Source organism: Kogia breviceps, chromosome 4, assembly GCF_026419965.1.
Source record: "Kogia breviceps isolate mKogBre1 chromosome 4, mKogBre1 haplotype 1, whole genome shotgun sequence".
Taxonomy (NCBI): Eukaryota; Metazoa; Chordata; class Mammalia; order Artiodactyla; family Physeteridae; genus Kogia; species Kogia breviceps.
Window position 1 is genome coordinate 169,975,413 of NC_081313.1, and position 128,514 is coordinate 170,103,926.

The 128,514-nt window shown below is 51.0% G+C and overlaps 7 protein-coding genes, 1 long non-coding RNA gene and 1 pseudogene across 25 annotated transcripts; 2 read left to right on the forward strand and 7 right to left on the reverse strand.

The window, feature by feature from the left end:
* Window positions 1-3,554: 3,554 nt before the first annotated feature.
* PLVAP (plasmalemma vesicle associated protein) lies at window positions 3,555-19,028 on the reverse strand. Its single transcript, XM_059060614.2, has 6 exons — window positions 18,235-19,028; window positions 12,082-12,178; window positions 11,257-11,969; window positions 8,657-8,714; window positions 8,420-8,501; window positions 3,555-4,196 (listed from the first exon to the last, which is right to left on the reverse strand). The coding sequence occupies exons 1-6, from the start codon at window positions 18,601-18,603 to the stop codon at window positions 4,190-4,192; spliced, it is 1,326 nt and encodes a 441-aa protein (XP_058916597.1). The 5' UTR covers window positions 18,604-19,028; the 3' UTR covers window positions 3,555-4,189.
* A 6,073-nt stretch (window positions 19,029-25,101) lies between these two features.
* CCDC194 (coiled-coil domain containing 194) lies at window positions 25,102-29,321 on the reverse strand. The gene is made up of 4 exons (XM_059060290.2): window positions 28,998-29,321; window positions 26,893-26,989; window positions 26,371-26,503; window positions 25,102-25,894 (listed from the first exon to the last, which is right to left on the reverse strand). Exons 1-4 carry the CDS (start codon window positions 29,319-29,321, stop codon window positions 25,744-25,746), a joined length of 705 nt encoding a protein of 234 aa, XP_058916273.1. The 3' UTR covers window positions 25,102-25,743.
* Window positions 29,322-32,440: 3,119 nt separating this feature from the next.
* On the reverse strand, window positions 32,441-35,345 carry BST2 (bone marrow stromal cell antigen 2). Its single transcript, XM_067033318.1, is given in 7 exon segments — window positions 32,441-32,770; window positions 33,022-33,140; window positions 33,409-33,469; window positions 33,753-33,807; window positions 34,604-34,834; window positions 34,836-34,990; window positions 35,321-35,345. Coding segments are annotated over 6 exon segments (627 nt in total). The 3' UTR covers window positions 32,441-32,770; window positions 33,022-33,040.
* Window positions 35,346-37,363: 2,018 nt separating this feature from the next.
* LOC136794187 (uncharacterized) lies at window positions 37,364-51,098 on the reverse strand. Its single transcript, XR_010840574.1, has 3 exons — window positions 50,836-51,098; window positions 42,424-42,515; window positions 37,364-40,011 (listed from the first exon to the last, which is right to left on the reverse strand). It is a non-coding gene; the product is annotated as an uncharacterized lncRNA (long non-coding RNA).
* A 4,397-nt stretch (window positions 51,099-55,495) lies between these two features.
* On the reverse strand, window positions 55,496-56,267 carry LOC131754842 (UDP-N-acetylglucosamine transporter TMEM241 pseudogene; annotated as a pseudogene).
* A 4,283-nt stretch (window positions 56,268-60,550) lies between these two features.
* On the forward strand, window positions 60,551-64,300 carry MVB12A (multivesicular body subunit 12A). The gene is made up of 9 exons (XM_059060449.2): window positions 60,551-60,752; window positions 60,882-60,980; window positions 61,113-61,209; window positions 62,252-62,378; window positions 62,735-62,854; window positions 62,944-63,050; window positions 63,281-63,342; window positions 63,673-63,729; window positions 63,919-64,300. Exons 1-9 carry the CDS (start codon window positions 60,663-60,665, stop codon window positions 63,979-63,981), a joined length of 822 nt encoding a protein of 273 aa, XP_058916432.1. The 5' UTR covers window positions 60,551-60,662; the 3' UTR covers window positions 63,982-64,300.
* A 9,437-nt stretch (window positions 64,301-73,737) lies between these two features.
* Window positions 73,738-80,892, reverse strand: TMEM221 (transmembrane protein 221). The gene is made up of 3 exons (XM_059061192.2): window positions 80,573-80,892; window positions 77,992-78,077; window positions 73,738-75,189 (listed from the first exon to the last, which is right to left on the reverse strand). The coding sequence occupies exons 1-3, from the start codon at window positions 80,890-80,892 to the stop codon at window positions 74,720-74,722; spliced, it is 876 nt and encodes a 291-aa protein (XP_058917175.1). The 3' UTR covers window positions 73,738-74,719.
* A 5,011-nt stretch (window positions 80,893-85,903) lies between these two features.
* On the reverse strand, window positions 85,904-89,411 carry NXNL1 (nucleoredoxin like 1). The gene is made up of 2 exons (XM_059061857.2): window positions 89,046-89,411; window positions 85,904-86,234 (listed from the first exon to the last, which is right to left on the reverse strand). Exons 1-2 carry the CDS (start codon window positions 89,369-89,371, stop codon window positions 85,904-85,906), a joined length of 657 nt encoding a protein of 218 aa, XP_058917840.1. The 5' UTR covers window positions 89,372-89,411.
* A 6,679-nt stretch (window positions 89,412-96,090) lies between these two features.
* Window positions 96,091-127,622, forward strand: SLC27A1 (solute carrier family 27 member 1). Of its 18 annotated transcripts, none has more exons than XM_067032436.1 (13): window positions 96,091-96,364; window positions 98,176-98,343; window positions 113,059-113,453; window positions 113,577-113,738; window positions 113,834-113,903; window positions 114,667-114,758; window positions 114,831-114,940; window positions 122,511-122,720; window positions 123,875-124,001; window positions 124,091-124,228; window positions 124,301-124,465; window positions 124,869-125,015; window positions 126,199-127,622. In XM_067032436.1, exons 2-13 carry the CDS (start codon window positions 98,177-98,179, stop codon window positions 126,354-126,356), a joined length of 1,941 nt encoding a protein of 646 aa, XP_066888537.1. In that variant the 5' UTR covers window positions 96,091-96,364; window position 98,176; the 3' UTR covers window positions 126,357-127,622. The 18 variants fall into 18 exon arrangements, with proteins under 18 accessions (XP_066888537.1, XP_066888534.1, XP_066888542.1 ...); XM_067032435.1 differs by having other exon boundaries at window positions 96,121-96,364; window positions 114,643-114,758; XM_067032438.1 differs by lacking the exon at window positions 96,091-96,364 and adding an exon at window positions 96,833-96,989.
* The last annotated feature ends 892 nt before the right edge of the window (window positions 127,623-128,514 follow it).

A 128,514-nucleotide genomic window follows, 5' to 3' on the forward strand; every position in this document is an offset into this window, starting at 1 on the left:
ATAGATGAGGAAACTGAGGTTCAGAGAAGTAGTTAGTTGCTGGAGGTCCCCAGCTTTGGGATTTGCACATAGGTCTGTTCAAGTTCAATTTGAGTTCACTGCAGGCCTTCTGGGAGACAGGCTGTGTGTAGGGGGCTGGGATCATGGAGGGGAATAAGCAGACATAACTCCTGCCCATGTCCTTTTGGTGACATCTGATGGCTGCTGGGCAAACTTACAATGAGGAGACCTGACCTGGTCAGGGGTGGACATAAGGGCAGGCTGCCCTGCAGAGGTGGCATCTGCACCGACATCTGAAAGGTGAGAAGAAGGAAACCAGATGAGAGAGGCTAGCAAGAGCATCCCAGGCGGAGGGCACGGCACGTGCAAAGGCCCTGAGGTGGGAGCATCACGGTGTGTTCGAGGGACAGCAAGGTGGCTAGTGTGGCTGAAAGTAGAGTGATGAGGGCTAGAGAGGAGGGAGAAGAGGTCCAGGAGGAGAGGAAGATCCTGATAGCAAGGCCTTTGATTCCAAGACTTATGGGTGACCTGACGTGGTGGTGATGAACCAGCAGAGGGCGCTTTGCTCTAACAAAGAAGGTCCCTGGCAGTCTTCCAGTGAAGCTCCGGGCCTAGGCCTAAGGTCCCAGAGATCCAGGCTTCCACACCCACCTGGTGGCGTATGAATGGTTAACTCCCCTTTTGCCAGAGGTGGACATGGAGTCTCAAATAGGGTCAGGATCTTTTCCAGAATCAGAAAAAAATCACCTCCAGTAGCTGAAGATACAAACTCCGGTTTCAGGGGACACATGAGCAGAGGCTGGGAGGTGTCCAGGGCCCACCACCCAACTAAAGGGACCTCCAACCCCGTTTCTTCATGACTTCATTGCAATATGTCACAGTCTGTTGATTTGTTTGCTTGTTCGACAGCTGCTGCCCCCCCAACCCCGCACCATAAAAGGCTTCTGGAGGGAAAGGGTCACTCCATGAGTTTAGTGCATGGATATTACTATTATGTCCATTTTGCAGAAAGACAAGAAGAAACAACAATGTGGGTCTAGAAGAGGTGGGTGCCCAGATGTCCTCTGTTGTGGGCAAGGCCTGGAGGGCTCCCAGGAGGGGTGAGTGGGGTCTGGGTGGGGGAGATGCTTTGGGGGAAGGATGCCTGGGCCCTGGCACACAGCTGGACTGAGGTCCTTGGCTACGGTCCCTTTTTTCCAAGAAGGGAGAGGCAGTTTGTGGAAAGCAGCCATGGGGGTTATTTATAGAGGTCACAGGAAATCCCCAAAGAGTCAGAACCTCACCCAGCAGCTGGACAACAGGGTCTGCCAATTACTCCCTGACTGGTACTCAACCCCCACCTGGCTCCCGGTGGGGTGGAGATGGGGAGGACACCAGCCTGGAGAAGTCAGAGCTACAGGGTCAGGGCTGGGAAGAGGGAAGGATGGGGCCCAAGAGGTACCCAGAGGGAGCAAGAACTATACCTGGGGCATCTATGGGGGCTGCCTGGAGGAGAGATCTCTAGGGCTGGGCCTTGGGGGAAGAAGAATTTGCAGGCAAGAAAAAGGCATTCTAGTCTGAGGGCACAATACAAGAGTCACTGAGTAGTCAAAGAGTCAAAGGTCCAGGACAGCCGGAGGCAAAGGTGGCATTGTGTATGAGGAGGGAGGGCACAAGACAGCTGAGGAACTGGGCTTTGTTCCCAGGGTAATGAGGAGCCATGGAGGGTATGTGAGCGGGAGAGGCACATGGTCAGATCCCTTGATGAATAGATTGGGTGTGGGGGCTGATTAGAAGGATGATATTGGGATGCTCTGAATGGGAGAGACCAACCAAGAGTCAGAGACCTGTGCCCATGGGTCCAGAGAGTTAAGGATGATGATGATTATTATTTTGGCCGCACCGCACTGCTTGCGGGATCTTAGTTCCCCGACGAGAGATCGAACCCTTGCCCGCTGCAGTGGAAGCACGTAATCTTAACCACTGGACAGCCAGGGAAGTCCCTAGGATTATTATTATTACACTTATTTCTAGGTGAGTAAATGGAGGCGGAGATTGACTGAGCCAAGATTTGAATGCAGGAATGTCAGAGTCTGGAAGCCAAATTCAGGTGTCCCATGGTTGCTTGGGACTGGCTGCTGTCAGCATCCTCCCCAGGACTCCAGGCTGCTCAGGCAGTAGGCTCAGGGTCAGGGACGTCCCTGCTTCCTTGGGGCCTCCAGACTGGCCCGTCTGGGCGGCCAGGCCTGGCTGACCCTCCTGCCCTTGCTTGGCGGGGCCCCAGCCGAGTGTTTCCTGCAGCGGCCCGTCTCTCGCCCGGCTTTCTGTATCCAGGAAATATCGCTCCTTTGTCCCTCCTGACTAGCCTGCCCTAAGCGTGGCGTTGCCAGCCTCAGCTCCTCGTGATTCATCCCCTCCCTGTCCAAGGTCCCAGGGGACGGGCTGGGAGGGAATCAAAGTGGAGAGACAGACAAGCGGAGATTCTAGACCACAGTTTTTAGGCCGTTTACCACCAACGGCCATTTGCTTTGTTTCCTGGAGTTTTCACTTCTCAGGGATAAAGTCCCAGGAATGGGGTTGCTGAGCCAAGGGATTTGTATGTCTTCACTTTTCTTTTTTTTGCCATGCCCCACAGCTTGCGGGATCTTAGTTGCCCGACCAGGGATTGAACCTGGGCCCTGGTCAGTGAAAGGGCAGAGTCCTACCCACTGGACCACCAGGGAATTCCCTGTCTTCATTTTTATTAAATATCATCAAACTAATTTCCAGAAGGGCCAGGATGAGATGTGCATTTCTACCAGTTCCGTATAGGAAAATGCTCTTTTCTCTACATCTTCACCAGCAGTCGGTATTATAGCTTTTTAACATTTTCTCCCCCCAGTCTGTTGGGTACGTTGTGATTTCCCCGTGTTCCTCTAATGTGCAAAGTTTCCCAGGCTTCCTGCTAATTTAGTGATCGGTCAGTTGAAGTGCTCCCTAACTGGACGCTGGTGCCCCTTCTAACATCCCATCTTCCCACCAAAAACCCTCAAACAAAACAAATGCCTGGGACTTTTGTGATATTGTTCTGGAATCATTTTGGCGAGGAGGAGTTCCTGCAAAACAGGCTATGGTACTTCAGTAATTGTTGTCTGTACCTGGGGGAATCTCTGCAAACCTAGCAAAAACAGAAGCTACAAATAGATAATCTGCTTTTTCAGAAACCGCTTTTTATTTGTATTTATTTAAGAAACTGCTTTTGAAATATCTGCTATTTTTTTAAAAAATAGGAAAAAAATCTGCTTTTTAAAAAAAAACACTTAATTGACAAGAATGCTGTCACAATGTGGGGTTTTGTTGGCGTTTCATGAAACCCTTATTGACTATGATTTTGCCATTTCTCTTCACATATGGAGATGCCTACAGCTTGGGGGAAGCTGGTGTCTACTCACGTTTGCTCCGGGTTGAAGGGTCTTCTGAGCTGGGGACGCTGGGGACGAGATTCTTCAGCTTTCATCTTATTTCTAGTTTTTTTTCTCACTCAGAGCCTGGTGGTGCCTTTTCAAAGCAGAAATCATGACTCTGGAGTCTTTGAAGGGATTTGATAACATTTATTTAGTGCCACTAACATTTATATGGGCCACAGGCAGGGCTGGATATGGAGGGGAGAGAGACTGAAGGGGCAGCACCCTCGCAGGCTCTGAGGGGTCCCCTGGACCAGATGCTCCCTCTCTCGGGGGCCTGGAAACTCTCAGGGGAGGACAAAGGTGAACGTCTTCCTGTTCTCACTCCCCCAGACCTGGAGCGCTAAGATGCTCCAGATGAGTGGGGTGCTGTGGGTGCCTTGATCCGCGTGCACGAAGGGATGTGATTTTGGGCGAGGGCTGGGCAGAAAGTGCGTGTGTGATGTCGCCGTGTATCTCTGTGCTGTCATTGCCTTGTCTCTGTGTGACGTCACCACCACGTCTGTGTGACTGATGTCACTGCATCTGTGACGTCGTCCCGGCGTCTAGTGGGTGAGGGATTGTGTGGTGCAGAGAGAGTGTTAGGGGGTGTGGGTGGGGTGTGGCGGAGGATGAGCAGAGGACGCAGGCCAAGGGCGCCCACTTTGGTGTACGTGCGTCATCTGACTCCACCCTGGCTGTGTCCCTCGCCGTGGGCGTCTCGCTGCACCTAGTCTCCAGACCGGTGAGTCGGGGCCACCCCTCGGTCCTTGGGGCCTAGAGCCTCCTCAGCCACTGGGGCAGGAAGGAGATGGAGATACAATAGTCAGTCAGACAGACAGACGGCAGGACAAACCTCGCCTGGGCCTGCCTCTTACCCTGGGCCCCTTCTTGCTCCCAAGAACCCTAGGGCTCCTTCCGGTTTCAAGCTCCCCTTAGATTTCGTCCTGTTGAACCTCTGTGGGACAGGTGGGACTGAGATGTGTGCCTATCCATTATATAGACTGAGGTTCAGAGGGGCCACCTCCTGTGCTCCAGGCCTCTGTTGCAGTCTGTCTGACTCTTTTCCCTTTGCTTCCTAAGGCCCTGGGGATCCTGGGTGTTTGCCCAAAGTCCCTGGCCCGCCCCCGTCCCCCAGGCAGGGCCTCAGTTTCCCTCTTTGGTCTACACAGAACTGACCTAGACTGGGCCCCTCACTCATTCCCAGGAGGGTTTTTCTTTTTTTTTTTTTTTTTTTGTGATATGCGGGCCTCTCACTGTTGTGGCCTCTCCCGTTGCGGAGCACAGGCTCCGGACGCGCAGGCTCAGCGGCCATGGCTCACGGGCCCAGCCGCTCCGCGGCATGTGGGATCTTCCCGGACCGGGGCATGAACCCGTGTCCACTGCATCAGCAGGCGGATTCTCAACCACTGCGCCACCAGGGAAGCCCAGGAGGGTTTTTCTAATGAGCCTGCCCCTACTCACATGCTCCCATGGCTCCCCAGCGCCCTCGGGACAAAGCCAGATCTTCTGTATCTGGCATTCAAGGCTCCACCCACTATGCCCCCACCAGGCCTCCCCACTGGGGAATCAAAACCTGACAAAGTACCCCCCAAATTCTCAGAGCCATCACTTCACTTCCACCCCTCCTCCTTGCCTTTGCAGGAGCCATTCCGCCGTCTGGAATGCCCCTCCCCCTCCTGGCCTGCCAAAGGTTCTCACGAGGGGTCAGAGGTTGGCTCAGAGGCTGTTTCCTGATGGGGGAGGTGGGGGCCTCTGCCAAGTCCTGCTTCCGCTGGCCCCCTCCCTTCCTTCCCTGGCTCTTCCCTGGGGCCCCCGCAGCCTCACGTTCCTTGGCTGGCTCTGGTCCCCCCCTTCCCAACTCCAGGCTCTGTCCTCTACCAGGATTCACAGGCTCCAGGGCAGCCCTGACAGACATCCTTTAACCACTCCTGCTCACCAGCCTGCAAGGGAGGGTCATCCCTGGCCATTTTTAGAGACTGGGGCTCCTAAGCCCCATTGCTCATCTGCACCAGCACAGTCGCTTCACCCCTGTCCCAGGTTCCCACCTTCACCTTCCACAACAGCAACCAGAATGAGCCTGTGAACACCTGAGTCGGGTCACATCCTCTGCTGTTCACAGCCTTCCCAGGGCTCCCAAAGTCCTCACTGCAGCCCCAAGGCCCTGCCTGATTTGTCCTGACCTCACCTCCTCCCACTCTCCCCTCAATCACTCAGCTCCAGCCACCTCACTCAAACTCACCGGGCACGGGCACGGCATGGATGGTCCTGCCTCAGGGCCTTTGCACGGGCTGTGCTCACTGCCTGGTGCACCCTGCTGAGAATCCCCTCATGGCTCCTCCCTCATCTTTAGTTCTCTGCTCAAATGTCACCACCTCAGTGAAGCCTGCTCTGCCCCCCCCCCACTTGGAAAATTCCAACCTCCTCAAGCTCCCTCACCCCTTTTCTCTCACTCATCACCAAGGGGCCCTATCACGGCTCACTCAGCTGGTTTGTCTTCCATCTCCCCCACTAAACTGTCAGCCGCACGAGGGTGGGGATTTGGATTTCTGTGCCTTATTCTTCCCTGTGTCCTCAGCACCCAGCAGCTGCTCAAGAAATATGGTTTGAATGAAAAAACAAATGGTCATAGTGATGGCGGTGAAACTGAATCGACACTCTCTGTGTGCTCGGCTCAGAGACAGGGCTGGGCTCCCACCTTCAACCTTCCACACTGTGACTTGTGCCATCTCCAGCCACGTAGCCGCTAAACCAATATTCACTTAATATTGGTCTTCACGTCCACTGTGTTTGTTTTTTTTTTTAATTTAAATAAGTTGATCTCCAAAGGATACTCAGTCTTACCATCTAAAGGAAAGCTGGTGCACTTGCCATTAATAGAAAACCACTTAAAAATGTTCAGTGAAAAAGCAAGACCATGTTCTCAAATGCAGCTGACGCCGGAGCCTGGGTCTGCCCTCCCTCTGTGAATAAGGGAGAGCTGCAAGGGTCTGGGAGGCATTAGGGCGAGTTAGCAACAGCGCAGACTTTCTCGAGGTCCAGAAGGAATAAGAGTGGAAAAGGAATCAACAGTCCCCATCATGGGGTGGGTGATTTGATGCGGGGCCTCGGATCTGGCCCCCTTTTGGGCGCATATAAAATTTGGACGTTACGATTCAGTCAACTCACTGGCTGTCCACTGAATGCCTGGCCGAGCTGGGGCTCAAAACCAGAGCCGAAGACCCCAGCCTGCTCATCCCCGGCCCCTCTCTCAGAGGAAGGCAAATCAAGGCAGGAGCCCATGGGCCAGAAGCCCTTCCTGTGATACTGCAGAGAGAAGCAGGAGGGGCCCAGGCTTAAGTACACATTGTTTCCTCCACGGCGGGGGGGTGGGGGGGTACGTCATTTGGGGTAAACAATGTCAAGAGCTTCCCCATCCTCAGCTGGGACCGGGACAGGCTTGGACTGGGAGCCTGGCTCCAGCCCTGGCTTGCTGACGCATGACCCCAGACTGATCACTTCCCTGGGGCCTCAGTTCCCTCCTCTGAGAAATGGGGATAATAATAGAACCTCCTTCCTTGCCATGATGGCTTCAGGCCAAGATGGAGAGAGGAAAACTGTTTGCTCAGAGCAGGGTCTTCTCCCTACCCCCTTGCTTCCCTCTCTGCAGGCTGCCCGAGGCTGAGGGATTTCTCCCAGGCAGAGCTATCCAGAGCGAGGGGACCCACTTCCATAAGGGGGTGAGCTCCCCATCAGAGGGAGTATGTAAGAAGAGGCATAGTGAAGATGGAGCTGGGTGCGGAGGACCGTGGGGAGTTAATGACAGACGTTTGGAAATCTTTTTGGCCCCAAGGGCTTTGTTTAGCATGCTGGGGCTGAAATAGACCTAGCTTGGCAATAGCCTGGTGGCAAAATTGTTGATGGCACAGGCTTTGGGATCAGAGGGGTCTGACAAAAATCCCACACACCTCCTCGAACCTCAGGTCCTAAACTGCAAATGGGATGCCAGTCTTAGGTCAGCAGTGTGGTCCTGAACAGGGTAGGGGGTGGGGGCGGTGGGGAGGGTGTAGGAGCGACCCTGGAGGGAGCACAGTGTGTTCTTGGAGCTGTGGTCTGAGTCACCTTCCCTGTGACACACAGGGTGTCGTCCAACAGATGACCAGGCCCTGGGAGGCAGTGAGGGGGTCAAAGGCCTGGAGCCATCACCTGAACGTGTGCCAGGTACCCTTGATGCTCCCCACTGAGGCCCTGGGTTCCTTGCTCCAGCCACGTGTGGACAGCACTTGACAGCTGCAAAGCATTTTGCATGCCTTTGATTTCAGAGACCCCCATTTTTATAGAAGTAGAAAGTGCAGCTCAGAAGGGTGGAGTGAGAGGCCCAGGGTCACTCTCAGACACTGCTCTCCCTCTTCCCCTTCCTCGGCTCTGTTCCCTTCTGCCACCCTAGTCTGGCCACAGGACCTTTGTCCTGGCTGTTCTTGCCACCTGGAGCACTGTTCCCCTTGCCTTCCCCCAGGCCAGCTCTTGTCTAGCCTCCAGCTCAAAGGTCCCTTCCTCATCCAGGCCCTCCCTTTCCTGTCTGGAGTCTGATCGCCTAGGTTCATGTCCCAGCTCTGGCTGTGTTACCTGGGGCACGATGCACACCCTCTCTGTGCCTCATTTGCTTCATCCAGAAAGTGGGGATAACAGTAGTTCACCCACAGATTAGGATTCTGAGGATTAAATGAGTTAATTGGGCAGAGTGCTTAGGACTGTGCCAAGATCACAGTAAGCATCCAGTCGTGGTAGGTTCTTGGTCACTCTTCTTACCCTGCCTCCTTCATTGTCTCTTTGGCCCACTACTCAGGGAGTTTCATGAATGAACTGTGTGTGTGTTGGCCACTGTTGTGTCCCCTGGGTCCAGCATAGGGCCTGATATACAGCAAGCGCTCGATTAAGGAAGCAACAAGTGTGATACGAGCCTCCCTCCACCCCTAGTCCTGTACCCAGCCTCATCCAAAGTCTGAGACTGAACTGTCTCAGCCTGTCCAGAGCCTCACCTGACTGATGCTAAGACACTGCTGGCAGGGGGTCGCTGGGACTCTAGGATCCTCCTCTTGAATTCCTCTAGGCCAGCTGGGTCTGCCGAGAGAGGGAGGGGTCAGCCCCGACCTAACGCCTTAGTAAAACCGCGCCCCCCCACCACCGCCCCGCTCCAGGGTCAGGGAATGGGCAGGCAACCCAGGATACAAGGTGGAATCCGCCCCCCTCTCCTGGCTCTGACCTCTGTCACTCACCAATGGGCGGGGGATTGGGGGCAGGGCCTGCAGGTCTTGGCAGTGGTATTGGCTGCGACTGTGGGAAGAAGAGTGAAAGGAGGTTGGTTGGTGGAGGCCAGGGCTCCCAAACACGAGTCGCAGGGAGTTTCCTGCCTCTCCACACCCTTGGAGACCTGAGTTCCTTCCAGGGCAGAAAAAACAGACAGATACCCATGGAGAAGGACACATGTGATGATGGATATATAATCACCTGTAGACACCTGCCCTCAAATGACTGGGGACTTCAGGGACCGGCTTCCCTTGGCAGCCCCCAGAGACCCCACTCTGCAGGGGTCCTGCCACGGTCTCCATTACAGCCTCGGTGCCAGTCTGACTCCAATCCAAGACCCCATTTGAGTCCATCTACCCAACCCAGCCCTGCTCCAGACTGAAGCTGACCCACTCTGTAAACCAACTGGACCTCGATCCTCAATGCCACCCCTTGAAGGACCCTGAGAGGATCTTTCCAAGCCTGAAATCCAAAACCAGCTCTGAACTCAGTCACCTAAAATCGGATCCCAACCTGAAAACAGAACCTCCCTTAGAATCAAAGCCTGACCTTAACCCAGTCCCAATGACAAACCTGATCTGATCATAACTTTATGTCTAATTCTGACCATAACCCATCCCCTAGACCCAGCTGCTATGAAAAATCTATCCCCCACCCCCATTCCCTCAGTCCCAGCCCTGCACTCCACTACGACCACCCATAAATACCTTCCCAATACCACACTCAACCCCAGCTCAACCTCAGACCTCAGCCTCTACCTGATTTAGAACCCCAGCCCAGCCTCAGCCCAAGATCAACATCCACTCGGCTTCTACTCTAGACCCAGTCTTGACCCGCACTCGAAGCCCAGGTCACCTAATCCTTCACATCAAATATATCCTAACACCAGCCACCCTAAATGCAACCCAATCTCAACTCCTAGCCCATGGTCAATGCCAATTCCAATCGTTTTTTTTTGTTTGTTGTTTTTTTGCGGTACGCGGGCCTCTCACTGTTGTGGCCTCTCCCGTTGCGGAGCACAGGCTCCAGACGCACAGGCTCAGCGGCCATGGCTAACGGGCCCAGCCGCTCCGCGGCATGTGGGATCTTCCCGGACCGGGGTACAAACCTGTGTCCCCTGCATCAGCAGGCGGACTCTCAACCACTGCGCCACCAGGGAAGCCCACAGCATCATATTTGACTCCTTTTGTTTTTTGGCTACACCATGCAGCATGTGTGATCTTAGTTCCCCAACCAGGGTTCGAACCTGCAGCCCCTGCAGTGGAAACTCAGAGTCTTAACCGCTGGACCACCAGGGAACTCCCGCCAATTCCGATCTTAATGCCCATGAAGTTCTGAATCTGCCCTTGGCCCCAAACTTCTAATCATCTCTAGGCTCACCAACAACCTACACCTGCCTGAGCCTCAACTCCAGCTTCAACTCAATGCAATCCCAAACCCACTGAAACCCTAGCTTTACTCTTCACCAAATCCTTGATCCAAGAGCCACCCTGCATGTGACCCTTGACCCAACTTTTAACCTTTCCTCACAATCCAAACTCCAAACTCAACCTAATTCTAAGACTAATGAAATCTTACATGGAACCCTAACTTTAACCCAAATCAACTCTAGACACAGGAGTCACCAAGAACTCACCTTGACCCAACTCTAACCACAAATTTAGAGTCCACATCAAGCCTTTCTCTAGACCTGCCTTAACCCTCACCCTAACCCCAGTATCACTTCCAATCCTTAACCTGGTGCCCCCTGATCCTTCAACTCAACTCAAACCCATCCCAAGCCTGACACCAACACTGGATGAATCCCTAATCCTAACCTTAAGCCAATTTTGAGGCCCACCTGCCTTCCTAAACTCAACCCCAATCCTTAACCCTTTCTTAATGTCATTCCCAATCCAAACTCCACCCCAATCCTAATGCCGATAAAATCCTTATGTTAATACATAACCATAATCCTAAAGCCAATTCTAGACTCACAGTCACCCATGTCTGACCTCAGCCTCAAGCCTAAATCCACCCTCAGTGCCTCAGCTCACCCCAATCCCAAAGCAACCACAGTTCTAGATTTGCCCCTCACTCAACCCTGGACCTGACAGCCACCCGATCTCCAAATCCAGTCTTAACCCGACACCTTTTCTCAATGCTGATCCCCATTCCAAGCTCGGCCTCAATCCTAACATCAGTGAAATTCTCAAGTGAGTCTAAGTAACCCAACCTAGACTGGGAAGCCAACCTCAACACCAAGATTAAAAAAAAAAAAGAAAGAGGGCTTCCCTGGTGGCGCAGTGGTTGGGAGTCCGCCTGCCGATGCAGGGGACGCGGGTTCGTGCCCCGGTCCGGGAGGATCCCACATGCCGCGGAGCGGCTGGGCCCGTGAGCCGTGGCCGCTGAGCCTGCGCGTCCGGAGTCTGTGCTCCGCAACGGGAGAGGCCACAGCAGGGAGAGGCCCGCGTACCGCAAAAAAAAAAAAAAAAAAAAAAAAAAGTTCAAACCCAACTTCAACATCACCATCAACTTGGCCTCCAGACCCACCCCCAATGCGACCTGAAGCCAGGGACCCCTGGCCCACCTTCGCCTTGATGCAGGTGTCCAGGGCCGAGTTGCTGACAGCCAGCTGCATTTTGAGCTGCTCAGCCTCCCGCTTCTTCTCCTCCAGCTCCTTGGCCAGGTTGTCACGCTCCTTCCGCAGCACTGCTTTCTCCTCCAGGGCCAGCTGGGTCTGCCGGGCACAATCAGCCTGGAGCTTGGCCTCCCGGGCCTGGGCCTCCTTCTCCACCTTCTCCTTGGCCTCCTGACTGGCGCGCAGACCCTGTTCGGCCTCCAGCTTCTGGCGCTGGAGGTCCGAGTTCTCACGGGTCACACGCTCGATGCCAGCCCGCAAGCTCCGGGCCAGCTCCTCCACCTTGGAGCTCATGAGGGTGGGCATGTGGTCGCAGGTTCTCCGGATGGAGGCCAGTTCTGAGCCAATGGGATGGAACATATTGTAGCCCAAGCTGTCAAGGGAGCGCGGGATGATGGAGTCCCTCCAGAGGTTGCGCAGCTCCATCTCAAACTTGTCCTTGTCCAGCGGGAGGCAGAGGGCCTGCACTTTCTGCAGACGGTCCTCAGCCAGCTGTCTCTCCTGCTGTTGCTGCTCCTGGGCTTTGCTGCACTTGGCCAGCTGTTCCTCCATCACTCGCTTGCCCAACCCCAGACCGTCCTTGTCTTTGGTACATACCACCTTCTCCTTTGCCAGCTCCACCTCCAGTGTCTTGGCTTTCTGGTTCAGCGTGAGGGCCAAAGCTAAGGGTATAGGACCATAAGAGTCAGGAAGGTTGGGGGTTGCCAAGAGACTGGGTGGGGAGTCAGCTACCCTGCTCTCCACTGTCCATAATTGTAACCCTAACCCACTCACCATCACAGCTCTTGTTAGTTTCCTTGAGTTGTTCCTGGCATTGTTTCTCGCTCAAGATGATGGCAGCCATGTATCGCTGGTTGTTCATGTAGATCACCTGACCAGACGAGACACAGGACAGAGCTCAGTGTCCGGCTCCTGTGGGACCCCCTGCCCCCAGCGCTGCCCAAATTCTCAGGGCTGGGGCCCCAGATCCAGCACCCAGGTGGTCTGTGTTGGCATAGTTCACAAGGACACGGCTTCTCTACAGGGGATGTGGGTCTGATCGTCAAAAGTTGTTATGATTATAGACAATGGAATACTACTCAGTCATAAAAAAAGAATGAAATTTTGCCATTTGTAGCCACATGGATGGACTTGGAGGGCATTATGCTAAGTGAAATAAGTTAGAGAAAGACAAATATTGTATGATATCACTTATATGTGGAATCTAAAAAATACAACAAACTAGTGAATATAACAAAACAGAAGCAGATTCACAGATAAAGAACAAACTAGTGGTTACCAGTGGGGAGAGGGAAGAAGGGAGGGGGAATATAGGGGTAGGACATTTTTAAAAGGGTATTATGGGATTGTATGAAGTCATGTGTGTGAAACTTTTGAAAACTGTAAAGCACTGTAGAATTTAAAGGATCTTTCATTCATTCAATTTTTTAAAAAGTTAAAAGAAACCCCACCTGGTCTTCCCTGGTGGCGCAATGGTTAAGAATCCACCTGCCAATGCAGTGGACATGGGTTCGATTCCTGGTCTGGGAAGATCCCACATGCCACGTAGCAACTAAGCCTGTGCGCCACAACTACTGAGCCTGTGCTCTAGAGCCCGAGAGCCACAACTACTGAGCTCAGGTGCCACAACTACTGAAGCCCATGTGCCTAGAGCCTGTGCTCCGCAACAAGAGAAGCCACCGCAGTGAGAAGTCCCCACACTGCAACGAAGAGTAGCCCCAGCTCGCCGCAACTAGAGAAAAACCCGCGTGCAGCAATGAAGACCCAACGCAGCCAAAATAAATAAATAAATAATTAAAAAAAAAAAACCCACCTCTTCCCCTAGGCATTTTAGTCAACCAAGATAAAAAAAAAAGTTATGATTAATACTATTTGGCAATAAAAAGGAACAAAGCACTGATATATTCTACAACTTGAATGAACCTTGAAAACATTTACGGCCAATTAAAAATGGATTTTGTCTGCACTGTGTGGCTTGGGGGATCTTAATTCTCCAACCAGGGACTGAACCTGTGCCCTCGGCAGTGAAAGCGCTGAGTCCCAACCACTGGACCGCTAGGGAATTCCCCCCCAAAACAGATTCTTGACAAGAATGCTGTTATGGGCTGGATTGTGTCCCCTACCCCAAATTCCCATGTTGAAGCCCTGATTCTCAGAACCTCAGAACGTAAATGTATTTGGAGACAGGGTCTTTAAAGAGGCAGTTAAGTTAAGATGAGGTCATTAGGGTGGGCCCTAATCCAATATGACTGGGGTCCCTATAAGAGGAAATCTGGACACCCAGACATGCACAGAGGGAAGATGATGTGAAGACACAGGGAGAAGACAGCCATCAACAGGCCAAGGAGAGAGACATGGAACAGATCCTGATGGGCGTGGGAAGGAAACAATTCCACCAACATCTTGATCTTGCGCTTGTGCGAAAATAAGTTTCTGTTATTTAAGCCACCTGATTTGTGGTACTGTAGGACAGGCCTAGCAAACTAATACAGCTGCCAAGATCGTTTCATGGGAAAGAAGATTCTCTTCAACAAATGGTGTTGGCACAACTGGACAGCCACATACTAAGGAATGAATTTGGACCCCTACCTCACACCATATACAAAAATTATCTCAAGATGGGTCCAAGACCTAAATGTAAGGGCTTAAGCTATAAAACTCCTTAGAAGAAAACAGGTGTTAACTCTGCATGACTTTGGATTTGGCAATGGTTTCTTAGATATGATACCAAAAGCACAAGCAACAGAAGAAAAAGCAGATAAATTGGACTTAAACTTAAAAACTTTTGTGAGTGAAGGGACAACATTAAGAAAGGGAAAAAAAACAACCCATAGATGGGGAAATATTTGCAAATCGTGTGTCTGATGATGAGAATAGTAACCAGAATATATAAAAGTAAACTCTTAGAAATTAATAATAAAAAACTACCCAATTGAAAAATAGGCAAAGCATCTGAATAGATATTTCTCCAGAGAAGATATATAAAAGGTCAACCAGCACATCAAAAGATGTTCATCATCTTCCGTCATCAGGAAATGCAAATGAAAACCATGATGAGATATCACCTCACAACCATTAGGCTGGCTATAAATAAAACAAAAAACTAGAATGGACAAGTGTTGGTAAGGATGTGGAGAAACAGAATTCCTAGGCAGTACTGATGGGAATGTAAAAATGGTGGAGCCACACTGGAAAGCAGTCTGGCAGTTTTTCAAAAAGTTAAACATAGAATTACACTATGACCCAGCAATTCCACTCCTAGGTGTATATATACCCAAGAGCAATGGAAGCATATGTTCACACTAAAACTTGCACACAAATATTCACAGCAGCACTAATCACAGTAGCTAAAAGGTAGAAACAGCTCAAGTGTTTCATCAACAGATGAATGGATAAAACGTGATCCACCCATACAGTGGAATATTACTCGACTATCAAAAGGACTGAAGCATTGACACATGCTACAATGTGGATGAACCTTGAAAACATCATGCTGAGGGTGAGAACCCAGACACAAAAGGTCATACAGTGCATGATTCCACTTAAATGAAATATCTAGAGTAAGTAAATCCACAGAAACATAAAGCAGATTTGTGTTTGTCAGAGGCTGGGTGAGGGGGAATGGGAAGTGACTGCTGACGGGGTTTCTCTTGGGGGTGATGAAAATGTTCTAAACTGAATTGTGCTGATGGTTGCCCAGCTCTGTGAATGTACTAAAAAAAATCATTGTTATGTACACTTTATTCTTTCACCTACACTTTTTAAAAATTATATACACTTAATTATTACTATTCTTTTTGGCTGCACTGCACGGCATGCAGGATCTTAGTTTCCGGACCAGGGATCAAACCCGTCCCCCTGCAGTGTCCCCTGCAGTGGAAGTGTGAGTCAGAACCACTAGACCGCCAGGTAAGTCCCTGTTATGTACACTTGAAATGGACCAATTGTATGGCATGTGAATTACATTTTAACTTTATAACTTTTTTTTTTTTTTTTTTTTTTTTTTTTGCGGTACGCGGGCCTCTCACTGTTGTGGCCTCTCCCGTTGCGGAGCACAGGCTCCGGACGCGCAGGCTCAGCGGCCATGGCTCACGGGCCCAGCCGCTCCGTGGCATGTGGGATCTTCCCGGACCGGGGCACGAACCCGCGTCCCCTGCATCGGCAGGCGGACTCTCAACCACTGCGCCACCAGGGAAGCCCTATAACGTTTTTTATGTCTTTAAAACTTTGGAACAGAACGCTCTGCAGAACTATAACAAGTAAAGGTATGAAGGGTGAAGAGGGTGTGACTTTCTGTCAATTTTTGTCCTTACTCCTTTGGAAGCTGGCCCTGTCCTAATGACCTGGGCATGGGGGAGGACAGAAATAGCTCTGGAAGCTCCAGTGACATCTGTTTTCAAAAGCCTTAACTACAGAAAGGGAAGTTCTCAGGGTGTGAGTTGGTTTCAAAGATGAAGTAAGAAAGAGGTTTTCTTCCAGTTGGAGGAAATGGCTCCCAAAAATACAGAAGGGGGCTTCCCTGGTGGTGCAGTGGTTGAGAGTCCGCCTGCAGATGCAGGGGACACGGGTTCGTGCCCCGGTCCGGGAAGATCCCACATGCCGTGGAGCAGCTGGGCCCGTGAGCCATGGCCGCTGGGCCTGCGCATCCGGAGCCTGTGCTCTGCAACAGGAGAGGCCACAGCAGTGGGAGGCCTGCGTACCGCAAAAAAAAAAAACAGAAGGATTTTTCTGCTCAGGTTATCAGACGTCAAGATGATGAGAAGAATATTTACTTAGAACGAGCGCAATCTGACAATACAAAAAAAAAAGTATCTTCTCTTGTTAAGGAGTGTTCAGGTACATCTTTATGAAGTAATTCAGGAGTCTCTCCCTCACTTTCCAGTAGCCATGGTTGCCCTGGACTCAGAGGAAGAGAACTAATAGATTAGTGAACAAGTATAAACAATCCGAAGGGTTTTCTGGAATATTTGTTAGGACATAAAGCAAGGAAGCTCTCAAAGACTAGTGGAGTTCTGTCAAAAGACACAGGAGCCAGATTGCGGGTGTTCCTTTGGCCTATTTCAGGATAATTTGACCATCAAAAAGATGATTACGAATGCTGGATAAAGAAAAATCCATGAAAAAAGAAATCTCTCCCGCATGCATCCTGGATGGAGGTGCTTCCTTGACCCAGGCAGAGTGGGGCATACCCTAAAAAAACCACACTGAGTCAATCTCCCCTTTCTCTCCCAGGGTCTCGGAGCCAGAAATGCAACTGCATTTGCAGAGAATTTAAGAAAAAAATCCGTCTCATAGCACCACCAGGATCAGGGAAAGATCAAAATTCGTACTTGGTACCATCAGACATGTGGGGCTGCCGCGGCAGGGGTGGGGCTACTCCCCAGCATCAGTGCCTGCTTCCTGGGGGTCCTTGGAGAAAACTCTGAGGTTCCAGGCCAGAGGAATTTGTCAACTTGGTGCGGGGGGTGGGGTGGGGGGCGCGAAGCTACGATTTTCAAAATTTAAAGTTGTAAAGAGGCAGATTCTTAGATTTCTAATATTCTATGATGGGGCCGTCCGGGATTCGGAGATGCGTGTGAGTGTCTAAAACTTTATGATAAAAACAGAAACCCCCCAAAACAAAGACAACAACAAAAAAGGGATTTCCCTGGCGGTCCAGTGGTTAAGTCCCTGTGCTTCCGCTGCGTGGGGCATGGGTTCCATCTCTGGTGGGGGAACTGAGATCCTGGCGCAGCACTGCCAAAAATGAAAAACAAAAACCAAAAAACAAAAGAATAAAACTTTATGATCCTGGGATTCCTAATGGCTCCTGGACCGGAAGTCCATGCGTGTCCTGAAAGATCCAAAAGGGCCAATACCCAGGAACTGAGAAGTCTGAGGGGGCTGCCCTTGTCAGGGGTGGGGAGGATTGGAGGGGGTACATGGTCCAGCCCTGTGGTGTGAGGGGGGACTTGCCTCATTTGGGGGTCTGAGGGGGACTCACCTTATTCTGAGGCTCTAAGGGGAGACCTTCCCCGTCCTGGGGGAATGAGATGGGGAGACCTCACCCTTGCCTGGGCAGTTCTGAGGGGAGCTATGCACATCCTTCCTGCCCAGCGGCAGGGGCTGGGTGGTCTGAAGCCCCAGTAAAGGCCTTTTCTTTCCACGGTCCCCTGCCCCAAACAGCCCAGACACCTCCTGTGGGAGAAGGAGAGGCTGGCCCTCTCCCCAACCCTTCCCTTCCCCTACCCATCCCTTCTCTCACCCTGTACCAGCCAAAGTCTGAGGAGGCACCATCTCCTTAGTGTCTCCCAGGAACGGGACCTCCTCAGAGGAATCGTGTATGTGTGAGAACATGGAGGATCCTGTTGAGTGCGTTTGACAGGAGTTGGGGGTACAAGGGGGGATGACACTCTCCACGAGACCCAGGGTTGCCTGTTTCTGCTCCCTGCTGCCCCCCGCCCCCCAACAAGCCACCTCTTCTCTTAGGCCTCCATTTCCCCTCTGCAAAAGGGTTTTAAAACTTCTCCCTACCTCCTGGGATTCAATGAAGAGACTAAGCGGACATCCAGCCTCAGGCAAACCTGAGCCATTCATACTAATTACTAAGAACCCAACACTCTTGAGCATTTATTTGCAGCTAGTGTGTGCCGGTACATTCTGGGTGCTTTATACACATTAAGCCATGGGCCTAGGTCTGATAACAGACCGGATGCCCAGTTCAACTTGAATTCCAGATAGACCACAAATCATATTTTAGTCTAAGTGTGTCCCCAATATTGCACGAGCTATACAGACAAAATACACATTGCTATTCTACATGGGCTCGGCACACAAAATGTAGGGTCTGTGACTGTCCCTGTCTCATGAACGAGGAAAGTGAAACTCAGAGAGGTGAGGTGACCAGCCCGGGGTTCCCCAGGACGAGTGTCCGGCCTGTGGACTTACCCGGTCGGCCTGACACTGGCGGAAGCTGGCGTTGATTCGGTCCAGGTCGCGGCGGGCGTTCAGCAGCATCTGCATGATGGCATCCTTGGCACGGGAGGTGAGGTTGAGCTCCTTGGACAGGTTGGCCTGGGAGGCTGTGAGCCCCACCACCTGGCCGTAGAGGCCGTCAGCCCGGCGCTCGGTGGCTTGCAGGTTGGATTCGGTACTCACGTGCGCGTTGCCGTAGACCATAAAGAGGACGAGGCCCAGGATGATGAGGAATTGGATGAGCGAGACGAAGAGGAAAAAATAGCGCAGGTAGTACCAGCAGCCCCTCGGGCTGCCCCCTGCCCGTGAATAGGATCCCCCGTGCTCCATCGCCAAGCCCATCTCCTCCCGGCTTCTGCCCGGTGCACCAGCACTGCTCTGCTGGCTGGTCTGCTCTGGGTGGTGGCTTCTGCCCCTTCTAGACCTTGCCACGGCAGGGGGGAGGGGGGAAGTGTTTATATTACTCCTCTTAATACTTCCTTTGCCTGGCTCCTTCCTGGCCAGGAGGAAACGGGGGCTGTGGGTTATCACAACACTCCCACCCGGGCTGTGAAGGGAAGGGGGGAGGGCACCAAGTCACGTCTGGGCCTCTCTGATTAACACTGGGTGGGGCACCAGCTAGGTGACCAGGCGTCCTTGGCCTTGCTGAGCCTCAGTTTCCCCACCTGCCCTTCCTTTGCACCCAGAGCTGGTCTCACCTGCCTACGACCTCACGTCAACATCCCCATCGTTGGGAGGAGGATACCGAGACGAAGGGAGGAGAAAGGACCGCCTGGGTGTCTCACACTGGTCGTTCACAGAGCTGGACTCACCTCCCCTCAGGGAGGGCTGGCTACAGATGTGTGCTCGTCTTACACGGCAGTGCTGATTACAGCAGCTAAATTGTGCGGAGCGCTTAGCTGAGGGCCAGGCACACAGTAGGTGCTCAGTAATTGGCACAGGAAGGCCTCACAGAGGGCTGATGCGTGGATGGCGGTGGCGCGCGTTCCCCTAGCTGTCATCTCACCCAATGCCCGGCTCATGTAGGCGCTTAGTAAAGCACAAGCAACAGTGAACCTGGGGCCAGGGTGAGCTTGAGTGAGGGGCTTCTCCTGTCTGTGTCTCAGTTTTCCCCTCTGTGAGATGAGGTGGGCACAGTACCAGGTCCCAGGGCCGGGGAGGGGGCTGGGAGAAATGATTTGCCGTTGCTATTATTACTACCATTTCCTGCTGGAAACCTCCTCTTGGGGCTCTGTGAGATGGTGAACGGGTAGCGCCTGATAGAGGGGCTCAAGCTTCACTGTGGGTCACCCACAGGTGGGCAAGGAAGGGATTTCGGGACCAAGAAGCAAAGAAGGATTCTGGGTATGCCCTCCTACCCGTCCCCCCAGATCCAGGAGCTCCAGGAAAAACCCCTATGCTGGGTGATGCCAGAGGCCCCACCAAGAGCCCCAGGCCTGGCGGTGAGGGGTCCTCAGTCTTGGGGAGACAGAGTGGGACACAGCCCCTAGCCCCATGGGGTGAAGGCTGACAGGAGGGAGGGACAGGAGCCGAGGGGAACGGGGCAAGGGGATGGAAAGGAGGCTGGACCATGGGTGGGGGACGATAACACAGTTGCTGTCCACTGCCTGTGGGGGGCACAGCAGGCTGCAGGCGGTGGCATGGGGACCCATGCCCCTCTTAGCCAGGGTAGTGGAGTGGGGGGTAGATGAGCGGGGAGGGGTCCTCCAGGGTGGTGTTCATCAAGGAGGTGGGAGTTGGGTAGGGAAGGAGGAAGTTCCCAGGGATGGGCAGGAAACCCCTGTCTGACCTTTGGCCTTTGCAGCTACCCATTGATTCCTGATTCCGGACCCTTCCCAGCCACTACTGGGAGGGAGGAGGGTTGGGGGCTGCAAGTGGTGCCCAACCAGCTATTTCTCTAGGTTGGTCAGGCCCACCCAGAGTCCCCTGGAGCAGGGTGGGAGGAGGACATCTCCCATCTGCATTAATGGGGAGTCATGTAGGCAGAGCAAATACATGGTTTCAATGCAGGCCCCTGGAGTTAAGTTCTGGCTGGGCCACCTACCGCTGTGAGACCTGGGACAAGTGACTTCTCCTTGAGCCTCCGTTTTCTCCTGTCTAAAGTGGAGGCAACAAAGCCAGTTGTGAAACACTTGTCACAGTGCCTGGCACACAGTCAACCTTAATAAATGGTGGTATTTTTTTAAGGTGGGGCTGGATCATGTGCAGCCTCTGATGTGAGGCTGGGGAAATGAAACACAGGGGAGGGACACTGTCCCAGCTGCTGTTGCCCTGGGCCTGTGGGATCACCAGGGGAAAGGGGGCATGACAGGGGTAGAGCCTGGGTGACAAGGGTCCAGTTGAGAGCTCAGGCATGGGGGTAGTGCTTAGGCCAATGCCAGGAGGTGTGACAGTCTTGGTGTGAACTTAAGATTTTGGCTATTTTTCACTGTATATTGAAGATGTTGCATATATGTATGTATGAACATGATATCTGTTGTCAAGGGAAAAGAAAGGCAACCATAAACTCCTAGAAAACAAAAAAGCCACTCTAGATCTGATGTGCTACAATTTTGAGCAACTGTCACAGTGTAAGAGCAAGAGTTTTCAATATACACACTAATGTCTTTTGTATCAAGCTCAAAAATAACATTCTTTTTGGCAATTTGATCTCACAACTTTGATTTGTAATGTTTCTTTTTCCAATAATTTGTTCTAAAAGCTAGATTTTTTTTAATGGAAAAGGTAATGATGAAACTTCCTCTTTTTGCTCAACATTATGACTTTGAGATTGTTGATTCCTTTTGACCGCTGTTTAGGTTTTCAGCACATACATTACCATAATAATTACCAATGGGCACTTAGACTGTTTCTAAATTTTTTGTTTCAATGAACAAAATAAGACTTGATATTAAATCTCCACAAGTGAAATTGCTGGGTCCTAAAGCAATAACATTTTACATTTTGACAGCTGTCATCAATTTGTCCTCCAAAGAGTCTGTTTCCATTGACACTCCTGCCAGCAGAGTCTAAAATTTCTAAAAACAGACTCTCTGAACACGTTCTGCCTGAATTCCTGGCCAGAAAATTCCAGAGGGAGGAGGTGAGCAACTGGTCCTCGAATTCACATGAGGTCAAATGCATCGAATGATGTGAGCATTTGGTTTTTCCCTGAAAACGATTTGTCATAGTCACAGGAAATTTTGTGCATGAATCTCTCTGCATTCCCTTGGAGGGTCATCATAAAACCTGACTTCGATTTTAATTATTTTTTTCTAAATTAAAAACTATCCATTTGGTTTCATTTGATTGTTTGGGCAGAGACGGGAAGACTGTCATGAGGAAGTCAGCTCTGTGTCACTCTGAAGACCAACATTGAAGTTCTCAAGGAGACATGAAGTTTTTAAAAACTCTCACAGAACTTCAGGAAGGTTCTGGAGGAAGCGATATTTCTGGCGAAGAAAAATTTCAGCAAAGTTCAGAAAACCCTCCACTTTTATGCCAATGTGTTTGGGTTTTGGTTAAATGCGAAGGAAATTAAGTTTTGGGCTTTTGGAGTTGACAGAGGAGGCAAGGAGAGCCCTTTGTGGGGAGGAAGAGCCTGTCCTCTCCGGGCACCCGTGTTCCTTGCTGAAAAAAGGTGACCCACTTTCTTACCTGGTACCGGGGGCCAACAAGGTCAGGCTGCTGCTGCCCCCAGTGCCCTCCACCCAGCTTGTGCCAGGCTTCCCCTTTCCACCCCCCCATCCCACACACTCCTGTTTTTGTAGCCATGGAGGGACCCCAGGGTGACCATGAATAGGGGAGGCCAGGGCAGGGACCTGGGAGAGTGTGCTGGGGAGAAGGTGGAGGCACAGAGGTAAAGACTCAGAGACAGAGGGACAGACAGAGACTTGGAGTGGTAACTGGACAGGTGGAGACAGGGAGGCACAACAGAGCAAGGGCAGGCTGGGGGCTGGCCCTGTGGGGAGGGAGGCAGGTGGGGTCTGGAAGGCAAGGCAGCTGGGGCATTCTCCGTTCTGGCCAGGGAACCAGATCTGATAGTACCCTTCCTGCCCACACACCTCCCATGGCTCCCCATTTCCCTGGAGCTGATTTTCAGGGACCTGGCAGGTATGGCCAAGGTGAAGCTAGCAGAATAAGTGACTAGTAATGATAATATTTTAGGTCCCATTTACAGCCCCGAGCCCAGCCTTTTGTGTGCATCAGCCCTGGACCCCACAGTGAGGGGTCTGAAGTCCCCAGGGCCCCAGACAAGGCAAGGCCAGTCTCAAGCCCTAGCTGACTCCAGAAGGAGAAGCTGTTTCCTGCTCACTTCTGGATTTACGCCAGAGTTGCAGGGGGAGGGGGGTGTCTCAGACCCATCTTCCCAGCCTCTCAAGTTCTGGACCGTCAGCCAGCAGCAACCAGGTCTGCAGACTGGCGTGACCTCTGGTGGCCGGCAACGGAACAAAGCGGTTAGACTCTCATCCCTCCCCTCAGCCTCACCTCCTCCTTTGGGCGGGGCCCCTCCAATTTCCCCCACACCCCAGGTTGGTCCTCTCCCAGTAAAGGCCCTGATCAGGCACCGCCAAGCCACATCCAAGGTGGGTGGGGGGATAATGAGCAGCACTGGCTGAGAGGCGGGAATCCGAGTTTTAAGGGCTGCTGTTCCCCTCCTTACACCAGCCTCTTCAGAAATTTTTCAAAACAAATTTTAATTCTTTTAAGGGTAATACATGCACATGATTGTTTTTTCTTTTTGATTTTTATTATTTATTTATTTATTATTATTTTTTTTTGCGGTATGCGGGCCTCTCACTGTTGCGGCCTCTCCCGTTGCGGAACACAGGCTCCGGACGCGCAGGCCTAGCGGCCATGGCTCACAGGCTTAGTTGCTCCGCGGCATGTGGGATCTTCCCAGACCAGGGCACGAACCCGTGTCTCCTGCATCGGCAGGCGGATTCTCAACCACTGCGCCACCAGGGAAGCCCTCTTTTTGATTTTTAAAATGCAAACTTTACAAAAACGTATACAGAGGACCACGAGACTGCTTCCCCTGCCGATCCCCAGAACCCTGATTCCTTTTCCAGAGGCCACAGCTGTGACCAGTGTTTCCTTCAGAGATATTTGGATAAAAGTTTCCCCCAGTCCCAAATTTTAAAAGACGTACACAAATTATTGCTCTCCTGCTTTTTACATTAATGCGTCTCAGAGAAGATCAACTTTGGCCTTTTTAACAGTTTCATAGTGGGAATTCCCTGGTTGTCCAGTGGTTAGGACTTTGTACTTTCACTGCTGAGGGCGCAGGTTCAATCCCTGGTCAGGCAACTAAGATCTGCAAGCTGGGCAGCTTGGCCAAAAACGAAAAATAAAAAAACCCACACAAACCAGTTGTAGAGCATTCCATGGTGTGGACGGACGGACACTCATTTAAACAGTCCCCAACTGATGGACACTGAGGCTGTTTCCAAGTTTTTGCAATTACCAAGAATGTGGTAATAATGTCTTCATTTCTCCTCTCCCCCACCCTCATCGTTTTGAAAGTAAACTTTTAATTTTGGAACACGTTTAGATTTACAGAAACTTTGCAGAGATAATACAGAGTCTCTGAATAGCCCTCATGCAGCTTCTTCCAATTTCTTTGTCAAAACTAAGAAATTAATCTTTGTATATTACTATTAACTAAACTCTAGACTTTCCTTGATTTCCTCACTAAGTGTTTATCTGTTCCAGGATCCAACACAGGATTCTCTACTGCATTCAGTCCATCATTCTGTATACATTTAAATATGGTTGTAGATTAAAATTTTTTTAAATTAAAATAATATGGTTGCAGAAAAATTGCCTGAAGAGGCATTGATGGGTCAAACAATATGTGCCCTTTTAATTTTGAGAGATTCTGGAAAACTGCCCTCCCAAGTGGTTGTACCAATGAGCAGTCCCATCGTCAGTGTGTGGGACTGCTTGCTTTCCAACAGCAGTGCCAACACAACATATTCACAAACTTTTAATTTGTTTTCATTTTTGTCTTTGACAAACTAAAGGGTAGAAAACGGTATCAGTTTGCATTTCTTCTCTAGCAGTGAGATCGGGCCCCTTTTTCATATATTTCTATGAACAGGCTGCCCATGTTCTTTGCCCATTTTCTACTGAGTTATTTTTTGAAAAATTAATGTAGAATAGATCCTTACAAAATAAGGAACGTAGTTTATTCCTGGATATAAAAAATTATCTGAAATGGATCTTTCTTTTCTTCGAGAGGATTTTCTACCCAGTTGTTTAGATATAGGAAAGTTTCCATTAATTCTCTTGGGTTTTCTACATATAGTCATACCAACAGCAGACAATATTATCAGGTTGATTGTTTCTGAGGCATTCCTGCCCAAAATGCCAATTAATCATGAGGAAACATCACAAAAACCCAAACTCAGACACCACAAAATGACTCGCTTGGGCTTTTAAAAAAATGCTAGTGTCATGAAAGGTAAAGACAGATTGAGGAATGTTCCAGATTAATACAATGTGTAAGCCAGGATACTCTTTTGTTACAAAGGACATTATCAGAACAGTTGGCAAAATCTGATTATGGTCTGGAAATTAGAAGCTAGGTGTCCATCGGTAGATGAATGGATAAAGAAGATGTTATATATATATATATATATATATATATGTATATATATACATATATACACACACACACAATGGAATATTACTCATAATATTCTCATAAAAAAGACATCTTGCCATTTCAACAACATGGATGGATCTAGAGGGTATTATGTTAACTGAAATAAGTCAGGCTGAGAAAGACAATACCGTATAAGCTCACTTACATGCAATTGTTGCTATTTTGATGAGCTTTTCAGAATTTTTCTCATTTGATCCATTAGTATGGTGAATTTTATTACCAGACTTCCAAATATTGAACCATCTCTGCACCTCAGGCATAAGTCACTTTGTTATGGTGTATCTTAAAAATGTGTTACTTGGTTCTCTGCTAAAATTCCATTTGGGAGTTTTGTACCCTCTTCATAGGGAGAGGGGTCTGTAGTTTTCCTATTGTGCCATTTTTGTCAGCTTTTGGTGTCAAGGATATGCTGTCTCTCACCATTCCAATCACTCATTTTACAGGCAAGGTAAACTGAGGACCAGAGAGGAGAAGTAACCCCTTCAGGTCACTCCCAGGTCAGGGCTGGACCCTAAGTCCTCACGTCTGTGGGATGAGGGCAACACTGTCCTTGTCCTTAGAGGGGACTTAAGTCCCAGCTCTGCACTATCTCACCTTGTGACCAAATGGACCTCAATTTCCCCATCTGCAAAATAAGCCCTAGATGGTCAAGGAAAGAGGGTCGGGTCTTCTTTCTGCACAGTTTCCGTTCAGGGCGGCTGTCGGTCGAAAGTTGAGCGTTGCTGGGTGTCGACTGAACATCTCATCCAGCGTGGGTACCTCTGTAAGTGTCCCAGCAGGGCCCGCAGTGTCTGTCCTCCTGGCCTCGAGCCCTGATCCAGCTGGGGTCTGACTCACCCTCTTGCGCGCCGCGCTGGTCGCCTGCAACCCCCGGAGGTTCCCGGGCGAGAGCGCGAGCGGGGGCTGGGCCGAGGTCGGGACCCGGAGCGGGTCCGGGGGTGTGGCACTCTGCGCTGGGGGCCCGTCTGGGCTTCCAGGGCGTAACTGCCGGGAAGGAGGGAGGGTCCCGTCAGCACCTGGACCCACCTTCCCCAGAGACCCTCCAGCATTCTTCCGCCTTTCCTGGGAACGCCCCCTCCCCAGAGATCCCATGCTCCAGGATCCCTCATCCCTTCTCCACCCTTGGCCATTTCCAGGACCACCCCCCATGGACTCCCAGCCTTTTCCCCAGAAGCTCCGCCTCCAGGCCCCCGGCCACTCACTCGATAATCGATTTTTCTTGCATCCTCCACTTGCACTCCCCGCCTTCCCTGGAGCCCCCAATATGCGCCCGACCCCAGGGACCCACGCCTCCAGAGTGCCAGCGCTAACGTGGGGGATTCCCGTCCCCAAAGAGCGCCTCCTCCGCCCCCCAGGTTCTAACTCCTGAGCTTCACGTTGACTCTCCACAAGGTCCCGCCCACATGGGCAGGGGCATGGGCTCGCCCTCCCCCGACCCTTCCCGCCCACCCCTCGCTTACACGTGCTCGCGCAGCGCCGCCTCTCGGGCTGCGCAGGCTTCACCCTCGGCCTCCGCCGCGCTCGCTCGCCGCTGCACCGCGTCCAGCCGTTGCGCAGACTCCGTGGCCGCCGCCTCCCAGCGCGCCAGGGCTTCTGCGAGCGCAGGGGGCAGGATCAGGCTGGAGACCAGGCTCCTGCCCCTCGCACACCAGCTCCGAATTCATAGTCTGCCTACTATTTGCGTGGTTTGTTTTATTTGAATTAAGTTTGTGTGCTGTTTGCCTGACCTTTACGTGTCATTTGCATAGCTTTTCATAGGTTTACATTACTTTTGGGAGTCCGTACACGGCATGTACATATTTTGTTGTATTTGCATTGTTTTCTGACATTCGCATGACCTTTGCATATTATGTGCATTTCTTTCACAAGTTTTCGCGTTCGTCTGCTTTACGTTTGTACCTGTACGTGTCATTTGCGTAGCTGGGAACCTTCTAGGCTCCTCCGACCTCTAGCCCTGCCCACCACTTTGCACCCCAACACACCTGTCAGCGCCCCGTTCTCAGCCCCCATCTGGGTCCCCTGAGCCTTAGCTTCGTCCATCTCAGTCTTCAGTGTCATCAGTTGGGTCTGAAGCCGACTCTGCGGAGTGGAGGGGAAGCGAGGGGGGGAGGGGGGAGGGGAGAAGGAGTTAATTGGCCCCGCCCTTTCTAGGAGAGACTGAGACTACACTGGTGTTCCTTGAGTTTTATTTGGACCTTTGGGGTCCTGTAGTTATAAAACACAGAAGTGGCCTCTGAAGTCTGGGGTACCAAGTAGTGACAGGTGCCTGCCCGGAAGATCTGTGTCCAGGTCAACCGGCCCCTACTCCAGGCCAACTAGATGTAGAAAAGGTTTAGCTCTGCCGACAGGATCTGGTTCCCATCCTAGCTATATCTAGACTCGCGGACTGGGGTTTCAGACCAGCACAAGCCAATTTGGTGGTTGACAATTGGGTTTCTAGGGTATACTTAGTCACCTCTGTGAGACCGTTACAGTAGAAGTGGAAAATGGGGTTTTTCTTTCCTACTAACAAGCCGGGAAATCAAAGGAATGAGTGAATGGCTATAGAAACAGCAAAAGCAGGCCTATAGAAGTTAAGCAATTCTAGTTTCACTTTAACTGTTACTAATCTGTAGTGCATGCAGCTAGAATTGTCCTACACAAAGCTAATTCCTTAATCACTTTCTGACTCAATGTGAATTATATCCTGCCCCTGGCATTCTTTTCTCCCACACTCCCTTGTAACACTCCCTTGTAGCTTTCTTCATTTCAGAGAGAAGGTCACCAGCGATAATCTTGGAGATGACCAGACCCAGTTATGGAGCTGTCTGATGTCAGCTGTGGCCGTTTTGAAATTTCCCAGAAGAAAGAAGAATGCAAGTCCATCACCGCCTTGATCCTTATCACCTACCCCAGACTACAAGCCCTGACTATAAGACTTCTCCCTATTCCCCCAGAGAGGGTGACACAGTTTTTTTGAGGTGCTAGCCTGCTGTGTTCCCTCTTTGCCTGGCAAAGAAATAAAGCCACTCTTTCTATTTCCTCCAAAACTCTGTCTCCATATTTCTATTTGGTACCGGTATACAGAGGCCAAGATTTCGGCAACAAGACATTCTGCAAAACCACTGGCCTGGCTTCCTCAGAGAATCCTCCATCAAGAGGCAGAGACAGAATTTGAACCCAGTGCAGGCTGCTCTTAACCTCGGCTGCCCCAGGCCTTTCCCTTAGGCAGTCAGAAAAGGTGTAGCCATGAATTTTCGAAAGGCATGAATTTTCAAAAATTCATACACTGCCTAACCTCTGCTGCGCCTGGGACACAGGGGTACACAGTAGTTACTCAATAAACGTGAATGGTTGGGACTTTGAGGATGATTCTTCTGCAAGGTCCAGGGCTGGGAAGGGTTAAGGAAGAGTTTGAAGGGGGTGGCAGGAGGAAAAGGCAGGACCTGGCTGGTACCTCCCCCAAGAGGCCAACTTTAGCCTCCTAATTACAGGTGACATGAATGTCCCTCTCTTGAAATAGGGCTGCTGTACACTGGCTGGGAGGTGGGATGTTGAGTGGGTATCTAGGGGGAGGGTTAGCACAGGGCCTCCCCAGGTGGGCTTAGGGGTCTGAGGCTTCCCTAGCCACCATCAGTGATCTGGCAAATAGCAGAGAACAGTGACACCTTCTTGGTCAGAAGGTAGACTCAAGGCTGAACTGGCATTGGAGGAGTTGGAAGGAATTACGTGTGTATTCTTTTTTTTTTTTTTTTTTTTTTTTTTTGCAGTACACGGGCCTCTCACTGCTGTGGCCTCTCCCTCCGCAGACCACAGGCTCCGGACGCGCAGGCCCAGGCCCAGCAGCCATGGCTCACGGGCCCAGCCGCTCCGCGGCATGTGGGATCTTCCCGGACCGGGGCACGAACCCATGTCCCCTGCATCGGCAGGTGGACTCTCAACCACTGCGCCACCAGGGAAGCCCTACGTGTGTATTCTTATTTGCCTCCCTCAATTGAAGAATGGCAGAAACCCAGCCATAGGGCGGGGCGGGGGGGAGCCCCAGGGATGTGTGTGCACCCTCTCCCCCATATTCTGGATTCCCCAGCCCCCAACCCTGCCCACCTACCTGGCGGCCCTCACAGTTCCTTAGGGCCTCCTCCAGCTCCTGTCGGACACCCTCGGCCTGGTTCAGCTGCCTGGTCAGGGCCTCCTCGCGCTGGGCAGCCTCTGCCAGCCGGCGCCGAAGTTCCTCGACCTCAGGCTCCAGGTCTCCAGGCGGCGCCGTGGTGTTGGCCCCAGGCTCTGGGCAGTGAGGCCTCCGGGAGGCCGAGGCGGCCAGATTCCAGGCCAGCAGGGCTGCTCCAGCCGCCACCAATGCCAGGAACACCGCGGCCCCACACAGGGCGAACACTCGCCAGGCGCGCCCCGGCTCCGGCCCCGGCTCGGCCATGTCGCAGTCCACAGCTCTGGCCCCAGACGGCCACGGGCATTTAATTGGCACCTTGGGGCACCAGGGACACCCACGGTTCCGCCCTGCCTGGCGGTGGCTTCGAGTTTGTTGGGAGGGGCTGGACCCACGCCAGGGGCCAGCCCAAGCTAGTGGAGCCCAGGACAGGGCTGGGGGGGGGTCCTGGATTCCAGTCTGGCATCTGCACCCCACGTGACCCTCTGAGCCTCAGTTTCCCCCTCTGTGAAGTGGAGATGACAGTAGCTCCTGCCCCGTAGGGCTTTGTGGGACTCACTTGAGCACATCTGCGCAAAGCACCCATTTGCACAGGGGGCGCTTGGCGAGGGTCTGGGGGTATATTGGCCCCATTCTGTTCATGGAAAGACCAAGCCTAGAAGACGGGAGGCTACTCGAGCAATTGAGGTCGGCCTGGTTCAGGCTGCCACACTTTTTGTGACTGGCTGTGAGAACCAGAGGGTAGGCGCAAGGGTGGATCCGTCCCATCTCCCTGCCCGTTCTCCACTAGGCCACCAGGGGACGATCTTACAACGTGAATCAGATCCAGGGGAGTTCACACCGTTCCCCAGACTTCCCTCTAAGTCAAATCCTCCTCCTCCCCGTCCGCCCTCTTTCCCCTTATCCCCTCTTGGCCCTCCTCCATTTCCACCTCCCTTTCCTCCTCCTCTTCCTCCACCCTACTCCCCCCCTTTTTCTCTTCCCCCTCTATCTCCCCATCTTACCCTTCCCCCTCCTCTTCTTCCCCAGCAAGGCCCCTAGCAGGTCTTTGATGTCACTTCCTGCTCTTAGCTCCCTCCAGCCCTCCTCAGCGCTTTTCAGGCCAGCGCATTCCTACCCCAGGGCTGCCTGAGAGCCCTCTCCTCCCTCTTTGCTCAGTTAACAGTTCCTACCAGCTCTCCCCTGTCCACCAGTGTGTCTCCTCCTCCAGAACTCTCCCCCTTCCCCACTAACTCAGGCCCCTTTTGATCAGCTCTCAGCTCTGCTGTCATTTTACCTGTGTTTGATTCCTGGCTGCCTCCCCCATCAGACTGGATGAGCCCCTAAAAAGCAAAGCCTGCACCTGCCCTGTTCACACTGCCACCGCGTGGGCCTGGCACACAGGAGTTGTGCAGAAATGTGAGCTGAGTGAACACTATGAATTAGAATCTGTGTCCCTCCCTGACATGCCCCCCGCCCCCCAATTCCACATTAAGAAACCAGAGCCCAGAGAGGCTAAGTCTCAGGCCAGGGACACACAGCAGCCACAGGTCACTGCCAGATTCCTGCTGAAGCCAGAATTCCCCCAACAGCCGGCCAGGGAAGAGGGGCATTTTTAGGAAAGAGAGACTTTTATACTCTGGCCATTGGGTGGGAATTTAGGGGAAGAAATTGAGCAGGCCAAACCCATAATATTGGGGCAAACCTGCCCCCTCCATCAGCGAAACACAGCCCAGGTATGGTGGGGGTGGGAGGCGGAGCTATTTTGGGACTTTCCAGTAGCCCAAGCTGGGAGTTGGGGGGAAGGATGTTGAGTGGGGATGGGAAAGGACTGAGGTCATGTGAGAAAGGTTTGCTTCCCGGCAATCAAGAGAACCTGCTGGAAGCAGAGGGTTCCATTGCCTGAGCAGCTGAGAAACTCTGAGCGAGTCCAGTCACTCCTCTGGACCTCAGTTTCCTCATCTGTTAGATGGGGCTGCTGATGGGGGTGGTGGTGAAATGACTCAGTCATTGTAAAGGGACTCCATGGGAGTGCCTGCTGAGACCCCCTGTGAGCTGGGGACACATAGCTGATGAGGACCCAAGCCTCACCTTCTAGAGCCAAGGTTCTCACCGGAATTGATTCTATCCCCCAAGGGAAACTTGGTAATGTCTAGAGGCATTTTTGTTGTTGTCACAACTTGGGGTAAGGTGCTATGGGCTTCTAGTGGGTGGAAGCCAGGGATGCTGGTCAACATCCTACAGTGCACAGGGCAGGCCCCACAGCAGAGAATGGTCCAAATGTCAAGAGTTTGGAGGCCGAGAAACCCTGCTCTAGAACTTCAGAGTGGGGAGCTGGTGCTCTGAGCGGCAGGTAGAGACTAGCTGAGGCCATGAGGCAGGAAGGAACTTGACAAATCAGAATGCAGAGAAATGGTCACAGGGGGTGGAGCCAGAGGAACTTAGGGGTCGGGGGTGGGGTCGGGGGGTGTCAGGGGGGCCTGTGGCAGGGATGGGGTTTGGGGGGCCCTGGGAGGGCAGAGTGAGCCATGGAGGGGGGGCCCGACCATCTGGGCTCAGGACCATGGCGAGGGCAGTGCAGAATTCTGGGAATTCTGGACAGATGCAAGGGACCTGCCCCCACCCCCAGCCACGCACAAGAAGTTGCCCCGGACAATAGTCAGGATTCCAGGGGAACTTGGAGGAAGGAAGATAACAGAGGAGGAAGGAATTATGGGCCATGGGAGGATCCAAGAAAGTGGGTTGAAGGGTTTATCAGATGGTAGGCTTCAATTTTGAACACCTTCCAATTTTTTTTTTTTTGGCCGTGCCATGCAGCTTGCGGGATCTCAGTTCCCCAACCAGGGATTGAACCTGGGCCACGGCAGTGAAAGTTCAAAATCCTAGCCACTAGTCCACCAGGGAACTCCCCGTGGCCTTCAATTTTGAGAAACAGAGAGGCTCTCTGGAGGAGGGGCTCCCAGAGCTGGGTACTGCAGGATGAATAAGAGTTTGGGGGATGGAGGAGGAGGGGGCATTGTGACACAGGCCTGTGTGTGTCTGCAGATCCAGGTTTGATCCCAGCCCTGCACTTTCTGTGGGAAGGGATTGGGAACCAGGACAAAGTCTCCCTCATCACAGCCTCGGTTTCCTCATGGGACTGCCGCCATCAGAAGATCCCGGCGAGGAGATGAGAGCAGAACACTGCAGGCAGGCTGATGAGGGTGTAGAGTTCTTTAAGACGATCCAAATGGACAAGAGGGCTGGGGAGGCAGTGGGGTGGTGACTGCCAGAACCTCAGGGATTCCTGAGAACATTCTAGAGCAGGGAAAGCTGGATGTGGATGTCAATGGGTGTCCACCCTGGCCCGCAGGGTAGCCGCCCCACATGCCTGGGGGTGACACAATAACACTCCAAAAACTTGAGAATAAAGTTTCCCCCCCAAGAGGGGTGTTTACATTTCTGGAGCCCAAAGACCCCAGAATAAAGTGACTTTCTAGAAACCATGTCAGCAAGAAGCAGGTGCCCCACCTTCCACCCCCATGCCCTCTTCAGCTCTAGGGCAGCCTTGGGCCAACTCTACTACTTCTCGATGCCCAAGGTATCCCTCCAGAGCTGCCCCATGGACCCCTTAGGCTACCCCATTCCCCCCTCTCCTCCCCACAACCGTGTTGCCATGCGGTCCCCTCAGAATGGGTCAGGTCAGGAAGCCTCAAAGGGGGAAGCAGAGAGGGAACAGGACCAGTCCAGGTTGTGGCCTAAAAGACATCAAAACAGGGACTCAGAGGCAGGTACAACACGGGCTCCGCCCCCTCAAGCCCTGTCGCGCTCCAGGACCGCCCCCCCCCAATCCCCTCCCTGCTCACTGGGCTCTCCCTCCCTCTCCAAGATTCTTCTCCTCGGTGCCCAGCCCTCTGCCCCGCAGGTAGGTCACCTCCCCAGACTGTGACCCATCCCCGACTCCCATCCTTTCCCAGCTTTCTTTCCCCCGGAGCTGCCCCCTCCTTACCGGCCGGCTTCCTGGGACCTCAGATCAGCAGAGCCTTGAGGACCACGACCACGACCACAGCGAACAGGACGCTCAAGCAGCTAGAAGAGTTGTTCTCAGCTGAGGCCTCACTCCCTCTTCTGGAGTAGAGATCGGGACAACTCAGGCAGCTGCCAGGCCGGCTCCAGCAGCTGGAGGCTGCGCCCCTAAGAATCTCCACTCCTCCCCCACCAAGTCACTGGGGAGGAGAGCTGGCAGCGGCCACCCCATGGCTGTGTGACACAAGGGACAAGGCTGGGACTTAAACTTTGCCCCCTGAGCAACGGGGTTTTTCGAAGACAAGGGGGTCGTGAGTCTTCGGGGTGGGGTGAAAGGGGAGTGGCCGGGGTGGGGGCGGTTGTCTCGGACCTTAGTCGCTGCACCTCCTCCAAAGTGTCCTCCAAATTCTGCTTCAAAATCTTGACCTCTCCTGGTGGGGTCGGGTACAGAATCAAGGGGCACGTCAACACACTGACCACGCCCCCTCACCTGGCTCCAACCCGGGACATGTCCCCGCCTCTAGCCCCGCCCTCATTCAACCCACGCGGGAAAACCTGGCGTGCTTCCCCATCCCCTACTCCAAATGGAATCTGGCCCCATCCCTCCCTCCCGACCCCAACCCTGGGACCCTCCCTCCTTAGTCCTTTTCAATAACTGGCCCAACCCTCTGAGCCCCCTCCGTGGAACACTGACTGGCCTTGTGTTTTTCTCACCCTGAAGCTCTGCCACCTGGGCCTGCTCCATCTTCAGAGAATCCCTCAGGGTCACCTGCGACGCGGGGGTGGGGGTGGCGTGTGGGAAACTGGACTTCTGTCCTTGGGCCCTGGACCCCTTCTTAGGCCCTGGGATCAGAGGAGCTCGGCTCCAAACCCCCTTCAGTTTCCAGTCCGACTGTCCCCTGCACCTCAGTCTCCCACCTTGAAGAGTGGCCACAACCTCCCACCCTCCCAGGGCCACCGATAAGGGTGTGATCCTCGAAATGGGAGCTTTGAGGCCCTCCCCCAGAGAATTTGGAAGCTCCCCATGCTCAAACTCTAGGAGAAGTTTCCAGATCGCCCGGACTATTGCCCAAGAAGAATGAGAGGTCCTCCCAAAACCAGAACGCAGGGGGCATTTCGGAGTCCAAGTAGAGGTCCTGTGGGAGTTTCAAGGTTCCCCCATATCAGGACACAGATGAAAATTCCAGAGTCTCTCAGGATGCAGTGGAAGTATCAAGAGCCTCTTCTTTCTTTGGGACCTGGAGAGGTCCCGATCCCAACCCCTAGAGGGGACTTCTGCTCCCCCAAGACTGGGGCCCGAGGGGAGTTTCTAGCTCCCACACACCAGTGCCCTGGAGTCTGGAGATACCCCCATATCCTAGCAGGGATACTGAGGCCCCTGATTTGGGTGCTCTGGGGAGTTTTAAGGCCCCACCCCACACTAGCACCCTGGAGAGAGTTTAGAGGTCTCCAAACCCTGGTGGGGACATCCAGGGGGGAGTTTTAAGGTCTATCTTGATCTCCACGTAGGCCCTGTAAGAACCCCTGCAAGTACAGGGCCCTCTCTAGGGGGTGCAGTGGCTTACCACCGTCAGGTTGCAGGTGGTGGCCTGGACCTCCGTCTTGTGTAAGACTTCCTGGGCCTGGGTTAGCTGGCGCTGCACGTATCGCGTGAGGTTCTGACACTCCCGCTCTGCTTGGAGGCCATCCGTGCAGCCCTTGCTGTTGGCCCTGATGGCGAAGATGATCAGGGGTACAAGGAGAGCAATCACCATCACCAGCAGCAGCAGCAGCAGCAGGAAACACAGGTACCGTGGCTGCAACGCAGCGACGCAGCACCGACTCATTTAAGTGGTCGACCGTGGGCCCAGGGCTGTAGTAATAAAAAGTAGGTGCCCTCCAGATCTGCCCATAGGGAGTCTGGACGGGAGTTAGCGAGGGGAGCTGGAACCTCCTCTGGGCTGGGGCTATCCCTTATTAGCATAGGAGCTGTGCTGACCAATGACAAGTTCCAGGAGGATCCTCTGACTCCGAGATATTTGAATGGGGCATCTGCAGGCAGAACGGAGCCAGTTTCAGTTTCCTTTTTTGCTTTCCCAGAAAAAGAGGTGGGTTGTTTCTGCCTAATTATGGCCTCAGGACTTTCTGGGTTGGTTGCTGACTAGCGAGATTCTGTGGGAGGGGGAGCTGCGGCTACTTGCGACACCCCATCTCAAGTCCCTGCCCTTCTCCTTTATGTTTCTGAGGGTGACAACTGTAGTTACTGAGTGCCTAGTGCATGCCAGCTTTATGTTCATCTGTACCACGACCTGAAGAGGCCGAGGGCATTGAAACTGAGGCTGAGAGGTGACTACTGGACTGAGGACAGGGTCTGGGTCTGACTGAAGAGGCTGGGTTTTGAATTCAGGGGTCTCCCTGGTGAACTAGCAGGGGTTCACTTAGCATCCCTGCCCCCCACACCACCCCCCCGCCCGCCAAGGGGACCATAGGGAGCCATGGAGGGGTCAGAGGAGGGACCATAGCCTGTGGGAGCGGGGGTGGGGGGGCGGTGAGACGATCTGGATGGACCCACGAGACTAAGGCTGCAGTCCCCCCATTTGGCCACCAGAGGCTGCCCCAGCCAACAAACCAGGTCCCTGTTCTAGCTCCACCCAGGAACCAGCTCCTACTTCCAACAATCTGCCCCTACCACCCCAGGACTCCACTAAACCCTCTGAACTGTAAGCGAGCAGGACCCCATGGGGCCTTTCATTCCTGAGTTGTTTTTACAGATGTGAAATGCCTCCCTCACCAAATGGAAGATGTTAACTACTTGCTGACCATGAGCCTGTAGCCCCCAGGCCTAGTGGCGCCTAAGGATGGATCACGTTAACCCCTGTGACACCGCCCTGTTACCTCACCATCAGCCAAGCAGAGAACTGTGCACGAGCTGATCACAGACCTGTGACCAACACCTCCCCCCCACCCCCATCTCCGGCCTTTAAAACTGTTTTGCCGAGGGCTTCCCTGGTGGCGCAGTGGTTGAGAGCCCGCCTGCCGATGCTGGCGACGCGGGTTCGTGCCCCGGAGCGGCTGGGCCCGTGAGCCATGGCCGCTGAGCCTGCGCTCCGCAACGGGAGAGGCCACACGGCAAAAAAATGTTCTGCTGAAACCCTTCGGGGATTTCGGGTTTCTTTCTGATCCCCAAGTTTACAAGCCACCCGCCTCCTTGCATGGCCCTGCGATAAACCTTTCTCTGCTCCAAACTCTGACGTTTTGGTTTGTTTGGCCTCACTGTGCGTAGGGCACACGGACTCGTGCTAATAGAACCTCAGTTTCCTCATCTGTAAAGTGCGGCCATAGCAGGAGGCGCCAGTGAGGGGCATTTGAGTGAAATGCTTGGGCATCCAGTAGGCACTCAATGGATGTGTGGACGGCTGTGTGGCTCAGGGCAGAAGGAGAGGTGGGTAATGCAGAAACATGGCCATGGAGTGAGGAGCACATTTTGAGGGAAGATGATCGTGTCCATCTGGAACACACTGAACCCGGAAGGCCCGGGGGTCGTCTGGGGAGAGGCCTCCAAAGGGGGTTGGACCCTGGAGTGAGGTTCAAGGAAACTCAGGCCACACTGATCTCCCCTCCATGTGGCCTGGGGAGCCAGAGCTTCCTGCTGGAAATCGGCTTGATTGCAGGCTTCCAGTTGCCAGCTGTGACCTCTGGAAGGCAGCTGTGTGCTTTTCCTGTGGCTTCTTCAGCCGCAGCCTGACCACGGCCCAGATTCTGTTGTGTCAGCCACTTGCCGTGTTTGCAGTCAGCTGAGTCAGATCAGATGGTTCATGGGGCCAAGGCCAGGGGCCCAGGTCCCCAGCCGGACATCCCTCTGCCTAGAAGACCCCCATTAGAACCACTCAGCAGCCAAGTTGACAAGGGATCGGTGATGATCTTGCTGAGGAGGCCCAGGGGGAGCTTGTGTGTCCCATGACTAGGGTCCTCCCTTCCAGGCCAGGACTCCAAGTGCAAAGACACGACCCTGGGCAGAGCTGACTTATTGGAACCCCACTGTGCTGGGCTTCAGACTTTAGGGCCAGCTTGGGACCATGATTTCAGGTAGAGGCCAAGATTGTGTGTGAGCAGCCCTGCCTCCCTATGGGACCCTGGACAAGAGATTTCCTCATAGCCTCAGTTTCCATAGCTGTAAAATGGGGGTGATCATGATAGAACTTTTGGGTGCCCCCCCCTTACATTCTGCAACCAAAGCAAGTGTCTTAGTCACCTCGCTCTAGTCCCAGTGCTGCAAACAGAAAGTCTGTGGGTTTTCCCTCTAAAATTCCCAATGGAAATAGTTATGCCACCGTTCTGCTGATTTTAGCTTTGCTATTTTTAAAAGAATCATTTTATTTCCGTTTGCAGAAATATAGCGAAGATAGTACAAAAACATTCCATAGACCCCACACCCCATTTCTCCTACTTTGACCCTCTTACATCTGTATGGTACATTTGTTACAATTAATGAACAAATTCTGATGGATAACATTATTATTCGCTGAAGTCCATGCATTATTCAGATCTCCTCAGTTTGTCCCTAATGTCCTTCTTCTGCCCCAGGATCCTCACGGGACATTTATGTCTCTGGGCTGAGACAGTTTTTCAGACTTTCTTGGTTTTGATGAACTTGACAGTTTGGAGTCAGGTGTTCTGTAGGAGGGCCATCAGTTGGGATTTGTCTGGCGTTTTTCTCATGGTTGGACTGGGCTTTGGAGAGAAGAACCACAGAGGGGAAGTGCCTTTCTCATTACACACGTGTCCAGGGCATGCTCCCTCAGTGTGACTTATCACTGTGGTGTTGACCTTGATCACCTGGCGGAGGTGGTGTCCATCAGGCGTCTCCACCATAAAGTTACCTTCTTCCCTCTTGCGCTGTGCCCTTTGGAAGGAAGTCACTATTTACAGCCCACACCTAAGGGAAGGAGAGTCGTGTTCCACCTCCTTGAGAGCAGAACATTTGTGTAAACTGTTTGGGATTCTTCCGCCTGGGAGATTTGTCTCTTCTCCCTCATTTATTTATTTATTCAATCATTTATTTAGATCTGTGTGGACTCGTGGATATTTATTTTACACTTGACATTATTTATTTTGTCACTCAAATTGTTCCAACTTTGGCCCTTTGTTACTTTTGACAAACTTAGTTCCACCAAAACATACTGGAACATTCCTTATAGGCAAGTAGAAACCACATGCTCATAAGGGGTTCAGTTAAGAGAAGGCCACCATCATTCTCTGGGGCAGGCAGGGCAGAGACACTATTTTAGGAGCAGGGAGCACACACAAGGGAGATTTTTTCTTTCCTTTTCTTTTTGTTTTCTTGGCTGTGCCTCACGGCTGTGAGATATTAGTTCCCAGACCAGGGATTGAACCCAGGCCCTCAGCAGTGAAAGTGCAGAGTCCTCTAACCACTGGACTGCCAGGGAATTCCCACAGGAGATTTTTTTTTTGTGTGGTTAATTATAAGAGAATAATGTAAGACATTAAAGAAACACATTTCGTAAAGGACAAAAAGCTCATCCATAATCCTTCCTTCACTTAACTGCTTTATTTCTGTTCATGAAACTACACGTGTATTTCATTGCATTGACAGAACACCTTACTTTGGGACATTGAGGTGTTTTCAGTTATATACGGCCATGTGTGGGCGACAGAGGACATCGCCATGCTTATAGGAAGGCGCTGGCCCAGGGACGATTCCGCCCCCAGGGGACATTTGGCAATGGCTGGAGACAGTTTCCGTTGTCACAACTGGAGGAGGAAATGCGCTGGCATCTAGTGAGTGGGAACCAGGGCTGATGCTCAACATCCTATATAATACATAGGACGCCGACCCCACCACTACAGAGGATGCTGGGTCTCAACAGTGCCGAGGGTGAGAAGCATTGCCCTGGAGGGTCTTAGGTGCAGCTTAGGAATCAGACTCGGCCTCAAATTCCATCTTGGCTCTGGACCAGCTACTTCACCTTGCTGAGATTGTGCTTTCTTTTTTCTTTTCTTAAAAAATATATGGTTACATAGAATTAGCCTGTTTTTTTTTTTTTAAATTAATTATTTATTTGGATGCGCTGGGTCTTCATTGCTGCACGCAGGCTTTCTCTAGTTGCGTCCAGTGGGGGCTACTCGTCCTTACGGGGGGCGGGCTTCTCATTGCCGTGGGTTCTGTTGCCGAGCACGGGCTCTAGGAGCATGGGCTTCAGTAGTTGTGGCACACGGGCTTAGTTGCTCCGCGGCATGTGGGATCTTCCGGGACCAGGGATCAAACCAGTGTCCCCTGCATTGGCAGGCAGATTCTTAACCACTGCGCCGCCAGGGAAGTCCCAGATTTTGCTTTCTTATCGAATGGGTATGATATCAGCTCCTTCCCAAGTTGTTATGATGATGAAATAAATCAATATATCAAAAGTGTTTAGCTCAATACCTGGTGCCTTCTCACACCCCTGTGAGAGTTCATCCCTGTCACTATTTGATAAGTTTTGGATTTGACTGAATTCTTTCCTTAGATTGAGTTCCCAGAAATTACTGGGGTTACTGGGTCCCAGGGAAGGCACGTCTCCCTGGCTCTTGCTTTCCCTAAAGAGGAATCCAGAATTTAATCTATTGCCTGCCCCTGAGTGGATTCTTGCCTCTCTGAGTATGTCACAGTCGTTCTTGTTTTCCTTCCAGCTCCTTCCATGGTCCTTGTTCCAGGAGCTCCTCCCTCTCCTGTAAGACACACAAGCTCCAGAGTGTCGTCCACCCACATTGGACATTTCCCTGGGTCCACAGTTCAATCAGCACCCTTTTCTCAGTCCCAGGGCTGAGTGTGGGCATTCGAACCACGTTCCTTGTTGCAAGAGGTCACCAAAAGGATGTGACCACTGGCTGAACTGGGAGCTGGACCAGGGCAATTGGAGGCTCCATATCTCTTCCTTTATCCTTGGAATGTATATTCTGCCCACTTTTCTCATTTCAAGTCACTTCAAGACACAACCTTGAAAAAGTAATGCACTTTTGAGACCATCTAGACGATATATCTGACTGTACCCCCATTAAGGCCTCTGTATAAACTTGTAAGATTCTGGTGGGTGGGTGCAGGTATCTACTCATCTTGCAGCCATACAAGACAAGCCTCATAAGTAAGTTCCCTTGCTTATTAAACCTGCCACCTACCCATCTGGAGTGGTCTGCCTCTTTCTTCCATCTCTCCTTACCCTCTGTCTATAGGGGCCAGTTTCAGATTTCACTCAAGGAATTCCAGAGGTTGGGAACTAACAATTGGTGAGACAGCCAGGAGACTGAAAAAAATGGGCCTTGGGGAAGAGGCATTGCAGGGGAAATTACAGGTTGGTCATCAACCTCTTTGTGGGGAAGAGTGGCCTGGATGTAGATGCTCGAGGACCTCTGCATAAGTTCAGGGATGTCCTGAAAACACCAACTGGTCCGATGTTCTGTTGGAGGAACTGTGCAGAGTGCACTTCAGGAAAGAAGGGAGATTAATGGCTGCCACAGGGCGCTGGCCACTGATGCCCAACTAGAGGCTGAAGTTTGAGTTAGAAGTTGAGGGAAGAGCTGATGTTAGAGAAGGCTGTGAGGTTGTATGTGAGGTTGTTCACTACTCTCCTAACTTTGGGGCTGATGGATAATGTGAGAGAGCAGGATGTTAAGTTGGAGAACTGAGTGTGCTGTTTTGCAAAGCTAGGAGGCTGCAAGCTGTCTCATATTAAGGTCAGGACACTTGTGACAAAGCCACTAAGAGGTAGGACCCCTGGGAAAATGAGGAGAGTGAAGGGGAAGATGTTGTGGTGATTGACGGTGAAACAGACAAAGCACTCTGTGCTGTCGGACCCCTAAGACCAAGGAAAGCAAAAGCACAGCAATGACAAACTCAGCCACTGGGGCAGCCAGTTCAGGAAACATTCATTATGAGAGAATAGATGCCTGCTGAGCTTATTGATATAGCGTCTGGGAAAATTAATAAACATTTAATTTAAAATGGAGTGGGGAGGCCTGAAAGACGAGCTCTTATACCTTACCCCTCAGTGTCAATTCTGCAACAGAAAGAGATGGTACCTTTGCATCTCCAACAGGAAGATTACTACTTTGCTACCCAGCAGGAGGAAGGAAGGATTTCTCCTCGCCTGGCAACGGCCCAGCCAATGAGAGACTGTCACAACTCAGACAAAGAAAAGCCACTACACTTCAAACTCCCGGTTTCCTCCAATGGATTCTTTGTTTATAACAGCCCTTCCCAACTCCCCCACTTCTCGATAAAAGAAAGTTTCTCTTCTATGTCTCCAGACTTGCCTGTGGTTCTCCATAGATTGCATGTCCCAAATTGCAATTCTTTACTGTTCCCAAATAAACCCATTTTGTTGGTAAAATAACTGGCTGTTTTACTGTTTTTGGTCAATATTACTTGATATCTGAGAAGTGGGGTTCAGAGAAGACCCCCAGTGACTCTGAGGCTGGTGAGCAAACAGGTGTTGGTACCCACAGAACCCATTGAACTCCCTGATTCCTTTTTTTTAAAATTTTTCTGTATTTTTGTGGTATGCGGGCCTCTCACCGCCGCGGCCTCTCCCGTCGCGGAGCACAGGCTCCGGACGCGCAGGCTCAGCGGCCACGGCTCACGGGCCCAGCCGCTCCGCAGCACGCGGGATCCTCCCGGACCGGGGCACGAACCCGCGCCCCCCGCATCAGCAGGCGGACCCCCAACCACTGCGCCACCAGGGAAGCCCAGAACTCCCTGCTTCCTTGCCAACCCTTGAGTTTGAGGGTAAATTTTCTCCTGGATTCAGGCTGTGCTCTTTTTGCATTTTGAAAGTCTCCAGGCTTTATTTGGGAATCTGCTTATTGTATTTATTTATTTATTTGTTAATTTATTTATTTTGAAGCCTTCATCCTTTCTGTTAAAGCCTTTGTCCTTTCTGTGAGTTCTCCTTTGGCACTCTGACCTGACTTTTGAAATCAGGCTGTTTCTCCTGGAACTGTGCTAGTCCTCAGTCTAATTCCTTTTGGAACCTGGCTGTTCCTATTGGAACTGTGCTGTTTACTCCCCAAGGGGGGGGGGGGTCAAGCTGGTTCTTTGAATGGGGTGAAGGTGAGGGTGGATCGGTGGGTTGGGCAGGGGCATACTTAAGTGGTCTGTGTACCACCTTGGTGGTGCTGTATGCAGGAATCATGTACAGTACCCTGCTTTCACTGGCACTGCAGGAATGGCAGTTGGTTTGTGGCCTTTCTGTATCTTATTGTTCATAATTGCCCCTACTGAGCATGCATGTAGTTATTTTTAGTCCCTTATATTATAGTTTCTTTGCATTCTGTTGCTGGAGGAGACATTTGTCCAGGTGCAAGCCTTCCAGTAAAGGGTCCCAGGTCCCAGCCTGTCTCAAAACTTACCAACCTGGTTTTCCAGATCTATGTCAGTTAGTCCACATGCTTGTTGGTGAGGGTCAAGACAAATATTGGATGAGACCAGCCAAATGGGAACATCCTCTGAAAGAGATTTAGAAAAATAAACCCCTATCTTTTGGCAAGAAGCTAGAACATTTGCTGGAGACCTCCACTGATCAGTTACAGGAGCTTTTCCTACACCTATTGACTGGAACAAAATTTAGGCTTACACGCAAAAACCTGATGAACCTGTTCATGACTATTATAATCAACTTCAGATTGTTTTCAGAGAAAATTCTGGTCTTCCTTCAGATGCTGAATCCACTTGGGTAGCCTTTAACTCTATGTTTATTAGTGTGCTGAACTGGGATCTTTCTCTTTTACTTAAAAGGACCAGGGTGGAGGGGGAAACTATGTCCACTCCAGATTTGGTTAATTTGGCAAATCAGCTCGCTCACACCCTAGATGAGTCACCTAAAAGAAAGACCTCCAAAATTCTTAATTATCGACTCTGAAAAATGAAGTTCTCTAAATGAAACCAAAACTTTCTAGTTTCTGCTATTATTGCAAAAAGCGAGGACACTGGAAGTGAGATTGTTACAAATTTAGGCTTTCAGACATCTTCAGTTTTCTAACCAGCCTTTCTAATTCCCAATGATGAGGCTCCAAGGAATTACATCGGCTCTTCCCAATACTCTATCTTAATCTGCTCAGAGAAACAACTCTCCAGACTGGGAATGAACCTCTCTCTGTCCTTATTGACACTGGGGCCACACTCTGGGTGTCCAATCCCACTGCTTTAGAGCAGCCTCTGCCTTGGAGAACCGAAACAGTTCAAACATCAGGGATCTCTGATGAACCTCAAGAGGTTCCTGTCTCTGAGCCTATTCCCTTTTGTTTAGGTCCCTTGAGGGATACCCACCCTTTTCTCCTTAGTTCCTCTGCCCGTATTTATTAGGCTGAAACTTCTTAGAAATGTATCATGCCAGAATTTCTTCCTCCCCAAATGGGGAAATAATACTTGAATTTGACAGTAGCAATCAAAATAACCAATCAGGTGAATTAAATAACCCTTCAACATCTTTTATTTGCCCCATCTCTGATGATACTGGAGCTGATTCTGGAAACCCTGATCATTTGTACCTATTGATTCAGCTACCACCCCCCTTATGGACAAAATCTCCAACTGGTGTTGGCAAAATCCACAGTGCATCTCCCATTGATATTCAAGTAGATCTCTCAAAACCTCTCCCCAGAATTAATCAATACTCTATAAGTAAAGATGAGCTTCAAGTTATAAAGCTCACAACAGAAGATTACAAGGATCAGCACCTCATTATTCCTTACACTAGTCCTTGTAACACTCTTGTTTTACCTGTGAGAAAACTCAAGGGCTGGCTGAGGATGGAGGTTTGTCGAGGAGCTCCGAGCAATAAACAACATTGTTATCCCTTGTCACCCTGTTGTTTCTAACCTATCCACACTACTAACATTCGTTCCCACTGAAAGCAAAAGTTTCACCATAATTGATCTATGCAGTGCATTCTTCAATATTCCAGTTGATAAGGCTAGCCAATATCTTTTTGCCTTCACCTGGGAAGGACAACAATACACCTCAACAGTTGTGCCCCAGGGTTTCACAGAGAGTCCCTCTTAACTTTTCACAAATATTTATTTATTTATTTGCCACACTGCACGGCATGTGGGATCATAGTTCCCGGAACAGGGATCAAACCCTTGCCCCCTGCAGTGGAAGCATGGAGTCCTAACCACTGGACCACCAGGGAAGTCCCTTAACTTTTCACAAAATCTTGAAAGCTGATTTGGAAAATGCAAAATTTTCTTCAGACTACTTTGTTGCAATATATAGACGATTTGCTCCTATGCTTCTTTTCTCAATCCTCTTCATGGGAAGATAGCATCCACTTGTTAAAACTTTTGGTCTTGGGAATTCCCTGGTGATCCAGTGTTTAGGACTCGGCAGTGGCCCAGGTTCAATCTCTGGCCAGGGAAATAAGATCTTGCTGCAAAAAAAAAAAAAAAAAAAAAAAAAAACCACAAGAAAGAAAGAAAAAACAAACAGAACAAAACTACAACTTTTGGTCTTATAAATTCTCCAAAGAAAAATTGCATTTCGCTCAAATTTCAGGTTTGATATTTAGGGCACCTGATCTTAGAATGAGGACTACATTTGGATCCAGGTAGGCTTCACAGCATCCTGAACTTCCCCAAACCTAAAACTAAGCAGCAATTATGAGGTTTTCTTGGGCTAGCTGGCTACTGTTGAAATTGGATTCCAAATTTCTTTCTTACGGTCCAGCCCTTATATGCTTTAAAAACATATAAACAGCAAACTTGACCCTGTTATTTGGGGAGGTCAGGATGACATAGCTTTTGGAGCCTTAAAGAAAAGCTTAATGAGACCACCTGCCCTTGGACATCCTAATTATCAGCTTCCCTTTTTCCTTTTTGTATTTGAGAAGGAAGGGAATGCTCTTGCAGGACTCATCGAAAAACATGGGGACCGTCATGGACCCATAGGGTATTATAGCAAATATCTGGACCCTGTGTGTCACAGAATACCCACCACCTTTACCTTAGAACCATTCCTCCTACTGGCCTTCTGGTTAAGGCCACCAAAGAAATAATTAAGGAACCCCCCTTAACCATCTTTGCACTCCATGCAGTAGAACCCCTCCTGAATTCCCATCACACCCAACACTTTTCAGTTGCTTACATCCTATGAAATCCTTTTGCTAACTGCTCTTCACATAACTCACGTTGTTGTAACCTCAACTCTGCTATTTCTCTCCTCTCCTTCACTGACGCATCCCCTCATGACTCTTTAACACTGACAGATCACCCTTTGACTCTCTGTAATAATTTACAGGAGACTGCTCTAACCAGTGCAGATAGTTCATGGTCTACTGATGGTTCCTAATTAAAGGATGACAATGGTAAACATCGTGCTGGGTATGTTATTACACCTCTTAAAATTGTTGAGGCAGCACCTTTATCTTAGTCTACTTTGACCTGGCAAGCTGAATTATACACTCTTACTCAGACTTGTACTTAGGCAAAAGCAAAACTGTAAACATTTACACCAATATCCAGTATGCCTTTGGGGTAGCCCATGACTTTGGGATATTATAGAAACAGCAAGGTTTCCTTACCTCTAATGGGGAAAATATTAAAAATGGCTCTTATACCCAAAATCTATTAGATGCCATGCTCTTGCCAGCCGCTTTAACTACTATTAAGACCCCTGGGCATTCCAAGCTTGACTCCCTAGAGGCTAAAGGAAATCAACTCACTGATATTTCTGTCAAAAACTTCTCTCAAAGGAACCAATGGCCAAACTTCTGTCATGGTCCAAAGGGATGCTCCCTAAGATGATGATCTAGAAAAATTGACAAGAAATGCCCAACCATTGGCCCCAGAAAAGGAAAAGCAATGTTGAAAATCTAGTAACTGTTCATTTGATAAAAAGAGAGAACTCTCGTTTGGGTTAAATAACAAATAGGTCCTACCAGAAAATCTAGGATTCCCACTTCTTACACTAAACTGTTATATAACAGTTTATTTTATATCTATATATATATACACATACATATATATATATTACACATATGTATGTATGTATGTATCATTCATATTTCTTGCATTAAACCATTGGTCCACTGAAAAAATGATAGCAGTCATGAACAAATATTGGTGGTGAAATATTAATAAGGCTGCAAAAAAGTACTCGCCTCACTTGTCCCATCTATCGGACACCTGTTAGCGCTGCTCCTGGACATTTTGAATTGCCTAAGGGCCCACTGGAGATATGAGAAATGGATTTCATACAGTTTCCCCCATCTCGTGGATATAAATATATTTCAGTTATTGTCTGTATGTTTTCTCACTGAACTGAAGCCTTTCCTTGTAGACAGGCCACTGCTTCTGTGGCTAAAATTTTGTTAGAAAAGATTATCCCTACCTGGGGAGCCCCTCTTGAACTTTATAATAATAGAGGAACCCATTTTACTGGTCAGGTTCTTTGACAAATCTGTGCTATTTGGCCAGTTTACAACAGTTTTATTGTGTTTATCACCCTCAGTTCTCAGGGTTAGTCAAATGCACTATTACCACTATTAAGAGTCAACTGGCAAAATTTGTAGAAACCCTCCAAACACTTTAGCCAAAAGCATTGCCGCTGGTCCTTCTAAATCTCAGATCAACCCACTTTTGAACTCATAGACTCTATCCATTGAGAAAGTCATAGGACACACCATGCCCCTGGCCCCCACCTCTTGATCTATGGCTGATAAACATAGATATACTTCAATATTGTAACAGCCTAATGGCTTCTATTAAAAATAACCATGCTCTGGGCTTCCCTGGTGGCGCAGTGGTTGAGAGCCCGCCTGCCGATGCAGGGGACATGGGTTCGTGCCCTGGTCCGGGAAGGGCGGCTGGGTCCGTGAGCCATGGCCGCTGAGCCTGGACGTCTGGAGCCTGTGCTCCACAACGGGAGGGGCCACAGCAGTGAGAGGCCCGCGTACTGCAAAAACAAAAATTTAAAAAAACAAAAAAAACAAAAAACCATGCTCCGGTAGAGCAGTCTTTTCAAAGTGTGCTCCAGGGAGAGGAGGACCTTAAACATCACACCTTGCAACCTGGAGGTTTCATCTATTGGAAAAGACACCTCCAGAAAGACTCTTCAACGTTACTGGAAAGGCCCCTATCACATACGGCTAACCAACCCTTGCTGCCAAACTCCAGGGAACAGACTCTTGAATTCATGTGACACATCTAAAGAAAGCACCAAATCCTGACTGGACTTGTACATCATCTGGTGACCTGAAGGTAAAGATATCCCAGAATTGAGGCAGACGACATCTGGTGAGAAAGCTTTCCCAAGATATTCAGACTCAAAGGTTTCGAATTCACAGAAGCCTCCCTCTTCCATCTGGACTATTAACTGACTCTGCATTCTTATCCAAATCCATGGTCTCTGAATTTGCAAACTACAGGCTGTAAAACATTTAGTTCCAAATAGTTCTTTTGAGATAACAATACTGTTTTTTAAAAACAAGTCTTTGAAGTTTTGCTATTTTTGTGAAAAGTCCATCAATTCTTGCTTCATATTTAATCCTGCGCTGTCTTCCCAAACCACATGTTTAATTTCCAGTTTTGAGTGTCCTCTTGCTGTTCTCACTACTCTAAGATACAGACTTTAGATGGGAAATGCCTGAGAGATCTCCCTCCTACTCCCCCTCGTTACTCGAATGTGACCTCAATAGGTTTCCAATCTGTGCACTTTTCCCTCCAGCTTGGGCCATGACACCCAGGAAAGTTTTCCTGGCATCGAAGGACAAAAGGTCACTGAATCTGGAAAAAAAAACCCACCTGACTCTTGATCGACAATGTTTTCAGAGAAAGATTTTGATCAAGAGGGGAAAATGTGAAAATTAACAAACAAAAACCTCACTTAAAATGGAGTCAAGAGGCCAGAATGGGGAGCTCTCACGCTACCACTCCTTGCCAATTGCAGATTCAACCGGAAGAGGTGGTATCTTTGCATTTCCGACAGGAGGAAGTTTACTACTTTGCTACCCAGCAGGAGGAAGAAAGAATTTCTCCCCGCCCAGCAATTGTCCAGCCAATGAGAGACTGTCAAAACTCAGCCAATGAAAAGCCACTACACTTCAAACTCCCCGTTTCCTCCAGCGGACTCTTTGTTTATAGCAGCCCTTCCCAACTCCCCCTTCTATAAAAGAATATTCTTCTCTTTGTTTTCCAGACTTACCCGTGGTTCACCATAGATTGCATGTCTCAAACTGCAATTCTTTGCTGTTGCCAAATAAACAGATTTTGTTGGGAAAATAATTGGCTGTTTTTGTTTTAGGTCAACACAGCCAAGTTCCGGCAAAAGGCCAAGGAAAGTATCCAGACGTGGTTAGTGTGGCTTTGGGATACCTGGGGTCGTGACATTTTTCTGACTGGCCAGGAGGCAGAGAAAATGAGCAGTATCACCACACACCCTGCCCTCTAGCAGCACCTGCATGTACTTGGGGGTTCAAATTACTCACTCCCTTATAGATTGGATTATTCCAGCCTCCAGGGCCCAGTGAGGGAGATGTCCCTGGGCATGTGGCACCCTGAAAATCTATAGAGGAGGTACAACAAGTTCTTAGGGAGCTGGGAATAAGGGAGGCCACCTATGCTCTTGTCTTTGAGGGTCCTAACTGGGCCACATTCACTGAAGAAATGAAAGCCAAGATACTCCAGTCCGCCCCCAGCACCTGGTAGGGACTGGTATGGGATGCTGATATCCATGCTGAGCTAAGTCATGGGAATGGGTACAGGTTCCCGAGACAGAGGGGGAACTAGAGAAGACAAAAAGCTATCCCAGGTGGCTGTAAAGGGTTCAGTAAAAGTAACCCAGGAGCAAATGTGGTTTAACCTCATTGCTGCCAGGACCTCACCTGAAAAGGAAGACCAGCAACCCAGTGCTGTGTCAGTCAACCTGTGGAAAGCCTTAAGACTGGAATAGTTCAGACCTGCCCTGACTATCTCTAGTGCCCTGCTAGCTCTCACAGAAGCCTCAGGAACACGGTCCTTTTCGGGATGGGTGCCTCCCATGCCTCAGGTTTAGGATGCAGGGCAAAATCACCTCTAGGTGAAGCCTGTTGGGAGCAATTGGAGGCTCCGAGTTGAACTGGCTATTCACTAGCCCCCTTGAAATAAATAAAAGGCCAGGGCTCTGGTTGACACTGGAGCCAAATGTACTCCACTACATAGCCACACTCAGAAGTTTTCAGGCCCCCTTGGTGCCACTGATGATTATGAAGGGCAGTGCCTTTGGTTAGGAAGTTCCCTTCGACATTGTAAATTGGGTGTTCTCCGCACCGAGAATACGAGGTTTTTCTCTCTCCAATACCAGAGAACATATTGGGTATTGACATGCTACAAGTTCAGTCTACAGACCTCTACCTGTGAATTCCCACATTGAGGTTAGAGTAATCAAACCAATGCTGAGGGGATAGGCCAGCTGGGAACCAGTAAGTCTACCGGGCCCCTCAAATAGTGGTTACTGTCAAATGATGTAAATTGCCTGGGAGGCATAATGAAATAGGAGAAACTATCCCCAAACTGCACCAAGGGGGTATTGTACACCCTGCCTATCGTGCTTCCAACAGACAGGTATGGCTTGTAAAAAAGCCAGATGGCTCGTGGTGGGTGACCGTGGGCTATCGAGAATTGAACACACTGGTGTCACCCATCCATGCGGTTGTGCCCCAAATTGCCACCATCTTAGATACCTTGGCCATAGTCCTAGGAGTGTACCGTGCTGTGCTGGACTTAGCAAATGCTTTTTTCCAATCTACCCCTGGCCACTGAGTCACCAGATCGATTTGCCTCCAAGTGGGAGGGGCAACAATGGACTTTTCAAGCACTTCCCCAAGGCTACCTGCACAGCCCCACCATATGTTGTGGGATGGGAGTCCCAGACCTGTCCCTGTTCTCCTTCCCCACATCACTAAAATGAGCCCATTACATTGATAATATAATGTTGACATGTAAAGACTTGCCTCTGCTGCAGGACACTCTGCAGATTTTGCTGGAACATCTGTGAGGGAGACGGTGATGTGGATGAACCCATAGGAAGTTCAAGTTCCAGGCACCACCGTAAAGCTTCTGGGAGTCATTTGGTTGGGTGAGAGGTACATTGTCCCAGAAGCCGTGATTCTTAGGCAACCCCTAAGAATGTGAAAGAGGTGCAAGCTTTCATAGGGGTTTGGGGGTTTTGGAGGACTTTTATTCCCCACCTGATGCAACGCCTCCATCCTTTTTAGAAAAATTTTATTGAAGTATAGTTGATTTACAATGTTGTGTTAATTTCTGCTGTACAGCAAAGTGACTCAGTTATACATATATCTATATATTCTTTTTCATGTTCTTTTCCATTATGGTTTATCATTGGATATTGAATATAGTTCCCCGTGCTATACAGTAGGACCTTGTTGTTCAGCCTTCCTATATATAATAGTGTCTCCATCCTTTATACCAGCTTTAAAGTAAAGAAAGGGCATGTGGGGATTAGAGCAACAGCTGCCTTTGAGAAGGGAAAAAATACGAGTGAAGCAGATGAAAGCTCTGGGCAGGGCTACCATTTGAGTTTGAGTTAGATGTATCTGTGACTCCGGAAAGTATGGGTTGAGCACTGCGGCAGAGACAGCAGGAGAGAGGACCCCTAGGATTTAGGTACCGCTCTGGAAGGGGGCAGAAACCCGATATACCCCCATAATGCAATAGGTCCTAGCAGTCTACATCACCCTCCTCCAAGTAGGACCTCTCGCGAAAACCAGCATATCATGGTATCAACATCCCTTCTTATCAAGGGGTGTATTGACAATATGTTCCATTGACCCACCTCTGCCATGGCTCAGACTCCCACGTTGAATGAGTGACAGACAGCGCTTTGTGCAGCAGAAGAGCACCGGGTCGGCCAGCCCGCTCTCTCTAGAAATGCGAGCGCTCCCAGGCTTTGTAGAGTATGTGGATCCTCCAAACACCCGCTGCTCCCACCGCCTCTATTCCTGTGTAGCCCCTGCAACCTGTAGAGAGGAAGTCGGGGAACTTCCTGCTGATGTCTGCTTCACCCTACGGGTCTAGTCGGGCAACCGGTAACAGGGACTCTAGTGGCTATTCAGCCCAACACTGACACCATCTGGATGGAAAACGAACTGCACCAGCCCGTGAGCTGACTTCAGAGCGATTTGGCTGGGGATCGCTCAGGAGCCCCAGGCTGTTTGCTAACCTTTGCACTGATAGTTGGACAGTTCTGAAGAGATTAACCCTATGGCTCGGACAATGGGAAGCCAAGGGGTAGATGATCGTGAATAAGCCCTTCTGGGGTGAGGATATGTGGAGAGACATTTGGGTTTGTTTCCAACAGACTGAGGCAGCCCTCACTGTTTTCCATGTCCCTGGTTCTTAAGGTGCTGACGCCCCCTGGCAAATGGGGAGCTGATGCTCTAGCCCAGTATGAGCCCTAATGGACCCCTCCATAGATACAGCAGATGGGGCGCATAGGAACTGCAGCCACTGCAGTCCCTGACTGGGATGGTATATTGCCAAGGATGCTGGATTGCCCTTGAAATAAAGTGACTTGGTTAATGCCGTAGCAGCATGTGTGTTCTAAACAACTCCCCAGGCAACTGCCAAAGGACTCTGGCGCCATCCACTGGAGTTCCCAACCAGTGAGGGACCGGCAAATTGATTATATTGGCCCCCTCCCTCCAAGTGAGGCTTCTAAATGTCTTGGTTTATGTGGACACGGCATCTAGCCTAACCCAAGCTTTCTCCTGTGGCTGCCCAAACCAGGCTGCCACCATTAGGGGATTAGAAAAACGGAGTACAGATACCCTCTTCAAATAGACAGTGACCGAGGGTTACATTTTAAGGGTCATGTTGTGCAAGATTAGGCAAAAGTGCGTGATGTGGAAGAGAGGTTTCATTTCCCCTAAAAGTCACAGGCAGCAGGATGGGTAGGAAAGAAGGATGGAATTTTATTTTATTTATTTATTTATTTTTGCCGTACCCGGGCCTCTCACTGCTGTGGCCTCTCCCGCTGCGGAGCACAGGCCCCGGATGCGCAGGCTCAGCGACCATGGCTCACGGGCCCAGCCGCTCCGCGGCATATGGGATCTTCCCGGACCGGGGCACGAACCCGCGTCCCCTGCATCGGCAGGCGGACTCCCAACCACTGCGCCACCAGGGAAACCCGAAGGATGGAATTTTAAAGCAGCAGATTAAATGACTAACAGGTAAAACCACCTTGGCCGATTCGACTAAAGTACTATCCCAGGCTTTAAGACATTTAAATGATTGGCCAATAGAGCCTGTTGCCTCGTATGCCAGACTGGGGAGCCCTGCCAAGACACCCAACACTGTAAAGTTACGGAAGTGACGGGAGACAGCCGCTGGCCCGACTCTCATCATGGCGGATCACCACGCTGTGTGGCTGAGATCACCAAGCCCCATCACACCCGAGACAGGCGTTATCTAGCGGACTTTGCAGTGGGCCGTCCCATAGGGATGGGTGAGTTAGTTCCCACCCCCAGGTGAGGAGGAATCCCATTGTCCTGCTACAAGCTGCGCCCATGGAAATGCACTGTCCCTGGAGTGGGACACGTACCACTGAGAGGGACAAAAAGGTGGTGGTCCTGGTCTGACATATCCCACCCCCAGTCCATCTCACGCCTGGCAGTGCTGCTGGCCAACATGTACGCTATGTACAACCAGGTCAAGTTCCTAAAGCTGCAGCCACGTTAAAAACTAAGGATCAGGCCACAAGCGTAATTCTTCTAGAAGGGAAGACCTCCCAGTACCAGTTCCTACTAAATAATCTGTCTTTTTGACCTCAGACTTCTGCTGTTCCTATGGTGCTCGGTCACAGGATGGGGACATGATGCAAACACCTTCTTACAGTGGGCCCACAGATATGGCCAGCAATCGGTCCAGCTGTTGGATATGTGGGCAGCTGCCCCTCTCTAGTTCATTGGGATCATCATGGTGGGTACCAACACTCCAGTAACGAAATAAGAAGGCACTAAAGCAGTGTGTGACATTACAGAAAAAAAACAAATAGGATGAATGCTCTTAATTCACCTGATATTACCAATATTGCCTGGGACACAAACCGTCAGTAACGCTGGACGTGGGTGTTCTTTTTCTGTCAATCAATCAACACAGGCAGCCCAGCCAACTGCTGACCAGAAAGGTCCTAAAAACACCACCATCAGAAGCATGGGTGGCTACGCTCAGAGTTGGAATGGATTCATGTGGCTTACCCCGGGTTAGGGGTATCTGAGCACCTAGGCACCCCTATGCTGGGAACAGAAAAAACACTTTCAACAGAACCAACCCAGTTGTACCAGGAATATGGGGAGGACATCATTGGAACTGTGCAGGTATTCTGTCATATTAAAGAACAGCAACTGGTCTGGCACTGACTGGTCATGTAACCCACATATTTATTGGGTAATCCTAAGCAGGACCCGTTGATGTGTGGGAAAACTCTTTGGCTGTGGTTTTCACCTGGATGATTGGGCTGCTACACCCTGGGTATGGGGAGAATCCACCCTACAGTAACAAAAGTTGCCAACTTCCCTCCCCTCATCTGCTGTCTCCCAGGTGGGCAAGTTCTGTTTTCCACTGGTACAATCATTTGGCCACTGTCTTTATTCCCTCTATGGGCCTGGAGGACGTTATAGCACACAGAGAAGCCCTTAGTCAATACACCCAGCAAGGCTTAAATGAGAAGAGCTGTCCTCCAAAATAAGATGGCCTTGGACATCACTACTGCCTCGCAAGGAGGCACCTGGGCCATTATCCAAGCAGAATGCTGTGCGTCCATACCCGATGAGTCTGCTAATGTAGCATCTTTATTAAAGCACATGAGGACACAGTGAATGCCCTGAGTGATTCCCAGCCTCAGGGACTCAATAAATCAGTGGTTCAGATCATGGTGATTTCGAACACACACAGCAGTGAGCGGTAGCTGGCAGTGAGCAACAGCTTGAAGTGAGATCTTAGTTCCCTGATCAGGGATTGACCTCTGGTCATGGTGGTGAGAATGCCAAGTCCTAACCACTAGACCACGAGGGACTGTGGCTAGAGTCTGGGCCCCGGGCTTTGTCTGCCTTGAAAAGAGAACATTCTGACAAGGAGACGGAAGGTAGAGAGGAAAGTAAAGCATCTATTAGAAAAGCAGAGTGCAGACGGACGGGTGAACTCAGCAAGAAAGGCGTGCTTTGGGGAAGTTTCAATCCTTTATAAGGGGGCAGTCTTCTGGGTCTTTGTCTCCCCTCTGGCCAATCATCTTGCTTTGGGCCCATGGTTGATTTGCCTCAGGACCCTCCGTAGGTGCACACAGCCCTCAGACAAGATGGATTCTAACACAAGGGCCTCCTGGGGTGGGGGTGTGTGTGAATTGACATGACTTATTACGGTCAGGTGTCCCCTGGACTCCCTCCTATAAAAAATTTATTTATTTATTATTTATTTATTTTGGCCACACTGGGTCTTAGATGCGGCAGAGGGGATAATTTGTTGAGGCACACGGGATCTTTAGTTGTGGCATGAGGACTTCTTCGTTGCAGCATGTGGACTTCTTAGTTGTGGCGTGCGAACTCTTAGTTGTGGCGTGCGTGTGGGATCTAGTTCCCTGACCAGGGATTGAACCCGGGCCCCCTGCATTGGGAGTGTGGAGTTTTACCCACTGGACCACCAGGGAGGTCCCTGTCCCCTGCCTTTTGACGCCCCAAGGAGCCTTTTAACACATGTGCAGTGTCTTTCTTGCCCCAAGGATGGGAAATATGTGACCTCTTGATCTATATTTTTTTAAGATTTATTATTTTTTCATTTATTTCTGGCTGCGTTGGGTCTTAGTTGCAGCACGCAGGGTCTTCGTTTAGGCATGTGGCATCTTTTGTTGCGGTGTGCGGGCTTGTTTCTCGTGCACATGGGCTCTGTAGTTTGCAGCACGTGGTCTCTCTAGTTGAGGTGCGTGAGTGCGGTAGTTGTGTTGTGTGGGTTCCATTGCCCTGCGACATGTGGGATCTTAGTTCCCTGACAAGGGATTGAACCCGCGTCCCCTGCATTGGAAGACAGATTCTTTACCACTGGACCACCAGGGAAGTGGCCAAGCTCTTTTTCTTTTTTTTCTGTGTGGTGTTTTATTTATTTATTTATTTACTTATTTATTTATTCATTCATTCATTCATTTATATTTTGGGGGGCTGTGTTGGGTCTTCGTTGCCACGCGCAGGCTTTTGTCTAGTTGCAGCGAGCAGGGGCTACTCTTTGTTGCGGTGCACAGGCTTCTCATTGTGGTGGCTTGTTGCAGAGCACGGGCTCTAGGCGCGTGGGCTTCAGTAGTTGCGGCATGCGGGCTCAGTAGTTGTGGCTCACGAGCTCTAGAATGCAGGCTCAGTAGCTGTGGTGCACGGGCTTAGTTGCTCCACAGGATGTGGGATCTTCCCAGACCAGGGCTCGAACCTGCGTCCCCTGCATTGGTAGGCGGATTCTTAACCACTGCGCCACCAGGAAAGCCCCTTAGCAAAGAAAAGGGGCCTGGGGTCATAACTCTTTTTAGCTTCACTGTGCTGAACATGAGAAAGAATCCTAAAAATCCACTGGCACAGCAGCTGCCATGGAATCTGTAGGTATACAGGAACAGAAAGTCCAGGACGCTGAGGAGATCACCTGTGGGGTGAGATGCAAATGCCAGGAGTACCACACTGAATAGATAGTTTAAGTACTGCTGGTCAATGTCACTTAACGCGTTGGGTTTCTGGGATTTCTGTAGTATCTTATAAGCCCCTGTGCAGAATAAATGAATTACAGCCCAGAAATAGCCATCAAAACTGGGAGTCGTTGAAGAGCAGGCACCCTGCGGCAGCCAGGAGGAAGAGGGCACTACAGATCTTTGCAGGAGATGTAATCTTTCTGAAAACACTTCTGGTGCCCACAGATGATAACTTCGGCTACATTATGCAAAATGAGAAACATAGGAATGGCCAGTCTCGACAAAGCTCTGTAACCAGCATAGATGATACCCACAAACAGCAATGAAGCAGGAAGCCATGTCAAAACATCAGATCTTGAACTGCTGTTGATCTCTGCCCAGCGTAGTTTCCATGACACATGAAGCAAAAGTCCACCAATTAATGCCTGCCACCCTTGGAATAATGTAGGGTAGGTAAATTTCAAGACAGACAGGACATACTTGTTCCTGAGGTAAGAAGCCAGGTAGCAGGTACAAAATGTGAGGTGGACCAGGCACCTCTTCATGCACATGTGTTAATTTGCGCCGTTTCTGGAGGAAACCGCGGGGCCACCCAGTGGCCAACCTCTTGATCTTTTATTTAAACAGGTTATAGCCTCTCTCTGTCCCTGCCATAACTGTTATATTAAGGTGTCCACAGGAGACAAAATCCAGCTATTTACCCTGTTTCTGTTGTTATTTCCATCTCAAAGTGCAAACAGGAGGCCAGTTGTAAATATCTAGCCTGGAGCCCACCTGCCTCTTGCCTCAGGAAATGTAAACAGAAGGCTAGTTGTAAATGTCCAGCCTGGAGCCCATCTATCTCCTGCCTCAATGGGGCTCTTGGTGGGAAAAATTGTTACTTATTTTGGGCATCCATTATCTTAATCTGTGTTTCCTCTTGCACATACCTATGTTGTGGCTGTGCTATCTGCCTCCAGAGTAGCCACATAGCTGCCTAATGAGCCGCCTCCAGTGCTAATGAAATCCCTGGCTGAGACTCAGTGCATATTGTGGAAGAGGGGGCAATGTGAAATTGTAAGAGAGCCGGTGTGAGGGGTGGAGTGTTGGAATGTAACCAAGAGTGGGGTCTGGCTGCTCACTGCTCAAAAGCCAATAAAGAGACAGGTTGGTGGAAAGGAAAGTTTGCTTTATTTTGGATGCCGGCAACTGGGTGGCAGGGGGCAGTGGAGGATGGACTCCTGTCCAAAGGCCAACTCCCCTTCAGGTCCCTGCATGTAGGGGCTACATGCAGAAACTGCACAGTCAGCTCTGACAGTCATCTTGAAATTGGTCATGCGGTGGTCTGATCAGCATCATTCTGATTGTTTTAAGTAGAGTTAATCTTCAGTTCCAGGGTTTGTTCCCATTTCTTTGAGGCCAGTTCTTGGAACTGTGTAAATTGGAGCAGCTTAGGTCCTGGCTGCAGTCTGGTCATCATGTAGTTAACTTCTTCCAGCTGGTGGGGGGTTTCGGTATCTACAAGACAGCTCACAGGATATGGCTCAGAATATTATCTATAGCCCCTGAGAAGGAACTAAAAGTCCTTGACTATGCTTAATGACTAAATGATTATTATTTAGTCTTGCTAGACTGTTTTCCTTTGTTTCTGCATTTCCTCATTTCTCTGATTGAATTTATTCATCGACTAAAGTTTTTCCACAAACAAAAGGCAGGCTGAGGACATGGGGAAGGACTGACTACAGGGTCCTGCTCCATTTCAGGAGGAGGTCATTGAGAGGACATGGCTATCAGTTGACCCTCGAGGAGGACCCAGGGAACCAGAGGGCCCTCACCCCCTCTCCATCCTTGGAATGTATGTTCCACCCACTGTTCTCACAAAGGGATCCATTTTCAAGGATGCAGCCTTGAGAGAGTAAAGTATCGTTAAGACAATCTGAACGGTATATGCGACTGAATCCTGTTAAGGCCTTTATATAAACTTTTAAGATTCTGGTAAGCAGTGTTGCTGTAGGAGAGAAAGTGGGGTGTGAGAGGATGGTCACATCCCAGGTCTTAGGTGAGTCCCTGGGACGGACACCAAGTGTGGGTTCTTGGCTTTGCACAGGAAAGAATTCAAGAGCAAGGAAAGTGAAAGTAAAGTGAAAGAAGGTTTATTCAGGGAGATACACACTCCATAGACAGAGTGTGGGCCATCTTGGAAGGCAGGATATGGGGTTGTCAGTTTTTATAGGGATGGGTAATTTCATAGGCTAGAGTGTGAAGATTATTCCAACTATTTTGGGGAAGGGGAGGGGATTTCCAGGAATTAGGCCACCACCAACTTTTTGGCCTTTTACGGTCGGCCTCAGAACTGTCATGGCGCCTGTGGGTGTGACATTTAGCTTACTGATGTATTACAATTAGTGTATACTGAGGCTCAAGGTCTAGTGGAAGTCAACTCAACTGCCATTTTGGACCTAGTTGGTTCTAACTGAGGTAAGAGATAGAGGGGCCCCTGGGTTGGACAGCTGGTGTTTGTCAAGTGGAGTAAAATTGAAGCTTTGTTCTCACCCAGACACTCCAAGGACAAAGCTGGTGGCAGAAGCTGAGCTCTGCTGAAGTAAAGAGATAAGATGACTACTCCTGAGGTTAAGGAAAACTTCCCTGTCTGCACATGCTCAGGAAGGCTCCTTGGGGGTCAAAAAGGGAGGGGCCCCCACCCCATAAGTGTGGACATGCACCCACAGGCCTTTGCGGTGGGATCCATCTTAGCAAAAAGTTGTGCACGCATGTTGGGGAGTGACCTAGAACAGGTCAGATGTGGGAAAAGAAATGAGATAATTGGCCAAAGACAAACAAAGGCCCGGAAGTACTGTCCTATATAAGTGATTTGTATCAGTTCTTTACTGCGCTCTTCCTCATTAGAGGAAGAGAGGTTGCCCATACCCTTTCTCTCTAGGTGTGTATTTCTTTTCTTTTCTTTTTTTTTTTGCGGTACGTGGGCCTCTCACCGCTGTGGCCTCTCCCGTTGCGGAGCACAGGCTCCGGACGCGCAGGCTCAGCGGCCATGGCTCACGGGCCCAGCTGCTCCGCGGCATGTGGGATCTTCCCGGACCGGGGCACGAACCCGTGTCCCCTGCCTCGGCAGGCGGACTCTCAACCACTGCGCCACCAGGGAAGCCCTAGGTGTGTATTTCTGCCTAGCTTCCTGTGTATTCTGTATTTCTGTGTATTTCTGCCTGACTTAAATAAGTAAACTTCTCTGTGTGCTCTCCCATACACCACGGTGCTGTGTCTCTAATAATAAACTTTGTACCTGTTTTTACAATTTTTGCCTCCTTGAAACATTCCTGCTTTCAAACTGGGGAAACAGCCAGGGCCCCTTTGCTTCTAGCCTCTAGCCCCTGGTGGTATAGTGGCTAGGATTCCTGGTTTTCATCCAGGCTACCCAGGTTCAATTCCTGGGCAGGGAATTGAGATCTCTCTTCAGGACTACTCACTGCTGTCTCTCCGAGATCATAACCAGTTTATGTCGTGTCCTCAACAGTTATGTCATTCTTTTAAAGGTTGTGCCCTGCCCCTTGCCTATCTCAGTGTGGAGATCTACTCATCTTGTGGCTACCTGAGACAAGCCTCGTATATAAGTTCCCTCGTTTGTTAAACCTGCCACCTACCAATCCGGAGTGGTCTGCCTCTTTCTTTGGTTTCTCCTTGCCTTCTGTGTATGGGGTCAGTTTCAAATTTCACCTGGGGAACTCCTGGGGTTGGGAACCAACATTCCTCCTAAGCAGTGGGAATAATGGGGTACTTTAAGAGGACCCCATAGTCTTGAGATTGTATCGTGAAAGAAAGTCTTTCAGAAAGTTCTGAGGACCGTTCCACCAGTTAGAGGTCAAAGCACAGTTGTATAGTTTTTGAGTCAAGGTTTTGACAGTTTCCGTAGTCCAGATCTGCACATACAAGGTGAGTAGTGGGTTATCATGACCCTTTACTGGATGGAGAAAGAAATGTTATCTCCTAAGGAGCTACCTTCCTGGCACCAGAAGAAAATCGCTCTTTTCTTTCAAGCAGGGATTCCTGTGTTAAGGATATCTAGTTAACGTATAATGCAGATGCGCAATGCACGCTAAAGGGGAGCAGGTAGTGGCCCAAACGGCAGAGAGAATTTTATGTTAAAAGTTTTTTTGTCCTGCCTTAAAAACAATTTTATTTCATCACAAATATAAAAACCATTTTTTTTTTTTTTTCTCACAGGTGGTACAAAAAACAGGCAGTGGGCTAACCCAGGATATTGTAAAAAATTGGAAAATATACAGGAGTAGATAATATTCTGTTCCCTAGTTTTCCATATTTCCCCCTGAGGCGTGTAAAAGCATGTAGCCATGCTAAATACTTTTATACCATTAAAAAAAAAAAAAAACTAATTGTATCTGTGAATAATTCCTCAAGTTACACCGAGATTTCATGGCTCAAGTTGGTCCGTATTTTTTGTTAAACTAATCGCAGCATAACACATGAAACTGTCCTTTCGGATGACCTCCTGGAGCTAGAATTGCGAGTTTTTCGTATTTCTCCCCCAAATTTCCGTGAAACACCGACTGTATATCTCTGGAGTAGAGGCTGATACCGCAAGGAATTCTGGGGAATGTAGTTTTGGTTTGCAGCTAGCGAGACATTTCCGGCAGAAGTTGCTGGGGCGTGAGAAGAAAGCGAGACAGTTTTCCGCAAACGTCGCTCAGAGGCCCACCATGGGGTTGGGGGTGGTGGTGGAAGGGGTGGTGGTGGAGGGTGGGCATGAAGGGTGTGGCTGCTTGTCCCTACGCGATTGGCCGGCGGCTTCCGCGGCACGCTCACACGGCGCTTCCGGGCCCCCGTCTTGCAAGGCCGTCTGGGAGTTGTAGTTCAGACTCTTGCCCAAACTCCGTAGACCAGCTGCGGCTAGGAGGTCAGAGGCCGTTCACCGCCTTCGGTGCTTGGCTTGGAGGATGGATCCGGGGTCCGGGGCCGACGCGGCCCCGTTGGCAGGTTTGGCCTGGTCGTCGGCCTCGGCGCCCCCTCCGCGGGGGTTCAGTGCGGTGAGCAATGTCAGGGGACCAGGGACGAATAGGGAGAGAGGCGGTGACACCAGGGGCCGGGGGCTGAATGGTGGCAGAGTCGGCTGCGGCCGGGTAAGAGCCTGGCGCTGACCCGCATCCGCGCTGTAGATCTCCTGCACTGTGGAGGGGGCGCCCGCCAGCTTCGGCAAGACTTTCGGGCAGAAATCCGGCTACTTCCTGTGCCTCAATCCTTTGGGCAGCCTAGAGGTAAGGGGCCCTCACCTTCGGAGTCCCTGGGGTCCTCCCCTTTGTCCATTCTCTGGGCTCTATGGTAGGCACACGGTCCCTGCTGCTGAGTGATTCTCGATGTATTCCCCCCCCACCCCCGCCCTCCACCAGAATCCACAGGAGAACGTGGTGGTCGATATCCAGGTCCTGGTGGACAAGAGCTCCCTCCCGCCGGGATTCTTCCCTGTCTGCGACCCCCTGGACTCCAGTGAGTCCCCTGTCGAAGGCGGGAATGGGGTGGGGGGTCAGGGGCACGTTCGCGTCTCTGCAGGGAGTGTCCAGGAAGGGAATGGAGGGACCACAGGCGTGCAATTTGAATTTTGGCCACCCGTCGATCCACTGGGTAATGACAGTGTTGGCTGAGGACTCGGAGCCCTGATCTAGGGCGGGACGATGTACCCCGCCCTGCGTAAAAATGTGCCATTGGTACAGTCACTGTTCTAGAGTAAGTGTTCAGTCAATGCGACCTGTTTTATTACTGCTACTACAACGCCTTCTTCTTACACTGTAGCTAAGCTGATCCCCGCGCAGTTCTATTTTCCACTTCCACGCTTTTGTACACGGGCTCCAGTTGCCCTGGTGCTGCCCTCCCAGCCCCGACTGCTCTGCTTTCTAACCATAAGGCTCTCCCTGCCTCTCATGTCCCCTCCATGTCTTGTCGTTTATATTTGGCTCTCAGCATATATCTATTGGTACTGGACTTGGCAAACTTTTCCTGTAAAGGACCAGGTAGTAAATATATTAGGCTTTCCAGGCCAGATGGTTTCTGTTGCATATATATATATAATATATACCCCTTTAAAAATGTAAAAGCCATGCTTTGCTCATGAGCCAGACAAAAACAGATCTTGGGCCGGATTTGGCTCATAGGTTGTAGTTTGCTGGCCTCTGGATTAGAGGGCTGAGGGAAAGTGTGTTTGGAGGGCCAGGATGGGTATGTACTTCTGTCTGATCCCACAGCTACCCACCCTCACTGTGGTGCCCATGGCCACCCCATGAATGCTCCTCCATGTCACCGAAGATGAGCCTGCCCCAATGGCTCCTAAAAGCTTCATGGGTTCCCCTCCTATGGCTTTACCATTCATGATGTCACCACTGCCCTAGCACCATCCAGATGGCTGCCTTAAACAACAGCCAACGATTTTATTTCATCACAAATATAAAAACCTTGGCGAGCATTCTCCTGGAGCCATCTTTGGACCCCTTTCCTGCTTCTTCCCTTTTCTCATTCCCCTGTCCCTCACTCCCAGAAGCCTCCGTGTCCAAGAAGAAACGCATGTGTGTGAAGCTGGTGCCCTTGGGGGTCGCGGACACAGCTGTCTTTGACGTCCGGCTGAGTGGAAAAACCAAGACGGTGCCTGGATACCTGCGAGTCGGGTAGGGCCACCCCCCAGCCCTCCTTCCTTGCCCTCCCAACCCCCATACCTACCCCTCTGACCCTCAGGGACTCCCATGAGTCCCTGCATCCCTTCTGCCACCTCTCTGTGCCTCCGTTTCCACATGTTAAGGTGGGAACAGTTGTACTAATCTCTTAGGGTGATGGTGAGGACCAAATGAGTTGGTGTGTCTGAAGCACCCGGTACGGTGACTGCACCCATCATACTAGTTAGTATGTTGCCGAGCGTGTGGGCTGACATGTGAGGTCTCCAGAGGCCTGCCTTCCCCTAGCAGCTATTCTCAGCCCTGGCTGCACACTGGGCCAGAGCCCCTTCTCTCTTTTCCTCCTCCTCTAGGGACATGGGGGGCTTCGCCATCTGGTGCAAGAAGGCCAAGGCCCCACGGCCAGTGCCCAAGCCCCGAGCTCTCAGCCGAGACATGAGAGACCTCTCCCTGGACCCGCCTGGCCAGCCCTCGTGAGTCCTCGGGCTCAGGGATGGGAGCGGCCATGGGGTGGGGGCGGTGGATGTCAGGCCTCTGACTTGGGTCATCCTGCCTCCACCAGCAAGGGTGGCTTCCCGGAGCGGACGCTTTCGAGGCTGGGCTCTCGGGCATCTACACTTCGGAGGAGCAACTCCATCTACGAGGCCTCTAACCTCTACGGCATCTCAGGTGAGCACAGAGCAGGGAAATTGAGGCACTGGGGTGGGGGTGGGGCAAGACTGGCCCGAGATTGTACAGCCAGGAAGGTGCAAGGGCAGGGTTGGACCAGGCCTGAGTTTTCCCCGTTCTGTCAAGACTGGGAAGAGCCAAGACCTCCAGGATGGGCTTCTCAGGGTGGGGAGCGGGCAGGCCTCAAGTCTCCTGGGCCTCAGCTCCTTCCCCCCACCTGCCTTCCTCAGCCATGGATGGGGTTCCCTTCACGCTGCACCCCCGATTCGAGGGCAAGAGCTGTGGTCCCCTGGTGAGTCCGGGTCGCAGGGAGTCTGGGTCTGCCCCTCCCCATTGCGTTTCTAGGCAACAGGAATCAGGGAGCATCGTCTGTGTAACCAGCACCTCAGCACAGAGGGGAGTTCCTGGGTGAGAGGAGGCTGGAGGCCAAGGCAAGGGGGCGGGAGGGTCTCCTGGAATGGGGGAGTCAGGAGGGGCAGCTGGATGCTGGGGGCGAGCGATGATGTTAGGAAAGGGGAGATGACATTCAGGCAAATATTGAGGGGGCCCTCCTTGAAGATGAGGGAACGGGGGTTCCACGTTGGGGTCCCTGCCCGAGATTGACCTGCCCCTTGCCTGCCAGGCCTTCTCTGCCTTTGCTGATCTGACCATCAAGTCACTGGCGGACATTGAGGAGGAGGTGGGTGCAGGGTAGGGAGGGGGTGGGTTCGGGGGGTGCAGGCCCGCCAGTCTCCCCTGGGTCCCTCTTCTCTCCCAGCTATAACCCACCTCGAGGGCTCCAGATCCCCATGCCCCACCACTTCTCCGGCACCCCAGTGGCCCCTCCTTCACTCTGTGCTCTCCCCTCACCCCACTCCCCACCCCCCAGTACAACTATGGCTTCGTGGTGGAGAAGACGGCAGCTGCCCGCCTGCCCCCTAGCGTCTCTTAGCCCCTCACCGGCCCCGGGGAAGAGTCCCCTGCCTGACACCCCCGGACTGGCAGCTGCCCACCGCATTGAATCCTGGGAGCCTTGGCGGCGCAAGGCATTCCGGACCCTCGGCCACCCAGCGGAGCAGCAGCCCTGGAGGAGGGGCCGGGAGCGGTCTGCTTGGTGATGGGTCTCCTGCCCCCCGGGCCCTGATGGGCAAGGCAGGGGTAGGGGCTGGACGGAAACCAGTGCCTTCAAGTCATTTGTGTCAAAACTCGCTGGTGCCTGGAGGCCACGCGGGCGTCCTCCCTCCAGGAAATAAACACCACGCTGTCCGGGCCGTCTGTAGTCTCCATTCTGACTGTGGGTCTCTGTGGCTCGCAGGAGCCAGGGACGGACGCACACCCAGCTAGTGGGTGAAATCCTGGAGGGGAGGGGGTGCTGCCGCCACTCCCATTCTACAGAGGGAGAAACTGAGGCTCAGCGAGTGCCTGAGCCGGGATTCCGAATCACAGGGGAGACCGGGTCCCGCCCCTCCATCATGGCACGTAACAGAAATAATAGTAACAGCTACAGTTTATACTTCGAGGACCTCCTCACCAACACCTGATGTACAGTAGCTCATTTAGTCCTCCCCCAGCTCAGTGGGAAGCCCTGGTTGCGTGGCCGTTTCACAGATAGGAAAACCGAAGCAGGAGGCGGCTAAATTCACAGCTGGGATTCCAACCCAGAGCCCGCTCTCTTAACCACCAAGCTGTTCTGTTCTGTGCGGCCCTTTTCCTCCGCTGTGTGGTAGACACAAACGGCAGATACTCATGAATCACGGTAGTTACCTCTTGTAAAGTAGCGTGAAAACTGAATTAGGAAATACTGTATTCCTCGGGGAGGTACGGGTAGGTTCTTGTAAGCCTCTAGTCACATTTTGGTCAAGTAATCAATACATAACCTTGTTTTCTGTGCATTTCAAGACACCTTGTTTAATATACATGCTGCCGATTTGTTAACGGTGAACTCACGGCCACCAGCCCTAGAACTCGTGTCTGAACAAAGCTCATCGGAGAGTATTTGCTCCTGGAGGTACGTCCCAGCCTTCTTGCACCTGGGGACACTAGATAGCTCTTCAGCACTACACTTGGGGGCCTTTTCAAACAGCAAAAATCACCAATGAAAAAGCACAAAAATGCAAAATGGGCCACTGGCTAGACCTCAAGAAGGATGCCTGTTTACAGTCAGAGTTGGAACAGGAAGGCAGAACATCGCCTTGTCCTACCACAGCTGGGAACGTGCACCTCTGAGGACTCAAATTTTTTTCTGGCACTGTGCGTGTCCACCAATAGCCACAAAAGCACTGTGAGTATTGATTTGGGGGGTCACAGATTTGAGCCAGTGGGAGAATTGGCGAATACGGACTCCACAAACTATTTGTGAAATGAACCACCCCAGGCTCACACTGTCTCTCCCACACATGTGCTTCCTTTTCTGCTCTCTCTTCCCCAGGTACCCATAGCGTCAGGGTGGCCCAGGTCAGGAACATTCCCCAGATCTCTGCAGCGTAGGAAGGCTAAGGCTTATTTCTTATCCACATCACGTGCCCATGGCAGGGCGGCAACAGGCTGCTGGTCGTGGTTGCAAGGAAACGCACCCGAAGGGGTGGCCAGCATCCCTCCAAGACAGTGGGGATGGACTCAGAAGGGTCTCATGCTGTCACTTAAGTGTTCTGGCCTGGAAGTGCCTTGTCAAAGTTCTGCTCACAGCTCATTGGCCAGAAGGGGTCACAGGGGATCCCAAGGGGATGCGCCACCCACCCAGGCACTTGTGTCTAACGACACTGGCCTGGGGACCTGAAGGGGGAGACACTGCCCTGCACAGGGATCTGAGGGAAAAGAGTCCCCTGCCCTGGGAGTCTGAGGGTAGAGACAGTGAACTATCCTGGAGGGGAGGGTGGGGGGAGACGGTACCCGCCCTCCCCCACTTCAGCTGCCTTGGAAAAACTAGGCCTCTGATGCTAAGATATCTCCCTGAATCTCTCCACTCTGGGTGCAGCCACCACCTGCCAGGTCCCACCCAGGTTGCTCTGGCGCCGGCCATGGAATCCGATCCAGCTGGGAAGCAAAGCCTGTTTGTTCTCTCTGGTTGTGATCTTGGCCACCCCGAAACCAGCCCCAGATCACTTTCCAGGGCATCTGTGTGTGACCAGGGGCCCCCGGACGACCCATACCGGCCTTGGGTCCGACTGGATCAACCATCATTGCCAGGTCACTGACTGCAAAATCCCAACCCTCTTGAGTGCGACAGGGCCTGGGAACAGCCTCACAAAGGGGCCGGAAAGTCCCGATGGAGCCTGTCCCCTTAGCCCCCAACTCCTGACTTGGGCCACATCAATCCTCACAGCTCCAAATAAGCTTACATCCTCTTCGGCTACAGGGAGGGGAGAAGAGGAGGAAGACTTATCCTTCTGCCTTTAGCCGGCTCTGAGGCGCTGAGACCCGGGCATCACAGGGGCCTGGGGACTGAGAGGGACATTTCTGGGGAGATGTGGTCCCAGCTCCAGTGCTCACTAGCTGGTGACCCTGAGCAGTGGCTTAACCTCTCTATACCTCAGTTTGTCAATCTTTACAATGGGAATCTCAGTGGTCCTCACCTCCTCATTCGGTAGTTCTGAGGGAGAACTCTTGTGCGGCTGTGTCTCTCCGCTGCCTCTGCTGACTGTTGCAAAAACTCTTCCTGGCTCTCAAAGTTCTTCTCAGCTGGAAGGCTTCTGTAGCCCAAAGTCCATGCAGAGTGAATGGAAGGTGCAAGTCCCAGTGGCTTCTACTAGTGGCATACCCCACACTTCTTGTATTCAAGTGTTCCAGAGCCCAGCTGTGGCCCCTACTGCTCTCTCCACCCCCAGATCAGAGCAATGATCTGTGCCAGCCTTGAGCATCCCCTTGGGCACCCTTCCACCCAAACCCCCAAAGCTGCTGGCTTCGCCCCATCATTCATTCTGCCTATTTGTTTGTTTGTTTGTTTTGGTTTTGTTTTTTTTGCCACGCTGCTTGACCTGTGGGATCTTAGCTCCCCGAGCAGAGATTGAACTTGGGGCACTGGCAGTGAAAGTGCTGAGTCCTAACCACTGAACCACCAGGGAATTCCATTCCGCCTGTTCTTGAACTTGATGTAATTGCAAGGCTCAGACGAGGCCTCTTCTCTTCTGAGCCTGGCTAATTATATTCACTGTTAGGTCTGAGACATTCATCTGTGTTGCCTGTATCAGTAATTCCCTCTTGTTAATTGCTGAGTAGTATTCCATTGTATGGATGTACCGCAGTCTGTTCATCTGTTGATGGACATTTGGATTGTCCCTAGTTCTTGGCCATTGGAAGAAATTGCTCTGAGTACTCTTGTACATGTCTTTTGATGAATACACACTCATTTTGTTTTTATTCTTACTAGTCATATATATTCTTTTTTTTGTTTGTTTTCTTTTTTTTTTTTTTTTTTTTTTTTTTTTTTTTTTTTGCGGTACGCGGGCCTCTCACTGTTGTGGCCTCTCCCGTTGTGGAGCACAGGCTCCGGACGTGCAGGCTCAGCGGCCATGGCTCATGGGCCTAGCCACTCCGCGGCATGTGGGATCTTCCCAGACCGGGGCATGAACCTGTATCCCCTGCATCGGCAGGCGGACTCTCAACCACTGTGCCACCAGGGAAGCCCTATTCTTTTTTTTTTTTAACATCTTTATTGGAGTATAATTACTTTACAATGGTGTGTTAGTTTCTGCTTTATAACAAAGTGAATCAGTTATACATATATCCCCAAATCTCTTCCCTCTTGTGTCTCCCTCCCTCCCACCCTCCCTATCCCACCCCTCTAGGTGGTCACAAAGAACCAAGCTGATCTCCCTGTACTATGTGGCTGCTTCCCACTAGCTATCTATTTTACATTTGGTAGTGTATGTATGTCCATGCCACTCTCTCACTTTGCCCCAGCTTACCCTTCCCTTTCCGCGTATCCTCAAGTCCGTTCTCTAGTAGGTCTGCGTATTTATTCCCGTCTTGCTCCTAGGTTCTTCATGATCTTTTTTTTTTTTTTAGATTCCATATATATGTGTTAGCATATGGTATTTGTTTTTCTCTTTCTGACTTACTTCACTCTGTATGACAGACTCTAGGTCCGTCCACCTCACTACAAATAACTCAATTTTGTTTCTTTTTATGACTGAGTAATATTCCATTTTATATATATATGCCACATCTTCTTTATGCATTCATCTGTTGATGGACACTTAGGTTGCTTCCATGTCCTGGCTATTGTAAATAGAGCTGCAATGAACATTTTGGTACATGACTCTTTTTGAATTATGGTTTTCTCAAGGTATATGCCCAGTAGTGGGATTGCTGGGTCATATGGTAGTTCTATTTGTAGTTTTTTAAGGAACCTCCATACTGTTCTCCATAGTGGCTGTATCAATTCACATTCCCACCAGCAGTGCAAGAGTGTTCCCTTTTCTCCACACCCTCTCCAGCATTTATTGTTTGTAGATATTTTGATGGTGGCCATTCTGACCAGTGTGAGATGATATCTCATTGTAGTTTTGACTTGCATTTCTCTAATGATTAATGATGTTGAGCATTCTTTCATGTGTTTGTTGGCAATCTGTATATCTTCTTTGGAGAAATGTCTATTTAGTTCTTCTGCCCATTTTTGGATTGGGTTGTTTGTTTTTTTGTTATTGAGCTGCATGAGCTGCTTAGAAATTTTGGAGATTAATCCTTTGTCATTTGCAACTATTTTCTCCCATTCTGAGGGTTGTCTTTTGGTCTTGTTTATGGTTTCCTTTGCTGTGCAAAAGCTTTTAAGTTTCATTAGGTCCCATTTGTTTATTTTTGTTTTTATTTCCATTTCTCTAGGAGGTGGGTCAAAAAGGATTTTGTTGTTATTTATGTCATAGGAGGTGGGTCAAAAGGATCTTGCTGTGATTTATGTCATAGAGTGTTCTGCCTATGTTTTCCTCTAAGAGTTTTATAGTGTCTGGCCTTCCATTTAGGTCTCTAATCCATTTTGAGTTTATTTTTGTGTATGGTGTTAGGCAATGTTCTAATTTCATTCCTTTACATGTAGCTGCCCAGTTTTCCCAGCACCACTTATTGAAGAGGCTGTCTTTTCTCCACTGTATATTCTTGCCTCCTTTATCAAAGATAAGGTGACCATATGTGTGTGGGTTTATCTCTGGGCTTTCTGTCCTGTTCCATTGATCTATATTTCTGTTTTTGTGCCAGTACCATACTGTCTTGATTACTGTAGCTTTGTAGTATAGTCTGAAGTCAGGGAGCCTGATTGATGAATACACACTCATTCTTGTTGGGTAAATACCCTGAGTGGAAATTCTAAGAGGTAAGGGAGGCCTATCTTCAGCTTAAGCAGATACGGCCAAGCAGACTTCTAAGACTGTTGCACCAATTTACCCTCCCACCCACAGCAAATGAGAGTTCCAGTGGCTCCATGTCTTCACCAACACTTGACATTGTCAGTTTTGTTAATTTTGGCCATTGTCTCACCAGTTTGAATTTCTTAGCTATCATGTACCCTCTTGCCAGCTTAGAAATCTGAACTGAAAAAGCTGACCCATGCTGTATAGAAAACACCCCTTTCTCATCTTCCTTATCCACCTGCCCTTTTTATTTGTCATTGGGAAGAGCCCACAGAGAATTTAAAAGACATTAAGTAGTTTGTGAGATGGTTCCCTTTGGAACCTTTTGTCTTGGTATCCTGGTGTTCAGGCCTGTGTAATCCTCCACTTGAGGGCAGGCTGGATCTAGTGTAGACTCACCTCTAACCAATGGAATACAGTAAAGGTGATGGGACTTCACTTCTGTGAGTAGGTTTAAAATACAAGACTTCCATCTTGTTGCAGACTCTCTCTTGTTGGCTACAATGATGCTCACTGCCCTATAAAGAGGCCCACATGTCACAGAACTAAGGGCAGCCTCTGGCCAACAGCCAGCAAGGAACCAAGGACTTCAGTTCCACAGCTCATAGGGAATTGAATCCTGCCAACAACCACAAAGTGAACTTGAAAGCAGATCCTACCCTGGTTGAATCATTTTATTTTTCTTTTTATAAATTTATTTACTTATATTTGGTTGCATCGGATCTTCGTTGCTGTGCGTGGGCTTTCTCTAGTTGTGGCAAGTGGGGGCTACTCTTCGTTGTGGTGCGCAGGCTTCTCATTGCAGTGGCTTCTCTTTGTTGTGGAGCACAGGCCCTAGAGCAGGCAGGCTTCAGTAGTTGTGGCACGTGGGCTCAGTAGTTGTGGCTCGCGGGCTCTAGAGCACAGGTTCAGTGGTTGTGGGGCACGGGTTTAGTTGCTCCGCGGCATGTGGAATCTTCCCAGACCAGGGCTTGAACCTGTGACCCCTGCACTGATAGGTGGATTCTTAACCACTGCGCCACCAGGGAAGCCCTTAAAGTGTTTTTAATAAAGTGTTCTCTGGGGGAAACAGGCCCCTTGTTTGCTCTGAGCAATCTCGCTCAAGGTGGCATCTGACCTTCTGTTCTAAATGTCACCAGCACAGAGGACCCCAACTCCATCTGCCACTTTCAGAAGATTTTACCTGCAGAAGTAAAGGTGGGAGACCAGTGGGTGTGATGAGGGGGCAACAGTGGTGACCCTTGTGTGAGTTAGGCAGGGTGTTGGCACATGGTGGGCCTCCAAAAACCAACAACTCTTCTCAACCACAAATAGCACAGTTAAGTGCTTTCAATATCCCATTTATGCCTGCTGTTGCAAAAATGCCATGAAGCTGGAGCAGATGCTATCTGTGCCTCCCTCCCCTCCACAGCAAGTACCTGTGACCTTGCCTGGGGCCTCCTGTGATCAGAGGAGTGTGTCTAGCTGGTGCACAGGGAAGGCTAGAAGTGTGAGGGGTCAGTCCCTCTGGGAACAGCTCTCAGCTAATACCTGATGGAAACAGGAGGATAAATATCCCAGCCCCCTCGCCCCTGGGCTGGGACCAGCTTCTATATGTGCTCTATGCTGTCTCCCTGGGGTCCCCAGGGAGATGGAGCCCCCGTTGCCCTTAGCACCATCTGCTCATTGGCGCCCCCTGCAGGGTTCCAGGGCTTCCTGGGGTCACTTCCCAGGTAAACCACATCTTGGCAATCATCTCAGCCTTTGGTTCTGATGACCCCAAACCAAGGCAACATGTTTTTAATAATTAATTAATTAATTAATTAATTAGGTTGTGTTGGGTCTTAGTTGTGGTATGTGGGATCTTTCGTTGCAGTGCACGGGCTCTTCGTTGCAGCGTGCGGGCTTAGTAGTTGTGGCGCATGGACTTAGTTGCCTCACGGCATATGGGATCTTAGTTCCCTGACCAGGGATCAAACCTGGGTCCCCTGCATTGGAAAGCACATTCTTATCCACTGGACCACGAGGGAAGTCCCCAAGGCAACAACATCTTTAACAGATGTGTCTACACCTCAAAATGTACCAGGATGCCGACAGCTACTTGTGTCGGTGAGGCCCGTGGAGCTAACGGAGTCACTGATACTCTTTCCGATTTGGACCTCACAGCTGTACTATGATGGGGTTGGGGGATTAGCCCTATTTTATAAAGAAAAGAAACTGAAGTGCAGGTCGCATGACTGCTCCCTGAGCCAGGTCTGTCCAAGCTGGCTCCTGGAACACAAAACCCTCATCAGGTGCCCAGGACAGGGAGCAACCAGAGCGTTTGGCTCCAGCTCTAGGACCAGCCTCTTCCCTGCTCGCCAGATTCTGATCAAAATACGAAGGTGCTCAGCACCCCATCCAGGGCGGTGTCAACAACAGGGCCAGGTTTCAGCAGGGACTGTGGGCAGCACTTCCAGCCAGCCTCCCACGTTGTAACCGTGGCAGACTTTCCAGGGCTCCAGTTCTTGGTCCCAGGAGGATGTGCAGAGACCAGACTGGGATGAGGCTAGTGAGCACGTAGGGCCCACATTTAAGGAGGTGCTCACTTCAAACTTGGGGCCCACCTGCACATGAAGGAACCTGAGAGTGAGTGCCTCCTTAAATTTTCTTTCTTTTTTTTTTTTAAGTTGAGGTGAAATTCACGTAACATGAAATTCACCAATTAAAAATGTACAGTTCAGGGCTTCCCTGGTGGCGCAGTGGTTGAGAGTCCGCCTGCCGATGCAGGGGACACGGGTTCATGCCCCGGTCTGGGAAGATCCCACATGCCGCAGAGCGGCTGGGCCCGTGAGCCATGGCCGCTGAGCCTGCATGTCCGGAGCCTGTGCTCCGCAACGGGAGAGGCCACAACAGTGAGAGGCCCGCATACCGCAAAAAAAAAAAAAAAAAAAAAAAAAATGTACAGTTTAGTGGCATTTAGTGCATGGATGATGTGCAACCATCACCTCTATCTAGTTCCAGAACATTTCCATCACCCCAAAGGAAACCTCATCCCTATTAGCCATTACTCCCCATTCCCCCTCCCCCAGCCCCTGGCCACCACTAATCTACTTTATATCTCTATAGATTTACCTGTTCTGGACATTTCATATAAATGGGATCATACACTATGTGGCCTTTGTGTCTGGCTTCTTTCAATCAGCATCATGTTTTCAGGGTTCACCCATGCTGTAGCATGTGTCAGAGCTTCCTTCCTTTTTTATGGCTGAGTAATATTCCACTGTATGGATGGATCACTTTTTGTTTATTCATTCATCTATTGATGGACATTTGGGTTGTTTCCACCTTGTGATGATTGTAACTAGCGCTGCTATGAGCGCACGTGTACAAGGATTTGTCTGAACCCTTGTTTTCAATTCTTTTGAGCCTCCTTAAATTTTGTACCCGCACCCTAGTCCTGGCCTTGAAGATTAGGCCTAGAGGTCTAGCTTCTAATTCTCATGACCAGTCCACCAGGTACTCCTCGCACACAGCCAGGTTGGGTCCTTCCTCCTCAACTCTCTTGCCCACCCTCAGAGTCCCCAGGGCCTCCCCCATTCCAGAGAGTTCTCAGAAACTGGTCTCCAGTGTTTCCCGGCACTAGCTATGTCCTGGTGTCCTACGTGACAGGGTTATGGGGTTCCAGCCATCACCACCGCCGTGTGTTCTCACACGAGTAGCCTTGCTTTTCTGGCCTCAGTTTGCCCATCTGTGAGTGGGGTTGTCCTAAGGATTAACTAAAGCCGGAAGTGCCTGGTGTGTGTCTGCAGTACTAGGCATGTGACATGACATTCATTCTGACTTGATCCTCTTCATTGATATTTTCATGCTCACCGAGAGCCTATGCTTCCTGGGCACCCCCTGTGACAGGTGCCATGTGGGAGGAGGAGGTCTGTACAGCCTCCCACAGGCTCACGAAGGAGGTGATCTAAGCCAATGGGGCACCCAACTCTGTACCTGATCATCAAAATCCTTACCCAAGGTCAGGTTTGGGGACCAGCTTCCCTGCTGGGTGCTGCCACCTCTCTGCCCATGGAGATGGGTCCTGGGGGACTTCAAGCCACTGTGTGGCTGAGCTTCCTCCACCCCCGAGTCCCTGTGTGGCCCAGGAAGGGACAGGTTGGGAGACTTCTGGGGACATTTGTCCATTTGGGGTTGGGGCAGGGACCAGGCCATCCCCACACCCTGTGAAATGTATATGCATGAAGATTAGTGGGGCATGGGCCCCAGACTTGGCTCTACAAGGGGCACACTCTCTGTCCCCTGACTCCTGCCCTTTCTACCTCCACTCCTTTCACCCCACCCCTCATCCTGGGTCTGCACTTGGCCACGCAACATGTTTGGATATGGCTCAGATGACATGGAAATAGTGACATGGAGTTTATTTTCAGGTTGCGCAGGACGGGGATGGGGCCAGGGCCTCCGGAGACCCCCTGAGGCTCTGAGTTATCCACTCCAAGCCCTGTCAGTTCCAAGAGTTCCAGAAACTGGCCATCAACCCACCTTTTCCTGCCACCAGGCACCCCGACTGACAGAAGCACAGGTTGACACGCCTTGAGGACCTGCTATGCACAGGCCCCGGAATGGCTCACACAGAGTCTCACGGGAGCCTTAGGAAGAGGGACCGCTTCCGTTCCCATTTTACAGACCAGGAAACTGAGACACAGAGCGGTGAAGCCCTCAGCCACAGGCCCACAGCCAGGAGTCTGGGTCCAGGCCTCCAGGTGCGTCCATGGCCCTGGGCTGCTCTGAGCTCCGCACACACAGGTTTCAAACGCTCACAGCCCGGAAGGAGTCGCAGAGTCTGAGACTTGCACTATCAGCAGCATGGGGGTTACGGGACCCGGGTTCGAATCCTGGCTCTGATGCTCAATACTGGCCGTGGGACCCTTGGTGAATCACTGCCCCTCTCTGGGCCTCGGTTTCCTCATCTGTAAAATGGACGGAGATGTTTAGAGAAACGCTGCCTGAGCTCTCCCCTCCCCTCCTGCCTATACCAGAATCCTATTCACTCTGGGTAGCTACATTTCCTTGTCTCCTCTGTATGGCCACATGACTCTGTTCTGGCCAATGGGGTACAAGCAGAAGTGTCCCAAGGCCTCCCAGGAAAACTTCCAAAAATCTCCTGAGAAGTCCTGGCCTCTGCCTTTCTCTCTGAGTGAGGAGGTAAAGGTTGGAGCCCTGGCAGCTATTTTGTGCCATGAGGCAACCCTGAGGCCACAAGTCAGGGATGCTGTGAACTGAGAGAGAAATCAAGTTATACTGCTACTGTGGTTGAGCCTGGAGCTATCTCTACAAGAGTCCTCTTCCTGCTGCCTGACACTAGGTCTCTATCCTTCATCTTTGGGCTCACACCAGAGTGGAGTCCTTCCCCGAACCCCCTGGCCTGTGGCTCAGGATGCTGCGCATCTCATGCGTGACCTCTTCCCAGTGTCCCTCACTGGCAGACAGTGTCCGGTGCATGCGGAATGCAGGCAGGCTGCCCTCCCGGCCTCCCCCTATGGCTGTAGGTGCTGTGGCAGTAACCATGGATCTGAGGGAGTCCCCAGGTTCTGGGTAGGATGAGTAGGGGGTCCAGTGATGGGTACCCTGCTGGGGCTGAGCCCTGGGGCTGGCCTTGGAGACTTCAGCAGGGCAGACAGGGTCGTCTTCAAAGTGCGGTGGGGACAGCTCATGGAGGCCACGGCGGGTGGCCCGGGCGGCCCGGAGTAGAGTGTGGGTCAGCGCCGCCACCAGGACCACAGCACCCAAGCCAAGGATGGAGGCAGCTGCTGCACCTGTCTCGATCTCGAAGAGAAGCAGGGCGTAGATGGACAGTGCTGGGGAAGGAAACGGCTCTTATTCAATGTTTGTTCTCCAACCCCTGGGAGAGCTCCCCCAAATGGAGAGCAGTTATAGAAAATTGTACATTATGATAGGCACATACACACTAACTCATCTAACCCTTTCACACCCGACAAATACATCATCATCACATCTGTTTTACTATAAAATGGTAAATTGTGTGTTATGTGTACTTTACCACGATTGAAACAACTCAGATCTCAGGCTTTCTGAATCCCTGTGATTGACCTTGAGTGAATCACAGTCCCTCTCTGGCCTCAGTTTGCTGATTTGAACAACAAGACAGTTGGCGGGGACTTCCCTGGTGGTCCAGTGGGTAAGACTCCGCCCTCCCAATGCAGAGGACCTGGGTTGCACCCCTGGTCAGGGAACTAGATCCCACATGCATGCCACAACTAAGGAGCAGCAACTAAAAATCCCGCATGCCGCAACTAAAACGATCCCACGTGCCGCAACTAAGACCCAGCGCACCCAAAATAAATAAATTAATTTTAAAAAAATAAATCTTAAAAAACAAAAGACAGTTGGCGACCTGGCCTTGAGGACCTGTACTGGTTCTCTGTTGCCCTGTCCGATGTCCAGTTGGCACCACCATTCTTTTTGGTGGGGACTGTCCTGTGCATCGTAGGACATTTAGCAGCTTCTATCCACCAGATACCAGTAGTACCCTCCCCCTGCCCTATCGTAATAACCAAAAATGTCTCCAGATGTTGACTGCCAAATGTTCCCTCAGGGGCAGAATCAGCCCCCATTGAGAAGTGCTGGTCCAGTCCCTACCCCTACCCTGGTCACTGGTCTAGAAGGACTGACCCACCACTCTGGCATCAGTGACATGTATGGTCCTAGGCCAATCAGAGCACTGCTTCCCCTGATTATAGTGATTGGTGCATGGCTATCACATGACCCAAGCTCAGCTAATCAGAGTCAGCTCTGGGACCTTTGCTTGGCCTATGAGTACAGGGTTATTTTCTAACTGCAGCCATTAGGGAATTGGTAGGAGAGAAGCCCAGAGCTGATGGAGGACTTTTGGCACTTTGTGGGCTGTTTTAATGCTTTCTCCAGCTCTGTACTCTTGCTTTTGAAGATGCCACAATGCATCATGTCTGACATATTAAGGCGAGGCCAAGGACTTTCTTTGCTCTAAACATTTTTTTTCAATATTTTTATTTATGTATTTATTTGGCTGTGCTGGGTCTTAGTTGTGGCATGAGAACTCTTAGTTGCAGCATGTGGGATCTAGTTCCCTGACCAGGGATTGAACCCAGGCCCCCTGCATTGCGAGTGTGGAGTCTTGGAAGGCCCCGCTCTAAACATTTTTGAAAGATCTTTATAACTATTATTTTGGCTCTGGTTAGCAATGAATGAATGATTGGCTGGACATGCTCAGGAATTCTTGCTGAGTGAGATCACCTATCCTCAAAAAGAATCTAAATGGGAGCTGAACAAATTCTTAACTTAATGCTTAATGAGGCTGACATAGTTACCTCTTTTTGCCCTTTGTGAGTTTTCTTGTATTTTAGAGTAAGAATATTTTATTCTCCAAGTCTCCAACATTTTTGTTGGCTTATGAAAAGGCTTGAGGTCATAGGTATTGTGTTGAAAGCGCTTACAGAGACAGGCATCTTTCTCAGGGCACGGCAGGTGATGAGATGAAGTGAGAAGCATTTCTGAAGACCTCATTTGAGTGCCTGGATCCAGCCACACCTGAGGCCAATAACCCCTGATCTTTTCAGATACACGAGTCACTCCATCCACTCTCCTTTTTAAAAAAACCCACATCCAGAGCATTTTTGTTTGTTTGTTTGTTTTTGGCCATGTGGCTCGTGGGATCTTAGTTCCCTGACCAGGGATGAACCCACGCCTCCTGCAGTGGAAGCACAGAGTCTTAACCATTGGATTGCCAGGGAAGTTCCACACTTAAAAAAATCCAGAGCAGTTTATGAAGTCAAAACAACAAGAGTTATGCAGAGTTTGCTGCACTGTACGTACAAATTCCAGCAATGAACCCTAGGCTCATATCTCATAAATAAATCTTTTAAATATATATTGTAAACTTCTATTTCTCTATTGTGGTACTAAGGAAAAATAGTAATAGCAAATCCCTTGTTTTTCAGTCAGCTGATTTTTTTTTCTTCCAGTGAAACAGGTTGTTTATAGGGCTGCCAAGGATCTATGTATGATTCAGCGCTGAGTCTCCAGCACCAGCAACATATTTTTCAAGATTAGAACAAAATACAAGATGTCAGGAGTCTCTTTAAGAAAGGTGATGATTTGATTCCTTTACCAGCATGTATGGGTGAGAGAATGTTGATCAAAGAAAAGTTATAAGTCGGGGAAGGAAAGACAGTGCAGTGTGTCCTTCTGGCACTCACGTTATTAGTTTTTACTCTGCTTCATGTTTTGGTATTTAAAATTGCATTTCTGGTTTATGAAGCGTATTTTTTTTTCTTAAGCCCTTCTTGAGCTGGATTCAGATAATTGTAGCCAAAACAGTTTTTGCTAAGGCCAACCTGTGAAACACTATCTCCAGAAACCACCAAGGACTTGGAAACTTTTATTCAAACCAAATGTAGCAAACTGATGCATCAGAAGTGTTCTGAAGACAACTGCCATTTATGGAATCCCCACTGGAATCAGATGCCAGCCATGAGCTAAAGTGTAAGAGCCAAGAGTGAAACAGGCAGGCTGCCTCTGGAGTTGACCCCAGTCGTGGGGCTATTACCCCTGGTCACCCCAACCCAGGGCCCTACACCCCATGTTCTATCCTGAGCACGTACCTGCTAAGTAGACGGAGACCCCACAACAGAAGAGGCCGAGGGCCACATGTCTGAGGAGGCGGCAGTCATAGAGAAACCAGTCAGACCTGGCAGGGAGGGGGGCAGGAAGAAAATGGGCTCAGGAGGCAGAGCTGGTGGAATAAGCCTGGGGAGGAGAGGTAGGGGGGGGTCGTCCAGCTTTGGGGAACTGGAGATCTATGTGAGGACCTAGCCATCCACTCATCTATCCCCCCACTCATTCATCCTTTACCATCCATCCGTCCCCATCAATTATTCAACCGTACAGCCATCCATCCATTTAACCATGCTTTGTTCATCCATCCACCCATTTATTTAAACATCCGTCATTATCCATTCATCCATTTGTCATCTGCCATCCATCCATCCATCCGTCTATCCCCCAGTCACCATCCATCGAGCAAACCAACCATCTGTCCATTCATCCATCCAGTCACTATCCATTCCATTCCCCTCCCCCCAAACCCATCCATATACATCAGTCCATTCGAAAATCCAACACTAATGAAGCAGCTATTGTGTACAGACACTTGCTAAACATCTGACCTCCATTATTTTACAGACCATAAGCTTATTTGGGGGTGAGAAAACTGAGGCTAACTTGTTATCAGTGACAATAGAAAACAGAGGTTCCCAAGAGCTGACATGGATTGAGGACTTAGTTTTGAGCCCAGCCCCTTGCTAAGTGCTTCCGCTGTGTGCATGCCCTTCTCCAGTCCTGTGAGATCAGGAAAAGGAAGCTCTAAGAGCTTCCATCATCACTCACCTCCCACCAATACCATGGAAATGGCCTCCTCCCTGGTCTGCCTTCCAACTCCCCTCCTGACCCCTTTTCTGCACAGTGGCCAGAGCGGGTTCTTTCAAACTTAAGTGGGTTCTTTCAAACTTAAGTCAGATCACATCCCTCCTGGCTCACAACTCTCTCAGTCAGAGTAAACCCAAGGCCTTCACCACAGCACAGGAAGTGCTATGTAATCCAGTACCTCTTGGACTTCCTTGGTGGTCCAGTGGTTAAGACTCCGTGCTTCCACTGCAGGGGGGGAAAGTTCAATCCCTGGTTGGGGAACTAAGAGCACGCATGCCACAGGATGCAGGAAAAAAAAAATCCAGTACCTCTCACTTCCTGGCCCTCATCTTCCTTATCTACCCTTCAGCCACACCAATCACCTCTATCACCTTCTAACACCCTAAGCTCATTCCTGCTCCAGGGCCTTTGCACATGCTGTTCCCTCTGCCTGGATCACAGTCCCCCAGATCTTCTGCCTCATTTCCTCCCTCAAGGCTCAACACAGGCCTCCCCTGTTGGTCCCATCTCATCCCCCACCCTGTCCTCCTGCACCACATCACCCCATTTTCATCCATTTCCGGCATTCGTCACCATTTGACATTACTGATCTGTTCTGTATCTTCATTATCTGTGTCCCCATGAAGGTGGGTCCAGGTCTGCCTGGTTCCTGCTGGGTCGCCAATACCCAATGCTGGGCTCAGCCCCCGGCAGGTGCCCAACACATATTTGTCAACTGACAGAACGCATGCTTTTCAGCACCCCTTGAACTATCAGATGGAGGATGCACAGTTCGGATGGGATCAAATGGTGGAATTTCCCATCTGCTCAAATCCATGGAATCCTGGACAAGGATCCCAGCTCCCCTCCCCCAGCATCCTGGAATAAGGCAGTGGGATAAGTGGGATAAGGCACTCAGATATGGGACAGCCAAGTCCTTGGCTCAAGGAAGGTTCCTCACTCCACATGCACCCCCCCCCCACCCCGGCCGCCCTGTCCAGTGCCCATATCCCAGAGCTCAGGTGCCTGGCAAAGAACCCCACCCAGGGCCAGGGCACATGTTCTGGCTCTACCAGGTTCAAGTTCAAATCCAGCTCACCCCCATCCAATCCTGGCAGCCTAGAGAGAACAGCCTCTTTTTTTTTTTTTTTTTTTTGCGGTACGCGGGCCTCTCACTGTTGTGGCCTCTCCCGTTGCGGAGCACAGGCTCCGGACGCGCAGGCTCAGCGGCCATGGCTCACGGGCCCAGCCGCTCCGCGGCATGTGGGATCTTCCCGGACTGGGGCACAAACCCGTGTCCCCTGCATCGGCAGGCGGACTCTCAACCACTGCGCCACCAGGGAAGCCCGAGAGCAGACTCTTTTTAACACACTGTTAAAAAGGGAGATAATAACAGAACCAGCCACCAAGGGGGCTTCACCGTGTTAATCCACATTAAGTGTGGGGCACCTAGAGCTTAGGGTTCCATAAATGACAAACGCTATCAACACTGGGGCTAAGTGACCCCAGGCCCTCTCTGAGCCTGTTTCCACATCTTTGAAAGGGGGTCCCGGCTGTAGTTGTCCCTGCTGTAAATTTTCAACAAATATAGGATGGAGGGAGGGATGGATGGAGAGAAGGAGAAAGAGAGGGAGGGAGGGATGGAAGAAAGGAGGAAGGGAAAGATGGATGGAGGGCGTGAGGAAGGATAGCTCTCCCCCAACCTGAGGCCCAGAGAAGGGCAGCGGCTCCCTCGGGCTTGTCCAGCCCCCAGCCGGGCAGAGGGGCCGGTCCTCCTACCTGCCGGGGCCCGGTCCCCGCGCCATCTCGGCGCCCAGGTGGCCGCAGAGCGCGGCGAGAAGCAGGCAGGTGAGACCGAGCACCAAGGCGAGCGCGGCGAGCGCGGCTGCCAGCGGCAGCAGCGCCCCGGCCGCGTCCTCCGGCAGCCCAGGGCCGGCGCCCAGCTCCGGGCCCAGCCCGTCGATTCGCGGTCCTCGAAGTTCCGCGCGGCCCGCCTGCAGCTGGAACAGCAGCTGCGCGCCCAGCGCCGCCAGCACGGCCGCGGGGATGCCCAAAAGGATCATCGCGGCCAGCACCCGGCCGCCGTACGACCTGGCCATGGAGGGGTCCTGCGGGCCTACGGGACAGTTGAGGAATCAAAGAGATTTTAGGGGGCAGGGGAGTTGAGGGGCGTCCGAGGGCCCTCGGCGGTCCAGAGGGGGCGGGGCTGCACGGGGGGTTTCTGAATATTGTCGGGGCCGCAGAGGGCTCGGGACGCCAGTCGCGGTGAGGACGAGAAAGCTCTGGGAGAACTTGAGACAAAGTCTTTTCTTTCTCTGAGCGACAGCTCCTGGCCTCAGAGTTCTGGAGGGGCGTGGCCGGCGAGGGGCGGGGCAAAGAAGGAGCGGAGGCGGTCCCACGTGGGATAAGGGCGCAGTGGTGGGATCCAGAGAGCCTCACAGATCCATAAACTCTTTCAAGTGCCCCATTTTCCCCTCCAGCTGCCCCAGGCACCTGTTTCATTGCTATCTTTTAAGAAAGAAAAGAAACTTGAACGAATTTTTAAATAATTCGCTCTGATATGTGGTCTCTACCCGCGGATCCGGCAATTGGCTGGAATGTCCCCTCTCCTCACCTTCTTTCAAGGCTTTTCAGAAACGTCAGCCACCTCAGAGAGGCCCTCCTGCACCCCCTCCCCAAGCAGCACACCTGTGCTTCGCTGCTAGCCTTTGTTCTTCCCACGGCACATTTTGGGGGATATTATTTATTTATTTTTAAGTTTTAAAAATTGAGGTGAAATTTACATGACATAAAATTAACCATTAGAAAGTGAACAATTCAGTGGTACTTAGTACATACACAACGTTGTGCAACCATCACCTCTATCTAGTTCTGGAATTTCCATTCCCGCCCCCTCCCCCATTAGCAGTCACTTGCCATTCCCCCCTCTCAGCCCCTGGTAACCACAGATCAATCTACTTTCTGTCTCTATGGATTTGCCTTTTCTGGACATTTCATATAAACAAAACCAGACAACATGTGGCCTTTTGTGTCTGGCTTCTTTCCCTGAGCATAAGGTTTTTAAGGCTCATCCATGTTGTAGCACATGTCAGTGCTTCATTCCTTTTTTTTTTTTAACATCTTTATTGGAGTATAATTGCTTTACAATGGTGTGTCAGTTTCTGCTTTATAACAAAGTGAATCAGTTATACATATACAAATGTCCCCTTCCCTCTTGCATCTCCCTCCTTCCCAGCCCTCTAGGTGGTCACAAAGCACCTAGCTGATCTCCCTGTGCGGCTGCTTCCCACTAGCTATCTATTTTATGTTTGGTAGTATGGCTGAATAACATTGCATTGTATGGGTGGACCACATTTACTTTACTCATTCATCTGTTGATGGATATTTGGGTTGTTTCCACCTTTTGTCGATTGTGAATAGTGCTGCTATGAACATGCACATACAACGATTTGTTTGAGTCCTGTTTTCATTTCTTTTGGGTCTATACCTAGAGTGGAATGGCTGGGTTATATGGTAACTCTATTTAACTTATTGGGGAACTGCCTGTTTTCCACAGCGGTTGCACCATTTCACATTCCCACCAGTAGTGCACCAGGCTTCGAATTTCTTCATTTCTCTTCCAACACTTGTTATTTTCTTTTTTTTTAAAAAAATAACCATTCTACAGGGTGTGAATGGGTATCTCATTGTAATTTCGATTTGCATTTCCATAATAACCACTGAAGTAGGGTGTCTTTTCATGCCCTTGTTGGCTGTTTGTGTATCTTCTTTGGAGAAATATCTCTTCATATCCTTCAGTCATTTGGATTGTTTGTCTTCTTGCTTTCCTGTAGCACTTTACATCTCTGGCAGCGCACCATGTGCATTTTCCCACTATGTGTGGTCCGGTAGTGGGGGAGGGGTGGCTGCTCCAGACCGCAGAATGTCTGCTTCAAGTGTCCACTGCTGTGTCCCCTTTGTGTCCGGGTCTGCACCTCGTGCACAGTAGGCCCTTAATAAATGCTTGTTGCATGCATGAGTGAACGGATCGCTTTGTACTCCTGCTCTGTAATTCTTACAAAGTTTGAAATATCAAAACTGAAAATGGTTTCAAAGTTAACACATTCCTGATAGATCCAGAATATAAGAGTGAATGAGGTCGACATGGCCTCCTGCAAGCAGGGCTCTGTCTTAATGCATTTGGGCCTGAAAGACAGCATAGTCATCACCTAGGTTTTACAGATGAGGAAACTGAGACACAGAGAGGTTGAGTAGCTCCCTACGTCACACAGCAAACACAGACAGCCTGGCTCCCACACACTGCTTTATAATGCTTCACAGAAATGTTATAGATCCCACTGGTTTTGAATTTCCAGGTCTCTTCTTTGATTTGGGGAGCCATTTTTTTCAGGTTTCGAAATTTTGGGGTCTTCTGGGAAAAGTCTGTGGGCTTTGAGCCCTCAGCCCAGTGCCTGATGGGTAAAATGACCCCAGGGGAGAGAACAGGGTGACCCTTCAGCAACAGGTGGCTTCTTCCTTTGCTGTGTGGCTTTGGGTAAATCCCTTAACCTCTCTGGGCCTCCTCATCTGTAACAGGAATCAGTTTATTCACTCATTTATTCACCAGGCTTTGGCCCAACACACCCAGCCTTTTTCATTACCGCCAAAGTTAGAGTGAATTTTCCATGTTTTACAGGTAAGAAAAACTCTCACATTGGGATAGCTGGGGCTCAGTGATTTGTTTGCAACAGAGTCCTTGCTCTGTTCTGGGTGTTGGGGATACACAGACGTAAGATAGTGGCATTTATTCATTTGACAAACATTGATGGAGACCCGTGCCTCCCTGGCTCTGGGGATCCAGTGGTGACAAAGGCAGGTCCAGCTTGCCCTTCTGGGGAGGAGGTGAAAACACACACTAAACCAGCCAAATAAAGGGACAATTCCATGCAATGGCCAAAGGTCATTACAGCCCTCTCTTAGACTTCACAATTATTTGATGGAGGCTGGGGGGTAGTGTCACAGACACCACGACCTGGCACCCCCTTTGAATATGGGGGTGATTCTCTGGTTTGGGGGTGTCTGGCTTCAATTTGGAAATTTAACCCTGCAAGTTGGCAACACTCTGTAGGTGACACTCTGAGAGTGATCTTGCCTGCCTTGACCAGACGCCAGGCTGTCCCTTCCTCATCTTAGCTGCGACAAGCAGGAGTAGAGATGGGGATGGGAGGTTTGATCCCTATCTACCAGGAGGGAGACTCAGAGACGGCCAGTGACCTGCCCACATCACACAGCCCGACAGGACAGGGAGCGGACTTCCCTACCTCACTGCCCAGGGGGCAAAACCTGGCCACTCTCATTCCGTGCTGGCTGAAATAATAGTAAAGATATTGAGGGGTTGTGTGTCCTGTGGTTTGCTCTCGGGAAGGATGTTTTTTAACTTCTTTTAAAGGCTGTCGGTGAGCCAGCGACCTAAGAATTTAAGAGCCATTATCACACAGGGTTTAACACAATCATTTCACAGATAGGCCTAATTAAGGTCCATTGAAGGGCAAGATGTGTCTGGAACCAGAGCAGGTGGCATCACCGACCTGAGCCTCAATTTCCTCACCTGGAGATTGGGGGTTAGGAGTGAGCAAGAAATGAGGTACTTGTCCAGTCCCTAGGCCTCTAGGGCCTCCCAAATCCCGGAGTCGCACCGCCCTCCTAGCACACCCTTTCTGGAGACTGGGAACAGGTGTGGACTGCACCTCATTTGCATGTTTGGCCCCGCCCCGAGGACGCGCCTCCCCATCTCGCCGCCATGCGGCGCCAGAGGCAAAATGAAGAGGTTTGTGCGCGGCGCGAGCTCCGGCTTTGGGTCCTTGGCTGACCTGCCAGGTAGGACCTTGCCTTACTGTCATTTTCCCGAAGAAAGAAAGGAGGCTTAGAAAGGGGAGGTGACTGTCCTACAGTCACACAGCCGGGAAGGGGCTCCAGACTAGAGTTTTTGATTTCTATATTCTGCTGTCTCCCTCGTGAATCCCCAGGGTTCACCAGGGACAGGGAGACTCTGAGCCCTCGCTGAAGGTCCTGGACCCAGCGCACACGGCACCAAATATTGAACTGCATCCCGTGCAAACTACAGATCTGTTGTTAAAGGATTGCTGTAGTTTTGCGCATGAAGCATGTGAACAACGCCATTTAGTGCACGGTGGGCCGAGCGTTCTCAGCACGATCATTTGATTTTAGTTTGCATTTTCCCATTTTGGAACTTGTAACCACCCCTCCTCCCCAAGTCTTAAAAATATTTCTAGAGGCCCTTGAAAAGCTCTCCCTGTTTCACCACCCCGGCCGGAAGGCTTAGACATGCCGCTGGAGAACCAAGACAGGTCCTGCGCCTGCCAGGTTCTGGGGTGCGGTGGAGGGCCTCACACAGAAACCTCCGTCATCGGCCCTGCGCTAGGTCTCACCCTCCACCTGTGGCGGGGGTGGGGGCGTCCGAACTACTTCAAGTCCAGCCCTGCGGCCCCGCCATTTCATTACAAAGCCCCTCGCCCTCGCACAATCCTGAGGGTGTGGAGGGTGGGCCGCAAAAAGACCCTTCCTGCTCCCCACTTCTCAGCCTTCACTCTGCTTCCAGGGAGCTCAGAGAAGCTGCACCCTCACCGCCCCTCTGCTCCTCGGGCTGGGCTCAGAATAGAGACCACCGCCCAGCCCGCGTCTCCGGCCTGACGCTACGTCCCCTCCCTCCTCCTGGCCTGAACTCATAATGGTCCCCTCCCCTCACCCCGCCCCCACTTCCTGCCCCGCTGGGGCTCATCAGAGATTCTGCTTGCTCTAACCGTTAGCCTTCCACCATGGGGGCTCAGAACAACCCCTGTCCCTCCCACTACCGGGAGGTGGGGGGGGGAAATGACCGCTTATCACAGACTCGCCCCTGTCTGTTCTCTCCTACCGGAGTGTTCAGAGCAGACCCCCCACCCCCAGCCCCACCCACCCTAGGGGAGGGGGAAGGACTCCTCATAGACCCGCCCCTCTCTGTTCTCTCCCACCAAAGGTATCAGAACAGCCCGCTTCCGCCCCGGCCCCGCCCCCGCCCTCCTCTTGGGGGTTTCATCATAGAACCCCCAGTCCGGTCCACCCCTCCAGGGGTCAGAACAGCCCCACTGACCCGCCCTCGGCCCCACCCTCCTGCCCGGGGCCGCCCCCTCCACCCCGGCCTCGTACGCCCCGCGCAGCCGGGTCCACTCGGTACTTGCGGCGGCGCAGTGGTTCGGTGAGGCTCCGCGGCGCGGGGTCGTCCAGGTCCTCTGGCAGCAGGAAGCTGCGGTCCAGCACCTCAGCCGCCTCTTGCCAGTTGGCGAAGCAGGCAGGGCCCAGGCGCCGGATCTCGTCGGCCGCGTCGAGCGTGAGCACATCCCCACTCGGTTTGAGCACCACGACCGCCGGCAGGCGCTCCACGGAGAACCGGCGCCCGAGGTCCCTGCGGGGCGGGCGGGTCAGTCCGGTCGGACCCTCGTCCTTGACCCGATGCTGAGGAGCCCCACATCCCTCTTCCCAGTGCTTACTGAGCGCCTTCTGTGTGCACTGTCCCATGCCGGCCTCTGGGGATGCCCAGAAACCAGAACAGGCCAGGCCACACTGGCCTCCAGGCTTTGGCTCCAACACCCCAGACATGCTCCCACCACAGGGCCTTTGCACTGGCCATGTCCTCTGCCTGGAGCACTCTCCCCAGACATCTGCGTATTAAGACCCTGTATGCTGCAGACACCTAACTTAAATCTCAACACCTCTCTTGCTCTCTGCTGATGCGCGGCTCTCAGCATCCAACACACTGCATAGTTTATTTCTCCTGTTTGTCATTTTCTCCCACAATAGAAAGTAGCTTCACTAGGGCACGGATTTCTGTCCCTATTCACGAGTGTCCTCAGTGCCCGAAACAGTGCTGGGCACAGAGTAGATGCTCACGAAATGTGTGTGGGGTGAATGAATAAATACTGATAGATTCCATAAAGAGATACTAAACTGGATAAAGGACTTATGGTCAGAGAGGACGTCTCTAAGGAGGTGACCCTGGAGCTGAAATCTGCAGGAAGAGGAAGGGGAGAACTGGGGAAAGTTTTCCCATGCAGAGTGCACAGCTGGTGCAAAAGCTTGAAGGTCAGAGGGAGATTGGAGTGCAGCATTGATCATAAAGGCCCTGCAGGGCCATGATAAGGAGTTTTTGATTTTGTTTTCTGTATGAGAGAGAGCCAGTGAAAAGCCATCCACAGGACACCCCCAGACCAAATCTCCCATCTAGGCCAAAACCTCACACAGTCAGCATGGAGTCAAGTAGGCTACCAGACTGGGCCCATCACCCATGATTCTTAACTTCCACCCACGGGGTTCTTGGGTGGCCCTTTTCCAGGCCTCCATACAGAGTCACATAGTATTGATACTTGCAAAATCCCACAGGAGTAGGTTGCCAGACTTAGCAACTAGAAATACAGGATACCCTGTGTGAATGAATTTGAACTTCATGTAAACAGCAAATAACTTTTTATAAATATGTCCCTGCATTATGTGGGACATAGTTATACTCAAAAATTCTTCATTGTTTACATGAAATTTATATTCAACTGGGTGTCCTGTATTTTATCTGGCAACCCTGTGTGTGGGAGGGGTAGGGGGTAGGGACTCCCTCACTCTGTCTGGATACTTGCCTGGGTGAAGGTTTTGTTGAGAGGACCCTGCCTCAGACAAGGTCAGTGTCTGGCTATGATGCCCTTACAGCTGCCATTTCTTCCCCCAGGGGAGGGAAATGTTCACCATTTGGGGAAAAGAACCTCCTCAGCTGCAGAAGGCTGTGGGAGTGAGCAAGTATGCCAACTCTGATCGTGTTGGGTGGGGATGAAGGTCTCCATGACCAGAAACTTCTAAGTTTTGTAACAGAATTGATAACATCAGTAAAATGTCACAAAGTCTGCAACTCACTTTGAAATGGTTCAGGACAAACTCCACGTGCATGGAGATAAAGCAACTGGCAAAAATGCCCAAGGGTTTCATTGTGTGCTCCTTCCAACTTTTCGGTATCTTTTGACATTTTTCTTTTTTTTTTTTTTTTTTCCTTTGGCCGTGCCACACGGCTTGCAGGAAACTTTTCATAGTAAAAAATTGGGGTTTAAAAAGAATGAGGGACTTCCCTGGTGGCGCAGTGGTTAAGAATCCGCCTACAAATGCAGGGGGCATGGGTTCAAGCCTTGGTCCGAGAAGATCCCATATGCCGTGGAGCAACTAAGCCCGTGCGCCACGACTGCTGAGCCTGTGCTCTAGAGCCTGCGAGCCACAACTACTGAGCCTGCATGCCACAATTACTGAAGCCCACGTGCCTAGAGCCCGTGCTCCAACACAAGAGAAGCCACTACAATGAGAAGCCCGGGCACTAAAACGAAGAGTAGCCCCCTGCTTGCCGCAGCTAGAGAAAACCCGCACACAGCCATAAAAACCCAACACAGCCAAAAATAAGGAAATAAAATATAAATAAATTTATAAAATAAATATATAAAAAGAATGAAAGTCTCACTGCTGAAAAGGGGAACGTTTGCAAACAGCCACAAACAATCACACTGTTTATTGGGCAGCTCCTTAGACAGCTTGAACTCAACCATCTCTCTCTCTCAGCTCCAGTGCCCTCCATGGCTTCCAGCTACTCTGAGGATCACATCCACACTCATTAGGTGGCATTTGGGGCGCTGCTCCACATGCTGCCTTCTTACTTCTGGTATTACTGTTCCCTGAACTCGCTGTTCTTTCTCTGAAATCCTCCGAGCCTTTGTCTGGGTTATGTCCTCTGCCTGGAAACCCTTCCCTTTCTTCACTCTTTACCCTCCTATCCTCTTTGTCCTTGGTGATGGTGGTGGGGTGTCTCTCTTTAAAGCCATTTCCTCTGGGAAGCATCCCCTGACCCCCAAATCTCAGCAAGGTCTCCCCATGATATTTCCACATGACATCCTCCCTTTGTCCTTGGGAACTACTGCAGTTCTTTATTATGTATTTATTTGAGTGTTTGAGTCTTTGTTTCACATTTGTGCTTCCCCCCTTCCCAGGTTGTAAACTCCCCAGGGAGCTGGATAGAAATGGGCATATGTACCCCTCTCCTGTCCCTCCCCGCCAGTTCTCTGTTCTGATTGGCCCACAGAGGGTGCTCATCAACTTCAGATGGAACAGATACATGAGTAAACAAATAACTTCACTTTCAGCAGAAACAGCTCCTCCTCCAGGAAGCCCTCCCTGACCTCTCCTCTCACCTCACCTCCTCAGGTCATCCTCGAAGGGCAAGAAGAGCCACTTCTTGGGCATGTCCCTGAGGAACAGGTCCTGCTGCTCCTCTGTCGAGTCCTGGGACACGTACACCAGGGCCAGCTGGGCTGCCCGCAACACGTAGAACTCATCCGTGAGCCGCACAAAGAAGTCCTTGAGGATGGGTGCAAAGGCCTGGCACTTCGGGCACGAGCCGGCACCAAAGAACAGCAGCACCAGTCGGTTTTCCAGCCGGCGGCTGAGCTCAGCCTCCGTGTCCAGCTCATCCTGGTCACTGTTGTTTCGGATCAGGACACGGCCAGAGAACAGGCAGGCCATGGCAACCCTGGCTGGGTGCTGGGGACAGGGCGCAAGGACCTTGTGTGACCCCGAGGCTGCTGGCTGGCTGCTGTCCCAGGATTAGGAAGTTTTAGGAGGCCAGTTTAGAACCTCACTAATCTCCCTAACCTCGACCTGATTCTTTGCTGCCTCTGAGGGCAGGGGGCCAGCTGCTTATGGGCCTGTCTCAGCAGACAGCTGCTAAGGCATTAAAAAAACAGTCAGACTGACATACTGGTGTGAAAATATTTTGTTAAATTGTGATGTAAAAAGATACGTGCCTCTTCATGAATGCATTCGGTAATCCTAAATCACAGTGCTCGACTAATTAATAACTGTGATTTCTAAGTCGAGATGAGCATAAATGATATTTCAAGGTGTCTGCCTGCCATGACCAGGATGTCCTGTGGAATTATCTTTGATTTACACAGGTGACAAAGTTACAGAGCTGGCCAGTATCTGCTTTGATAGGACATGAAAAAACATGCTAAATTCCAGTTAGAAATTAATAAGAATAAACTTTTTTTTCTTCCCTTCGCCCTCCTGAATTCTGTCTGAACAGCCCACCTTACGATTCCATGGTTAGTAAGGGTGAAAATCATGGTCACAATATTTTGCAGCCCTCTCCCACCAAGCGCTGGGAACTTGTTCTCTCCTTGAAGCCAGATTGGCTCCTAACTTGCTTTGACCACTAGAATGTGGTGGAAGGTGTGAGTTCGCAGGATAAGCCTTATTCTCACCTCCCACTTTCAGTCTTCTGGAATGTGGCCTCCAGACGCCCAATGTAAGGAAGCTGATCTAGCCCAGAGGTTGGCAAACTTTTTATGTAAAGGGCCAGGGAGTAAATATTTTTGACATTTTAGGCCATGGAGTCTCTGCTACAACTTTGGATTCTCTTATTGTGCAAAAGCATCTCTAGTCAATATGTAAATTAATTTATGTGTCTGGGCTCCAATAACACTCTATGTACAGACAGTGAAATTTGAATTTCATAGGATTTTCTTATGTCGTGAGACATCAATCTTTCGATTTTGTTTTCAACCGTTGAAAAATGTAAAAACCATTCTTGGCCCACAGTGAGCAGGATTTGGCCTGCGACCTGTTCTACCCTATTGGTTGAGAGGCCACATGGAAGAGAGCTAGATGCCCAGCCAACAGCTAGCACCAACTGCCACATGTGTGACCTTCCAGCCCAGCCACTGACAGAATGTAGCACAGTGACTGTGCCAGGTGAGACCAGCACAGGGACTGCCCAGGTGTTACTGACCAGGGTTCTTGGCCTCCTTAATCAATAGAAATTGATAAGAAGCCAGACAAGGAGTTCCCCCAAGGCTTTACTGGGGCCCCTGCTGCAGGCCCCTACTTGCAGAACAAGTAACAGTTTCCCTCGCTGGCTTGCTTGCTGAAGTGGGGTCGAGCTGGGTCCTTATACGGGGTGGGGGGAGGGGTGTGTCCAGGGGTCGGGCCGGAGGGGCAGCTTTGGTGGTCTGCCCACCCCTTTGGTGGTGGTGTGTGCAGGGGGCATGCGCAGTACCCCGCTTTTGCTCCTGGCTCTTCAGAAGTGGCAGTTGGAGTTTTTTGGTCTTTTTGTATATTGTTGTCCATAGTTTGCCCCAACTGCGCGTGCAAGCAGTTCTTTTTAGTCCCTTCTAGTTTCTTTGTATTAATATTTTGTTGCTTGAGGAGACTTTTGTCCAGGTGCAAGCACTGCAGCAAAGGGTCCCAGGTCCCAGCCTGTCTCACAGGCAACCCATGGGATCCTGAGAAATAGTTGATTAGCCTTGTATGAAGCCACTCAGTTTGGGGTGATTTGTTATACAGCAATAGGTAACCAGAACACCAGGTCTTGAGGACTTTTCTGGCCCTAGGGAGATGTGAGAGACGGAAAGAAACTTAGTATTGGCTTTAAACAATAAAAAAGAAAACCACAAAATCTTCATTCTCAAGAGTTTAAATTACCTTGTCAAGGGTTTGTGATGGGTCCACCTTTCATTCTGATAGGGATGGAATAAGATACTTACACAGCTAGAAATCCCACTAGGGGAAGATAGATAGAGAGGGACTTCAGGAAATGCCCAGGTCATCTGGCAGCTAAACAACAATCAGAACATTTTGAAACTAAACAGACTTACTTAGGCCAGTACCACGGACAAAATGGATACATGACCTGCATTTGGCTTTGTGAGGTCTGTAAGATAACCTGCCCTGAAAAACTGCATTCCTGCATGTAGCTTACAGAGGAATATGGGGGAAAGGTGAAAGAAACTAGGGGAAAGGTGACATTATACTGAAACCTGAGATGAATTAGCATATTTTAGTATATGTCACCACCCTTTTACTAATAGGTTGGCCAAAAAGTTCGTTCTGGTTTTTCTGTAAGAGGCTATGGAGAGACCCGAAAGAAATTTTTGGCCAACCCAATACATATGATTTAAGTAGCTCTATGACAGTCCCAGTTAGACCATACAAGCTTACAGGAGGAGCTAATGAGGTAAGCCTTGACATCTACCCAAGAATGAGGAAGAAGGGGGTCTTCGTCCCTCCCTACTTTTTCTTTGATTATGAAAATGTAGCCACCTTTTTTCTCAGGACAGCAGAGCTCTCTTGCCTGCCTGCTTGTATCCTTCACAAGAGTCCTATACTATTAAATCCACTTCTTGGGACTTCCCTGATGGTCCAGTGGGTAAGATTCCACACTCCCAATGCAGGGGGCCTGGGTTCCATCCCTGGTCGGGGAACTAGATCCCACATGGATGCCGCAACTAAGAAGTCCGCGTGATGCAACTAAGAATCTGGCATGTCACACAACTAAGAAGTACGCATGTTGCAGCTAAGACTGGCACAGCCAAAAAAAACCCCAGCCCACTTCTTCCCTATCACTGTGCCTCTCGTTGAATTCTCTCTGCACCAAGACACAAGAACTGGAACTTCAGTCAGCCCTGAGACCAGGCGTGAAGTTTCAGCTGGGAGATTGTGGGTTCAAGTCCCATCTGCCAGAGATTGTCCGTTGGAGTCCGATCTGAGCTGTGCGGTTTCAATTCCGTTTAAATTTTCCTGGTTAGATTTTCCTCTCTCTGCCAGAACCATGGGAAGTCCCAACTTATTGTGAATTCAAGAGATTACTGAGAGCAAAATTATCTCAACAATGGAGAACTCTTCTAAGATGTTTACAAGGTACAAAAATAAAGGGAAACCTCACAAAAATGGAGTTGGGAGGCTAGAGGGGGAGCTCTCATGCAGTATTACTCAAGGTCAATTACAGCAAGACCTGTCAATTACAGGCCCCAACAGAAGAATCATCAATAGGAAGGAATCACCAATTACAGGCACCAAAAGAAAGCATGTACATTGCATCTCCTACAAGAAATCAACTACCCCAGGAACTCAGCCAATGAGAAACTCTCATCACCCTGAACACTCACTTTTCTCCAGTGGATTTTCCTTCCAAACAATGCCTCTCAACTTCCTTTCTTTTTAAGTAATTTTTTTTTAAATTTAAATTTTAATTATTTTTGGCTGCGAGCGGGCTTTCTCTAGTTGCAACGAGTGGGGGCTACTCTTCGTTGCGGCGGGTGGGCTTCTCATTGCGGTGGCTTCTCTTGTTGTGGAGCACAGGCTCTAGGCACACGGGCTCAGTAGTTGTGGCTCATGGGCTCTAGAGCGTACGCTCAGTAGTTGTGGCACACGGGCTTAGTTGCTCCGCGGCATGTGGGATATTCCCGGACGAGGGCTCTAACCCGTGTCCTCTGAATTGGCAGGTGGATTCTTAACCACTGTGCCACCAGGGAAGTCCCCTCCTTTTTCTTTGTAAAATAATGTTCTTCTTCTTCTTTTTTTTTTTTTTTTTTGCAGTATGTGGTCCTCTCACTGTTGTGGCCTTTCCCGTTGCGGAAAACAGGCTCCGGACGCGCAGGCTCAGTGGCCATGGCTCATGAGCCTAGCCACTCCGCGGCATGTGGGATCTTCTCGGACCGGGGCACGAACCCGTGTCCCCTGCATTGGCAGGCGGACTCTCAACCACTGCGCCACCAGGGAAGCCCTTTTCCTCTCCTTTTTGTTGTCGTTGTTGTTGTTGGACTTGTCTATGGTTTTCACTGTAGGTTGCTTGTCCTGAAATGTAATTCCATGCTATTTCCCCATAAACCCATCTTTGCTGGTAAAATAACTTTTATTTTTCAGGTCAACATAGGTGCCAGGCTTGTGTGCTCAGAACAGCCTACAAGGCCTGTATGGTTTTGTTCCCTTTTGCAGGTGAAGCACAGAGCCTGGGAGAAGTCACCCAGCAAATGGTGTCTGTCACTCTGCAGAGTCCATTCCAACTTAACTGGGCCTTTCAGCTATCCCAGAATTTCCAAACTGTAGCCCCCTTGCAGTTGGCACCAGGTCATTCTCTGTGGTGCGGAGCTGTCCTGAGCACTGCAGGACATTTAGCAGCATCCCTAGCCTCTACTCATTAGATGCCATAACACCCCTATCCCCACCACACCCGGTCCCACGTTGTAACAATTAAAAATGTCTCCAGGTGTCACCAAGTGTCCAAAGGAGCAGGATTGCCCCCGAGTTGAGAACCACTGCTCCAACTGGTTACACTGCTTATATTGGGTTGACTGGTGGCCCTTAAAGAGATATATCCAAGCCCTAACCCCCAGAACCTGTGACTGTGACCTTATTTGGAAAAGAGTCTTTGCAGATGTAATTAAATTAAGGATCTCAAGATGAGATGATCCTGGATTATCTAGGTAGGTCCTAAATCCAATGACAAGTGTCCTTTTAAGAGGCAGAAGAGGAGAGGACACAGACACACAGGGAGAAGACCATGTGAAGATAGAGGCAGAGATTGGAGTGATATGGCCAGAAGTCAAGGAATGCCTGGAGCCACCAGAAGTTGGAAGAGGCAGGGAAGGGTCCCTGGAACTTTCACAGGGAATGAGGCTGTTGACACTTTGATTTCTGACTCCTGGCTTCAGGAAGAACTGAGAGACAATACATTTCTGTTATTTTAAGCTACTCAGTTATGGCAGCCCCAATAAACTGATACCCCTACTGTAGTGGGCACTTGAATTTGGCGCAGAGCAATGGCTCACTACCACACGGTGCTCATGTTCTTCTGATAGTGCAGTTCCCATGCTTTGATCTTCCGGTTATTTTATTTGAATGTGTGCTTCATTTCTCTTGTTCTTCCAGAAAGTTCCAAGAACTCCCTTTGCTGTGGCCTGCAGACCCATGTAGTCAGCCGGGGAAGGAAGATACCCATCATTCTGTGCCCCCCACCTACTGTGTGCTCACTCTCCGGATGAGAAGCCCCTTGTGAGCCTTTCTGCACAGCACGGTGCGGGAGGTGGGCGTTACCACCCAGAGGGCGACCAGTGTGCTGAGGGGAGAGGTGACCTGCCCAAGGCCACCCAACTGGAGACGCTCAGAGCCTGCTTTGGCCCTGAAAGCTGAGTTCTGTCCCCCTGTCCAGGACTCAGTTTCCCTTCCTGTGAAACAGGGATAGGACCGTTCCTTAACCAGTCATCTGGAATCCCTGGGGACAGTTACGTTTTTGGAATTGGGAATTTTTCAGGTCTTAGGAAGGTAACAGGGCGAAAGCTGCCATGTGTCGTGTGATGTCCCTGGGGGGTGTGGGCAAGCCCCTATGTAAAGGGATAAATAAAGGATAAACAGGGGTAAAAAGGGATCATTGATCACTGAAAACAGCCAGGGTCAGTGCCGGGGAAGTGGTCCCCCTGCTGGAGTACTGGCACTACCTTAAGAAAAAGTTGGGTTTACAGAGCCTTTTTTGGGGTTTTGGGGACTGCTGACTGAGGAGAAGAGTATCTCCGTGCACAGCATTTGGGATCTTAGTTCCCTGACCAGGGATGGAATCTGCACCCCCTACAGTGGAAGCACAGAGCCTTAACCACTGGACCACCAGGGAAGTCCCACGTGTACTATTTAGTCAGGGCTCAGTAAACTTGGTAAGATGGAGGGAGGAAGAGAGAGAAGAAAGGGGGAAGGGAGGAAGGGAGGGGAAGAGGAAAGAGGAAGAAGGGAGGAGGAAGGAAGGCAGGAGGATGGGGGAAGAAGGGGAAGAGGAGTAGTGGGGAGGAGGAAGGGGGGAAGGAGAAGGAGGAGTGGGTGGAGGAGGGGGAGAAGGTGAGCAAAGGGGGAAGTGGAGGAAGGCTAAGGGGGGCCTTCAAGAAGGGAAGGAGAAGGGGGAGGGGGAGAGAGGGAGGAAGGGGGGAAGTAGGGGGAATCAGGGCAAGATGGTAAAGAGGGAGGAGAAGTTTAAGGAAGAGTGAAAGGGGAGGAGGAGGGTGAGGAAGGGGAGCAAACTCTCTGCCCACATTTGTGAATGAATGAATCTCAACCCCAGCTAGTGTGACAGTTCCAGGCCTCAGTTTCTTTACCTGTAAAATGGGGTGATCACAATAGTGCTACCTGGCAGGATAAGAGTGCTGCTGTAGTTACTGGGCATTGCTGACTCCATTGACCCCCAGTTGAGAAAGTAGGGGACCAGTAGTGACTGGCTCTGGGCCTGTCCTCTGGATCTGCCTCCTCGTCCCCATTTTACCCACCCTAGGTGGCCCGCAGGGACCAATGGCAGCAGGGGTGCGCGTGCGTGCATGTGCCTGTGTGTGTGTGTGTGTGTGTGTGTGTGTGTGTGTGTGTGGAGGGGAGCGCCTGCCCGGTCCTGTCCTCTAAATGGTGCTGGAAGCAGGCCCTGGCCGCCTCCCAAGGAGAGTGCTGAGAAGGTCGGCCAAGCTGTGCAGAAAACAAGCAGGGTGGGGTGCGCAGAGGGGCAGGGGAAAGGGGAGCTTGGAGAGAAGGAGCCAAAGCAGAAGCCCACATGGGCACAGCGCAGTCAGAGCAGGTCCCAGGAGTCTGCAGCAGCAGAAGCCCCGGAAGGGAGTCCTCTGTCTTGTATTCACTGTTGCTGCCCGCCTACTGCCTGAGCTCTGGTAACCCTGACAGAGCAGCCAACGCCTGAGGGTCTGTGAGCGGTTCCAGGTCAGCCAGGGAACAGGGTGGTGGGCAGTGAGGCCAGCACTGGCCCGCACTTGATCAGGGGGAGGGCTTTAGGGTCTCTAGGTGAGCATTTAGGACCTTGGGATGCAAATAAGGGACTCTGCAGTTCCTGTGGAAGGGTGGGGAACTGGTGTGTGGATTTTGCCCTCCCTGGGCTGCTGCGGTGAGACTTAACTGATAAGATTTCGGGATATGGATTTGGGATTAGTTGGGGGTCCTTGGAATATATCTTTTTTAAAAAAAATTAAATTTATATATTTTATTTTTGGCGGCGTTCGGTCTCCGTTGCCAAGCGCGGGCTTTCCCTAGTTGCTGCGAGCTGGGGGCCACTCCTTGCTGTGGGCTTCTCATTGTGGTGGTTTCTCTTGCTGAGGAGCACGGGCTCTAAGCGCACAGGCTTCAGTAGTTCTTTCACGTGGGCTCAGCAGCCGTGGCTCGCGGGCTCCAGAGCGCAAGCTCAGTAGTTGTGGTGCAGGAGCTCAGCAGCTCCGCGGCATGTGGGATCTTCCCAGACCAGGGCTCGAACCCGTGTCGACTGCACTGCCAGGCAGATACTTCACCACTGTGCCACCAGGGAAGTCCATTGGAATATATCTTTAAGACTGAGGTAGGGGTTGGATATTCTGGGGCCCCTAAGCTGTGAGTTTAGGACTCCCCAGGTCCCTGGAGTCCGAAGAGGCTTTGGGGATTGGGCTTAGAATAAGCTGGGGCAAGAACCCAGTACAGGTAGCCTCTGAATGTGAACTGAGAGTTGCTAGTCCCGCGGGGTAGGAATTCTGGTTTCCATCTAGGGCTTGGGCCGGGAGCGCCCGGGAGCCAAGCCTCCTGGCTGAGGGACGCATGTGTTTCCTAATCGCCGGCATGGATGGGACGGGGGAACTGGGAGGCTGGCGAAGTCTGGTTGTCACGGAGACAGCCGCCTTCCTCGCCAGGCGTTCTAGCCCCTGATTCTCGTTGGCCGTCGTCACTCTGGCCAGGGTGGCCTCTCTATGGTCGTGGCCTCCGGAAGGGGGCGGGCGTCGGCTATGCGGCTGTGCGGCAGAGCGGTTCTAAGCCAGACAGGTCGGAAGAGAGCCGGCCTCGGAGGGCAGGTGGGGCGGGGCCTAGGGTGCTAGGAGTGAGGTGGGGGGGCGGTGACTGGGTCAAAGCCTGAGGGCGGGGCCGGCGACCGGGGTGGAACTTGGGCCTGGGAATACGGGCTAGGCCCAGGACTGGGGGCGGGGCTTGAGCTATTCTGGGCGGGGCCTGGCCCAGAGTGGGTGCGGCGTGTGCTTGTGGACGGGGCCATAGGCCTAACCTAGGGGCAGAACCTGGTCCAGGGCGGGGATGGGGAATGGGGCTTGTGCTTACGGGCGGGGCCGGAGACCTAACCTGGGGGCGGGGTCAAGCGAGTGGAGGTGGGGCGGATAGAAGTGGGACCTGGGTCTGTGGTGGGGCCAAGGTGGACTCTAGGCTTGAGGGCCAAGTCGTTAGGATGGAGCTTGGGTCCAGCGTACAGCTGCTAAGTCGAGGCATGGGGTGGGGCTTGCCAGTGACTGACGGAATGGAAGAGCTCTGCCTGGGGGCGTGGAGATACACTAATAATTGGAAGAAAAGCCTGGGCCGGGATAGGAGCAAGGAGGCCTGTGCCCACTTTGGGATGGGGCGGAGCCTGTATGAGACACGCCCAATCCCAGGTATGCGGGGGGGGCCCGGCTCGAAGCGGGAGCGGAGCGCGACTTCTGGGCGGGGTTGGGTTGGCCGTGGGGCGGGGCCCGGGCGAGCCTTGGCCTCAGAGCTCTCCGCCTCCCCAGGATGCGGGCTCCAGGTGCGGGTTCGGCCTCCGTGGCCTCTCTGGTGCTGCTGTGGTTGCTCGGACTGCCGTGGACCTGGAGCACAGCGGTGGCGCTCGGCGTGTACGTAGGCGGCGGCGGCTGGCGTTTCCTGCGCATCGTCTGCAAAACCGCGAGGCGGGACCTCTTGTGAGTGCAGCCCGGGCCTGATACAAGGGCTGGGGTCGGGGGCGGGCTGAGCGCCCAGGGGGGCGAACAGAGGGGGCTGAAAGGGCAGCTTGGGGGACCTTGAGGGCTTGGGGGGGATAGGTTTTGGAGACTGGGGGCGGGGCTTGGGTGAGGGCGGGTCTAGGGGCGGGGCTGGGACCTGAAAAGAGTGGGCTGGCGGACTCTGAGGGCACCATTTGAGTAGATTTCAATGTCCTTGAGCCTGCGTGGGTGACCTCAGGGCTCTGGACGGCAACTTGGGGGTACTAGGGCAGCGAGTAGGATTTCCAGAGAGCTGAGGCCGATTGGGAGGCCGTGCGTGTTTGGGGAGGTCTCTATGGGGCTTTGGTGACTGTGGGAGGGCTCTGGGGCGTCTTCAGGGACTCGGGTAGGTCCCTAGGAGTTCTCAGGGGGACTTTTTCAGGGAGAATGAAAGGGCTTCCTGGGGCATGTGTAAAGGGCTTTTAGAGCCTTTGAAGGGTGTTTGTCTCCTCAGGGCCATTTACAGGTCTCTCTGTGGTCGGGGTGCTCTTTGAGAGTTTGAGGTCTGTGCGTGAGTGACTTTGGGGGTTGTTCAGAGTCTGTGGAGAAGTTGCTGTGTATTCCAAGATTTGCTTAGGGGTCTCTGGTGACTGAGAATCTCTGGGGAGGGGATCCTGGTGGTGTTTGCAGGCATCCTTGGAAGGTCTCTGGGGTATCTCTAGGGGCTTGCTCAGAGAAGCTGTTGGGAGTCCTCCTGGGGTGAAATAAGTGCTTCTGGGCATTACCAGCGGAGCAAATCTCAGGAACAGCCTCCGTGTGGAAGTCCCTGAGCACTTGCCATGGGTCTGCCAGTCTTGGTGCCCATGGGGAGATGGGAGGACTAACCCATTGTAAGGGTGAAGAAACTGAGGCTCTGTGAGCAGCAGGGATGGTGTGCAGCTGGGAAAACTTCCACTGCAAATTGACTGGTTCTGAACCTTCTAGAACCTGACCTTTCTTTTCCACGCCCTGGCCCCTGCCTCTGCCCTTGGTTTTCTGACATGCAGATTGGACTGTGCTCTCTGTTCAGACACCTTCCACAACCTCCATCGTCTGCAGTAGAAAAGACTCAGCCTCCAGCTGGGTACTTGAGGTCCTGCCAGTCTATTCCCTGCCCACTTGCCACTCCCCACCTCTCCATAGGTTCATCTGGCCCCCAGATCAACTTGCCTTGTCAGGCTCAGGCTGCTTTCCTCTGTCTGGAATACACTGGCCCTCCTTTTGCCTGGCAACGCCTTATGATGTTCAGGGGACCCTTTGCTGAATTTTCCTGCTCAGCACCCTCCCATGGCTCTTTGTTGCTCTTAGAATCTAGACCACATGAGGTTTCTGACCATGTTCCCAACCTCCTGTCCTTTCCTTTGTCACTCTTCCAGCTACACTGGGCTCCTTGCTGTTCCTAAACACACTCGTATTTATTCCAGCCCCAGGGCCTTTGCATTTGCTATACCCTCTGCCCAGATCACTCTTCCCCTGCTCTTCATTTTCATCATGCCATGGCTTAAATGTCACCTTGTCAGACAGCTCTCCCCTGGCCCTGTGTCTCTGTAGACCCTCCCACCTTGTTGCTCTCTGGCACTATGTGAGGCACTATGCTAAGCGTGACTTCTTCAGGTCCTCCCAACCACCCTGAGAGGCGGGTACTCTCTTGTCCCATCTTACAGGTGAGCAAACTGAGGCACAGCATAGTTTTGTCACTTGCCCAAGGTCACACAGCTGGCCAGTAGTGGGGGCAGGATTTGAACCCAGGCACTGTGGCTCCAGAGCTTGACTTGTAACCACTAGGGGCATCAGTCACTTGTAATTATCATATGTGTCTGCTTTCTTGCCTTTTAATTTTGGGGTCTCTTTTCCCCCACTAAACTGTGGGCCCTGTTGGGGGGCCAGCACATATGGAGACTGTGTTGGACTTTGTGCTCCTGTGGCCCTGGTCTCCTGTCAGGGCGGCACAAAACAGGAGCGCAGGATATATTTTTTGGATGGCAGGTCTTCACTCCTTCCTTGGGCTCCATGGGGCAGGGGATATCTGTGACCAGCTCTGTCTCCCCTGGGACGGGACAGAAGCTGGGTCTACTCTGAGTCCCCAGCACAGAGCTTGACACACTTTCTGTAGGAGGCAGCCTGGAAGATGGCCCCACCTCCCAGTCTTCCCACCTTTGTATGATCCCTTCCCTTTGAGTGTGGGCTGGACCTAGTGACTCACTTTTAATGAACAGAATACAGCAAAAGCAATGGGATATTACTTCTGAGATTAAGTAATAAAAAGACTGTGGCTTCCATCTTGGGTGCTCTCTCATGGGTCACTCCCTCTGGGGGAAGCCAGCTGTCATGTAAGGCAGCTCTGTGGAGAGTCTCACATGAGTGAACTTGGAAATGGATTCTCTCCCAGTGAAACCTTGAGATGATCACAGCCCCTGCTGATACCTTGATTACAGCCTCACAAGACACCCTGAGCCAGAACCACCCAGCTAAGCTGCTCCTGGATTTGTGACCCACAGAAACTGTGAGATAATCAATGTTTGCTCTTTTCAGCTAGTAATTTTGGCTGCAGTTTGTTACACGGCAATAGCTAACTAATGCAGCTTATATAACAGCCACCCACCTCTATACCAGGTTTTGTTCTAGTGTTCTCACAGTCCTGTAAGGAAGGAATGCTTACTAATCCCATTTTGTGGTTGGTGAAACAGAGCACCGAGAGGGGAGGTCATTTGCCCAAGAACACAGAGCTGAGGAGCGCCAGGACTCCAGAGTATGTGTTCTTAGCTGCTGTGTTGTGCTGGGGTGGTTGTGCAGGCTGGCTGCATTTAGAACCCAGGTTCAGAAATATTTAAGCACCCTGCCTCAGCTCTTCTAACTCATCTTCTGTTTTCCTCATGAAATCTGATCACATTCGTTTGTGTTTATTTCTTCCTGCCCTGGTGCCCTAGAGCTCAGGGTGAAAGCAGGAAGGGGGGGAAGGAGCAGAGGGGCAAGAAAAGGCCTCAGGAAGGGCCCAAAGGTGGACAGTGGCCTCTTTGTCCCCAGGATGGGGGTGGCTTGTGCTGCTGCCAGGCAGGGTGGCCCAGACATGTGGCTGGAGCCCAGTGCTGAAGGTCTGCTGCCCGCCCGTGTGGGTGTGCTCCAGAGAGGCTGGGGGCGAGGGCCGGAGGGACAGGCCGTGAAGACTGGGCCCCATTGTGAATGCTTGAGTAACTTGAGCACGAGCCACTGCAGCCTCAGTCGAGTTTCTTTGCTGTGCTGTCTGTGGACAGGGAGCACCCCTGTGGGAGCTGCTTCCTGTGGTTCCTACCTTTGCTGATGGCCCTCTCCCCATGGCTGTAACACTAGTACCCCTTCATGGGGTTCTTGGGGTGCTCTGTTGAAGCTCTTAGAGGAGAGCTGGGCACATAGTAGGCACTCAGACTTGTTGGTGCTGATTGCCTTCACCCAGCAGTGGGTACCTCAGAGGTTAGGTGCTTGGTGGCTAGAGCCAGAGTGTCTAGCTGTGGTACACTCTGCTGCTTGGTAGCCCATGAAACGTCACCCTCTGAGTCTCAGTTCCTTCATCTCTAAGAGTACACCTTGTGCATCCTCTCTTCTTTAAGAAAACATGAATTGAGCACCTGTTGTGTGCAGCACGGGCACTTGGCCTGTCACGTGGTACATGGTGAATGTTTGGGGGCAAGCCTGAGGAGGAACAGAGGGACCCTGCCAGGGGGCCTGGTCTGGGTTGTTCTGTCCTCTACTTGCTGTGTGACCTTGGGTGTGTAATGCACCTCCCTGAGCTCCCAGCTCATCCACCCTCTGACATGGGGATTTTAGAACCCTACTTTGGAGGGTGGCTGTAAGGTTAGCTCCGTAAATGCTGAGGCTGCTCACCGTAGCAACTCTATCTATTCATTGACTGGTTGAGATATCAGTATCTGACTGGGGAGGTGGATGTATAAACAGCTAACTTTTAACATTTTACATTTTCAGTTATTTTTTTGTAACAGTTAATACTTACCACAGGTACAAAATTCAAATGTTAGAGAGAGTTTTGCAGTGAATGTTGCCCTCTCTCCACTGCCCCCAGCCCTGCAGTTCCCATCCTCAGAGGCATCTTGTGTCTCTTTCCCAAGAAATATATGTAGACCTCTTGCTCTTGGTGCTCACAAATGGCCACACATTCTCCATCATGTTCTTCACCTCCTGCTTTCTTTCTTCTCTCTACTTTCACTTGAAATTTTTGCTTTTTTAATTTTTAAATTAAATTTTATTAATATAATATAGTATATATAATATATATAATATAATATATATAATATAATATATATAGTATAATATAATATAAAATTTTATTAAATTTTATTAAAATTTTTTATTAAAGTCATGCAGGCTTTGAGATGAAAGACTCTAGCCTTCTACCTCAAGTGGCAGCTGCCAGCCCCACCCTCTACCCAGATTTTCCCTTCCCTTCCAGGAGTGATTCTTACCTCTCCTTTGAAGCTTTTGGACCTCACCTCCACATCTCTAAATGGCTTATGTGACAAATCTGCATTTTTTTCACTTTGAGACTTGACCTGTCATCTCACTCCATGGAATATGAGGATTTGGCATCCCTTTATCCCCCTGTCCTCACTCTCTTCCTAGCCCTGTGCATGGTGTATACATACCCACCCTCATACATACACAGACACACATGTTCTTCCATCCTTCATTGTCCCAATATTATTACAGTTGATTCTCATTATTTGTGGTAGTTTTCTTCTTCTTCTTTTTGGGAAATGCTGTAAGGCTTGCAGGATCTTAGTTCCCCCACCAGAGATTGAACCTGCACCCTTGGCAGTGAAAGCACGGAGTCCTAACCACTGGACCACCAGGGAATTCCCTGTGATAGTTTTGTTCTACAGAGTTGCTGCGAACATTGAATTAGCAAATACTGAACCATTGTTCCTAGGGAAAATACAGGGTTAGGTTCTTGCAAGCCTCTGATCACATTTTCATCAACCAGTCAATACATAATCTTGTTTTGTGTGTATTCTGTTTAAAGACACATCATTTAATATATATCATTGATTCATTACTATTGAACTCACTGCCAGCAACATTATAACTCATGCCTGAACAAAACTTATCTAATATGTGTATCTTCTCCATAAGGCACATCACAGCCTTCTTGTACTTAGGAACACTAGACAGCATTTCAGCATTATGCCTGGGGCCCATTTTAAACAGCAAAATCAACAACAAAAAGCACAAAAACACCAAAAGATGTGGCATTAAATAGACTGCCAAAAGGATGCTTGTTTATATATGAGTTAAACAACTTTATGTATTCTTGTCTGGAGTTATTGATTGCCTTCATATTGGTTAGTTTTCTATGTATTTATCTCTACTTCAAAGCCAAACTCCGCAACATTTGTCTCTCTCTCCTCTATTATTTATAGCATCAGATGAGCTTTCAGTTTCGCCTTTTTGGAGAAGTCTCTCTTTTAGCCTCCAATCTGTCCAGGCTGGTCTAGTTGGTCTCTCTACCTGGTGGGCAGCCATCACACCAGGCTTGCTCCTACCCATCTTCCTGAGGATTAGCGTCACTTCTGTCTTGGGTTGGATACCCTGTTTCCTGGGTCCCTGATAGTCCTCATTCTTGGTTTACTCCTTTAATTAGTTGGAACACATCTTCATTAGCTTTGGGAGAAATCATGTATAGAAATTTAATTTTTTGAGACCCTCCATGTATGAAAATATCTTTATTTCCACACTCACACTTGACTGTTGGTCTGGGTATAGACTTCTAGGTTGGATATTATTTTCCTTCAAAATTGAAGGCATTTCTATCACATCATGGTTATTGTTGAGAAGACTAAAACTCTCTGATACCTGATCCTTTGCAGTGACTTTTTTTTTCTTTTTTTTTTTTCCTTCTGGAAACTTGTGGGATCTTTTCAAGATGGTGGGTTATTTCCATCCATTGTATGATCTGTTGGTGGGTTTCAGGTCAAGGTAGTTTTCTTGATGTTATCATTGTGATTTCCTCACCTTTATTTCCTTTGTTCTTCTTCAAACTCCTATGATTGAGTACCTGGAACAATGTCTAGCTTGATAACATTTATTGAATGAATATGATGTTGGATCTTCTGCACTGGTTCTATAATTTTCATATCTTTTTTTTTTTCTTAACATCTTTATTGGAGTATAATTGCTTTACAATAAAAAAATAAGTTTCTGCTTTATAACAAAGTGAATCAGCTATCTTCTTTTTTATTTTCGATCTCTGTCTTTTTATCCTACTTTTATGATATTTCTTCAAATATGTCTTTCAGTCCTTCTATTAATGTTTAACTTATGCCTTCACATTAAAAATTTTTTATTATGATTATTCTTTGTTCAAATTAATAGACTATTTTAATTGATTTTAAAATATTTTTTATATATACTTCATTTTTTATTATCAGTTTTAGGTTTACAGAAATTAAGCAGCAAGTACAGAGAGTTCCCATATACCTCCTTACTCTCCCCTGCAGTTTCCCCTGTTTTTAATATCTCTTATTAGTGTAGTACGCTTGTTACAACTGATGAGTCATTGTTGATACATGATTATTAACTAAGCCCTATATTTTTCATTAGGGTTCATGTGTACATTCTTTGTGCCCTCACATTTAAATTTTACAGGATCTTTTTTTTTTTCATTCCCTGAAAGCTTTTATATAGCATCCTATTCTTGTTTCATGGATGCAATATATCTTCTTACATTTTCAAGTATATTAATGACTTTACTAGTTTTTTTCTCTTTGCACAATCTCTTTTTCCTCAAAGATTTTCTTCTTTGTTTATTTTAGTCTCCATCATCCCTATTAGAGGAAATCCCCAGGAATCTGGTAGTCCTTGGCTGTAAAGCCAATTAGAAGCTCTCAGCATGGATGTGTGTAGTGGGTGAGGAGGTCTTGTCAACTGAGATTCATGATGGGGTCACCTGGCCAGGTGGTGCTTTGGGGAAAGTCCAGTGCAGTGTCTTTGGGTCTTTCCTCCAGGCCTGGGCACAGGCCCCACCAGCAGCATCCCAGGAACACATCTGTGGAAGAGGGCTGGAGGCTTGGCATCTGGCAAGTAAACATTCACTTAACACCCATTTGCAGGGAGGTGCCCCACCCAGAAACCCTCCTGTGGATGGACTTTCAATCTTCTCCTGGGTGGCCACTTTGTTTTTTTTCAAGTGAGATACTGACGTATAACACTCTATTAGTGTCAGGTGGGCAACATAATGATTTTCTATTTGCATAAAGGTTTCTCCTGCTACCCCAAAATAGAGCATTCCTCTGAAACCTTTCATAAGCCTAAATGGTGTAAAGGGAAGAAGCAATGACCTTAGGATGCATCTTGCTAAGGGGTGCACAAAGTACATTGAGATGAAGCTCAGATGCTCACAGACACAGTTCAAAGCTATGGCAGCTTGATGCTGGGACGCTGAGCGTAGTTCCCAGGGAAGGAGCTTGGCAGTGCCTCTCTCACTACTTTGGGTGCACGCTGCCCCTATAACAGCTCCCTGCAGAACAAACACCGAACACTATTTTTACTTTTTGTCTTTTATTGTAAAAGCGAAAATCCTCTTTGGATTTCTTTTGGTTAGCAAAAACAGGTACTAATTTTGGTCTTTCACAAAAGAGTAGCGGCATTAAAGTGAATTTTTGAAAAGTAGGGGATACTGGTATATTGTGAAATGATCACCACTGTAAGTCTAGTTAACATCCATCACCATACCTAGTTACAAAAATTTTTTTCTTGTAAGGAGGACTTTTAAGATCAACTCTCTTAGCAACTTTCAAATATGCAATGAGGTATGATTGACTGTAGTCACCATGTTGTACATTACATCCCCATGACATTTATTTCACAGAGGGGGCTTCTTAAACAGATTTCCATCAATCCTCCACTGCAGCCCAGGATTCTGCTTTCCCCCTCCTCCTGGGGCCTCCACCTCTCACGTGCTGCTGCCCAGCTTCCCAAAGTGGGGTGATTTGGTCTCCACTTCCATTTTCCCAGCCCTCGTGCATTCACATTTAAGTCCTTTTACCAGCCGTTTTGGGAGGCACTGTGAACAGTCAGTGTCTGAGTGCTCAATCTGCCATCTTTGCCACAAGGTCAGCAGTAACTTTTCCCATTTACCTTTAGGGTCCTTCCTCATCCCTTGCATTGGGGGCGCCATTCTTGTGCGCAGCCTTCTGTTGTAAGCTTCAGCTCGAGCCGTGGTTCATCTAACCCCTGGCTTACTGCAGGATGTTTGGATTCTTTCCCATCTTCTGCTCACTGGAAGCTACAAATGAATAATGCGCCGTCATTTCCCCCGTGTGACTTTAATGTGTCAAAATCAGTATACCAGTTGGTGGAGCGATTCAGAGCCATGGGGAGACATTCCCGACCTTGGGCTGTCTCCTCCTACTCTCTGCTTCACTCACTTCTCTCCTCCTGCTGGCCTTTGCTCTCTTTTAAACGTGCCAATCTCCTTCCTGCCTCCAGGTCTTTGCACTCGTGGTGCCCTCCACCTGGAATACTTCCCCTCGAGCTTTACTCACGGCTGGCTCCTTCTCATCCTTCGAAGTTCAGTGCAAATGTTGCTTCCTCAGACAAGGCTCCCCTGCCCCATGGGTGAAGTCTGTCCTGGTTGTCCTTGATCACATCATCCTGTTGCTTTTTTCTTAGGAAATGTATAAAGCTGTCATTGGTTTTGTTTGCTTTTTCCTTGATTATTGACTGTAAACCCATAGCAGCAGGGATCACGCCTACCTTGGTCACCTGTGTGTCCCCATTCCTGTCATGATGTCCAGCATGTGGTGGTACTTTGTGGAGGTGTGCTGCACTTGTGGATCAGCTCCTCTGGGGAGGTGTTCTCCATGAGGAGGCTTCAGCTGCAAGTAGTGGGAATCACAACTAGAAGTGGCATCAACAGTAAAGCACATTTATAGCCATGTGCAGTGGGGTATTGGGACATGAGGTGGCTTCAGGTTGATCAATTTGTGTTCAGCATGTTATCATTGGCCCAAGTTCCTTCTGCCTTTCTGCTCTGGCATCCTTGTTTCAAAGGCTTGGCGTCTCCAGTTAGTTACCCTCATGGTCTCATATTGGCTGCTGTGGCTCCAGCCATCACATACTGATAGAAGAAAGTGAACATGGGACTACCAGGCCGCATGTTTCAGGGGGTGTGAAAGGGGCTATTGTGATGGCGGGAGGTCTATGAGTTGGGCAGTGTTGGAGTTAGAGCCAGATTTCCAGAGCTTTGAACACTGAGCAGAAGACAGTCTTATGTTCCCAGGGAAGTGTTCTGAGCAGGGAAGCAGCACAACCAGGCTGGCCTGCATGGAGGAAGAGGGTGGCTTGGTGAGGAGGGTTTGGGCCAGCCAGGCAGGAAATGCACTTGTTCCCAGACAGTGGGAATGGAGACACACCCCCTCTGCCCCCTTGATTGGGGCACTGGGGTGAGAGCGGTAAGGAAGATAGACAAAGGTTGGAGATGAAGCAGAGTGTATTAGTTTCTTGTGGCTGTCATAACAATGTAGCACAAACTGGGGGACTTAAAAAACAATAGAAATTTATTCTGCCCTAGTTGTAGAGCCCTGAAGTCTGAAATCAAGGTGTGGGTAGGGTTGGTTCTTTCTGGAGGCTCCGAGGGAGAATCTGTTCCATGCCTCTCTCCTAGCTTCTGGTGACTTCCAGCAATCCTTGGCAGTTCCTTGGCTTGTGGTTGCATCACTCAGTCCAATCTCTGCCTCCGTCTTCGGATGGCCTTCTTCTCTATGTCTGTGTCTCCTCTTCTGTCTCTTAGAAGGACACTTGTCATTGGATTTAGGGCCCATCCTAAATCCAGGATGATCTCATCTGAATATCCTCAACTTAATTACATCTGCAAAGACCCTTTTTCCACATAAGGGCTCATTCACAAGTTTGGAGGATCAGGACTTGGATGTATCTTTTTGGGGCCACCATTCACCCCACTACACAGAGAATGGGGCCTGGCCCAGGGTGGAGGCAGGAGACCAGGGGGAGGTGACTGCACTGTTTCAGGCTTGTGACGGTGGGGTCTTGGCCGTGCTTGTGAGATAACCGGATTCCAGCTAGTCTGCATTAGAGAAAGTCATTTGTTCTACCCATCCTTGAGGACCTCCTGTGCCCCACACCCTGTCTGGACTTTGGGGATGCCATGGTCACCATGACACTCCATGAACACACCAGATGATGCTTTTCCTGTCCTATAGAGCCCACAGCCTAATGAGGGAGAAGGATGCTCGAGAAGGAAATGAGGAAATAATTTAAACATCAGAAAGTGACAAGAAGAATACAGCATGTGGGGGAGAGGCAAGGATAGTGCATGACTACTGCAGCCAGGGCGGTAGGTGTGGGGCACCCAGCACAGGTGGTCAGATGAGAAGGAGCCAACCGTGCAAAGACCTGGGGGACGGAAGAGTGCTCCAGGCAGAGGGAACAGCAGGTGCAAAGCCCAGAGGCAGGACCTGACCCTCCTGGGCAGAGTAACGATGAATCCCTCTTTTTCAATCCTTTTTCTTGGTTGGGCACTTAATACATTTGACAGGTATTAGGCCGAGAATTGCACTGTTCCCCCATCTACAGATGCACTGCTGTACTGGGCCTTGCTTCCTCTTTGTAAATAGGACAATGACAGTACCTACACTTTGCTGAGCTGGAGAACACCTTGGAGCTTGTTATGTTCAGTCTCCTGATATTCCAAGTAAGGAAACTGAGGCCCAGAGAGGGCAGGGTCTGCCCATGTGCCATAGCTGGTAAGCGGTGGAGTAGGATCTGAACCAAGGCCATTGACTCCAGGGCACTTTCTCTTTCCTCTGGGCTCTGCTGGGGCTCACAGCTCTGGGACAGACACTTGAGGAATCAGTGTTTACACGAGGCCCTCAGATCCTGTCCTGCCTCCTCCCCTGGACCATTACCCCCAGGGGACTTCCTGGGCTGGCCCCGGCTCTTGGAACTTGCTTGTTCCTCTTTCTTCCTTACAGGGTAGGTATGAGTCAAGTTGCTGGGCAGATAAAATGCTAATTCAATTCTGTTTTCTTACTGACAGTGCATACCTCCCTGGGGAGAGGATAGCAACAGAGTTTATTGAGAATGTAGGACACGCCAGGCCCTGTCCTTAAAAGTCTCCAACCATCTCTTTTATCCCCTAATGACCTGGAAGGCATGGGATCTTATTGTCCCCATTAACCAGGAGGCACAGAGAGGGATGTACCCACCCATGCCCGCTGTATGAGTGTCCTGGGACTGCCGTAACAAATTACCACAATCTTGGTAGCTTAAAACAAAAGGAGTTTGTTGTCTCAAAGTTCTGGAGACCAGAAGCCCAAAATCAGCTTCTGGGGGGTCCAGGTGTCCTTGGCTTGGCTTGTGGCTGCATCACTCCAGTCTCTGCCTCTGTCTCCTCAGAGCCTTCTCCCTTGCGTCTCTGTGTTCTCTCTTCTTTTTTTTTTTTTTTTTTTTTTTACTTTTTGGCTGTACTGCACAGCATGCGGGATCTTAGTTCCCTGACCAGGGATTGAACCCACGACTCCTGCAGTGGAAGTGCAGTGTCTTAACCACTGGACTGCCAGGGAAGTCCTTCTCTCTTCTTGTAGAGATACCTGTTATTGGATTTAGGGCCCACCTAGGCAATCAGGAGACCTCATCTCATACTTACCTTAATCATATCTGCAAAGGCCCTGTTTCCAAATAAGGTCATAGTCTGAGGTTCTGGGTGTACATGAATTTTTGGAGACACTGTTCAACAACTGCATTCACACAGGCAGAAGAGACTGGGCTGCATTTGAGCCAGCCTGTGGGACACCAGCATCATCCTTACATTCTAGGCCCTGTTTCTAGTGCTGGGACTATAGCCCTGGACACAATAGACAGATAGACAGGGTGCCTGCTCTCATGGAAAAAGACAAAGAATTCAGGAAACCCACAAAGGAAGATGGCAGTTTTAGATTGTGATGATCACTTTGAAGGAATAAAATGATGGTGGTGGGGGGGTGTGGGTGCTGGGAATGTATCAGTTACCTATGGCTGTGTAACAAATTACCCCTGAAACTAGGGACTTAAAAAATGATCATTATCATCTCCTATGTGTAGGCTTTCTTACAGCTCAGTGCTGGGTTTCCAGGGCCAGTGTCCTGAGAGAAAGGGAAAGCGAGAGGGCATGAGGGCTCCTGCGTGCTGGGAAGAAGGTGTGCTGTCTTTGTGCCCTGGGCTCAGAAGTCACATAGCATCACTTCTGCTACATTCTCTTCCTTAGAAGCAAGCCCCTCAGTCTGCCCACACTCAAGCGGATGGGAAATAGAACCCACCTTTCAAAGGGAGGACTGTCAAAGGGTTTGCAGGGATATTTTAAAATAGCCATACTGATCCAAGCTGGGCGGGGCTGGGAAGACCCCTCTGAGCAGGTGTCATTGGAAACTGAGAGGTGAAGGATGAGAAGGAGCCGAGATGAGGGGCCTGGGGCAGAGTATTCCAGGCAGTGGGAGCTGGGCAAAGGCCCTGGGGCAGGAACCTCTGCCCTGATGAAGATCAGGGAAGGAGGCAAGAGCAAGCTGGGGCAATGGAGGGTGATGAGGTGGCCAGATGCATGGGGCTGGGCTGTGCTGGGCCTCACAGGCCACAGGGAAGGCATTTGATTGAAAAAACACTGGGAGCCTTTGGAGGGTTAAAACATTATTTAAAATTTTTTTTGTTTGTTTTTGATTTTTAAAACAATTTTTTAAAATTTAGGGAATTCCCTGGGCAGTCCAGTAGTTAGGACTCCACACTTCCACTGCAGGGGGCCCATTCCAATCCCTGGTCAGGGAGCTAAGATCCTGCAAGCTGCGCGGCACGGCCAAAAAAATTAAAAATTTTTTAATTAAAAAATTTTTATTTAAAAATTTTGTTATTTTTAAAATTTATTCTTTTATTTAATTTTTAAAAAATCTGTGTTAAAAACATTTTACTGGGGCTTCCCTGGTGGTGCAGTGGTTGAGAATCCCCCTGCTGATGCAGGGGACACGGCTTCGTGCCCGGGTCCGGGAATATCCCACACGCCGCGGGGCGGCTGGGCCCGTGAGCCATGGTCGCTGAGCCTGCGCGTCCGGAGCCTGTGCTCCGCAACGGGAGAGGCCACAACAGTGAGAGGCCCGCATACCACAAACAAAAACAAAAACAAAAACATTTTACTATGGAAAATTTCAAGCTTACAGAAGCAGAGAGAATAATGTAATAAACCCATGTGCCCATCCCCCAGCTTCCGTGATCTTCATATGATTGTTTCCTCATCTCCACCTACTTCCTCCTCTGTCTGAATCTCAGTGGCACATCTTTCTATCTGTTAGTTTTCCAGGGTGTGTGTCTGGAAGGTAAGGACTCCTGTTTTTAACGTTGCCACAGACAGTCTTCATGAGTTTCGTTCATTCATTCATTTTTGTTGTAGTAAAATGCATATAAAATTTACCATTAGCGACGTTGAGTACATTCACAGTGTTGTACAACCATCAGCTCTATCTAGCTCCAGAACATTTCCATCACCGCAAAAGGAAACCCTGTCCCCATTAGCAGTTACTCCCCATTCCCCCTCCCCCAGCTCCTAGTAACCACCAATCTGCTCTGTCTTCATGGGTTGTTTTTGAGGTGTAACTTACATATAATAAAATGCACCCGTTCTAAGTGTTCATTTAGGATTTGGGGAACCACACCCAGGTAACCTTCCTGGGGGCAGAGTGAGGACCACCTGTCTCGGTCAGGGCAGAGCAAGCTGCTGTAACAAACAGGTCCCCACTTGGCAGTGGCTTAACCCAGCACAAAGTTACCTCTCAGAGTCCGGTGGCAGGGCCGGGAGCCAGGTAAAGCCAGAAGACCACTTGTTTCTTGAGCTCCTGCACTGAGAAATTCTAGCTTTCTTGGTTCTGTGATCTAAAGCCATTTCTGTTTGCTTAAAACAATACAAACAAGTTCATGTCTCACTCATCTGACAGCCTGGCATCATCAGTGATGACCGCTCATCTCCACAGGGTCATTCAGGAGCCTGGCTCCTTCTACTGGGGTTCCATTTTCCCCTGGGGCCTCTGCTCTCCTTGTCTTTACTAGCAGGTGGAGACAGAGGAACAAGACACCTGCCATCACGGCCTCTCACTAGCCTGTCTTCTGGCCTCACCTGGGGCAGAGGCACCTCCTCCCCTGGGTGGGGTCACACGTGCTGGATGGCTTAGCCCTCTGTGCCTAGTGCCATTGAGTAACTTGGGAGTGGAACAGCCCCCCAGCTCAGGGGGTGGACCCCAGGGCCCGGTTGAAGCAGGCGGGGCATGAGGAGTCCAAGCTGGAGGCAGTGGGGGGTCAGCATGGGGCACTTGGGCTGCCCCAGGAGAGAAAAACAAGGATAGGACTGGGCCTGGCTCCCTCAGGGTCACCAAGCAAGCTGTGGCGGAGGAGGACAGGGTGACTCTGATTTACACTGCATGGCCTGGCCAGCTGTGAGAATCCGCCTACTTCTGGGCTGAGTGGTAAATGGCCCTTTGCCCTTAGTTTCTCCAAGAGACCCGGCAACCCAAGGGTTCTCACTGAACACTTGCCACCCTTGGGAATACAGGGACCTTTTCCTCCGCTTTCTCCACGTGGGGATGCTGAGGCTTGGGGTGGTCTCCTGGAAGCCGGGCAGGACACTCAGTGACACCGTCCCCTCGTGCCCCCTCCCAGCGGCCTCTTTGTGCTGATGCGTGTGCGCCTGGAGCTGCGGTGGCACCAGCGCGCCCGCCACACCATCCCACAGATCTTCCAGGAGGTGGTACGGCGGCAGCCTGAGCACCTGGCGCTGGTGGACGCGGGCAGCGGCGTGTGCTGGACCTTCGCGCAGCTGGACGCCTACTCCAATGCCGTGGCCAACCTATTCTGCCAGCTGGGCTACACGCCAGGCGACGTGGTGGCCATCTTCCTGGAGGGCCGGCCTGAGTTTGTGGGGCTGTGGCTGGGTCTGGCCAAGGCGGGCATGGAGGCCGTGCTGCTCAATGTTAACCTGCGGCGGGAGCCCCTGGTCTTCTGCCTGGGCATCTCGGGTGCCAAGGCCCTGGTCTTCGGACAGGAGCTGGCAGCGGGTGAGGCCGGGTGTGGGCAGCATCTCGGTGGGGGTCTGGGGCCGCCCAGGGCAGGGAGATGGTGCTTCCCCCCTGGGAGGGGACCTGCCCACCCTTGACCGTGACGTATGTTTTGGGCCGCAGTGGTGGCCGAGGTGAGTGGACAGCTGGGCAAGAGCCTGGTCAAGTTCTGTTCTGGAGACTTGGGGCCCGAGGGTGTCTTGCCGGACACCCAGCTCCTGGACCCGCTGCTGAAGGAGGCCTCCACAGCCCCCCTAGCCCAGCCCCCTGGCAAGGGCATGGATGGTGAGTCCAGGTGGGATCCCCGCTGCCGATGCCCACCCAGTCCCCTTGTCCCCCTCACGCCAGCCTCCGGTCCCCAACACCCACATCTCTCTTAGATCGACTCCTCTACATCTACACGTCAGGGACCACGGGGCTGCCCAAGGCTGCCATCGTCGTACACAGCAGGTGAGGGGCCCGTGGGCAGTGCCCCCAGCACAGGAGAGCCACTCCAGGTCCTCTCTGTGGCCTGATCCCCCTGACCCCCAGCTCCTGTTAGGGTCCTGTGGGCATCTTGTCCCAACTGGGTAAAACCCACAGCCCATCTCAGGACACCGTGCTGCCCTCTGCCCCTCCTCAGTCTCCTCCTGTCCCCACTCCTGCCCCCAGCAGTCCCCTTCTCATCAGCGACCATGGTAAGGTTTAAAATCCTAAATCAGACCTCCTCTGTGCCAAACCTCCCTGTACCCTCCTTGGCCCTCAGAATAAAAGCCGTATTTGTGTTGTATGGCACCTGCCACTTCTCTGATGTCATTTTCCTCCTCTCCACCTCTCGCTCGCTCCCTCTTCGACCCCTCACACTTCCTCAAACCTGCCAGACTCCTTCTGGGCTCTGGACCTTTGCATATGCTCTACGCTTCACCTGGGTGCCCTTCTCTAGCTCACCCTACAGCTCCTCCTTGCCGGGTCTTAGCTTATGTGTCACCTCCCCAGGCAGGTTACCCCACCCTCCCTGGCTTTGTCCCCTTCAGCCTCTCTCTATGCCTTTGCTCTATGATATCCCTCGTGGCAGCAAGCACCATTTTCTTTATTTGTTGCATGTTCCTTTCCTGCCAGCCTTTAAGTCCCCTATGAGCTCAGCTGGCTCTGCCTCAGTACGCAGCTCGCTCCCCCCACTCCATGCTTTTTTCGGGGGTGTGGGTCCCAGCCCCTGCACTCCCTGCCCCTGCAGGTACTACCGCATAGCGGCATTTGTCCACCACTCCTACAGCATGCAGGCGGCAGATGTGCTCTACGACTGTCTACCCCTGTACCACTCGGCAGGTACCACAGGGAAGCTCGGGCGGGGGAGGGGGCGGGGGATTGGGGTCCCCTCATCGAGTCCACTCTCTGCAGGGAACATCATTGGCGTGGGTCAGTGTCTCATCTACGGGCTGACGGTGGTCCTCCGCAAGAAGTTTTCAGCCAGCCGCTTCTGGGATGACTGCGAGAAGTACAACTGCACGGTCAGGCCCCGCCCCCTCTCGCACCTCCAGCCCCCCGCCCACCCTTCCAAGTATATGGCTCTGAATGGCTGCCTCCCAGGGACTCGGTGGGTCTGGGAGGGGCCAGTCAGTGCCTCTGTGCTCAAGGCCCAGCCCGAGGCTAAACCTTCAAAGTGTAAACTGATTGGAACCTCACAGCTGCTTGGGAACGGGCAAAGGCCTCACACCCATTTTACAAGTGGAGAAACTGAGGCTTTTCATGCAGCTGGGATTGGACACAGACTGCCTGAGATCCTTAAGGTGCTGCCTTCCCTACACCCTGTGCCCCGAAGGTCTTCCCTGCTGGTGGCTGCAGGGAAATGGGTGCAGTCACCGCGCTGGCCTGGTTAAGGCCACAAAGCCCAGGGCTTCCCTGTGGGATAAGCATGAAGCAGAGGTGGAGGGCATCCACTGTCCTGCAGAGCAGGTAGGGGTTAAGACAAGTCCCTTCCTCTCCTCTCCTCTCCACAATGAGAGGAGAGCAGGCTGAGGATTTCAGTGCTGTGATGGGGGTGGAAATACAGGTGCCTAGTTCCTTCCTCCAGGTGGAAGAAGGAGTGAGGAGGGGAGGGAAGGGGGTGTGTCCAGGGACTGGCAAATTGGCAGGTGCTGACCCCACCTTGAACAGGTGGGGTCCAGAGATGTTCAGCCACTTGCCCAGATCACACAGCTGTACAGGGTGGGGGCTCTGGGCCGGGCATCCTGGGGGATCCCTCCGGGCGATGACTCTGCCCTGCTCTTCTTTTGAGGGTTTTATGTTCTGCTTGGGGTGGGTGGAGGTTGGTCTGGGGAAAACTGCTAATCTGAATCTTGAAATAGAAGACAGGCCGTTTATTAACTTAACTCTTGAGAGTTGCAAATGTACATAAATGTGGACAGAAAAGTTTAGGGGATTCCCAGGTATCCATCACTCGGCTCCAGAGGACATCAGATACCCTATCCTGCCCCCTCCACGCCCCCAGCACATCCCTCCTTCTGTGTTGTTGTGAAGCAGCCCCAGATAGCAGCGTGTTTCCTGCATAGATATGTCAGTAAAACCTCTGAAAGATGAGGATTGGTTTTTTTTTTTTTTTCAATTGAGGTGAAATTCACATAAGATTAGCTTTTTTTTGGTTTTCAATTTTTGAACTATTTAGTTTTATTTATTTATTTTTTGGCCATGCCTCACAGCATGCAGGATCTTAGTTCCCCAACCGGGGATGGAACCTGTGCCCCCTGCAGTGGAAGGGCAGAGTCTTAACCACTGGATCACCAGGGAAGTCCCCAAGATTAGCTGTTTTAAAGTGGACACTTCAGTGGCACTTAGTCCATTTACAGTGTTGTACAGTCACCACCTCTATGTAGTTCCAGAACATTTCCATCACCCCCAAAAGGACATGCTGTCCCCACTGGCAGTCATTCCCCATTCCCCTTCCTCCAACCCCGGGCAACCATGAATCTGCTTTCTGTCTCTATGGGTTTGCCTGTTCTGGACATTTCTTAGAAATGGGATCTCTGTGTGGCCTTTTGTGTCTGGTGAGGGCAGACACAAAAAATCTTTTGTGTCTTTTGTTTTTAAAACAAAAGATTTTGGGGGCTTCCCTGGTGGCGCAGTGGTTGAGAGTCCGCCTGCCAGTGCAGGGGACATGGGTTCGTGGCCCGGTCTGGGAGGATCCCACATGCTGCAGAGCAGCTGGGCCCGTGAGCCATGGCCTCTGGGCCTGCGCGTCTGGAGCCTGTGCTCCGCAACGGGAGAGGCCACAACAGTGAGAAGCCCGCGTACCACAAAAAAAGAAAAAAAAGAAAAGATTTGGGACTCCCCTGGTGGCGCAGTGGTTAAGAATCCACCTGCCAATGCAGGGGACTTGGGTTCAATCCCTGGTTCGGGAAGATCCCACGTGCCATGGGGCAGCTAAGCCCATGCACCACAACTACTGAGCCTGCGCTCTAGAGCCTGTAAGCCACAAATACTGAACCCGTGTGCCACAACTACTGAAGCCCACGGGCCTAGAGCCCGTGCTCCACAACAAGAGAAGCCACCGCAATGAGGAGCCCGTGCACTGCAACAAAGAGTAGCCCCCGCTCACCGCAACTAGAGAAAGCCCCCACACAGCAACGGAGACTCAATGCCGCCAAAAATAAATAAATTAATTAATTTAAAAAAAGTGAAACAAAAGATTTGAAAGCAGGGTCTCAAAGAGATATTTGTACACCCATGTTCATAGCAGATTATTCACAATAAATAAAACATGGGGGGCTTCCCTGGTGGCGCTGTGGTTGAGAATCCGCCTGCCGATGCAGGGGACACGGATTCGTGCCCCGGTCCGGGAAGATCCCACACGCTGTGGAGCGGCTGGGCCCGTGAGCCATGGCCGCTGAGCCTGTGCATCCGGAGCCTGTGCTCCGCAACGGGAGAGGCCACAACAGTGAGAGGCCCGCATACTGAAAAAAAAAAAAAACAACAACAAAAAAATAAAACATGGACGCAATCCCAAGTGTCCATCAACAGAATGAATGGATAAGCAAAAATGTGGTTCATCCCTACAGTGGAATATTATTCAGCCTTAAAAAGGAAGGAAGTTTTGACACAGGCTACAACATGGATGACCGTTGAGGACATTATGCTGAATGAAATAAGCCAATCACAAAAAGACAAATACTGCATGATTCCACTTAATATTAGTTACTCACAGTAGCTAAAATCATAGACAGAAAGTAGGATGGTAGTTGCCAAGGTCAGAGGAGGGGGGAATGGGGAGTTAGTGGTTTTTTTTGTTTTGTTGTTGTTGTTGTTTTTGCGGTACGCGGGCCTCTCACTGTTGTGGCCTCTCCCGTTGCGGAGCACAGGCTCCGGACGCGCAGGCCCAGCGGCCATGGCTCACGGGCTTAGTTGCTCCGCGGCATGTGGGATCCTCCCCGACCGGGGCACGAACCCGTGTCTCCTGCATCGGCCGGCGGACTCTCAACCACTGCGCCACCAGGGAAGCCCAGGGAGTTAGTGTTTACTGGGTATAGAGTTTCAGATTTACACGGTAAAAATATTTTGGGCGGGGGGAGTTTCCTGGCACTCCAGTGGTTAGGACCCAGCACTCTCACTGCTGAGGGACCGGGTTCTATCCCTGGTCAGGGAACTAAAATCTCAGAAGTCGTGTGGTGTGCCAAAAAAAAAAAAAAAAAAAAATTATGGGGATAGATAGTGGTGATGGCTGCTCAACAATGTGAATGTTTTTTTTTTTTTTGTGGTATGCGGGCCTCTCACTGTTGTGGCCTCTCCCATTGCGGAGCGCAGGCTCCGGGCGCGCAGGCTCAGTGGCCATGGCTCACGGGCCCAGCCGCCCCGCGGCATGTGGGATCTTCCTGGACCGGGGCACGAACCCGTGTCCCCTGCATCGGCAGGCGGATTCTCAACCACTGCGCCACCAGGGAAGCCCAATGTGAATGTATTTAATACACTGAACTGTACACTTAAAAATGGCTAAGATGGAAAAGAAATGGCTAAGATGGTAAATTTTATATTGTGTGTATTTTACCCCAATAAAAGAAAGAGTAAAAAAGAAGGAAAAAAACCCACAAACACATAACGTCAGTATCATTCTCACAGCCAAAAAGTGCCAGTGATTTCTCAATTATCAGGAATCTGGACAATGGCCTGATCCCCAGTGTTTTACCATGTCAAAATATGGGGGGTTTTTGTTTCTGTATTAAAAAAAATCACTTTTTAGGTAGGACCCACACATTGCAACTAGTTGATGTTTCTTATAAGAATCCTTTCATTTGTAGGTGCCCCTTGTCTCTCCCTCATTCTCCTCCCACCCCTCCTTGTAATTTATTTATTGAAGAAATGAAGTTTGGCCTGTAGTGTTTTCTCAGTCTGGGTATTGCTGGGAGGTCCTTTGACAGGCTTCTCTCTCTCTGGCACTTCCTGTACCTTGGGAGTAGGGTCAAGCGTAGCACTTTTTTGTTGTTGTTTTGTTTTTTTAACTACTTTAAAAAATTGACATATAGGTAATTTATACAATGTTGTGTTAGTTTCAGGTATACAGCAAAGTGATTCAGTTATATATATATATAAACGTTATATATATATATTCTTTTTCAGATTATTTTCCATTTTCCATTATAGATTATTACAAGATATTGAATGTAGTTCCCTGTGCTATACAGTAGGTCCTTTTGTCTATTTTATATATAGTAGTGTATATATGTTAATCCCAGACTCCTAATTTATCTCTCCCACCCATCCCCTTTGGTAACCTTAAGTTTGTTTTCTATGTCTGTGAGTCTATTTCTGTTTCATAAACAAGTTCATTTCTATCATTTTTAAAGATTCCACATAGAAGTGATATCATATGATATTTGTCTTTCTCTGTTTGACTTACTTCATTTTACATGATAATCTCTAGGTCGGTCCATGTTGCTGTAAATGGCATTATTTCATTCCTTTTTTGTGGCTGAGTAATACTCCATTATATATATATATATATACCACATCTTCTTTATCCATTCCTCTGTCAGTGGACATTTAGGTTGCTTCCATGTTTTGGCTACTGTAAATAGTGCTGCTATGAACATTGGGGTGCATGTATCTTTTCAAGTTAAGAGTTTTGTCTAGATACATGTCCAGGAGTTGGATTGCAGGATCATATGGTAACTCTATTTTTTAGTTTTTTGAGGAATCTCTATACTGTTCTCCATAGTGGAAGCACAGCATCTCTCAACCACAGCAGTGTGGATATTTGGAGCTGCATCATTCTCTGTGGTGAGGGCTGTCCTGGGCACTGTAGGTTATTTAACAGCATTTCTGGCCTAAAATCACTGGGTGCCACTAGCACCCCGCCTCCCAACTGTGATAATTAAAAATGTTTCCAGACATTGTCAGGTGTCTAGACTGTGGTTGAGAACCACTGATCTAGATATTTGATCACTTCAAGTTCTACTTTTTTGGCAGGGGTTCCCTGTGGGTGATGTCATGTCCTCCACCGGGAGGCCTGTGGGGTCTGGTGGTCCCTCTCTTTGTCTTTGACATACTGTGTTGCATCGGGCTTTGTTCACTGTCTCCGGGCCCCTGGAACTCCATTCTGTTTCCTTGAAGGGGTATTTCTGTGACCAAGAGAAGGCACTGAGGGGCTCTTTAAGGAGTAGAGGATAGAATCCTCAAAGGTCAAGTTTAACAAGGATGCCAAAAAGACTTAAGAGGTTGCGTTTGGGTTTAGAAATCCCATCTCATGGCTGGCTGTAGGATGGGGGAAACTGCGTGGCTGTTTTATTTGCAGCAGTGGCCATGGCGCAGATCAACTGCCCAGCCATTCTCATGGGAGGCAGCAGGCTGTAATCTAGAACTCCCCTTTTTTAGCTCATAAAGCAGATGGGCAGGTGATAGGTAAGTCAACCCATCATCCATCCATGGGTGTATAGTTCCTGTGTCTCCCCATACCCACTTGGGTGTGTACCTTTGGTGTACGAGGTTACCCTGACTCGGGAGTTGTATTGGGGGGTCCCAGGTTGACAATTCACTGCCAGCTTCTGTCCAGGTGCTGCCCTGCAGGCTGGAGGTCTCGGCTGGGGCACCTGGTGTCTGCCTCTCTGAGCTGACCTGAGTTGTCCTCCCTTCAGCCCTGGGTCTGCCCGAGGGTCCAGGCCAGAGTAAAGATCAGCTGTTTGGCTCTCAGTATGTAGATGTGGCCTCAGGGCCACAGGGTCATTGAAATCTTCAGCTGCCTCAGCTGTGGCTGTTTTGTCCCTTCCCCAGCCTGGTTTCTGAAGAGGACAGCTGAGAGCTGCTCAGAGTGTGGTTGCATCTACCTGTGATGGTCTGGAGGGCAGCTATGTATTTAGGCAGGACTTTGTCAGTTGACAGGTAAAACCAAAACCCTAGACCCAGCCCTAACCTAAATTCTGGCTTTCTTGAGGAAAGAGATTTATTAGCTTATGGAACCGAGGAGGCCACATGGTGGACAGCTTCAGGCACACCTTGATCAAGGAGGGCCTCCCTCTCTCTCTCTCTCTCTCTCTCTTGTTTTCCTCTTCCTCTTGTTTTCTTCTTTCCTTAGTGGATGGCTTCCTCCCCACCCCTGCTTCTCCAGGAGTGTTCCCCGCAGTTCTAGTTGAGAAAGAGCCTGTCTTCCCACCAGTCCATTAAAAGTCTCAGGGCTGATTCTCATCGGCTTAGTTGTGGTCACATGCTTATCCTTGAACCAATCAGTGTCTGGGGATGGACTGGACTGATTGGCCAGGCTGTATGACTTGTTCTGTCCTGGAGATGGGGTGGGCTGGGCCACACCCAAAGCACATGAGGGAGCCTGGGGGCAGAGGGAGAGAAACCATCATGGTCTCTGATCTTGCCTTGCCTGGGGCTTGCTTCCTGGTTAGCAGCTGGTGATCTTGGGCCACCTGTGTCCCCTCTCTGGGTCTCAATGCCTTCCTCTCCAACATGGAGTCTCAGGAAGATTAAACAGATGAGCTCTCTGCTTGGCTGGTAGTGAGTGCTCAGTGCACTTGTATTTATCAGATACTTATCAAGTCCCACTCAAGGAATACCTCTCAGTCACGGTGACATTTGAACTGAGACCTGAGGACCCAGGTGCATCTGGGGGAAGAGTGTTCTAGGCAGAGAGCACAGTGTGTGCAAAGGCCCTGAGGAGGAGACCCACGTGGCAGAGCCGAGTGAGCATAGGAGTTAGAAGGAGAGGGGGCAGTGAGGGTGGCAGGGCCAGATGGAATTGATCACAGGTCGAATTTTGTACTTCATCTAGTGAGTACTTTGAAGCTGTACTGATTGCCATGGTGGTTAATTCTGAACATGTAACTGCTTCATTGAGACTGGAGCCAGGATGCCTAGATACATACCAAATTTTACCACATTATCAGCCTTGGTGGTTACTTACTGTCTGTGAACCTCAGTTTCTCCATCTGTAAAATGGGGAGGGTATCATTAAGAAGCCGTCCTGGAGATGAGGACTCAAGGGCACCTGGGGTATCTGAGACTTGACCCCTGTCTTGTGGAGCCACAAGACAGGGAGAGAAGGAGCCCTGGGGGCGGTGTGGGGGGGTGGGCAGTGAGTAGGTGACTCCATGGGCAACTGGGGCCGGGTCCCTGCTGTGACTTCAGGGAGGCAGTGAAGAGCAGGCACCTGAGAGTGGTCCCACCCCAGGATCAGGACTGTGGGCACCCTGAGCTCAGATGGTTGGGGCTCTGGGGGACAGTGCGGAGCACATCGCCTCTGGGCTGAGGGTTGCCCTGTGGAGTGTCAACGCCACGGCTCACCTTCCTGCCTGCGTGCACCACACGTGGTGTCCCCAGAAAGCAGCGGAGGGGATAGAGGGACCGCTGGAGGGGCACGGGGGACTCGATGCGTCCACTCAGATGGAAGGCGCGTTGGGGATTGAGGGAATGGATGGGCCTGGTCTATTTCCTTGCTATTATCATCTCTAAGGCCGTTTTGTTGCCAGCGCCCAGGTTGGAGTGGGGGAGGTCGCTGGGTCTGGGCGTCTCTGGCCCGCGGCAGCCTCCGCCCCCAGCCGGCTCCTCTCTGCTCCAGCGCAGGCGCCCACTGCTCACTTCCCACCCACCTAGGTGGTCCAGTACATCGGGGAGATCTGCCGCTACCTGCTGAAACAGCCGGTGAGCGAGGCAGAAGGGCGGCACCGCGTGCGCCTGGCGGTGGGCAACGGGCTGCGGCCCGCCATCTGGGAGGAGTTCACGGAGCGCTTCGGCGTGCGCCAGGTCGGCGAGTTCTACGGAGCCACCGAATGCAACTGCAGCATCGCCAACATGGACGGGAAGGTGGGCGCGGGCGAGGCGGCCCGGCCAGGTCTCGGGGTTCAGGGATCGCTGCTCCCTATGCCTCGCCGGCCCCATGTCCCCAAAGAACGGCCTGGATTGTGGTGGGCAGCTCGGCCAGGGCACTCGGCTGCTTTCTTCTGGCTTGCCCAGTCATGTGACTGTCGCCCCTGAGTTCAAATTCACAGCGTGACTGTGTTGCCCTGGGCAAGCGCCTCAGCCTTTCTGAGCCTCAATTTGTAGCAGTGGGGGTGGCAGGGGAGAGCAGGGCTCTGGGGGATCCAGGGCCAGAAATGGGGTGCTGATCTCCTACTGGGCAAGTCACTCCGACTCCTTGGGTCTTCGTTTCCTTATCTGTAAATGGGGTTAACAACTTATTAGGTTTGTTCTAATCACCCAACATCATGAGCTCAGCACGGCGCCCCTTCCCTGTGCAGTAGGCACTCTGCAAACAGATGCTTTTATGATTAACAATTATTATCTCCACTCTGCCCCCTCAGGACCCTCCTTCTCCCTTATCAAGCCCTTCCCATCCAAAGTCAGGAACAGAGAATGAGAAGAATAATACATCGCCCTAGGGGGTAGGGGTTCTTTCTGTCTCTCGCTGCTGGGTCCCCAGCAGCTGAGGACAAGGCACAGTCCCCACCTTGCACATCTGTTGAATGGACAGCCCCAGAGCACACTCTGGCCGTATCAGCAGAGGTTGCTGCTCTAACAAATACACCCGACCGTGTGGAGCGACAGAACCCCATTAGACGGGCCTTTCTGCTCATAGAACTGAGCCAGGCAGGGTGACGTGCAGTGGGCAGCGGGCAGGAGCTCTGCCAGTGTCCCTACATGGCTTCAGGATCACTTTAGCCATCTACTTCCTGCCAGCCTGGAAAGTTAAGGACCAGGAAGTGGCGGCCGGCTGGCAGGTCTCCTCACATGACCGCAAAGGAGGCTGGGAAGGTGGGAGAAGGGGGCACGATTCCTGCCAGGATGCTGCACTTAATACCCCCCTCTTTCAGATCATCCAAGGTCACAGAGTTGGGTGGCACTAGGAGTGGTAATTCCAGGCCCCGGGGGCAGGAGAGGCAAGGTGTGTGTGTGTGTTGGGGGGGGAGGACACCGTGTCACCCTGGGGCTCCTCGTTGACTCGGCTGGCCGCTTCCCAGGTCGGCTCCTGTGGCTTCAATAGCCGCATCCTGCCCAATGTGTACCCCATCCGACTGGTGAAGGTCAATGAGGACACCATGGAGCCACTGCGGGATGCCCAGGGCCTCTGTATCCCATGCAAGGCCGGTGAGCAGGGTCCCGCCCAGTCCCCCGGGGAGCTGGAGCCCCCCACCTCCTGCCAGCCCAGCACAGCCTGAGCGCTGCCTCCTCCCCAGGGGAGCCCGGCCTCCTCGTGGGCCAGATCAACCAGCAGGACCCGCTGCGTCGCTTCGATGGCTACATCAGCGAGAGTGCCACAAGCAGGAAGATCACCCACAGCGTCTTCCGCAAGGGTGACAGCGCCTACCTCTCAGGTGTGCAGACCCTGGGGGCTGGCTCTAGGGATGGCAGGTTGCCGTCTTACCTCCCCCTCTCCTCTCTGTCAGGTGACGTGCTGGTGATGGATGAGCTGGGCTATATGTACTTCCGGGACCGCAGTGGGGACACCTTCCGCTGGCGTGGGGAGAACGTCTCCACCACTGAGGTGGAGGGTGTGCTGAGTCGCCTGCTGGGCCAGACAGATGTGGCCGTGTACGGGGTGGCCGTGCCAGGCAAGCTGGGGGCTCTGGGGGTGGTCCTAGGGTCCTGGGAGCAGCCCCAGAGGAGCCCAGACAGGAGGAGCTTGGAGGTGCAGGTACCCTTGTAGGCAAGACCTAAAGCGGTGCACAACCTGGACAACTGCACCCGACAGGGTGGCGGCCTGGATCTGGAATCTCTCCTCATGCCTGATGTTGAGCCTCAGTTTTCTCATCCAGGAAATGGGCTCATGAGATCAGCTGTGGCTCAGGGCTGCAGGGAGTGCAGCAGGAGCTCCATAAAATGTTTGCTGCTTTGGGGAGCATTATTCCAGGTGGAAGGGACTGGAGATCAGAAGGCAGGGGCCACCGTTGGAGGGTGGATCTGGTCCCATGGAGGGGCAAAGGGTGGTGGTCTCAGCCAAACCTCTGTCTCCAGGGGTGGAGGGCAAAGCAGGCATGGCGGCCATTGCGGACCCCCACGGCCAGCTGAGCCCCAATGCCCTGTACCAGGAGCTGCAGAAGGTGCTGGCGCCCTACGCACGGCCCATCTTCCTGCGCCTCCTGCCCCAGGTGGACACCACAGGTGCGGCCCCCTCTCTTCGTGTATTCATCTGTCTGTCAGTTCCTCAGTCATTTACTTATTTGTCCTAGTTCAGTCCCTGTGCCAGGTCCGACGTCATGGTTCATGGCCAGCTGGCACTGTGGGCCAAGCCCTTTTCTTGTTTTATTTACATACTTATTTCTTTCCATTTCCCACTCCCACTCCCACTGGGAATCCTGCAGTATTTGGTGCATTTCTTCGTATTCAGCATTTTTTCTGATGACTAGGAAATTTGAGCAAATCATCTCACACCTCTGAGGTTTCCTCTGCTGTAAATCACCCTTCTTCGTATCTTTGACCCGTCTTTGTATTGCCTCATCTTTCTTTGTGATAATACGGGAATTTCCCTTAATAGTCTAGATGTTAATTCCTTAGCGGTTTCAGACCTTCTAAATCTCTTCTGTTTTGGAATCTGTTAACTCTGTCCATGGTGCCCCTTATTGAAAAGAAGCCTCTAATTTTGATACAAACCTAAACACCACCACCACTACCACCTCTGCTTTTTCAATTTTGTGGTTTGTGCTTTTGAAGTTTCATTTGAAAAGAAAAAAAACCTTCCCATCTCTAGAGCACACAGGGATTCTCCCTCCATTTTTTCCTACCAACCCTAACCCTGTCTTTCACAAAACCCTTTTTTAATAGTCTACCGCAGGGAGTGCAAACTTTTCCTTAAAGTCCCAGATAGTAAATATTTTCAGTGGCGGGCCACAGCCTCTGCAGCAATAATACAGCTCTGCAGCTAGGGCAAAAGCAATAGTAAACAGTGTGTACGTGAATGGGCATGGCTTCCTCGTATGGTGGGCCGAATCTGGCCCGTGGGGTGGGCCATGGGCCTATAAGTTGCTGACCCCTGACCTGTGTGACAGACCCAGACCTGTCACCTTCTTGGTCTTGTGGGGGGGTCGGCATGTGACCAGGCAGGGGGTACACAGAGTTTCAGGCCATGATGAGGGTGGTCAGGGAGGCCTCCCTGGAGGAGAGGGCATGAAGCTGAGATCCAAAGGCCAGGGGGGAGTCAGGCAGGCAAAACGGGGAAGAATGTTCCTAGCAGAGGCCTCTTCAGAGGCCTGGAGGTGCAGGACAGGATGGCGAGTTGAGGGGGGGATTCCTGGAATCCCCCTGCCGAGTCCCCACCGCACCCCCACTTCCACCCCCATCCCCACAGGCACCTTCAAGATTCAGAAGACAAGGCTGCAGCACGAAGGCTTCGACCCACGCCAGACCTCAGACCGGCTCTTCTTCCTGGACCTGAAGCAGGGCCACTACCTGCCTCTGGATCAGGGTGTCTACACCCGCATCTGTTCGGGCGCCTTCTCTCTCTGACGCTCTTCCTCGGCCCGCCAGAGACTTTGCACCAGGCCCAGCAAGCGAAGGGGGCTTGAGCCAGACAGCCCTGCCCTGTCCTGGGGGCAGAGAAACTGGATCGCGGGAGGAGCCTGTATTTCCCGCCTTCACCCTCCTCCTCTCCCCCTCTGGTTGCCCCCTGCCTGTCCTCCACTCCTGTGTCTGTGTGTGTGTCTGTCTGTGCTCCCTGCTTCTCAGCCTCCCTGCTGTCCCTGACTGCCCTCACCTCTCTCCTCCATCTCTCCTCCCCTGCCCTCTTCCTGCCTAGAGTAGAACAGACATTTCCTGGGAGCTGGGGTCTGTGCGGAGGCCCAGCTGCCCTGGGGGCCTCCGCGGGTCCTCCCCACTGGGTGGTAAACCCGAATGGGGCCCCTCCACCTCCCTCTCAGCTGTGCCTTAACAAGGCCCACCCAGCCCAGACCTCCCTAGGCTGCTGGATTCCCGGACGTTGTAGCCCTGCATGAGCTCCAGGCAGGCCCTCCACTCTCCTTGCTGAACTGAGGAGCCGGGGGTGTCTGCCTGGCCAGCCCGGGGGTAGTGGGGCCTCGGCCAGGGATGCAGGTCAGCGGGAAACCTCTCCCCGGCCGGGCCAATTGCCTTTTGCACTTCCTGTCCCTGGTGGGTCTCCCTTGCCTTGCCGGCCCATCCTGATACCCCAGAAACTTCTGGAACTGACTGTGACCACTTGGATGTTTCCCCTGCCCAGATGTCCCTGTTAGGCGTCTCCACGGAGCTTCTGCTGGAGGGGCCCTGAAGATGGCTCTGGGTGGCTGCTCAGCCACTGCTCAGATGCTCACCCTGGCAGAGGCCTCTTGGGGATCCTACCTGGTGTGGCTGCTGGAGGGACACATGACAGTGGCAGCAGTGCGTTGGGGGATGCCTCCAGGCCAGGGGTGGCATCTGAGATGGCCTCTTGGGCCTCAGGCGTTCCAGCCTATTGAATGTCCCACTAGCCTTGCTAGTGACAGCTCGGACCCTAGGTGGGTGACATCCCGAGACAACCCTTCCAGGATGGCTCGGACATCCCCACCAGCTTCGTCGATGGCTCAGCCCGGACACCCGTCGTTGGGGCCCGCCACCCAAACTGCCCCTCTGTCCCTCCCTCTGGCAGCACCGTCCCGCCCCTAGAACAGCAAGGCCAGTAGCAGGGGACCCCATGCTGTTTTGCATGGGCCTTTCTAAGCACTGAGATTTTGTTTCCTAGCTGAATTTAAGAAATAAACCTGCAGAGTGTCTGGTGCCTGATGGGAGCTCAGTCGCTCACCGTTTGTCCCCACGTGGCCCAGAACCCTGTGGGTTTCAGGCCCCTCACCGGGGAACACACAGTCCCACCAGGCGTGAGCAAAACACACTCAGCCTTTACTCACAGCTCCTGTTGCCTTTTCTCCCACCTGCAAGGCTTCAGGGGTCTGGGGATGGGGGGCGGGGGTCACATGGGTTAGCGTTCTCCCCACCTCCCTGCAGCCTCCGGGTCCTCCCGTAGCCCCGTGCTGACCTCGGTGGTCCCGGGAGAGGGACGGCCTATCTGCCTGTGGGTTCCGGCAGGTGCGCAGGATGGCCGGGGGGGACAGAGGGTGTGTCCTGGCACGTCCGGCTGCCCCAGGAAGGGAGCCCCTCTATGTGTGAGGTCAGCACATAAGGCCATAGCTCTGGGTAAGAACCACTGAGCCTGCAAGGGTAGCTGTGTGAGATGGGATTTGGACCCAGGACATTGAGCTCCAGAGTTCATACTCTCAGCTCCCACCTTCTGCTGTCCCCCCTCCAGAATTATAATGTCTGTCTTGTCTCCATTTCAAGGGACAGAGGAAGAAAGTCTTATGACAATGGAGCATTTGCTAGGAGGGAGGACCCTGGGGTTGGATGGGGGGTGGGTGGGTCCTCGGGCAGCTCAAGGGTGGATGAACCATTGATGTGTGGAGCTGGTCCTTGGCTGCCCACAGTGCAAGGAGGGGGATGTAAGGTATAGCCTCTGAGATGCCCAGTGAGGGTGGGAGAAGGATCTGTTGCTGGTGGGGATGGAGCTTCCCTGGTGTGCTGATAAGCAAGTGCATTCTTGGTAACATCCCTTCAGACATCCAACCACCTCCAAAGGTGTCATCATGGTCCCCGTTGTACCGATGAGGAAACTGAAGGCACA

Bases quoted from the DNA above. Each gene is read 5' to 3' on its own strand.
- PLVAP (XM_059060614.2), bottom strand. From the start codon at position 18,603: ATGGGCTTGGCGATGGAGCACGGGGGATCCTATTCACGGGCAGGGGGC. The intron at 12,179-18,234 runs GTAAGTCCACAG...TCGTCTGGTCAG, and splicing joins GCCAGTGTCAGGCCGACCGG to GTGATCTACATGAACAACCA. The intron at 8,502-8,656 runs GTGAGTGACAGA...CTCTCTCGGCAG, and splicing joins CCCCAATCCCCCGCCCATTG to ACCCAGCTGGCCTAGAGGAA.
- CCDC194 (XM_059060290.2), bottom strand. From the start codon at position 29,321: ATGGCCGAGCCGGGGCCGGAGCCGGGGCGCGCCTGGCGAGTGTTCGCC. The intron at 26,504-26,892 runs GTGTGTTGGGGT...CTGCGCTCGCAG, and splicing joins TGAGAACGGGGCGCTGACAG to AAGCCCTGGCGCGCTGGGAG. The intron at 25,895-26,370 runs GTAAGCGAGGGG...CCTTCCCGGCAG, and splicing joins GCGGCGCTGCGCGAGCACGT to TTACGCCCTGGAAGCCCAGA.
- MVB12A (XM_059060449.2), top strand. From the start codon at position 60,663: ATGGATCCGGGGTCCGGGGCCGACGCGGCCCCGTTGGCAGGTTTGGCC. The intron at 61,210-62,251 runs GTGAGTCCCCTG...CCTCACTCCCAG, and splicing joins CTGCGACCCCCTGGACTCCA to AAGCCTCCGTGTCCAAGAAG. The intron at 62,379-62,734 runs GTAGGGCCACCC...CTCCTCCTCTAG, and splicing joins CCTGGATACCTGCGAGTCGG to GGACATGGGGGGCTTCGCCA.
- TMEM221 (XM_059061192.2), bottom strand. From the start codon at position 80,892: ATGGCCAGGTCGTACGGCGGCCGGGTGCTGGCCGCGATGATCCTTTTG. The intron at 78,078-80,572 runs GTAGGAGGACCG...CCTCCCTGCCAG, and splicing joins CGGGGACCGGGCCCCGGCAG to GTCTGACTGGTTTCTCTATG. The intron at 75,190-77,991 runs GTACGTGCTCAG...TTCCTTCCCCAG, and splicing joins GGTCTCCGTCTACTTAGCAG to CACTGTCCATCTACGCCCTG.
- NXNL1 (XM_059061857.2), bottom strand. From the start codon at position 89,371: ATGGCCTGCCTGTTCTCTGGCCGTGTCCTGATCCGAAACAACAGTGAC. The intron at 86,235-89,045 runs GTGAGGTGAGAG...CCCGCCCCGCAG, and splicing joins TTCGAGGATGACCTGAGGAG to GGACCTCGGGCGCCGGTTCT.
- SLC27A1 (XM_067032429.1), top strand. From the start codon at position 98,177: ATGCGGGCTCCAGGTGCGGGTTCGGCCTCCGTGGCCTCTCTGGTGCTG. The intron at 113,904-114,642 runs GTGAGGGGCCCG...TGTGGGTCCCAG, and splicing joins GCCATCGTCGTACACAGCAG to CCCCTGCACTCCCTGCCCCT. The intron at 124,002-124,090 runs GTGAGCAGGGTC...CCTCCTCCCCAG, and splicing joins CTGTATCCCATGCAAGGCCG to GGGAGCCCGGCCTCCTCGTG.